We start from the raw sequence: 144179 nt of genomic DNA, 5'->3' as shown, positions 1-144179 counted from the left end.
AGGCCAGTATTAATATGTTTTCCTAGGGATATTAACCTTTACTACCTAACCTTGAGAGTTAGGAATGGGGCAGAAATGGTATGTTTAGCTTAGATTTTATATAATATTTTTACATCTGTTACAACTATTCTGTGCAGGCCCATGAGGGAGGGAAGATTGTGGGCCCATGTGGTAAGGAATGGCTTTTTGGGAAGAGCTATGACTTGAATTCATGACTGTGACTCTTAAAACTGTGCAGAAGAAATGTAAACTGAAAGCTTCAGATTAATTTTTCTATCTAAATACATATATTTATCTCTCTTTCTTCTCCAAATCCAATCAAAATGTCATAAGTAATGTCAAAGGAATAACAAACCCATTGTACTACTGAAAAAACTGAGAGGGGTACTTCCAAGCAAGTAAAGAATTTCTGGAAGGTATAAAGCAAATGGAAAATTCCCCTAAAGCTGAAGAACCTGAAACTTCAAGTTGTTGAAAGAGAGAAGCACCGTCCCTTAGAAAAAAGAGAAAGAGAGGTGCCTGGGTGGCTCAATCAGTTGAGCAACCGACTTCGGCTGAGGTCATGATCTCACAGTTCATGGATTTGAGCCCTGCATCATGCTCTGTGCTGACAACTCAGAGCCTGGAGCCTGCTTCAGATTCTGTGTATCACTCTCACTCTGCCCCTCCCCACACCCCTCAAAAAATAAAAAAAAGAAAAAAAGAAAAGAAAAAAAGAGAAAAGAGAGAGAAAATAGGGAAAAAAATTAAAGGAAGGAAGGAAAGAAGTTTTCCCAAAAGAATCTTAGAATCTTAACATCAAAGATAGTAGGAATTTAAAGAAGAACTGGCTATGGGGAGGTAGGTTGGGTAAATAATTAAAAGGGACAGAACAACTGCACCAGTCCCCTGCCCTCAGAGTTGCTTACTCTGTCGTTTGGCCGAGGATATAGTCTTCCATTGCCCAAATAAATGAAAAATCTGATAACAGAGTATCCCCAGGGTGGTTGTTGGGACAAGAAAAACAGGGAGCTCCTTAGATAAAATGTAATCATTGTGATCCCTAGTGAAACAACAAGCACCTTGTACATCTTTCCCTCAACTTCTCTTATCAATTGCCAAAAGAAAGTTTGCTATATTCAGAAACTGCCAATACCAGAGAAGCAAGGATTTTCACTTGAGCTGAGGAATTGAACTTTGGCCACCAATCCAGTCAATATAGAATATTAACAAATATGAATACACAGCCAACAATCATCAATCATTTGAAGAAAATGAAGAGCATGAAAGAGAGGGAGCAAACTCAAATAGTGGAAGAACTACTTCCTGAAGAAACAAAGTTAATAGAAGAAACAAAAGAGAGTCAAGAGCATGTCACATCCATAGAAGAACACATAGTTGTAAAACAGAATTTATCAGAATCCTTGGAAATTAAAAATATAATCACCAAAATAAACACCAGATGGCCCAAATAACAGAATTTATATAGCAGAAGATAAAATTAGTAAATTAAAATATCTGGCCAAAGAAATCTCTCAGGATGCATTAAAAAATAATGAGATGAAAATAGGTGCAAAATTAAGACACAGGAAAAATAGTTACAGGAGATCCAACAATTATCTAATTGGAATTCTAGAAGGGGAGAAAACCAAGAGGAAGTAACCAAATAAATAATTATGTAAGCACATGAAAAATTATCAATATCTTTAATCATTAGGAAAATGCAAAATCAAAACCACAATACAATATCACTTCACCCCACTAGGATAGATATTATCAAAGAAAAAAATCAGAAAATGACAAATGTTGACAAAGATATGGAGAAATTGGAAACTTTGTGCATGACTAATGGGAAGGTAAACGGTGTAGCTGCTGTGGAAAACAGTATGATGTTTCCCTAAAAAAAAATTAAACAGACTTATCATATGATCCAGGAATTCCATTTTTTGTATATATCCAAAAGAATTAAAAGTAAGGACTCCAACAGATATTTGCATATCAATATTCACAATAGCATTATTTACAATAGACAAAAAGTGGAAACAACCCATATGTCCATCTATGGATAAATGGATAAACAAAGTGTGGTATATCCATGCAAATATCTTCCTCAACCTTAGAAAGGAATGAAATCCTGATACGTACTTCAGCACTATGCTGAAACCTTGAAAACGTTATGCTTAAATGAAATAAGCCAGGCACAAAGCTAAAATATTGTATAATTCCACTTACTTGAGATCCTTGGGGTAGTAAAATTTGTAGACAGAAAGTAAAGTAGTGATTACCAGGGGCTGAAAGAAGGGGAGAATGAGGAGTTACTGATGAGTGATTACAGATTTTGGTTTAGATTGATGAAAAGTTCTGGAGATAGAAGGTGGTGATGATTACACCATAATTTGTATGTTTTTAATGCCACTGGATTGTACACTTAAAAATAGACTGGTAAATTTTATGTTATGTATATTTTTGACACAGTGAAAAATCTTGAGACAAAACAAAGTGTATTACGTATAGCTTTTCCATTTAAACAGACATTTTTTAAGAAGAAAAAATTATGTAAAATTCCATTGAATTTATAAGTCTTCAGAAAGAATTCATTGAATGCTGAGCAGGAATAATTTTAAAGGAAACAAACCTAGACACCTCATACTGAATTTTCTGAAGTCTAAGATTAAAGAGAGAATCCTAAAACCACAACAGAGAAAAAGTAGATTACTTACCAAAGCATAGGAATCATACTGACATCTTACCTACTGCAAGATGCTAAAAAACAATGGGGTGATGCCTTCAAAATTCTGAAGGGAATTCTTTTTAGTCTAGAACTCTTTTTTTCAGCAAAACTGGCATTCACATGTGGAGGAACACAAGTTTGGACATGCAAGGTCTCTGTTCACCACTTTTGAACCCTCCTTAGAGCAATTATTGTAAGATGAAATAGGCAAACTGAAAAGTTGATTTTAAAGAAAGAAGTGCAATTCAAGGAAACAATAGATACTAAAAGATATTTTAATTAAAGTGAAATAATTGTTGGGGTGCCTGGGTGGTGCAGTTGGTTGAACATCTGGCTTTTGATCTCAACTCAGGTCATGATCTCATGGTTCATGAGTTTGAGCCCCATATCGGGCTTTGTGCTGATGGTGTGGAGCTTGCCTGGGATTCTGTCTCTCCTTCTCTCTTCTCCTCCCCACTTGTGCTCTCTCTCTCACCTCTCCCTCTCTCAAAAATAAATCAGTAAACTTACAAAATAAAAAAATTAAAGTTAAATAATTGTTGATAATGTGCCTATAAACCACACTATAATTTTTAAGAAAAGATATAAAATAATTTATAATAATTAGAATTTATTTATGTGTTTGTTTTTTATTTTACACAGAGAGAGTGTGAGTGGGGGAGAGGGGCAAAGGGAGAAAGAGAGAATCTCAAGCAGGCTCTATGCTCAGCATGGAGCCCAATTGGGGCTTGATGCCACAACCCTGGGATCATGATCTGAGCCAAAATCAAGTTGGGAGCTCAATTGAGCCACCAGATGCCCCCATAATAATTAGAATTTTAAATTCAGAGTAATTTCAACAAAACCTGGGGAAGGGAAAGGAGTAGAGAAATTAAATGAAAAGATTTGCCTTGTTTTGAGGGGAGTGAGATTTTAGATATAGATTAAATATAAATTTCAAGAAAAAGTGTAAATTTATATACAGTTATTGGACAATAAAATAATACTGGACAATATTTAGAACTTTCCAATACCATGGGAAGAAAAAGAAAACTTTATTAGCAAAAGGGAAAAACACAGGCAAAAAAAAAAAAGCAAGATCGAAGTCAAGAAAGCCTTGCAAATAGAAAACACAACACAAGAAGGTAGGAATAGAACGAATTAGTAGATTTAGCAAACACCCAGCACCTGTATTGTCCTAGGGACTGTCCTAAGTGCTTTGCAAGTATTGACTGATTTCACTAAGCATACAATTACCTCAATAAATATGAGTGGGTTAAATTCCTCAGTTAAAAGAGATTCTGATGTGGGGCGCCTGGGTGGCTCAGTCGGTTAAGCGTCCGACTTCGGCTCAGGTCATGATCTCACAGTTCGTGAGTTCGAGCCCTGCGTCGGGCTCTGTGCTGACAGCTCAGAGCCTGGAGCCTGTTTCAGATTCTGTGTCTCCCTCTCTCTGACCCTCCCCCGTTCATGCTCTGTCACTCTCTGTCTCAAAAATAAATAAACGTTTAAAAAAATAAATAAATAAATAAATAAATAAATAAAAGAGATTCTGGTGTCTTAAATTATGTTAATACAAGGGGAGAAAGGGAATAACAGTGAAAATGAAAGCAGGAGAGGAAAGAACACCTTAAAACAAATCAGTTAAATTTCTGAAAACAAAGAGCTGGGAAAATTACACCAAACCAAACCAGACCAAACGAATAAGCAAAGCAGGGGTGGCAATATGATTATTGAACAATAAAATTCAAGTTGAAAAGCATTGAATGAAAGAAAAGGATTATTTAATACTGATGACATCCATAGACTATGAAAAGGTTTAAGAGTACTGACTTATGAGCCTCAGAATAATATCAAAACATACGAATCCAAAACTGTTAGCAATACCAGGATTTGAATTAATTGAGGGGGTTGAAAAAAGAGGGAGTAATTTTTGGCAAAAAGATATTACCAATCAGTGCTCATACTGAAAAAGAGGAAGGCCATCTGGACTAAAACAGAGGGTCAGTGGAGAAGGGGACTGAGGAAGAAATAAGACTAAAAAGATGCAGCGGGTTGAATGCCAGGTGAAGGAGCCTAGATTTTACCTTCCAGGAAAGGTTATGAGGAGCAGAAGAGAGAAGTGATAAAAGATGTTCTTTAGGAAAGTTAACCAGGCAGCAGTTGCAAGACTGGCTGGAGAAGAAATGGACTATTGGCAAAACAGGCCAAAATATATGCTTACTATTGGTAAATCAGTGGTACATTTTCATATTACCCTTATGTTCTTGGACTATCATAAAGAAGTGTTTAGAAATTGAATTCAATAAGGTATATGAAAGCACTCTGAAAACTGAGGTGTTATAAATATGTAATATTAATATTAATTATTCTTATTCATTCTATAGTATTACATTTAAATACTTAGAGTCTCTAAATTATGATCAGTGTAAATTGGTATCTGTAATCCTTATCCTGTAGGTAATTGGGAGCTTTGAAGAACTTGATCAAAGTGAATTCTTTCACCAAGAAATCCAAGAAAAGCCACAGTATGAGCAATTATAGAGGCTATCCAAGCGTATCTTCTTTCCACTTCTTTTTTTTATTTGCATGGTTATCCCACTTTATATTATGCAGAAAGTTAAGATACAGGAACTTATAAAGGTCCTACTAACTAGAAGGGCATTTTCTCTTGTGGGAGCAGCTTTCTTTGTTAGGATATTAAGTCAGTTTTGTAAATTTAAGAAAATTTTGATATCTGCATTTTTTAGGAAGTGTAATTTTTGACTCTATAAGTGCTTAGGACATGCACAGAAACAGGCCTGGTTTTAGGAACTGTTATCAGAGATGCGCTCCCCCCAATTTCCTGCATTAGTGGAGAGTAGCAAGATGGAGATAATCCCAGGGCGCCTGGGTAGCTCAGTCAGTTAAGCGTCTGACTTCGGCTCAGATCATGATCTCACAGTTTGTGGGTTTGAGCCCCGTGTTGGTCTTTGTGCTGATAGCTCAGAGCCTGGAGCCTGCTTTGGATTCTGTGTCTCCCTCTCTCTCTGCCCCTCCCCTACTTACTCTGTCTCTGTCTGTCTGTCTCTCTCTCTCAAAAATAAATAAACATTAAAAAAAAAAGAGAGATGGAGATAATCCCAACAGTAGATCATTCAAAAACACATTGCTCTTTAGTTTGGGAGCATAACCAATTACTTCCTTTTCTTGCAGCTAGGTCTTTCTAATTGCATATTCCCTAGGTTAATGCTCAAATTCATTTGCTATCCCTGACCACACACTAATTTATAATGGGATGAATGGCACAGGTATGCTCATTGGCAGTTGTCCATTAGCCCAGGACTAGCCATTTGCCACAAATAATTACCAAATGGGCAATTCACACCCAATAACTGAGAATCTTTAAATATATATAATTTTGTTAGGACCAATTATTAAGTGTCTATAATATCTGTAATTCTGAGAGAGAGGGAGAGAGAAAAAAGTTAAGAAGGATTTTATGGGGTACCTGGGTGGCTCAGTCATGTGAGCACCCAACTCTTGATTTCAGCTCAGGTCATGACCCCAGGGTTGTGAGATCCATTCCCACATTGGGCTGCACACTGAGGGTGGAGCCTGCTTAAGAGTCTCTCTTTCTCTCTCTCTCTCTCTCTCTCTCTCCCTCTCTCTCTCTCTCTCTCTCTCTCTCCTTCTCCCTCTGCCCCTCTCCTCTGCTCCCACATAGTCTCCCTCTCCCCTGCATCTCTCTCTAAAATAAAAAAAAAAAGAAGGATTTTATGATAATTTTATGGTAACGTTTTAGCTCTTAAAGGTAATTACCAAAGTCTTGCTTTTAGGGATTGAAGTCATTCTCTTTAGCCTCTCTCTAATTTGAATATGTGAGGATTTTTATTTTTAAAGGAAAAAGTTCAATGATAATCTTTAAGTAAATGATTTTAATGTCACATACCAGAAAGAGAACATATATATTAAATATGAGGTATCATTTCTCAACTGGTTTCATTAAGAATGATCATTTTCAGGGGCGCCTGGGTGGCTCAATCAATTAGACATTTGAGTTCGGCTCAGGTCATGATCTCACGGTCCATGGGTTCCAGCCCTACATTGGGCTCTGGGCTGACAGCGCAGGGTCTGGAGCCTGCTTCCAATTCTGTGTCTCCCTCTCTCTCTGCCACTCCCCCATTCAAAATGAATATGAATAAACATTATTCATTCAAAAATGAATAAACATTTAAAAAAAGGGAGGGGGGATCATTTTCAGGATTTTTATCAAAGCTTCACACTGGCAACAAAAATAAACATAGTTAATTATCATTCAGGCTTCACAAAGCACCATTGTGAGTCACTGAGAGTACATGTTAAGACAGATGTAAATGCTGGGGCACCTGGGTGGCTCAGTCAGTTAAGCCTCAGTCTTTGGCTCAGGTCATGATCTCGCAGTTTGTGGATTTAAGCCCCTGGTTGGGCTCTGTGCTGACAGCCTAGAGCCTGCTTGGAATTCTGTGTCTCCCTCTCTCTCTGCCACTCCCCCATTCACACTCTGTCTCTCTCTCAAAAATAAATAAATGTTTAAAAAAAATTTTTTAAGATAGATTTCATTATTATTGAAGGATATGAACCATTTATATACTTTTTCATAACATCTATAAAATATAATAATTTGGAAGGAATTATAATCAAAGTGTATATGCAATAACATTTTCTTGACAGATGGGAATGGGTGAGTAGTCCATCATTTGGTGAATCTATCCCAAATTATAAGTCTAAAGATAAGATAGTTATTGATAATTGGTAATAGCAATTGAGAAATTAAATGAACACCAGCTTGCAAGACCTTATATTGGAGATGTCTACCATTCTACCCACCAGTCATTTTCTTGCTGCCCACTTTCTCCTCTTAGAGAAGATGTCTGACTGTGACCAGAAGGGATCCTAGAAAATGTGTCCTTGCCTAGCAGACAGCGTGAGCTGATTGGACCAAGGTTGAAATCTCCCCAAACCTGAGGCCATTACATTCTCTCTCTTGGTTTTGGATATGCAAACTAAAATGCCATTTGTAATTGGAGATGGAAGCTGCTATTTTTAGGGCCATATGTAATAGAATATTTTTCAACAGACAAAAGCATGAAGCAGGTGCAGCAGGATAGGACCTGGAGCCAAAGAAACAGGGAAAGAAAAAAAAGGGAGCAAAAGAGAGAATTTCACTGATAACTGTTTGGTTCTGTACAATTTGGCTATACATCCTAAAGTTGGGCACCTTGAAATGCATCTATATCCTTAAAATAAACTTCTCCTTAATTAGCCCAACTTGAGTGAATTTGTGCTTGCAACCACGCATAAGAAACTTTTCAACCACTATAGTAATTTTCAAGACTTCTAAAGATGGTGATAACTTAACATTTTTCTTCCAGAATTTCAGAGAAAGGCAAGCAAAGCAGATATCAGAAATGCATTTGCCTCACTTTTGATTTGGATCTCAAATCAGGTTAGGGAAGCAGTGTGTGAACATTACCTTTACATGACCCATAGTCAACTTACTCTACTCAAAAGTGGGACTGCAACTCTATGGAGATAGAAATAGCCAAGAATTTTTAAATTATTTTATTTTAAGTGATGGTAATACCAAGTGTGGGGATTATGTGGAACAACTAGATCTTTCATAAATGACTTACAATGACTTTGGAAAACAGTTTTCTATAAAGTTCACAATATATCTACCTTTTGATGCAGCAATTCCACTCCTAGATATTTACCCCAAAGAAATGAAAACATGTCCAGAAAAATATTGAAATAAGAATTTACTTATTATAGCATAAAGTATCACATATAGCATATGGTATCACTTATTATAGCATAAAATTAAAAACAATCAAACTGTCCATCAACAAAAAGATGAAGAAACCAGCTATGGCATAATCACACAAGGGAATGCTACTTAGTGATAAAAAGGAAGAAACTACTGATACATACAACAGCATAAATGAATTTCCAAAAGACTACTGAGTGAGTGGAGCTAGACCCCTAACCTACATGCTGTGTATTCAATAACAGGCAAATTTAATATATGGAGATATATAGAGGAGAGAGGTTGTAGACTTCAAAGAGAATTTTCTAGGGTGATGGCAATGTTCTATAATTTGATTGGAATATTGGTTTATAAGTGCATACGTTCATCAAAATTCATCAAACTTTACACTTGCAATGTGTGCACTTTACTGTGAGAGGAAAGTAAAGATATTATTTGACTAAAAGATATATAAGAGGACAAAAACGGTTACTAAGACAGAGTTGGTAGGGGTGCCTGGGTGGCTCAGCTGGTTAAGCATCCAACTCTTGATTTCAGCTCAGGTCATGATCTTGCGGTTCATGGGCTCAAACCCTACGTTGGGCTTTGTGCTGGCAGCTCAGAGTCTGCTTGGCATTCTGTCTCCCTCTCTCCCTGCCCCTCCTGTGCTCACTTTCTATCTCTCTCTCTCTCCAAATAAACATTTAAAAAAAAGAGAGTCAGTAAAACAGGAGAACAGAGGTGAGACACATTCAGAGGAAACATGTTCCAGCTTGTTGTTCAACTCCAAGATTTTTAGCATATCTGCTTCCTCTGGAGACCCAGTAATAGACACTGACCTTGAAATTCTAGCACACATGAAATGTATGAGACCCTAGACAAGTTAGTTAACCTCTCAGCTGTAATATGGTGATGGTGATAATGATGGCACTCACTTAGTGGGACCACTATAAGGATTAAATGACTTAACACACATAAGGCTCCTAAAAAGTGCTTGGTATATAAGAAGTACTTGATAAATGTTAGAATCTTGTTCTTTTTTAGAAAACCAAAAAAGAACTGTAAAGTGGATCCTCTTGCTTAAAAAAAAAAAGATATATGGACTTTTGAAAATTTGAATCTGCCTATATATTTCTCTGAAAATAATGGTTTCTATTCAGGGAAGAGGCAGCTATAAACTTGATAGGGCTTTTCACAGGGAATCAAGAGGCTGTGAATTGTAGTAATGGTTTCACTATGTTGCGTACCACAGTTGGGTGGGAAAGGCACTACTGGGGTTAAAAGCATTCCTTCCCATCCAATGATGTAAAGTGAACATCCCATTAACTGCGGCAGTTATTGTGTCTGCTTGTTTTCTCCAAATTACATAAACTATAACTAGTCAGACTACTAGTGGAATACAGAATGGTGCATTTGCTCTTATTGGTTCATCCTTCATTTGATCAAAGGCCATGAACATCTTCATTTCACTTCAGATTTTACCAACAGTATCCATGAATTAGACCTCAAAATGACTACATTACTGCAAACTAGATTAACTTAGCAGGCTTATGTTACTGGCAATAGTTTGTCTTTGTTCTGAGATAGATATACTGTCCTAAAAATCTGATATAGCCCTCTTTAAAAAAAATTTGATGAATTCCCCAGTAGTGTACAGGAATCCAGAGACATTACTTACTGAAATGGATGCAACTGTATAATGTATCTTATTGAATCAGGACTATTTCCCAGTTGATTATTGGATGCATAAATCCAATCAGAGTTATCACCTATCGAACTGAAAACATTAAACTTACAAAGAAAAATGGATCACCTGGCAAATCATAAATATTGCCATGCCATTCGACATCATGGTACTCTGTTGTTTTGAGTCAGGACTAGGGAGAAACATTAACTCTTTCAGGGGACCAGGAGTTAAAGTGTATTCTCCTAGAGATGACCCCCTGTAATCAGGTTTTGGAAGCCAAACTATCCTTCACATCTGAAAAGGTACCTTTCTAAACAACACATGACAGGCTCCTTCCATCTCCCTGTCCTTTCTCCCCCTGGAAGCCAATGACCTCCAGAGCTGTAGACAAATCAGCTTTTCTGCTGCATTTGAAACAAACAAACAGCACAGGAAGGTGACCCCATGTGATCAAGAGAATATTAGGCTGTTCTCACTGATCATAAGAATGTAAAGTTGAACTCTCATTAATATGCTGTTCCTGCCTTCTTCCAGAGAGAACGTTGAATTTGGGGTTAGCAGGAGAAAGCAGGGCCATCCCAGGGTAAAGTAAAGTGGGCTTTTAATTTTAAGTTTAGAATGGCTTGTCAAATCCTCTATTATTCCCCTCCTCCATATGCCCCATTATGTTTTTCTTTGTCTTGTATGTACACTTACACATCAAGTAACCATACATCTTACATATTTCTAGACACTTCTGCTTTCAAATATGTTATGCTATTTTAATTTGGAGACCAAGGTTACTAGTACACCCACGATGAAAAGACTGCCCTGTTTCCATACAGGCTGTCTGTCTTCATTCCTCTATCATTAAAGTGTGGCAGACATTTTGCTACATTGGTATTCTCTGCCATAGTCTGTATGTTAGTTAACATTCTTTTGGTTGCAAGTGAGAGAAACAGTCTCTGGCTAAGTTGAGTAAAACAGTAGTTTATTGAAAGGATGGTGAAGCAGTTCTCAAAATCTAATGATGAAGAAAACAGCCAAGCCTGCTGGCTGAAATCTTGGCAGCAGGAATCCCTGGACCTTCTCTCTGTAGCACTGCCCCTGACATGAATCAGCTCCAAGTGGTCCCATCTCTGTGTGTCTCCATTCAAAATCCCAAATTGGAGAATCCTTCTGGAATCTGATTTTCTTAGCTTAGGTCAGATGTCCCTTGCTGTATCATTCAACTTTAGCCAGAAGGGAAAGCACCTTGACATAATATGGCTGCCGAGGACTGCCCCCTCTTCCCAAAGGGCATTTCTCTGATAGGCACGGGAAAAGAGCTGTGAACTGAGAGGTGACACCAAGAGGCATTTGAAGCTCAGCAACCCCTCTGTCTATTGCTTTGCCTGGCAAGCATTTCTTCAATACTTTGCCAGAGTACTTTCAACAATGGCTGGGAGTATTGCCTTTCCATCCAAAAAGAATGGCACATTCTTCAGCCCAAATGTTTTCATGGCTTTAAAAACATCGTTTGACTCACCTTGACATGGTATATCAAGAGTACAAGTTGGCAATGGATTACAATATACCTACCAAGCGTGATAGACCAAGTTTCGAAATAGAAAACTTCTAAAGCCAAATAAGATACATCTACCTCCCAAAAGACATAATTTAGGATGGAAGAAAGAAGGGCTCTTTTAAAATGCCAGCTGGTTAGTTTATAGCCTCTATCAGAGCTGCAGAGATGGAAAAGGAAGGTGTCAAAAAAGTAAAATAGCTGATTTACTATCTACAAAAGATTAACAGCTTTGCTAGGCCAAGCAAGTCTGGAAGTAGAGCAGAGTGAAATGTTCCTGTTGGACCCACACTAATGAAAAGGGGTTGGGTGAGCAGATTGACCAACTTCTTTCTATTGTGGTGAAAAAAATTGCTATCCATCATGATGGAATCTAGTCAAGGATTTGGAAAACCAGATTGTTTAAGGCTCATTTTCACAAACAGAGACAAACAATGATTCTGGAACTAAATAACAAAATTTCCACTTCTTATCTAAATTAGTCTCCTCTGAGGATTTAGTCAAGTCCAGGTTTTTAAAGTAGGGGATACCAAAAGCCCCAGAAGAAAGTTGCAACTTGGTGAAGGTTAACATCGGTAGAGTGGATATGACCAAAATGCGGGTCAAACCTGGGAAACAAATGTCGGGCAGGATTGGAGGCAAGCCAGTTTCAGAGCCAGAATTGGCTTGTCCAGGCATCACATTGGCTCATCTTCTCTCTGAACACTGTGAGAGGCAAGTGCCTTGCTGGGAACCACAGCTCCTTCCGGCCTTGAAGCAAGAGCAGCACCAACCTCCCAACCAAGCCTGAGTCTGGAGGAAGGGGATGAGGAACTGAGCACAGGACAGTTGCTTCCACACAATGGCCTGGAACCCAAGACCACTGACTGAAATAATCTAAGGAGGTCATAAAGGCATGGCTAAATTCTGGAACATATTGAAATAAAAATTAATAAGAAAATACCTTTCTAAACCTATAAAAAAAAATCATGTTGTTTAGCAGTGTGCTAAGAAAACCCATCAGAACCTTATCTAGTTTCTAAGTATTTCCAATGTTAAAGATAGTTTTCTATTTACACATGACCCTGAGTATGACTCATGGAATGCACAGCCCCTATCATATTTAAAGTATGCTACTTAAGCCTCAGAGATATTCAGGTATTAGGGTAGTACTTCAAAACCCTGTCAGACCCAATATCTCCTTATAGAGCAAGTATTTTATAGACTCTTCTTTCCTATTTTGAGATGATAATCACAGATAATGTATCTTAACTTCACTCATAACTTGAAAAAATCAATATAATGCCATAGCTGAAATTTTAAGAAATAAAAGGAATGTAATTTATAATAAAATATTGTTTATTTCAATATGTAAAAGCTCAGACATGCCTGCATTACAAGAATGAAAATGTCAGATGTCGGTACCCATATGTACGATTACTATGACCACAACACCTAAAAACGCCAGTGTTACAGGCACTGTGTTGGCAACTCCTGTGCCCCAAGCAGTATTGCTGTCAGTGATAACAATTTTCTGAAGTGGCTAACAAGTTTTGTTAAATTCACAACAAAGCAAAGTATAATCTTCCATCAATTTGCATGGTAGTTGCACTCATAGATAATTCAGTATATATTTAAACTATACCCAATATGGTCTGTAGAGTTAGGCTTTAGGCTTACATAATTATAAACAGGTTATTCACCTACATTGATGTCTTTTGGGATGTTTAAAAGTCGTGTAGATCATGCATCAATTATTCACTATGCACAACCATCTTGTTTATTGCAGAATATATACAATCCCTGACACTTATCTCATGAATGGTCATTGTGCCCCCTAAACATTATGACAATCAAAAATTCTCCTCCATGTTTCCAAATGGTCTTAGGGGAAGGTATCCCTGACTAAGGCATCTTAGTATGAGATACCATTTAAAAAATAAGGATCAATTAATTGGCCCTTAGGCAGTATCTTAAAGCATACAAGACTTGAATCTAGGGGCAGGTTGAGAGAGGGGACAACTTGAGGGTCCCTCAAATAATTGAAGCCAAGAACAAATAAGAATGTTATAAAAATTAGGCATTTAATCTAGAGAACTAGTAACTATATTGTTGAAAATTAAAATCATGGACTAACTTACACAGGCTGAACCTGCCAGGTTTTAATCAATAGTCCAGAATGGAAAGTGTCCGTCCATTTTAGCTTGCCTCATCCAACCGAGAAATCACTAACATGGTGTTAGATTCTACTCTGTCCTGTGCTTCTGACCTTCTCGAACCCAGGACCACAAAAGCAGGTCCTGTGGCCTGCTTTTATGAATGGGACACTAGCAAACATACCAAAGGAAGCTTGAAATGTGCTTGCATGTTGGGGTTCAGAACTATTGCTTGGAAACCATATAAGCAAGCTTGAACTTGCCTCCTAAAGAATAAGAGGGTATGGAAATAGGTTGCAGCCATCCAGTCCATCCACGGGCTGACCAAAGCCACATGAGTAAGCCTGGAAGACCAGTAGAACTGCCTATATGAGTCCAGCCCAAATGGCCAACTCCTAGAATCATGATCTAATTGGTAATTGTTGTTTTAATCCGCTAAGTTTTGGGGATGGTTTGTTACATAACACAGTTGAACTGATGTAGTAACTCCACATCTCTCGGCGATAGAAACCTCATCACCACCAACAGCCGCTGTGAAGTTCTCCCGATGGCGCTGCAGAAGGCTTCATTATCTGGCTCACTGGAGACATCAAAGTTCCCAGCTTATCCAAAGGAACACTGGCCACTCTGATTACTGACTTGTTTTATATATCCAACTTTCACACATAAGGATTGCAATCTTGCGAGGTTATCAGATCCTGAAGCTGCCTGAGAAAAAGAAACTTCATGGTCCAGTACACCTACCTGACATTTTTAGGCAGTTTCTCTGACTTTAATTTTACCTTTGGCTTATGAAACCTTATATAAAGCATCAGTTTTGCTCCCTAAAAGCTTCAGGGTTTTATCAAATTACATGTTGTTAGTTGACCTCTATGTATTTCTTCCCCATTATGCTGGCTTACTACAAGGTACATGTGATTAAATATCATTAACCAAAGGGAACTAAAGAAGTCTCATATACAGACGGGCAAACCATTGAGCAAATACAGTTCACAGGCTATTTCAGAAAAGAAATGCTGGAGTTTTCTTTTGGCACGTCTATTTCTGAGTTAAATTGGGGACATATGAGGTGAAAGGAGTGCTAACGTAAGAGTAGAGAGGCCTGGTTTCCTACCTAGGCCATTCCCTCTATTTGCCATGAGATCTCAGAGTTATGTAACTTCACTAAGCCTCAGTTTTCCCATTCACTAATGGGGATGATGAAACCTGTTTTGCCACTCACAGGGTGCCACTCATCACGTTGGATCAATGGACACTTTCTGTGCCTGCAGGATTTCTACACTCCTTTTATCCATACCCCCTGACTTTCGAGGGGCCTGGGGCAGGAGGAAGAATGGGAATCCACATTCTCTGTGTGTAAATATTTTTAAGGTATCAAGTAAACTGGGGCTCCTGGGTGGCTTCAGCTCAGGTCATGATCTCACTGTCCGTGAGTTCGAGCCCTGTGTAGGACTCTGTGCTGACAGCTCAGAGCCTGGAGCCTGCTTTGGATTCTGTGTCTCCCTCTCTGCTCCTTCCCTGCTTGCACTCTGTCTCTCTCTCAAAAATAAATAAACACTAAAAAAAAATAATTTTTAAAGTACCAAGTGAAATAATATAGTGGTTAGGTAAATATATTGTATTCTCATATTTTGACAAACATTGACCTTGAAGGCCAGTTTCAAATTTAGAATTCCTCAGGCTTCTCAGACTTCCTTTCCAGGACACGGTGGCTCCTAGCTCACCCTTTATATTCCATCCTGCACGTGGAGGGGGTCTTAAGATCACACACATGTGGACATCTCTGTCCTCAAGCCCAAGCTCCAACCACACTCTCCATAAATGTTAGCGTTTTTGACCACTGGTCAGGCTGAAGAGTGTGCTGGGGGAGTACTGTCCACATTCAGCAAGGCAGGCCCAGGCAGTGGTTTGCACAGGAAGTGGGCCTGTTGGGCAGAGACTTCTAGGGCCCTAGATACCTGGAGTATGGTTCAGAAAGGGAGTCAGGGTCCCCTTAATGGCTGTGTTCCCTTTGTCCCATAGACTCCTGATACCTTCAGCTCTCAGTTTCACCACTTCCCTTTCTCCATCTTCAAAAGCAAGCCATGACTCAAGAAGAGGTTGGTGATGACACTAAAAGCTGTTGTAAAAAAATTTTTTTAATGTTCATTTACTTTTGAGACAGAGAGAGAGAGAGAGACAGAACACAAGTGGGAGAGGGGCAGAGAGAGAGGGAGACACAGAATCCGAAGCAGGCTCTAGGCTCTGAGCTGTCAGCACAGAGACTGACGTGGGGCTCAAACTCATGACCTGTGAGAACATGACCTGAGCCGAAGTTGGACGCTTAACCGACTGAGCCACCCAGGTGCCCCTAAAAGCTATTTTAAAATGAACATAGCATGAGTACCATCCAATCATCCAACCATTCTACCGGTAAAAATAGACACAGATTATGAGCAGTTGCTATGGCCATACTTCTGCTTGGAGCTGGCATTGCTTTCTATCTGATATTTGTTCCTGGCTCATCCCACTCCCTGCTACACTGGCAAAGTCCATACAACTGAGGCTCTGTCCCAGTCCACTTGCTAGAGCTGGAATGTTTCCCTGACTCCTGTGTCCTTGACCGGAGCCCTGATACCCTTCCAGTTCTTCCCAGCTCCTCTTACAGGGACTGGATGTCACAGTCAATAAAATGACCTAGATGCCTAGTGCCATTACCTGTCTGGCTGTGGTGAAACCTGCTGCCTGTATCCCCACGGCCGCTCCCCACCCGCTGACATGGGCCCCATTGAGCTTGTCTGGAGCTATTCTTCCCTTTCACGTCCTGGGCAGTGGGGAGCCATCAAACTAGTTATATGGATAGACGAGATGTGAACACAGAGAACCAGAGGCAAGTCTTTGATTCAAGCAGAGTCCCATACATCTGGCCTCTGCTGTCCCTGTTTCCAGCCTTGATGGTCCCCGGTTTCTACCTTTGTGGCTAGGAGCTCCTTTTCATCCCATCCCTCCAGCCCAGAATTTCTCAATTCAGCATCTCCTTGCTCCACTTTCTTTCCACCCCTTGTTGGCTTCCCTCATTGGCTCTTTCTGCTCCCTGCTCCTAGCAGAAGCTGTGTCCTGTGCTCCAACATACCTTCTTGCTCACCCAGGTAGAGCATCTGACTTGTCACCTCCTGCCTGGGAGAGGTGGGATTCCTGGTGCCCTCCCTGGGGCAACAGGCCCTGTGTCCCGGGCAGGGTCATGTGGAGGACCTGGGCCCCAAGTAGAAGTACAAATAGAGGTCTATATATAGCATGTCTAAATATGTTGAAGTTCTACATACATCAGGCCAACCAACCGCTAAATAAAACATGTTCTATTATGTTATCTGGACAAATATACCTTCACACTGTCCTTGAAGTCTAGATTGAAAATTCGTTTATTGAACTCCTCAGAGTTTTATGCCAGAGTGTGGAGGTGCATAAGAACTAGGCCCCAACCTGCCCGACAACCCCCTTTTCTTTCTGACCTGGCTTTGCTCCACATGGGGAGCAATCGTGCAAGGACATGTGTGGACGGACATCCCAGTCCTCATGCCCACATTCCATCCGCTTTCCTTGAAAACATGTTTCCTTTTCCCACCCCATCCCTGGGGTGACTAACCCAGGGAAGAGGCCAGCACAGGCCCTGGAAGCAGGCCTGAGGCTATCTGGACAGGGAATTCTGGGGTACTGGATACCCACGCAGATGTGGCCTAAAGAAGGGGATGTGCTTTAAATGGAGAGTGCCTGTGACCCATGGACTTCTTGCCTTGTGGGGACTGGTGGGGAAGGGAGGGAATAAGGCCCTGTAATGCCTGAGGTTCAATGCAGGGCTCCTCTTCCTGGCCTGCAGGCTGTTAGGAGAGAATGAAGAAGTTTGGCTTTAGATGTGTCCAATTTGAGGATGTGGCCAGAAACCCACGTGCAGATGTCCTGAAAGCCTTTAGAAACATGGATGTAGGGGCCCCTGGGTGGCTCAGTCGGTTAAGACTCTTGATTTCAGTTCAGGTCATGATCTCACAGTTGTGAGATGAAGCCCGAAGTTGGGCTCCTCGCTGGGCATGGAGGCTGCTTAAGATTCTGCATCTGCCTCTTTCTCTGCCCCTCCCCCATTCCTGCATGCCGTCTCACTCTCTCTCTCAAAAAGAAAAGGAAAAGGAAAAGGAAATAAAAGAAGAGAAATATGGATGTAACGTTTGATCAAAGAACCACAAACAGCAGGGGCACCCTGGTGGCTCCGTCGGTTAAGAGTCTGACTTGGGCTTAGGTCATATCTCATAGTTCTTGAGTTCAAGCCCCAGGTCGGGCTGAGCCTGGAGCCTGCTTTGGCTTCTGTGTCTCCCTCTCTCTCAGCCCCAACCCCTGCTTGTGCTTGCTCTCTCTCTCTCTCTCTCTCTCTCTCTCAAAAATAAACATTAAAAAGGAAAAAAAAAGAAACACAAGTAACAGAAACTTGAACATCACTGAGCTAAAGAAAAAAATTAAGTGGGATTTCCCATACTAACTGACAGATGGTAGAAAGTTGTTAGACAGTGGAGCTTTGCTATGCCCCTAAAATCACTGCTCCTAACAGTGCAAATGTTGTTGCCTCTGTTTGCTTGGTAAGGCTGTTTTAGTAGGATACATGGCTTACCAGCGGCCATCAGGGGCATTTGAAGGTATACTAAGACTAGGTGTGACTACAAATGCCAAAAAACATTAATGGCTTATATAGTAGCAGTCCAAGCTGCAGTGTTGGTGCTGCAATCACTAGGAGCCCAGACTCCTTCTATCTATCATTCTGAATAATAGTTTCTACTTCATGGCTCAAGGTAGTCGCTCAGGCTCCAGTCATCACATCCACATCCTAGCAAGCTGGAAAGAAGAAGAAGAAAGTATATACCTATCCTTTTAAGGACATTTCTCAGAAGTCCCGCAAGGCATTTCTGCTTTCATTTCATTGTCCAGAACTTAGATACATGGCCAAATCCAACTGCAAGAGGCTTGGAAATATGGCATTTATTCCAGTCAACTTGGATTATCTTCTCACTTCCCTAAAATGAGGGATTCTATTACTAAAGAATAGAATGGAGACTTAGGGACAATCAGACAATTAGGGACTCTGCCACAGGTTGGAAGAGAAGAGGTAACAAAGTTGCCTTAGCAACAGCCTCCCTTTGCTTCTGATACACTGAAAGGTCCTCGAGGGTATGCTCATGTTTACACCCTGGTCCTTCTGCTGCTGTTTAGGAGGGGGTGACAGAAACCTCCCCTACTCCCCAGCCCCATTCCTTTTCAAGAAAAGCCTGCAGCAGTAGGTATCTAGATGCTGGGTGAGAGTCACGTCTTAATTTGTCCTTGCTCTGCTCATCAAAGGCTATTTCTCTCTTTGAATGAGCTGTAGCTGTAGCCGTTATTATGCCCGGAAAGGCTGTGAAGTTTCCACGGATCAGCAGTTTTGGTAGTTGACTCTGCCTGATCAGATGTAGAGCAAATCATAAACTATTCAACATGTAAACACTGAAGATGTGCTCTGCATGGGTAAATCATAGGAGGTTTGGTTTGGCTCAATGGGTCCTGGGAGGGCTTTAATCCAGTCCTTGTGGGGAGGGGCGATTCTAAATCCTCTCAGCCCAGTGTGGCAAAGTTAGGGAAGGAGAGGCAGTTGAAATGAGGGAAAGGGAAAAAAATAAGGAGTGGAGTCTTCCCTATAAGAGTCTGTCCTTTTCCTTCCTGATTAGCCCCTCGAAACCAAAGACTTCCTGGGAGCTGATTGATGGAAGTCTTCCACACGCCATCACACAGCAGCTTAGGGAAGAAAAGATGGCAGTACAAGTCCCTTGCGGCACCAGCAAAGTGGCCACTCAGGCTCACTCCCAGCACCAACTTGCCTCACCTGCTAAATCCTTCACCAGAACAACGATCTCATTGATCTGATCTTTCCACCTCTTATCACTCACTGCAGGCACAGGATGGCAGAGCACCATTATGGCAGATGCTTTGGGTTTGGAGCCAAGTAGACCGGGTTAAAATTCCAGATCTGCTATCTACTAGTTACATAGTCTGGTTTTTTTTAAAAAATTATTTATTTATTTTGAGAGAAAGAGAGCGCACACGAGTGGGGGAGGGGCAGACACAGAGGGAGAGAGGGAATCCCCAGCAGGCTCCGCGCTGTCAGTGCAGAGCCCCAAGCGGTGCTTAAACTCACAACCTGTGAGATCACGACCTGAGCCGAAATCAAGAATCAGATGTTTAACCGACTGAGCCACCCAGGCTCCCCATGTAGTCTTAAACATAGTAGCTTTCTGAGCCTTAATTTTCCTACCTGTAAAAGGAACGGGAGGGGGAAATACCTCACAGGATTGCTATGAGGCTTGAGTCAAGATAGTACGAATAAAACCCCAAATCCATTCTGGCCCATTCAGGTATATGAGCTGTACTCTCCTTTCATCTTCCCTTCTTCCCCACGGAAACACCGAAGCGTATGTAGAACCTGGCCAGGAAGACCTGCTGTATCTAACAATTCTTGCCCACCCCCACTGCTCCCAGCAACAAACTCCCTCTCGGCTGCTGTTCCTGACTCTCTGATGGAGCCCCACCCTTATCCAATTCTGTTCTCAGCAGTCACAGCATGTCCTTCCTCAACAGCTGCCTGGCCTGCATCAAGTTCTCCCTGCCCCAGAGACTCATGGAGGAAGTCTTTAATTTCTCCTGCTACAGAAAACTGCTTGTTGGCTAAGCGATACCTCAGCCCAGAAGACCTGCCTCTGGCCAGTCCAGGGTGACGGTAAATCCACAGCTGTGAAAACATGCAGTCTTCATAACTGAACGTCCCCTGATTCTGAAGGCCCTCTACAACACCCTCACAGGGACTAAAATCTTCTCTTGGATCAGAGCAGGATACAGGACTAACTGGAGAAACTGGAACCCTGGAAACTTCCTTCTGGGCTGTTGCACGTATTTGCAGTTCAAATCCCCTCATTCCTTCCTCAACTGCCTCTAGCCTGTGACATCAGCTGCGGCCAAAGGAGCCTGGCCACAGGGAATCCAGTTAACCCTAGAGCCTTAGAGTGGCAGACACAGAACTTGCTCCTGATCCTGACTTGCTTTCTCAATAAGACACACTGGGGAGAACTGCATCTGCCTTATTGTCTTCTTCCTGCAGCCACAGGGCCAGGACCCTGGTGGCCAGCCCTCTGCTTGGGCTCACACCCCAGTCCTTGAAATGGTGTCTGCCATTATCTCCTTTCTCCTCTTCATTATGAATGCTTCCTTCTGGACTGGATCATTCCAAACACCATAGAAACACACTTTATCATCTCCCATTTAATAAACAAAATAAAAGAGACTCTCTCCTCACCCTGCATCACTCTCCAACCATTATTCTATTTCTCAGAACCTCTTAGAAGAATTGTCAGTACTATCTGCCTCCTCTTTCTCATCCCCATTCCCTCCACGACATAGTCATAGTTGTGGCTTCCCTTCCTTTCTCTCTGCTGCCACTGTTGTTATCAAGACCCCAATGATCTCCATGTTGGAAAATCTAGGAGAATATTTTCTATCTTCATCTCGCTTGGCTTCACATCAGCTTTCAGTGAAGTTGACCACAGTCCTTTCAACCTTTCCTCCTTGGCATCCATAATACCAACCGTCTCCTGATTTCCATCCTTATTCACTAATCTCCCTCTCTCTCCAGCTCCTTTGCTAGTCTACCCTCTTCTGTCCAACCCCTAAATACTGGGACTTCTCACTGCTCAGTCCGAACCTCATTTCCTTCTTTACACCCTGTCAAGGGCCAGATATGTATGTCTCCTCAATTCTCTTGGGTTTAGATCTCTTTAAATACCATTTATATGCTGATTACTCCTCAATTCACAAATATTCCTCAAACTTCACCTCTGAAATTCAGACTCAGCTCACTAGTAGAATTCTCCATTGGGGATCTCATAGGTATTTATTTGCAAATGGCCAAAATGAAACTTTTGATTCCCTTAAACCTCTTTTTATTCCTCAGCGTTCCTCAACCAAGAAAAAGGCATAGCAATTCTACCAAGTTAGTTGCTCTCGCTAGTGATCCTTGTTGAATGTAAGATCCACAAGGGAAGGGATTTTTGTCTGTTTTCCTCACTGGCATATCCCAGACAACTACAACAGTGACTGGCACATAGTAAGCACTCAATATGTATTTGGTGAATAAATGATTCCCTTAATTTTTCTCATGCTCCACACCTAATCATCAGCAAATCTGATTAATTATACTTCTATTTCTAACCATACTCCCACCTGCCCATGCCTCTTTATCACATGGCTACCATTCTGATGATCTCTTACCCGGATGTCTGAAATAGCCTTTCTTTTTGCCTTGCTGCTTCCACTTTTGCTCCTTGCCAATCTGTTTTCTCTATAACATCGGATGATATCACTCCTTTGCTTAAAATCCTTCAGAGGCTTCCCACTGGGCTGCAAGAAAATATGAACTCCATTCTTTGGTTTACAAAGACTTGAATGGCTCTAACTTTTTGACCTCATTTCATAACCTTTCAAACTTTCTCATTAACTTTTAGTCATTGGTCTTCCATGAATTCCTGGAAATCTCCAATTTCCTTCTGCCTCAGGGTCTTTTCCCTCACTTCTCCTTTTGCCTAGGAGTGTTCTTTCTCTTTGCTCTTTGTATGGAGAATTAAGGTCTCAGCTTAAATATTCCTTTCCTAAGAGACCTCATTGACTATGCTACATAAATAGCCTGACTTGGTATTTTTTATTACAGTCCTCCCATTATTAACATTGGATAGAATCTATCTTTTTTTTTTTTATTTTTTTTTTTAACATTTACTCATTTTTGAGAGACAGAGTGTGAGCGGGGGAAGGGCAGAGAGAGAGGGAGACACAGAATCCGGAGCAGGCTCCAGGCTCCGAGCTGTCAGCACAGAGCCTGACGCAGGGCTCAAACCCACGAACTGTGAGATCATGACCTGAGCTGAAGTCAGGTGCTTAACCAACTGAGTCACCCAGGCACCCCAGAATCTATCATTATTTTGACCATTTGTGTAAATGTTTATTGCCTCTCCCCCTGAGTCTTCCCCTACTCCTCCCACACAAATGTTAACTTCATAAAAGCAGAGGCTGTGTCTGTCCTCTCCATCATCATATGCCACTGGGTCTGGTATATGTACCAGCATTTGCTCTATACTGTATTTATTGAATAATGAGTGAATGACTCAGATGTGCCTCATCTGTCAATTTACATGTGCATTCTTGAGATATCTGGTCCTCCTTCACAGGTATTTGAATGTTAAGTAACTCAGACATCAGCCTGAGGTACCCATTCTTTCAGATTTACATATAGTTGAGAGGAACTCTCTTTCCTGCAAAAGTTCAATGTCCTCTTCAGGATGTTTATGAATTCCTGGTGTCTTATGTTCTCAAGAGCACTTCTGGTTTTAATTTGCTGCTCCTGTAAATTCTCCGTCTCATTCACATCTTTCCTCCCGAAGCTGTTCTTAGATTTCTGCTCCAACATGACCCAGATGAGAAATGGCTTTCTCATTGGTTCCAAACACCACCTGACCAGGCATTTGAAGATGAAGCAGACTTTCTTGAAGTCTTGGAGCATTAGTCAGGATGGAGAAGAAGCCAGGGAAGCAACAGTGTTTACACTTCAGCACTAAGCAACAAATAGCTTTAAATTTCAATGTTGAGCAACAAATGGCCTTAAATTTCAATGTTAAGCATTCTTGTTCTTAAAAGTCCTAGAGCCACCACCATCACCACCACCACCTGCCATTGGTGACTTTCCACGGTTGACATTTCATGGCTCCTCTTCTCCTTTCCTATTGTTCTTCCCCTGATTTCTTTTCAAAAGTAGCTTAATGCTCTTTTCCTGTTCTTTTAAACCAGAAGGTGGTGGGAGAAAGCAAAATGGGAGGGGAAAAGCAACACTTGCCTTTTAAGTAAATACAGACATAGTCCGGTGCCTTAGAAACAGAGTGACTTCAGGTTGTGGTTCAAAAAAGCACTTCTTTTTTACTCTATTTTACCTACTTATTCTGTGTACCAATTAAGAGAAGTATATTTATTGCTCTAAGTGCCTACATTAATAGTGATATAGAGAGATGATAGAGGGATAGTGAGATAAAGATAGAAACAGAGACAGAGATAGAGACAGAGATAAAGATAGAGACAGAGATAGAAATGATTGGGCCATTGTTTTGTTTTTTTCCAAAGAACACCTGTGGAAATGCCAGAGTCCCATGGGCTCGACTCTCGATGAGTCATGACTTTGGAGTCTGCGCAAAGATTCCTTTTGACTGGGTCTGCAGCCCCCCAACCTCCACTCCTTCACAGTGTACCTGTTGTATACCTTGGCTCAGGTAGACCAAGTAAACAAGTCTGGTAGAGTGAGCTGTGAAAAGGATTTAAGACATTCACAAAAATCCCAGTTAATATTGGAGCCAGAGAAAAAATAGGAATCCTTATTTGGATATAAAAGTATGGAACACCAGTGCAATGGTTTGACTTGATTTCCAAAGAACAACTCTGAGCACATAAGAAACCCCACACATCTCAGAAACAATAAGGAAAATAATAAAAGGACGATGTTCCTCTGGTGAAAGAGAGTGAAATCATTTGCTTTAGATGAAAACATTTGGAAAGGTCATGTTTAGATTACCCAAGGAACATAAGAGCTGACTCCCCAGAGCTCAGAGCAAACTGCACTCTCAGACTTTACTCTGCAATTGAAGTAGATTCTCTTTTGCTCTGAGTACAAGTCGATATATTCTAGATAATTCAGGTCAAGAAAATCTGGTCTCTAAATACAGAAGAATTTCTACTTTAGAGAGAGGTCTGAGCCATTGCCGGCTTGCTTAAATTCATGGGGAATGGGATTATACATGGAATGGTAAACATCAATATTTCTGTGGGTTACTGAGAGAGATACATGCTCTAGAAAGAACAGAGAGAGGACCGTCCCACCATCTATGGATCCATGGTGAGGTGGAGAAACGAGTGGCTGTTGTCGTTCCTGTGGCTGTCCTCTTCCCCACAGATGGTAAACAGGGCCAATACTTGCTCCCAGCTCACTGCCTCTCCCAACATGCTTCCTTTGTAAGCCAAGCCTTTGAAGGAAGCAGGGGCCTGTCCACTGGGCCAGGCGCAGTCCCCCTGATGACCAGAGCTGTACTCTTGTTCTCCACATGGCTTCTACTACCAATGCTTCCATTACACCCTCCTTTGCCTCTTGCCTTCTTGACTGCTACCTCATTAGATTAGGTTCAGTGGAGGTCACTTGGTCAGAATTAATGACTAAATGAATTCCTACTCAGTCTCTTCTCCTCTGCCTTCAGTCATAACTCACTTGGGATACTTACAAGTGAGGATTTAGGGGGCTTCTGGATTGATGTTTGTGGTCAGTAGGAACCCAAAGTCCTTTTACTTCCTTCACTGAGTAGTTCTGTAGTGCTACAGGCACTGACATGACTCCTCCCCTTCCTCCACTCCCTCCAAATTCAGTATATAGGCCAGACATTCAGATAGATCTCTCAAAGCCACCTCCTTCTCTCCATCCCCACTGCCACCAGCCCAGCCCAAATCGAGACTGGTGTGATTACAATTCCAGACACTTCCTTTTCTTCTCTCTGTTCCCCATTTTCCACACATTGCAGCCAGAATGATCTTTTAAAATGCAAATCAGATGATATCTCTGTCCTGCTAAAGCCTCCACTGCACTGGCAGCTTCAGAATTTCTATACAGGTTGGAAGAGGGACTGTTGAGTGTCATTTACCTAACATTGTGGAAGCAGCAAGTAAAGAATGAGGGGAGGAAGGACTGATGTTATTGGAGTGAGGGAAGCCTCAAAACACTTTGAATAAAGTCTACTGTATCCTATGGCTTGAAAAGCCCTGCGTGGGGCAGCCCTCCTCTTTCTCTCTGACCCGGGATAGGCCCGCTGTCCCTTTGCTCACTGTGGGATGGCCACACTGGTGCCTCCCACAAGCCAGCTGCTCTGGCCTAAGGTTCTTAGCACATGCTCTTCCCTCCATCCCTGCTTCTGCATGACTGGATCCTCCTTAGCCACAACGTCACCCCCCCCCCCCTGGAGAGGTCTTCCCTGTCCTCTGTCTCTGTGAACCCCTTTCCCTCCGCTCTTCTCCCTCCCTCCCATTATTCTGTATCACCAGTCTGGGTTTTCTTCATAATACTTTTCTCCATTTTGTCAGTCTTCCTGACTAGACTGTAAATTCCAAAAATACAAAAAAGCATTTTGATTTTGCTTCCTAGCACCTAGTACAGTGTTCATCCTAGCACAGTGCTCAGCACTCAAAATATATTTGTGAAATATTCGTGAATGAACGAATGTACACCGGCTGGCTATTATTTCTTTTCTGGTTAAAAGAAAGAATCATGTGTAACTAAATTAAGAAAGTAGCAAGGATTAACAGTGAACTTGGGCTCTGCACACACAGTTTCAACCACTCACATGCATAATCCTAAAACCGGAGTTGGAAGTATAGATATATTATTAAAGGAGAGTCTGATGGCGTCTGTATCCAGAGACCAGGTATCCGGGATCTGGGAAGGCACATGCAGAAATATATCATTACCATGTTCAAGTACATCTAGAACCATATGGTCTAGTGCCGGGTTTCTCAGCCTCCATAATTCTCTATTGAGGGACTGAATAATTCTTTATTGTGAGGAGCTTCCATGTGTGTTGCAGGATGTGCAGCAGCATCTCTGGCCTCTGTGCGCTAGATGCCAGTATCATCAATTGTAAACAACCAAGAATGTCTCCAGAAATTGCCAAACATCCCTAGGGAGCAAAATCATCCCAGTGGAGAACCACCGGTCTAGGGAAACACTTACCGTCTTCAGGTGGATTACAGTGATCTGAAAAGCGTTGGATACCACAAAAGAAAGCAAGGAGAAAATGAAATTGGTGATAGGTTGCTTTTTATTCCTGGCATGAGGACGAGCACGAAGTATTCAAAGGCCAGAATGTGTAATCAATCTAGCTTTAGCTTCAGAAATAGACAAAAGATCTACAGGATGAAGCCTGAAGCTCACTAGAGATTTCCAAAAGAAGAGAGAGGTGAATTAAATATGACGAGATAAAATAATTCATGCAACAGCAACAGGACTTAATTATGGGTGACTGCAGTCTATGAATGTGAATCAAAAAAGTGCCAAAGGCACATCGAGCAATGATGACTGAAATGATGCTCATCATAAATGACTGGCTTATAAACCAGGGCTTGCTGGATGGAACGCATGGAATAGCTGCATCTGGTAGTGGCCTTAATCAATAGGCGAGTCCAGGTAAGCAGTTCAGAAGCGGCGAAACTGATGGTATCATTGGCCCATGGCACTGGGATGAGAGTGCTTTATAAATCATCTTGACATCAATCCAAGCAGTAGGAAAGCAAAACTGAGGTTTCAGGTCTCAGGTCTGGAAGGATGCGGCATGTGCAGAGATAAACTGAGCCGAGAGAAATGATAGGGAGGAGACAGAAGTGAAATGTGCTCCGCCCATAGGAAATAAATGCCAAAACTGTTATTGCGGAAATGCAAATTTAGACACAGAGAAGGCGTCAAAACAGTTAAGTAAATCAGCCCAGAAGGCACTTGGAATGGAAGAATGATTACAGCACAGAGCCCTCCCAAAGAAAACAGGAAACACGCTGCACAGGGAAGGGGGGGGGGGGGGGGGGCGGGGCGGGGCACAAAACCTTCCTCAAACAGACGATCTTCCATGCAAGTAGAAACTTGAAATGAGACATGGAGCCACAAACTCTCACACAAACACTCAGTAACCACATAACAGCTGCCTGATGCAGAGCAGAGTCTGTGAATATGTCTTTGAAATTATCAGTGGCAACAGCTGAATAAGACAGAAGCTGTGAAGGCTTCTTCTCTGTTAAGCGAGGCTTTTAGAAAATCTCTAGGAGACCACGGGCTTCATGATTTCAGCAGCAGGGAAAGCGTTTTGAAGCTCCAAGCCACAGCTTGAATGTAGGGATTGCTAAGAAAGTTATGTTTAATTACAAAGAAATCAGCACACATTTTCAGCAGGGAAACTGTCTTGCAAACCTGTGAGGTTAAGCTGCAAAGGAACATGTTAATGGCTGAAGCAGCCTATCCAAATAATTCAAACACCTTTCTGGAAAGCATTTGACACCATTCTTTGTAAAAACCCTAATCTGCCAAAATATATTCTGGCATTTACAAGGCAAGCTATTTTAACCACAATGAGGAAAAGAATCCTCCCCACCCCCCCTCACCAATTTTCAGATAGGCTATCGGGTTACAGTCAATATTCTGGCATGGCAGGAAGAACACAGGCTCATTTGAAATACGGTGTGCAGCTCTGATAAGGACATAAATATGGAGAAGGTGGAGCAGAGAGCAACCAAGTGATAAAGAGACTCAAAGGAGACATACTTTACATTAGCACGTATCTTGCAAAATCAGCAACTGCACAGCACTTGGTCAGCAAAGAAGGGGATTTATGAGAGAATTTCATTGAGATGTTGAGGGAAAATCTAAAGGGATTACAAATGATAATGCAACAGGGCTGCTTGATTTTGAATGTAAGACCAGGGTCTGCAAATTTAGGTGAATTTTAAAAATGTAAAAAAAAAAAAAAATCCTGTTTGTTCATTGGTGAGGGCTTGGGTTTTCTGAGGTGGGGAGGGGCCTTGAGCAGTGTTGGGAAAGAGGGCACAATGGAGCTGCTGTCAGAACAGTGGGAAGGATAAACAAAGAAGGAAACGAATCTTACAGCATCTTGGACATGGCAGGGTAGACTCATCCCATCCGACACCAGAGAAATAGATATTTTCCTCTTTGGGTCCATCTCATGGTTTTATGTATGGATATTTTTCTTCTTGGATCAGCCTCATGGTGGGTTTTGTGTAATCCTATTCCATGAGGCAGAAAGCAGGTTGTTTCACCATCATAGAGATTCTAGACCACATACATCAGGGTTCTTAATGTTTTCTCTGGCTTTTCTCTTCTCTTATTTCAAGCCCAACACATCTTTCAAGATTCAACCCAAATTCTATCCCCTCTGTGAAGTCTTTGCTGGCTTCTTCGGTTGAAAGTGATTTCTTCCTATTCTGAACCCTTCTGGCATTCTCTTCTTTTCGTGACACCATTTATTGTGTGTTTACCTTGTACCTAGCATAAGTTATATCAAAGAAAAAAATGAAAGACTATGGCATTTTGAGTGGGGAAATAAAGTAGGAACAGATGAAAATTAGAGAACTGGGATCTAATTCTAGTTAAGATTTGAAATAGAAGAAATCAACTTTCTTAGAAAAGACAAAAAGGACTTTAAATGCTAATATAGGATTATTTCATTATGTTTTCATTATGTAAGCATAGTCTATGATATATGAGTGTGTACACACATGTACGTAAAAAAAATTTTTTTTTAATTCTGGAGGGACAGATACCTGCTAATAACTGTGACTTCCTCTAGGGAATGGAGTAACTGATAGGCACTCAAAAAAGACCTAATTTACTTGACCACATCCAATATGGAGTGTGAGAAGGGAGAAAGGATGATTAAGGACTTGCATTTGCCTCTATTAGTGGATTATTTTTATTTTTGTAAATGCATGTTTCTGTGTGTATATGCCAAGGTCTCAGAAGAAATAAACCACCCTAATTATTTTAACAGTGAGAATTTAACATAAAGAATTTTTAACCAAGTGTAAAAGAATTAAAAAAGCATAAAGAGAACACTGAAGTATCACAGAGGTAATAACTGCACAAAGTACCCACCACCTCCAACTAGGGAATAAAGAGAGGCCAGGATTATTATTAGTAGTATTTTTTGGATTATTACATTTTAGACGTTTGGAAGGGAGCTTGGCTGGTGCTGGTGCCTGAGGATCTTAGAGAATGAATTCAGATCTCCGACAAGGGGTGTCAGAGAAGATTGGGAAAACTGCACAACTGAAATCATTGCCTCTGGGCGAGAGTCAGGGGGAAGGGCCATTGCTGGGTAACCCCCACGGGAACAGAAAGAACAGGAAGCAGCTAGTTCTTCCTCCTCCTTGCACCTTTGTCTCCTCTTTGGCGCCCCCTAATGGAGACAAATGGCAGAGCTTCCCTTTCAGTCCCAGGGAATTGTGTATAGCTTGTCGATGAACCTTATTCACAGTTTATCGAGTAAGTTGTATTGCAAACTCTACGATCCTTGTGGGTGAAATAAACAAGTCAGCTCTATCATAATCCTAGGAGTCAGAAATAGCCTCAAAGAGGTTAGAAACGTAACTAGTTTCCTTGGGGAGGAACATTGGTTTGGCAGAGAGTATGCATAGGTAGGAGCCAACAAGTTTTATTCTTTTTCTGGCTCTGCCACTAAATAGGCAGTCTCATACAAACCATGTAATCGCTTTTAAAATAGCCATATTAAGAATTAATCCCTGTCTAGTGCTTATTATGTGTTGAGCACTAGGTGTTTTACATATAGTAACTAATTTAATCCTTACAACATTTCTATGAGGAATAAGGACTTGGGGTGCCTGGGTGGCTCTGTCGGTTAAGCATCTGACTTTGACTCAGGTCATGATCTCACAGTGGGTGAGTTGGAGGTCCGTGACTTCAAGCACCACATTGGGCTCTGTGTTGACAGCTCAGAGCCTGGAGCCTGCTTCAGATTCTGTGCCTCCTTCTCTTTTTGCCCTTTCCCTGTTCATGCTCTGTCTCGCTCTCTCTCTCAAAAATAAATAAAGATTAAAAAATTTTTTTTTCTTTAAAGTAATAGGGACTTTAGTTAATTCACCCAAGGCCACAAAATAGTAAGGGGAAGACCAGCATATGAACCCAGCAGTCTGATGTAGAGATTTTTCTCTCCACTAACAAGCTTTGCTGCCTCTCAAACATTTATATGAAGCTTATCACATGCCAGGCACCTTTCTAGGCCCTAAAAATATAGGGCCTTATCTACAGATTAGGAAAATGAAGCCTGAAGAGATGTGACTCTCTGGCCCCCGTTTCCCTGTCTGTCAAATGAGGAGGTTGGACCAGCTGACACTGAAGGCTTTTTCTACAAGACACTAGGATCCTATTACAAAAAAGCTCAAGGGTCCTGACTAAAACATAACTACAAAGAAAGCCTGTCTCACATATTTAGGGACCCCTGATCTCACAGGACTGATAACAGCACAATCTTGTACTTCAGTACAAAAACTGCCAACTTGACATAGGTTATTATTCTCCATCATCTATTCTCCTGCTAGGAGCTAGGTGGGAAACAAAAGGAAGGGGATCAATAGCTTTTTAGGAAAAAATCATTTAGGATAATCTGTTTCTTGCTTTGGGCATGTGGCACTGTGGTCATTTCACATCTGACTATAGCCCTTAGTATTAAATTGGGGAGAGGATAGCACATATTTTTTTATTACTTTTTTTCCTCCCATTTTTATATCCTGTTTGACTTTTAAATTTTCAGACTACCACAGGCCTTTGAGATGGGTTAGTGTTTTCAAAACGGAAAGGCCCAGAGACCACGGATGCTTGAGAACTTGCCTGAGGACACCCACCTGGAAAGAACTGAGCTGGGATTTGAACTTGTGATGAGTTTTACCTATAGTGACAGTACTAGGACTGCCAAGACTAAAACTGATCTTGTCTTAGAAATCCTAGTTTTTAAATAAAAACTCTCCTGTCAGCGTGTAACCTTGTAACTCTTGACAGGCCAGGGATAGGGACATTAATAAATTGCCAGCCTCTCAGTCAAATGACCCGACACCGCTGAGTTCCTGGAAGCATCACCAAAGCAAGTCACAGGCCAGCCGTCCACCATGCTGATGGGGTACACAGGTGTCCAACATCCCCAGGAACTTCACACCCCACTATAAGGCCTGATAGGTAAAATACGACAAATCCCCTAAGAGCCTCAGGAATTAAATGATTTTATAAGGACAGACACCCATTTTCTTAGAAATGTTCCTGTGAAAAAAAAAATAATTGTGCACCTGAGCTAAATCAAGCCTTTTTCACCAACATATGCCACTTTGGGCTTATGAAAAAGTCCCTAATAGCCTTTAGGACCCTACTCTGCTGGGAAATAGAGGGCTCACTGTAATAACAAGAGTCCTGCCTTAGAGGAAGATCTTGATTCTTCATCTGAATATCCATAGAGCCCAGGAAAGAGCCTGGATAAGGAAGCAAGTGAAGGGAGAGAACGAGCCTCCCCAAAGAATGGTCCTGGAGTGCACGTTCCACGGTGGCTCTCCAACAACAACTAAGCAGGAGGCTGGCACGTGGTTCCTGTTTCTCCTCTCCCCTCCCCGGATGGGCTAGAGGTCTTTTAGGAATTCCATACCCTCTTTGCAATGCAGCCACAGCTTGTGCCCAATGTCTCCCTGGAACCTGAAAATGAATTACTTTAATCCACTATCAAAGTTAACAACTAATTGAATCCAATATTGCTGAAGGGAAGTTGGAAGGCCCTGGGGGTTTCTTAAATCAGGGCTCAAATTCCAGGTCCTCCACCGGCTGTGCAAGTCTATGCAGGTATGTAGCCTCTCGAGCCTGGTGTCTTCATTTGACAAAGGTGAGTAACAATGCCCCTCTCATTGGCTGGCGTGTTAGTTTCCTATGGCTATTGTAACAAAGCACCACAAACTGGGTGGCTTAAAATAACAGGGACTTTTACTTTCATAGTTCTGGAGGCTGGAAGTCCAAAATCAAGGTGTTAGCGGGAAGGGGTATGTTTCTTCTGAAGGCTCTAGGGAAGAATCTTTCCTTGTCCCTTCTGGCTTCTTATGGCTCAGACATATCTTGGTTTATGGCAGCATAACTCCAATCTCTGCCTCATCTTCTCACTGCCTTCTCTCTGCATCTTTATGTCCTCTCCTTTTCTTTGAAGGACATCAGTCATTAGATTTAGGCCAACCCTAATTCAGATGATGTCATCTGGATTCTTAACTAATTACATCTGCAAAGACCTTATTTCCAAATAGGGTCAAATTTGGAGGTTGCAAGTGGACATGAATTTGGGGACAGGGTACATGAAAAGTGCCTCACACAATACTTGCATGTTACAGGTCTTTCAGAAAGGAATGGTTCTTGGTTTTGATATTATTGCTGCCCCTGGAGCCATTTTCTTCCTAGAGAATTTTAAAAAAGGTTTGACCTGGGAATGAAAGGGCAGGCCTGAGGAGTGGTGGGGGAAGGGACAGCATAAAGGCCCAACAGAGAAAGTAGGAGGTTCAGAAAGAGGGAGGAGAAAGTGCTGAGGTGACAATTACTGTGTGGGCTTGCTGGGTTTCTGAGTGCCCCCAAGGCTGAGGCCCAGGACAAGCTATCAACGTTGGTCAGGAAAACCTCAGCCGAGCACAGCCTGGCCATCTCCCAGTGTGGCTGAACTTTTATGAGGGAAAAGGAACAGAAGAATCTGGGGAAAGAAACTCTCCACATCCCCACTTCTAGTGTACGTATTTCAGAACATTTCTTACAGAAGTGGAAGAAGAAGAGATTCTGGAAGCCACACTCCCATGGGCTGAGGCCTTCTCACTGAAAAGTAAGTGATTCTCTCTCAGAGCTGAGCATGGACAGAAACTCCTACAATTTCAGATGACTCCTCAGGTGATTTCAACCAAGTGTAGTGAAAATGTGAAATCAAAGGCACTGGAAAAGCTAGGTCCCTTCCTCCCTAAGGTCAGGATGACAGGCCCTAAAATTTACTCAACACAATTCTGAATACACTAAAATTTCATTCTGATATAAATTGTACACTGACAAGCACTGTAACTGATACTTTTGATATGTTTGACATATCTTTATGTCACCAGAGGAGATGGAAGAGCAAGAGGTGAGTCACAACTAAAAATTATTAAGTGTAAAGATTCCCTTGAAGACTAACTTCTTTTTCCCAGAGACCAGCCTAGTGGCTTCTCAGCCAAGTATTCCTAACCTTCTCTCTATACCATGAATACTGTTGACAGTTTGGTAAAGTCCATGGGCCTCTACTCAGAATGTTTTAAACAAAACAAAGTAAAATAAAATGACATAAAATAAAATAACATAAAAGGACATAAAATGACATAAAATAAAATAAAATAAAATAAAATAAAATAAAATAAAATAAAAACAAAGCAAAGTAAACTAAGTTTCTCAATATTAAAATACCAACAACAAAAAACAACAAATTTGCTCTATGGTCCATATGTGCTTCTTTATTAATGTATTAAATAACAAGATCCAGCAGCAGGTCCTCTTTCTACTGGAATTTTGAAGTAATGAGGGATACAACCAATATTTCAAGATCTCTGCCACAACTATGTTGGGATCCACAGATACCTGTGATTTGTTACCTGCATTCATAGTTAAAGAAAATGCTAAATTTCAGTTAGAGATTAGTGAAAATAAACAGTTTTTCCCTCACCCAAGTTCACAGAATTCTATCCATAGAGATGGTGGCCCCCAAATTTAGAACCCCTGTTCTAAGCAAGCTTTTCAGAGGTACCCAATTTCTGGTGGGTAGCCTGAGCTACCCAGCTAGCCTGAGCTAGCCTGAACACCAACTCAGTTATGTTGGCAAAGGAGGCCCCCTGCTGGCCGGAGGGCTCATGCTAGTCCTCGGAAAATTCATTTAATTGGCCGTGTTGGAAAGCAATGGGTCAGGCAATTAATTCACTGACTCATATCAAGAAATGGAGCAGGAAAGCTACTTGTCAGCCAGGCTCTGGGGTATCTAATCAGTGCAGATTTAGAAGTTCCATTTGGCTTAATGGGGAAGTGCTGATGGTTTGTAGCTGTTGGTCATTAGTTGAAGAGGACGAGATGCCAGCCTGGCAGGCTGTTTGTAAGGGGGCTGCTTTGACCTGCTCCTGCTCAACAATAACAAAAACCCTGCAGATTGCTTAAAGGTTAGATTTCCCAATGGGCTTGTCTAACCAAGATCTTTAGGACCTGCCTTCAGTACTTGGAGCATGGAGCCAAGTGGAAGGGAAGGAAAGCAGAAATGAATTTAGGACTTACTGTGCCGGAAACAAAGGTGTGTACAAATATGCTATCGCAATCAATTCCTAAAGCAACTCTGCATGGAATTTTTAGATTATTTTGTTTGTGTGTTTGATTTTATATACGGATGTGAATGAAGTTTGGAGAGGAAACTTGTCACTTGCCCATGGTCATTGAAGGAACTGCCATGTGGGCTGGGGGGATGGGAGCCCATCTGATGCCCAGTCTCCACCACCAGAGGCAGGACAGTGAGATACCCAAAGCACTACCCATTCAACGTGGCACAGAGTCTGGGACCCTGTTGTCTGGTTTGAATCCCAAGCTGTAGCACCTACTAATGGTGTGAATTTAGACAAGTTAATGAATCATTCTGTGCCTCAGTCTCTTGATCTGTAAACTGAGGATAATAACAGTACCTGTAGTAAGGGATGTTGCATTGATTACATGTAAAACCCACAGAACAGTGCCCAATATCTGTAGCAATCGCTAAATGAAAGGTACCATCACTCTCCGACAATACTGCCTCCTGAATACCAACACGGCAACACAGCAGCCAATAGCTTAAACCCGTGTTCTTCAACTGACGGCGAGTTTGTTCCCCTGGGGACACTTGGCAATTGCAAGGACGTGTTTGGTGGTCACAACTCGGGGCCAGAGATATTGTTAAATACCCTCCAGTGAACAAGACGGCTCCTCCCACAACAAAGAAGTGTGTAGCCCAAGTGTCAGTAGGTCTGAGGTTAAGAAACTCTGCCCTGAACCGAACACAAATGAGGTAAAGAGTATTTTGCCAGATATGAGGAGTCACTAAGTTGAAATCAGAAGCCCCCATCCTAGTGGAGGAAGGCCAGACAATACACAAATAAATAAACAAGAAACTACTGGATGACAGTAAATGCTGTGAGAAAAATAAAGCAGGAACAGAGCATAATCAGGTCGGGCTGCTTCAGACTGGACGAGCAGAAAGTCTTCCTAGAAGAGGTGACATTTAAACTGGAACTTTCTGTCATTGAAGATCTGAGCAAAGAGCATGGAGCTGGCAAAGGGACAGGTTTTGCAGAGATACCACGGTAGGGACAACCTGGATGTGCCTCAGGAGCAGAATAGGAATCTAGAGCTGAGGAAGGAGGTAGAAAGGCAAGTGAAATTCCAATCAGGCCACACAGAATGGCTTCTTTTGGACAATGCTGCCTCGTGGTGTACTCCCTAGGAAAAAATGTTGCCTCAAAGCACCTGATGGTAACTAAAATACATGATTTGTTATGTGGCGTAAATTTTTTTTTTTAATTTTTTTTTTCAACGTTTATTTATTTTTGGGACAGAGAGAGACAGAGCATGAACAGGGGAGGGGCAGAGAGAGAGGGAGACACAGAATCGGAAACAGGCTCCAGGCTCTGAGCCATCAGCCCAGAGCCTGACGCGGGGCTTGAACTCACGGACCGCGAGATCGTGACCTGGCTGCAGTCGGACGCTTAACCGACTGCGCCACCCAGGCGCCCCTATGTGGCGTAAATTTTAAGTTGGTCTTTTTCCTCCTTTAGGGAGCAATAAGAGGGAGCCTCTTTCCTAGCAATAAATCAGTTAACAATAAATTAGCCAATTATTGGAATTGCTGTTTCTGTTTGAGATCAACCATATTTTGCTCCATCAGAGCTTTTGCCCTGAGTAGGATGCTGTATCGCAATGCACATTCTGAGGAGGGATAAAGCCAGGATAGGGGGCGGGGAAGGGGGCAGACAGGGTGCTCCGCTAAACCCATGCAGCTTTGCCCATATCTCCTCTGCACTCACAGTCAGAGGCTAAGGAAAGTCTCACCAAAGGATCTGATTAGGTACTTTTTCCACGGTTCCTGATGGATTTCTTCACATGAAGGCAAAAAGTATCACAGGATACTTTACTACTCATACAAAATTGAACCAGAGTTGTAATTTATTAAGCAAGTGTATGAGGCAAATTTTGATAGAATGTCCAATAGACTGATTTGGTTTATAAAATGGAGGGGAGGACAGTCAAGAGGAGGTTTCTATTTTTGAATATGGGGTAAACTATATCCAGAGTCCTCCAGGCAGGAATGTGTGTGGTGTAAACAACAGGAAGTGAGCCCTCAAAGGTCTGGATATATTATCTGGAGCATCCTTAAGCCACTCTGGAATCAAAATTTTCTCTGGGTGCTCTATTACATCAAGGTTTTAAAAACTAGCTGGGCAATGTTTAGGACTACTACCAGACCCCAGCTGGAAAGCATGTGGGGTCTCTAAAAGCTCGTTCTCAGTCAGCAAATCTGGCAAGGCGAACCTGTCAGCCATCTACCAGAGTCCACACTCACGATTCAAGTAACCTAATTAGAGCAAATTGCTAGTTGCGTCTTCCTCTTCCTTTAGTCTTAGAACCCCTAGTTTTATTTGGGGCAATTAAATGTACCCAGCTAAAACACTGTATTTCCCAGACCTAACAAAATTGTGTATGGTCGTATGACTAATTCCCAGCTAACAAAATTAAGTGGAAGGGTTTTGTATGATCTCTGGGAAAGCATCTTAAAAGACAACTGATGTATATCTTTGCTTATTCTTTCCTTCCCGCCATTCTGCCACTGGAATGTGGATTTAGTGGCTGGAGCTCCACTAGCCATTTTGTACTATGAGGACAAGGGTCATACTCTCAGGAAGGCAATGGTGACTGGAAGAAGCGTGGACGCCCAAAGAGCGTCTCTGTGGAGACTCCCAACTCTGTGGAGACGCCCAACTCTATGGAGTTGGCATACCAGTCCAAAGAATCCTATATCTGGACTTTGTGTGTAAGAAAAATCAACTACTTCTATATTATTTAAGTCATGGTCTTAAAAGTTTATTTCACGCAGTCAGAACTAATCCTAATGATACATCGATATTTGCATAATCTACTCAAATTGAGATTGAATGACCAAGATTAAGTACTCTCATAAGGTCTTATTTTATCTAAGTTTCTTAAATTTATTATTTTGAAGCAATAAACAACTTATAGGGGTGCCCAGGTGGCTCAGTTGGTTAAGCATCCGACTCTCGATTTCAGCTCAGCTGGTGATCTCAGGATGCGTGAGATGGAGACCCGCGTTGTATGGCTTTGCAGTCATAGCATGGAGCCTGTTTGGGATTCTCTCTCCACCCCTCCCCTGCTCAAGCTCTCTCTCTTTCAAAATAAATAAATAAACTTGGGGCTTCTGGGTGGCTTATTTGGTTAAGTGTCTGACTTTGGCTCAAGTCACGATTTCACTGTTGGTGAGTTCGAGCCCTGTATGGGGTTCTGTGCTGACCACTCAGAGCCTGGATCCTGCTTCCAATTCTGTGTCTTCCTCTCTCTCTGCCCCTTCCCCACTCATGCTGTCTCTCTCTCTCTCAAAAATAAATAAACATTAAAAAAAAGATAAATAAACTTTAAAAAATAAACAATATATAATAAAGGTTGACACTATATGAAGTCTTAGCCAATCAATTTTGAGTTTGTTTGATGCCCCCATTAATCTAAAAGGTTTTGTTCTTTTTAATTCATTTATTTATTTTTGAGGGAGATTGAGAGCACAAGTGGTGGAGGAGCAAAGAGAGAGAGAGGCAGACACAGAATCCAGAGCAGGCTCCAGGCTCTGATCTGTCAGCACAGAGCCCATCATGGGGCTTGAGCTCCCAAACCGTGAGATCATGACCTGAGTCGAAGTCAGATGCTCAACCAACTGAGTCATCCAGATGCCCTGCATCAAAGGGGTTTTTTATTTTTATTTTTATTTTTTTTTCAATATATGAAATTTATTGTCAAATTGGTTTCCATACAACACCCAGTGCTCATCCCAAAAGGTGCCCTCCTCAATACCCATCACCCACCCTCTCCTCCCTCCCACCCCCCATCAACCCTCAGTTTGTTCTCAGTTTTTAACAGTCTCTTATGCTTTGGCTCTCTCCCACTCTAACCTCTTTTTTTTTTTTTCCTTCCCCTCCCCCATGGGTTTCTGTTAAGTTTCTCAGGATCCACATAATTGTGAAAACATATGGTATCTGTCTTTCTCTGTATGGCTTATTTCACTTAGCATCACACTCTCCAGTTCCATCCACGTTGCTACAAAGGGCCATATTTCATTCTTTCTCATTGCCACGTAGTACTCCATTGTATATATAAACCACAATTTCTTTATCCACTCATCAGTTGATGGACATTTAGGCTCTTTCCATAATTTGGCTATTGTTGAGAGTGCTGCTATAAACATTGGGGTACAAGTGCCCCTATGCATCAGTACTCCTGTATCCCTTGGGTAAATTCCTAGCAGTGCTATTTCTGGGTCATAGGGTAGGTCTATTTTTAATTTTCTGAGGAACCTCCACACTTTTCCAGAGTGGCTGCACCAATTTGCATTCCCACCAACAGTGCAAGAGGGTTCCCGTTTCTCCACATCCTCACCAGCATCTATAGTCTCCTGATTTGTTCATTTTGGCCACTCTGACTGGTGTGAGGTGATATCTGAGTGTGGTTTTGATTTGTATTTCCTTGATAAGGAGCGACGTTGAGCATCTTTTCATGTGCCTGTTGGCCATCCGGATGTCTTCTTTAGAGAAGTGTCTATTCATGTTTTCTGCCCATTTCTTCACTGGGTTATTTGTTTTTCGGGTGTGGAGTTTGGTGAGCTCTTTATAGATTTTGGATACTAGCCCTCAAAGGGGTGTTTTAATGAACCTTGGTAGATCTCATCAAATGAAGAAAATGGAATTCAGGTGTTCTATGGCCTTTTTCATTTAACACTGGTTTAAGATCTGCAATCATTGGTATATAGAAATAGAGACCTTCACCTTCAGGCTCCTATAGCAGAGTAGTAAATAATTCTCAACTAATAAGTCACCAGAAGATCTGGGAAGTTCCTTTTTCTCCTGAGCTTCCTGATCTTTCTGATGTAATAGTATGAGTTAATTGGCTCTACAATAGCCATTCTTAGAATTAAAACAAGAGAGATCGTTACCTGCAACATGTGCTAACTATTGTTACTGCTTACCCAATGCTTCTCAATCTTCCAGCCACATGATAAAATTGTACTTGGGGGACCTCTGTAGTTGAGAAGGGTCATGTTCTGGCCAATAAACTGTATCACTTCCAGGTTTAGTATTTAATTGCTCATGTGAGATCCTTCAGAGGTAGTGTCTCATTTACCATCATATCAGGTAGAGGCTGACCATCAGCTGAGTCCAGGAGGGCAGGTGATACCACTGCGGAGCTCAGCCCCCAAGTATCTCTTACTGGACACATAGTGTGAACAAAAAATATACCTTTTGTTTGTTTGTTTGAATCCACTGAGATTTAGAGATTGATTGTTACTGCATAATCTATATTATCCTGACATACTACACCATCCAGAAAAAAAAACCTTCTGAGGATGGGGGTAATCACAGCAGAACTCAATGATAAAATCTGTGGTTCCAGCAATCAGAGAAGAGATGTAGGTAAGTTCCCTCTGATTTGACTGATGCACTTAACCCTTTTAACATCAACAAATTCTGTCTATTAAACTTTTTATTGAGCAGTTTCCTACAACATATCCATCTACGAAAAATCTGCCAGTAAGCAAAGCCATCTTCCCATTGCTCAGTGACTTCAGACCCTATCAAATTTACTGCCCATCCTGGCATTTAGATTCCATACACAATTAGCGCCACCGTGTGGTATTTAGAATAAATGACATTTATTATAGGACTGTAAAAGCAAGTTCACCTATCAAATTATACCATTTACCCATTGAGAAGGGGATTATACATAATAGAAGAAACTACATACACCTTGCTAGGGCATCAAATCAAAAGCAGGAGGGAAAATGTTCCTGTCATGTGAGCATGGAAACTCAGTAGTAGTGAGGCTTGCTCATTGCTTTATTCATTCAACTAGTATTTCCTGAGGTCTGCCATGTACCGGATATTGTTCTGGGCCCAGGAAATACAGCAATGAACAAGATAGACAAAGTCCTTGCCTTAGTTGGAAAGACAGACAATGGAATAAATCAACAAAGTAATATATACTACAATGGCAAATATGATAAGTCCTATAAACCAAAATAAATCTGGGTCAGGGCATAGAGAGTGAAAGGGAAGGAATTATTTTAAATGTTGACAGAAATAAAAGAAAACAGTCTACATTTAGCTGCCCCAAAGTTACTTTAGATAAATGATCCGAATTTGCAAATATATATAAATATGAGCATTCTCTTGCAGATATTCAATGTTTCAAGATACCCAAAACTTGGTTTCTAAACATTATCCTGTCTTGGTCCATTCAGGTTGCTGTAATAAAAATACCATAGACTGGGTGGCTTAGACAACAAACATTTATTTCTCATAGTTGGAGAGTGGGAGGTCCAAGATCAAAGTGACAGCAGATTCAGTGTTGGTGAGAATCCCCTTCCTGGACTGTAAATGGCCATCTTATCACTGTGTCCTCACATGGCAAAGGAGTTAGGGAGCTTTCTGGGGTCTCTATTTTGAGTGCATTAATCCACTCATGAGGTCTCTTCCCCCATTACTGAATCCCTCCCAAAGGCTTCATCTCCTAATGACATGATATTGGGGGTTGGGATTTTAACATATGAATTTGAGAGGGACACATTCAGTCTATAGCAATCATTCTGAAAAGAAATCATGATTCTTTGAGGTAACATTGATTTTTTTCAAGTCTGAGGCAGGAAATAGGAAGATCCTGGGACATTTTGTTATGCTAAAAAATGCAGAAGCATTCAAAAACTAAACAACAGGGTGATGATAGTCTTTAACCTGTCACAGTAAACAAATTATAGGGGCTCCCATTAGCCAAAATGGGGACTAGTTAAGCATCAAGAGAACATTAACTATAATTGATATTACATTGGATGATTAAAAATCATGAGTTTGCGGTGATTTATTTTTTTGAAGGGAAGGGGCTCTGTTTTATAGAGTGCCAATAGAAGGTATTATGGAATTAGAGAATCATTATTTTGCAAACTGTAATAGAAATTCATGCAAGGATCATCTTGTATATTAATTTCCTCTTGCCGACATAAAAATTACTACAATCTTAGTGGCTTAAAACAACACAGATTTATTATTTTATAGTTCTGGAGGTCAGAAGTCTAAAATGGGTCAGCATGGCTGTTATCATTCTGCAGACTCTAGGGCAAATCTGTTTCTTGCCTTTTCTAGTTTCTAGATGCTGTCTACATTCCTTGGCTCTGACGGCCTCGCATCACTCCCACCTCTGCTTCCATTATTGCATCTCCTTCTCTCTGACTCTAACCTATCTACTTCCCTTTTATAAGGACCCCTGTGATAACATCAGGCTCACCCAGAGAATCCAGGATACTCTCCCCATCACAAGATCATTAACGGTATCTGCAAACTATCATTTTGCCATGTAAGGTAACATATTCACAGATTCCAAGCATTAGGATATAAACATCTCTGGAGACTTATACAGCCTACCACACATATATATGTGTGTATATATGTGTATATATGTGTGTAAATATATGTGTATGTGCATATATATGTGTATATACATACACATACATATATATATACACACAAACACATATATATACATACATATATATATGATATGAAGTACACAGATCACTTGTAGGATATTCTTGCCAAAAATGTTTAACTTGAATCTAATCAAACCTTTAGCCCTAAGTTCCAGCCAGCTTACAGAAATGACACCATAATAAAATAACAACACATATTCCATATATGGGACATGCTATGTGTTTACTACCCTAGACTCCTCAAAATTACAAAGTCATAAAAATGAATGAAGGATATTCTAAGTTTTTTTAGTTTGAAAAAAAAATGTTTTTTTAATCTTTATTTTTGAAAGAGAGACAGAGTGTGAGCAGGGGAGGAGCTGAGGGGAGGGAGACACAGAATCAGAAGTAGGCTCCAGGCACTGAGCTGTCGGCACAGAACCCGACGCAGGGCTTGAACTCACAGACCGTGAGATCATGACCTAAGCCGAAGTCGGACGCTTAACTGACTGAGCCACCCAGGTGCTCCTCTCCTTTAAAAGTTTTAAAAGAACTTAAGAAACATGATAAATATATGCAATGTATAAACCTTGATTGGATCTTGGTTTAAAGTTATTTTATTTTATTTTATTTTATTTTTCAACGTTTATTTATTTTTGGGACAGAGAGAGACAGAGCATGAACGGGGGAGGGGCAGAGAGAGAGGGAGACACAGGATCGGAAACAGGCTCCAGGCTCTGAGCCATCAGCCCAGAGCCTGACGCGGGGCTCGAACTCACGGACGGCGAGATCGTGACCTGGCTGAAGTCGGACGCTCAACCGACTGCACCACCCAGGCGCCCCGGTTTAAAGTTATTTTAAAGACAATTGGTGGAACTTTAAACTTGGCTTAAATATTAGATGATATTGTGGAATTATTGCTAATGTTCTGATATTTATGTAGGATAATGTCCTTTTTTTTTGGAAATGCATGTTGAAATATTTAGGAGTGAAATATACACTGCCTGAAACTTACTTTCAAATGATTTAGATAAAAACTGTATATGTAGAGAGGTGGGAGAAAGAGCAAACATTATGGCAAAATGTTAATGTTTTTTGACTCTAAGGAGAGAGTATGTAGTTGTATCTTGTACCTGTGACAGTTATTTTTATGAGTCAATTTTGCTAGGTCATTACACTCAGATATTTGGCCAAACATTATTCTAGACGTTTCTATAAAGGCATCTTTAGATGAGATTAACATTTAAATCAGGAGATTTGAGTAAAGCAGATTTTCTTGCATACTGTGGGTGGGCCTCATTTAATCAGTTGAAGGCTTTCACGGAAGAAGACGGATACCACTCCCCTGCAAGAATGAATTCTGTCAGCACACCACTTTTGTCTTGAACTGCAGCATCAACTCTTCCCTAGGTCTTCTGTCTGCTTGCTTATCTTGCAGATTTTGAACTTGCCAGCCTCCACAATCACATGAGCCAATTCCTTAAAATCTCTCCCTCCATCTCTCCCTCTCTCTCTAGCACATGTATACCAGGAAATATTTTATTATATATCATATATAGAGCATTATATAATATATATAGCACACACATAATAGGATATATATGTTACATACTAGTGTATATATATATATATATATATATATATACACACACACACACTGTGTATATATATATAGTATATATATATATATACACTGTATATATATACTGTATATATATTGCATGTGTCTGTGTGTGTGTATATATATATATATATATATATATATATATATATACATACAGTAAAACCTTGGTTTGTAAGCATAATTCGTTCCAGAAACATGCTTGAAATCACAAGCACTTATATATCAAAGTGAACTTCTCATAAGAAATGGAAACTCAGATGATTCATTCCACAACCCAAAATATTCACATACAGATTATTACAATGCTGTAATATAATATAAAATAGTAAAGAAAATACAAAATATAAGAAAAACAAATTAACTGCACTTACCTTTGAAAACCTTTGTGGCTGGTGTGAGAGAGAAAAGAGAGAGGAAGGTTACTGTGCAGGACGACTTCCACTATTGCTAATGGAATCACTGCTATCTATTGGCTCAATGGAATCTTTTTCTGCATGGGGCCATTATATTCGCTTGCACAGATGTTGACTACAGTACTTACTAATAAACTCTTGTAATATACTGTATTTAATGTAACTGGCAATAAGACAGCAGAGGAAAGGGTCTATATCTCTAGACAGCCTGACCTAGAATGAAGCAAAGCATTCCTAAGCTTACTCTTGCATGGAAAAAGAAAGGACTCTCCATATGTGCTTTGAAGTGACAAAAATTACACTGGTGCCAGTTGTGGGCACCTTCCAACGTTGTGAAAAATCATTAATTTCTGCCAGACACCATACCCTGAGACTGAGCATCCAAGCATAGGAGACGATCACCCACAATCCCACAGAGAGAGAGAGAGAGAACCATTGGCCCAGTTGTGATCAGGCGACATTGGACGTCACATACTGCTTGTAATTCAAGTCATTGCTCATTTATCAAGTTAAAATTTACTATAAATGCTTGTTCATCTTTTTTTTTTAACGTTTATTTATTTTTGAGAGACAGAGAGAGCATGAGTGGGGGAGGGGCAGAGAGAGAGGGAGACACAGGCTTGGAGAGGCTCGGAGCTGTCAGTACAGATCCCGATGCAGGGCTCAAACTCAAGAATGGTGAGATCATGACCTGAGCCAAAGTCAGACGCTTCACCAACTGAGCCACCTAGGTGCCCCAGAAATGTGTGCTCCTCTTGTGGAACACTCGCAGAACAAGTTACTTGCAATCCAAGGTTTTACTGTATATGTATCTTCCCTGGCTATCTAATTTATACAGTTAGCTTGCTTAATTTCTAGCCTCTCAAAAAGCAAAAAAATGATTAAAAGCAGCAGGATGGGGGACAGCAGGAGGAGATTTAAATAACCCAACTGTGTATAAGAAAATGGCTTCAAAAGGGGAAAAAATATATATATGAATTGCACTACATAGGGACATGTCATTTTTCTGTTATGGATAATTGAAGGCAGATTCAAAATTGTAAAGGAAGTGATGATAAATTAATAACAGACTTTAAAAATAAATTTCAGGAAACTTTTAAACAGAGTAGACAGAGTACACCCACCACCTGAAAGAAAGGAACTTTGTTCTCTTAGCATGACTGGGCTCACACCTAAAATAGGGGATTTAATCAGAAAAAGTACAATGAAATGGAAATTTGCCAATTTGGAGAGTTCTAACATGTAGCTGAACATTTTCAAAGAGCTTTAAATGGTAAACTAGCTAGAAATCAAACCAAACTTATGTCCCTTTAGATAAAATAACTGGCTCCCAATTTAATACCTTGGCAATTGTAAATAATGCTGCAATGAACATGTTTTAACTTTTCTAGAATTTCACAAAAATATAATTATACAGTAAGTCCTCTCTTGTATCTGGCTTCCTTCACTCGATTGTCTATCCATCAATCTACTGAACATTTGGGGGTCTTTCCAGTTTGGAGTCATTAAGAAAAAAGCTGTTATGAACATTCAACACTTTGTGTAGATGTATGTTTTCACAGCTCTTGGATAAGTACCTAGGAATAAAATTGCTGGATCCTATGGTAAGCACATGTTTAACTCTATAAGAAACTGCCAAAATACCTTCCAAATGGCCGTACCATTTTGAGTACTGACAATATTAGAGAGTTCCAGCTGCTTCAGATCTTCATCAATATTTGGTACTGGCAGTTTTTGTTCTTGAAGCCATTTGGTGGGTTTGTAGTGGTATCTCCATGTGGTTTTCTTCTCCTATGGACTAAGGGTGTAGCGCATCCTTCTATGTGTTTATTGGCAATTTTAATGTCTTTCATGGAACATCCATTGACATTTTTTTGTTTTTTTTAATTTCCTTAAAGCCTTTATTAGGTGAGATCTCTCTTGCAGTTTAGATAACTGGAGAGAGCCTTCCTGGTGATTCCCCATGGTCATACAGCATGTTTGCTTTTAGTGGGTTTCTATCAGAGGCCAGGACAGATTTTAACTGGAGGTTGTTGGAAGAAGGCCTCTTTCTTGCTCCATGAGGATGTTCTGACCCCAGGAATAACCTGGCACATCAGCCCTGAAGGTGGGCCCTTTGCCTTTTGTGCAGCCTTGAAGCCAGCAGGGAGTTCCAGTGGATAGCTGGAAGCCTCAGCGGCTTGGAATTAGGCTGGAGCTTTTCCCTGCTCAATATTTAGCTCATTATGGACCTATAAGCATTATGTATATATTCCAAGTATAGGTCTTTTGTCGAGTATATTTATCCCAAATATAGCATAAGTTTTAATGTTAATATATTCCAATTATTTTTTTCTTCATGATTCATGCTTTGTGTGTCTTAAGAAATCTTTGTCTATCAAAAGAAAGCGATTTCAAAATTCAATTTCTCTCTAGAATTTCTAGAGTTTTAGCTTTTATTTAAGTCTATTACCCATTTCACAATCTCAATTTTGTACTAAAATTACGTATGGTGTGAGGCAAAAGTTGAGCTTTATTTCCCATTTGAATATGTAATTTTTCCATTTGTTAAAAAGACTACCTTTCAGAGTGCCTGGGTGGCTTAGTCAGTTAAGAGTCCCACTCTTGATTTCATCTCAGGTCATGATTTTATGGTTTATGGGATCAAGCCCCACATCGGGGTTCTCATCCCCTCTTTGGCTCTTCCCCACTCGTATGCACACACATGCACGCTCTTTCTCTCTCAAAAATAAATAAACTTAAAAAAAAAAAAAGACTGCCTTTTCCTTACTAAATTACTTTCGCACTTTTGTCAAAAACCAAATGTCCAATAGGCATGGATCTATTTCTGAACTCCATTCTGTGCATTGGTCCTTAACATTTCTTATAAACCAGGTGTGCTGGTCTACTGGCAACAAATTTACTCATCTTTTCCCTGTCTGAAAAAGTCTTTTCTCACCTTTTCTGAAGGATATTTTGGCTGAATATATAATTTAGGTTGCCAGGCTTTTTCTTTAAGCACTTTAAAGATGTTATACCAAGGTCTCTAATTTCCACTTTGAGAAAAGACATATATAGTCATTCTCTGTATGGAATGTATCCTTTTTTTTTTTTCTCCAGCTGCTTTACAATTTTCTCTGGTTTGATCATGGTATACCTTAGAGAGGTTTTCTTTATGTGTCACCCTTCCTATTGAATTTCTTGGATCTGTGAGTTTATAGTTTTCATCAATTAGGGAAATTTTCAGACATTATTTCTTACATTGTTTTTGTCTCCCCTACCCCAGCTTCTAGGATTTGAAATACAAGAATGTTAGAAGACCTGATATTATCCCAGAGGTGGCTGAGGCACTGTTGTAGTATTTTTCTCTTGGTGCTTGTAGTAAGCTTCAACTTCATTGATCTTTAGTTCTGCAGTGACCGATACAGAATTCCATCTAGTCCTTCTCAACTAGCTAGTGAACAGAGGTAATCAAATAGCAGCAGTGATTTTTAAAAATAAATCTTAGACATACTTGAATTATTGGTATAGATGTATTAACCACAAAATATTTAAGGACTATTAATTTAGAAATGTGTAGTTTTTTCAATACCTTCTTTACTGTCTATAAAATTAGCTTATGTATATACATAATATAGGTAACATTAGAAATGATACTGAAGGGGAACAGCATGGAAGTTTTTTTGTGTGTCTCCCATCCATGAAATACAGCCAGACCAACACTAAACCATCCTGCACACCTAGAAAACTGATTGGAGGATTAACACAACAATCTGCACAACCTGAACCACAGAATTCAGCAGGCACCCGGTGCGGAGAAGTGAACTTGGGGAGCGAGAAGGCACAGGAAGGGAGGTGCTTTTGCAAGTGGAGAGAGGATGGAGACTGGGTGGGGGGGAGAGAATACAAGAAAAGCACCCCTCCCCAAAAGCAGCTGGAGAGAAAGTGGAAAATTGGAAACAGCCACAGGGACCAAACTAAAAAGGGAGAAAGGAGAAAGGAGAGGGTTTAAATTCCATTAAGACTGTAAACAAGGGGATCGCAAAGGCTGCAGCTCTGCAGCTCGATACCTGGTGGTGCTCTGGTGGGAAGGGCGAATCCCCAGGAACAGAGTGGGGTCCGGGAGGTTCTCAGGCCACACAGGAAAAAGCAGTTCCACTGCCGGAAGGACATTTGGTAGAGACTGTTGAAGCCACCTGGTCCAAGCAGACCCCAGAAAACGACCACATTCACTGGTGCTGGAACAAGGTGGTTAAGGGTAAAGCCTGGTGCCAGATGTGTGATGTGATTTCCCATAATCCCTGAAAAGCTGCTGCTACACTAACTCGTGAACTTTTTCTGGCACCTGGCACCTGGCACCTGGCTGCAGTCTCAGGGCACCGGCAGCAGCAGGGTCCAGCAAGCGTTCCTGGGTGCAGCCGACATTTGGCCACTGCTCATTCGGTCATTGCTTGGTGAGACCCTCCCATAGAGGGGCGGAACGGGTCAAAGCCGCAGTCCTTCAGAAGTAAGGGGTCAGGGAAAACAGCTGCATCTGAGACAAAACTCGGGAGAGAGGTACTGCCTGGGGTCTGGTCACGGAGAGTGAAAAAGTGGGGAGTGGACAAAGCTGAAGACAGAGGACAGGTGCGTGATTGCTGATCCTGGAGAACAGAGTTCCCAAACTAGAGACTGGGTAGCTGGGTGGCACCATTTTCACCGATCCCATGCATGTGCACAAGCACCTAGGAGCGCCACAACACTCCACCCAGTAGGCTAGCAGTGCCATCTAGTGGAGAGCTGAGCTGTTACACTGAGCCCCGCCTAACTGGGCCAACTTCACTCCTCGAGAACACAAATCACACCGGCTGCTTAGTTTATGGACTATACAGCACTACATAGTTTGACTTCTAGTGGAAAACAAAGTAATTTCAGTCCTACTTCAATCTGTTACCAGCTCCATCTATTCAATTTTTTTTTCTCTTCTATGCTTATTTTCTTTTTCTTGAATACAGAAAGAGAAAAAATTCATTTCTATTTTCAATTATTAAAAATCTTTCTTTAATTTTTATTACTATATTTTTTACTTTTGTGTAAATTTTTTCAAATTCTATTTTACTTCCATTTTATTTTAGTCTACTCCAGTGTATTCACCTTTCCAAATTTTCAAATGATTTCCTTTTTTTTTCTTTTTTCTCTTTTTCATTTCTTTTCTTTTTCTTGAATGCAGAAAGAGAAAAACTTCATTTTTACTTTCAATTTCTATTAAAAATATTTTTCTTTAATTTTGTTAACTATATATTTTGCTTTTATGTAAATTTTTTCAAATTCTATTTTACTTCCATCATTTTATTTTAGTCTACTACAGGGTATTCACTTTTTCAAATTTTCAAACTATTTTTTTAATCTTTTTCCCTTTTTCATTTTTTTCTTGAATACAGAAAAATAATTCATTTTTATTTTTAATTTTTATTAAAAATATTTTCTTTAATTTTTTCCTACTATATTCTTTACTTTTGTGTATATTTTTTCAAATTCTATTTTACTCCCATCACTTCATTTTAGTCTACTACAGTGTACTCAATTTTTCAAATTCTCAATTTCCTTTTTTTTTCTTTTCTCCCCCCCACCCCCAACCCTTTCAACCACTTTCAACACCCAGACCAAAACACACCTAGGATCTAGCATCATTTATTCGATTTGTGTGTGTGTGTTTAATTTTTTAATTTTAATATTTTTTTAATTTTAATTTTTCTACATCATTAATTCCTTTATTCCCTTCAAAATGACAAAACAAAGGCGTTCACCCCAAAAGGAAGAGCATGAAGAGAGGGCAGCCAGGGATTTAACCAACACAGATACAAGCAAGATGTCTGAACCAGAATTTAGAATCACGATAATAAGAATACTAGTTGGAGTAGAAAATAGATTAGAATCCCTTTCTTCAGAGATAAAAGAAGTAAAAAATAGAATGAAATTAAAAATGCTATGACTGAGCTCTAATCACGGATGGATGCAGCAGCGGCAAGGATGGATGAGGCAGAACAGAAAATCAGCGATATAGAGGACAAACTTACAGAGAATAATGAAGCAGAAAAAAAGAGGGAGATTAAGGCAAAACACGATTTAAGAATTAGAGAAATCAGTGACTTATTACAAAGGAACAACCTCAGAATCATAGGGGTCCTAGAAGAGGAAGAGAGAGAAATAGGGTAGAAGGTTATGTGAGCAAATCATAGCAGAAAACTTTCCTAACCTGGGGAAAGACACAGACATCAAAATCCAGGAAGCACAGAGGAACCCCATTAGATTCAACAAAAACTGAGCATCAACAAGGTATATCATCGTCAAATTCACAAAATACTCAGGCAAGGAGAGAATCATGAAAGCAGCAAGGGAAAAAAGTCCTCAACCTACAAGGGAAGACAGACCAGGTTTGCAGCAGACCTATCCACAGAAACTTGGCAGGCCAGAAAGGAGTGGCAGGATATATTCAGTGTGCTGAATCAGAAAATTATGCAGCCAAGAATTCTTTATCCAGCAAGGCTGTCATTCAAAATAGAAGGAGAGATAAAAAGTTTGCCAAACAAAAATTAAAGGAGTTTGTGACCACTAAACCAGCCCTGCAAAAATTTTAAGGGGGACTCTCTAAGGGGATAAAAGATGGAAAAAAAAAAAAAAAATATATATATATATATATACACATATACACATATATACATATGTATATATGTGTATGTGTGTATATATATATATATATATATATATACACACACACATACATACATACCAAAAGCAACAAAGATTAGAAAGGACCAGAGAACACCACCAGAAACTCCAACTCTACAAGCATCATAATAGCAATAAATTCATATCTTCCAGTACTCACTCTAAACATCAATGGACTCAATACTCCAATCAAAAGATATAGGGTAATGGAATGGATAAGAAAACAAGATTCATCTATATGCTGTTTACAAGAGACCCACTTTAGACCTAAAGACACCTTCAGATTGAAAACAAGGGTATGGAGAACCATCTTTCATGCTAATGGTCAACAAAAGAAAACCGGAGTAGTCATACTTATATCAGACAATCTAGACTTTAAAATAAAGACTGTAGGGGCGCCTGGGTGGCGCAGTCGGTTAAGCGTCCGACTTCAGCCAGGTCACGATCTCACGGTCCGGGAGTTCGAGCCCCGCGTCAGGCTCTGGGCTGATGGCTCAGAGCCTGGAGCCTGTTTCCGATTCTGTGTCTCCCTCTCTCTCTCTGCCCCTCCCCCGTTCATGCTCTGTCTCTCTCTGTCCCAAAAATAAATAAACGTTGAAAAAAATAAATAAAATAAAATAAAATAAAATAAAATAAAATAAAGACTGTATCAAGAGATGCAGAAGGGCATTATATCATAATCAAGGGGTCTATACACCAAGAAGACCTAACAGTTGTAAACATTTATGCGCCAAATGTGGCAGCACCCAAATATATAAATCAATTAATCACAAATATAAAGAAACTCATCGATAGTAATACCATAATAGTAGGAGACTTCAACACCCTACTCACAGCAATGGACAGATCATCTAATCAAAAAATCAACAAGGAAACAATGGCTTTGAATGACACACTGGACCAGATGGACTTAACAGATATATTCAGAATATTTCATCCTAAAGCAGCAGAATATACAGTCTTCTCTAGTGCACATGGAACCTTCTCCAGAATAGACCATATACTGGGACACAAATGAGCCCTAAGTAAGTACAAAAAGATTGAGATCATACCGTGCATATTTTCAGACCACAATGCTATGAAACTCAAAATCAACCAAAGGAAAAAATTTGGAAAGGTAACAAATACTTGGAGACTGAAGAACATCCTACTAAAGAATGAATGGGCTAACCAAGCAGTTAAAGAGAAAATTAAAAAGTATATGGAAGTCAATGAAAATGATAACACCACAATTCAAAACCTCTGGGATGCAGCAAAGGCAGTCATAAGAGGAAAGTATATAGTAATCCAGGCCTTCCTAAAGAAGGAAGAAAGATCTCAGATACACAACCTAACCTTATACCTTAAAGAACTGGAAAAAGAACAGCAAATAAAACCCAAAGCCAGCAGAAAACAGGAAATAACAAAGATTAGAGCAGAAATTAATGCTATCAAAACCAAAACAAAAAACAAAAAACAGTAGAACAGATCAACGAAACCAGAAGCTGGTTCTTTGAAAGAATTAACAAAATTGAGTAACCACTAGCTAGTTTGATCAAGAAGAAAAAGGGAAGGACCCAAATAAATAAAATCAAGAATGAAAGAGGAGAGATCACAACCAACACAGCAGAAATAAAAACCATAATAACAGAATATTATGAGCAATCATATACCAATAAAATGGGCAATCTGGAAGAAATTGACAAATTCCTAGAAACATATACACTACCAAAACTGAAACAGGAAGAAATGGGAAAATTTGAACAGACCCATAACCAGTAAGGAAATCGAATTAGTAATAAAAAATCTGCCAAAAACAAGAGTCCAGGGCCAGATGGCTTACCAGGGGAATTCTACCAAACATTTAAGGAAGAGTTAACACCTATTCTCTTGAAGCTGTTCCAAAAAATAGAAATGGAAGGAAAACTTCCAAACTCTTCCTATGAAGCCAGTATTACCTTGATTCCAAAACCAGACAGAAACCCCACTAAAAAGGAGAACTATAGACCAATTTCCCTGATGAACATGGATGCAGGAATCCTCAACAAGATATTAGCCAACCGGCCCCAACAATACATTAAAAAAATTATTCACCACGACCAAGTGGGATTTATACCTGGGATGCAAGTCTGGTTCAATATCCACAAAACAATTAACATGATCCATCACATCAACAAAAGAAAGGACAAGAACCATCTGATCCTCTCAATAGATGTAGAGAAAGCATTTGACAAAATACAGCATCCTTTCTTGATAAAAACCCTCAAGAAAATAGGGATAGAACGAGCATACCTCAAGATCATAAAAGCCATATACAAGTGACCCAATGCTAATATCATCCTCAATGGGGAAAAACTGACAGCTTTCCCCCTAAGGTCAGGAACAAGACAGGGATGTCCACTCTCGCCACTGTTATTCAACACAGTATTGGAAGTCTTAGACTCTGCAATCAGACAACACAAAGAAATAAAAGGCATCCACATCGGCCAGGAGGAGGTCAAACTTTCACTCTTCACAGATGACATGATACTCTATATGAAAAACCCAAAAGACTCCACCAAAAGCTGCTAGAACTGATTCACAAATTCAGCAAAGTTGCAGGATATAAAATCAATGCACAGAAATCGGTTGCATTCCTATTCACCAACAATGTAGCAACAGAAAGAGAAATCAAGGAATTGATCCCACTTACACTTGCACCAAAACCCATAAAATACCTAGGAATAAATCTAACCAAAGAGGTGAAAAATCTATACACTGAAAACTATAGAAAGCTGATGAAAGAAATTGAAGAAGACACAAAAAAATGGAAAAAGATTCCATGCTCCTGGATAGGAAGAATAAATATTGTAAAATGTCAATACTACCCAAAGCAATCTTCATATTCAATGCAATCCTTACCAAAATAACATCAGCATTCTTCACAGAGCTAGAACAAATAATCCTAAAATTTGTATGGAACAAGAAAAGACCCCGACTAGCCAAAGCAATCTTGAAAAAGAAAACCAAAGCAGGAGGCATCACAACCCCGGACTTCAAGCTATACTCTACAAAGCTATAATCATCAAGACAGTATGGTACTGGCACAAGGACAGACACTCAGATCAATGGAACAGAACAGAGAACCCAGAAATGGACCCACAAACGTATGGCCAACTAATCTTGGACAAAGCAGGAAAGAATATCCAATGGAATAAAACATTCCCTTCAGCAAGTGATGTTGGGAAAACTGGACAGCAACATGCAGAAGAATGAACATGGACCACTTTCTTACACCATACACAAAAATAAACTCAAAGTGGATGAAAGACCTCAATGTAAGACAGGAAGCCATCAAAATCCTCGAGAAGAAAGCAGGCAAAAACCTCTTTGATCTTGCCCGCAGCAACTTCTTACTCAACACGTCTCTGGAAGCAAGGGAAACAAAAGCAAAAATGTGAACTACAGCGACCTCATCAAAATAAAAAGCTTCTGCACAGTGAAGGAAACAATCAGCAAAACTAAAAGGCAACCGACAGAATGGGAGAAGATATTTGCAAACAACATATCATATGAAGGGTTAGTATCCAAAATCTACAAAGAATTTATCAAACTCAACACCCCAAAAGCAAATAATCCTGTGAATAAATGGGTAAAAGACATGAATAGACACTTCTCCAAAGAAGACATCCAGATGGCCAACCGACACATGAAGAAATGCTTAACATCACTCTTCATCAGGGAAATACAAATCAAAACCACAATGAGATTCCACCTCATACCTGTCAGAATGGCTAACATGAACATCTCAAGCAACAAATGTTGGCGAGGATGCAGAGAAAGAGGATCTCTTTTGTACTGCTGGTGGGAATGCAAGCTGGTGCAGCCACTCTGGAAAACAGTATGGAGGTTCCTCAAAGAACTAAAAATAGAACTACCCTATGACCCAGCAATTGCGCTACTAGGCATTTATTCAAGGGATACAGGTGTGCTGTTTCGAAGGGACACATGCACCCCCATGTTTATAAAAGCACTATCAACAATAGCCATAGTATGGAAAGAGCCCAAATGTCCATCGATGGATAAATGGATAAAGAAAATGTGTTATAGATATACAATGGAGTATTACTTGTCAATCAAAAAGAATGAAATCTTGTCATTTGCAACTATGTGGAAGGAACTGGAGGGTATTATCCTTAAGTGAAATTCAGAGAAAGACAAAAATCATATGACCTCACTCATATGAAGACTTTAAGAGACAAAACAGATAAACATAAAGGAAGGGAAACAAAAATAACATAAAAACAGGGAGGGGGACAAAACAGAAGAGACTCATAAATATGGAGAACAAACTGAGGGTTGCTGGAAGGGTTGTAGCAGGGGGGATGGGCTAAATGGGTAAGGGGCACTAAGGAATCTACTCCTGAAATCATTGTTGCACTATATGCTAATTTGGATGTAGATTTAAAAAAAAAGTAAATATAAAATAAAAATAAAAGACACACAAATATAACAAAGAAAAGAAAAGAAAGAAAAAGAAAAGAAAAGAAAAGAAAAGAAAAGAAAAGGAAAGAAAAGAAAAGGAAAGAAAAGAAAAGGTACTGAAGGGGTGCCTGGGTGGCTCAGTCGGTTCGGCATCTGTGTTCGGCTCAAGTCATGATCTTGCGGCATGTGAATTCAAGCCCCAGGTCGGGCTCTGTGCTGACGGCTCCGAGCATGGAGCCTGCTTCAGATTCCCTGTCTCCCTCTGTCAATCACACTCTGTCTCCCTCCGTCTCTCAAAAATGAATAAACATAAAAAAAATTTTTTTTTTAATTTAAAACAAAAAAAGAAATGATACTGAATATGACACCAACAAAGAGCTGTTATAGTTTTTTTACTTTGATCTCTTTTATAGAAGGTGATAATAATCTGTGGAAAAGGCTTTACTGTACCATGCCAATATACTACAAGGAATATTTCAAAATAATACAAAAGTGATCCACAGACTTGACTATGTGAAGATCAACTGATCCAAAATGGTTTTTTCCTTAATTTTTCATAGTAATTGCCAAAAGTCCAACAAGCTGATTTTTCAAGAAAGATCATTCTAATAACTTTGAGTGTTCAATCCGTGCGATGGTCCAGTCAGGCTTTACTCCTTGTGTAAACTCCCTCTGAAATCTAGGGAAAAAATTACAAATAATATGAATCTTACATTAGTCCAAATACTTCTTGGATAACTATATCATTTCCAAATGTACATTAGAGGCAATTTTTAGCAACAAGCTAATGGTTAATCATAAATAAAAATCAAAACAAAAAAGTTTAATTTACCAATTCAATCAGGAAAAGTATCATCACAAAATTAGAACATTTTCCACTAAAATGAGAGCATGCACAGAGGAGGGGCAGAGGGAGAAGGAGAGAGAATCTCAAGCAGGCTGCACGCCCAGTGATGGTGAGATCATAACCCGAGCTGAAATCAAGAGTCAGACGTTTAACCACCCGACCTACCTAGGTGCCCCTAAAATGAGTATTTTTAATGAACTGATATATACTCCAACATCTACCAGTCCTTGAGAGAAACTTGGGTATTATTCTGTTGTTAAATACTAGCTAGAACATATGCCTAATATGAGGAAGAATAAATTGGGCTATGGTGATGGAAAGGGTATTTTAGTGGAATTTTGGTTATATACATTAGATCAATCTTGAAAATAACAGTGTTTATGAGCTGCCCATGGCCTTAGTAGGGAATATCAGAGGAATCAAAGGTGAGTATTGATTATATTGTTCTTTAATTACAAGTGATATCTTTAAAAGGAGATGATTCTGTAGATTGAAGTATTTAAATATATATTTTATATAATTACAAATAAAGCAAAATTTAAAAAAAGAAAAAAAGCACATTTCTTTCAAATAAAGTGAAAAAATAAGGATACAATTCCCTTTTACCTTACTGAAACAGAACAGATTTTCTTAGGTCATTTTTGGGATTTGTTATTTTAAATTAGGTTTATATACTTTCGGCAACATAATAGTATTCTCTTTTAAATATTAAATTATGTCTCCAGTAACCTGCTTGACTGGTTCACTGTTCCAAATTTTATCAGCAAAAAATACATGATAGTGTCTCTTTTAAATACATTGCTAACCTACTAGATAGTACCTCTTTACAGGCAGGAACTCTTCATTTTTGTATCTGAAACCCTAACAGGGTATTTGATAAATAGGGAATGATCAGTAAATGTCTAGTGAGTGAATCACCCATGTGCCACCTGTGGCAGATTTTATTTCCCGAGTAAGGTTATAACCATACGCCCCATCCCACATGCTCTTCTGCAATGGGACCCTGCTATTGCCCGATAAAAAGTGGAATCTCTCCATGTCCTTTCAACTGTGTAGGTCCTATGACTGCTTTGACAGGTAGACTAAGGTGGAAACGATGTTCCGATCCTGAGATAGCCCTTTACCAGACTAGCTGACCACCTGGTAAAACATGTGAACAGCTGGAGACTGCCACAGGCCCAAGCCATGAAGAGAGGCCCTGGGGAATGAGACATTATGTGCGGAAGCCAAGGAGCACCAAGCGGGGCACGTGTGAGTGAAGAAGCCATCGTGGAAATGATTTCTCCAGCCCTTGCCACCCTGGTTGATGGCAGGTGAAGCAACGAAAACCTCATGGCTGTGCCTTTCCAAAATTCCTGAGTAAAGCAGCAGACAAAATAAATGGCTGCTTAAAGTTACTGAGTTCGGGAGTGGTTTATGACACATCAATAGACAGCTGAAACACCTTTTAATTACATTCAGCAGCATTACCTCTTTCTAATTTCTCAACACTTCTGTTTCATATCCAGTATGCCTTTATGACTTTCTCTCTTCTTAAATAACTTGTCAAATTTCAATGCTTTTCTTCCTAAAGCTCCCTTTAGCTTTCATACCTTCATACTTCCTTCATACTACCTTCCATTTTCTAGAGAAAGGAAACAATGAGATGGGATTAGACTTACTCATAGCTTGCACTAAGAAGTTGTTTAGTTTCCACGTTCTGATCCCCCAATTTAACCTGGAATACACTGGCTCCACTTAAAGTTTCACTGGGGATGTTGGCACTGGTTAGATACCAAAAGCACATCAGGATGTTAACAAACTTCCTTCCTTAGAGAAAAAACACACACACACACATACAAATACAAATCACAATAATCTATCATCCATATATTCAAAATGAAATTAGAAAGTGGCAGTAGCTACACAAGTTTGTATAGATCCTATTTTGTACATATTCTAGTCTAACTAGAATAACAAAGTAAGATACTTACATTGACTTCTTCTTATTTTTAGAAAATTCTCCTAGGGTTTATGACATATTTACCTTCTCTGTATCTCAGAAATAATAGTTATGATTTATTGAACATGTACTATTTACCTTCATTCACTCTGCTATGTGCCTAGTGATTCTAACAAGGTCCTGGGTTAAAATCAAGTAGTGACCATGGTGCTGAGATTTAATTTGAAATGTTAGGGAGAAGAAAATATTTATCACTAGAAGTACCTATAGAAATGTTTCAAGTTAACATGCATATGAAAAATGTTTAACTATTAAAGAGTCCTATATCAGAACTGCCTTGGAAAGTATGTAAGCAAAGGCTAGATTTCCTGTGTGCCTGGCACATAATACATTTGCCAGTATTTGTAAAAGGAACAAATGAGTCAATAAATTTTGGGGAATATTATAGGGAAAAATGTTTGCATTGGACAAGGAGAAAAATGAGATAACCAGTAAAGTTCCTTTCAATCTTTTTCATTATCTCCAAATAAATCCAATTTGGGAGTTCCACAGTTAATCTTACTTTCAAAACAGTCTTTAACTGATATTTTTTACTTTTTACTCCTCATTCTTATTTAATCTACAGCTAGACATTTAAAATGTTCAATTGTTTCCTTCAAATTAGGAAACCTGAAACATATATTTTCTATTTGAGACATGATAGCAGCCTTAGACAATCGTCATCAACTTAAGTGACAATATCTTCTCTTGTGAATGAAATAATAGTAGAGGAAGGTGCTTAGATAGAAGGGCTTAAATAACTATTACCATATCTTAACTCTTTTGTAGGTAGGTCCTTAAAGAATGAACGTATTATTTTTCTTGAATTTCTAAACATATCCACTGTACCAACAAAACCCCACTATTTCATGATTATCCACTAGTTTAGCCTATCTGGGCAATTATTTATCATTTAAAGTTGACTATGTTCCAGCAGTACCTTTCTCATCATAGTAAATGGAGATGTCTCCTGTTGATGTGTATACAATTTCATCTATGTCAGCAGCAAGGGCATTTTTATGGTTATCAGGTAATGAAGTAACCTTTTCCTTCAATACATGTAGCACCTAAGTATGGAAAAAAGCAAACCATAGTTCACTTACTGAATTTTCAAAAGCCTTTCAGTAAGCAGATGAATTCTTTATGGAATGAATTTTTCTAAACCTACTTTTTTTAATGTTTATTTATTTTAGAGAGAGAGCATGAGCAGGAGAGGAGCAAAGAGAAAGGGAGACACAGAATCCAAAGCAGGCTCCAGGCTCTGAGCTGTCAGCACAGAGCCCGACATGAGGCTCAAACCCACGAACCGCAAGATCATGACCTGAGCTGATGTCAGATGCTTAACTGAGCCACCCCAGCACCCCTAAACGTATTTTTAAATTTACTACATTTACTCATAATCAAAAGCAATCCTGAAAGGCATCTAATTGTTCAACAGGTAATTCCTACAGAACATTCAGTACAAAAACAAGTGTAAGACATCGTATTTACTTAGCTATACCTTAAGTAGCAAGCATTCTATGCTTTTATATGACCCAAAGTACCCAAAAGTAAAGATACAAGGACTCTACTTTGGCTGATGGCACACATACTACTTTTAAGCATAAATAAGGGTAATGCATATCATTCTATTGCAAGAGAGTAATACACTTATTTTTAAAGGAAAATTAAAAGTATACTTTACCTCTTTGGCCACAAGTTCTTCCAATAGATCAAATTTACATTGTGACAGCAACTTGGACACATGAGCAAAAGCCTTTTAAAAAAAAAAGGTGAGGAGTGGTAATCATTATTTCAAAACATCATGCAAAGTACCATACAACATACAATGCTCATACTTAATTAGCTTAATATCACAAAGACTATTTTATGATAAAGGATAAACAATGTCAAATACTATGATATGCTTCAAAGTTGCTTGGCTTGTCTCTTCTCATATGGCCTTCCCACATATACAGTAGTGAGCTGATTGCCAATTAGGTAACCACTCTTAGGACCTGGGAAAAGATGGTATGTGTATAAACATAACTCTTCACATAAAAATCCTCCTACAGAATTCCTTTTAAAATAATAATGAAGTAATCACTGTTATCACTGTAATGACTATTATATGACCCCTCCCCCTTCCCCAAGAACCCAAAGAATTTTGTAAGTAGTACATTCTACATTGTAATGGGAGTCTGGAGATCTGGGCTGCAATCTGAACCTCATTAAGATAGGGAAGGCAGGTTTGGGAAAGTGGGAGAAAATATAATGAGTTTACACAGTCTAATACAGTGAGATGTATGAGATCCCATTTAAAAAAATATTTTATTTATTTTTGAGAGAGAGAGAGAGAGAGAGAGAGAGAGAGAGAGAGAGATTATGAGCAGAGAAGGGGCAGAGAGAGACACAGAGAATCCCAAGGAGGCTCCACTCTATCAGTGCAGAGACCAATGCAGGGCTTGAACTCATGAACTGCAAGATCATGACCTGAGCCAAAACCAAGAGTTGGATGTTTAACCAAATGAACTACCCAGGTGCCCCGATATCCCATTTTAAAGTAGGGAGGAACCAACTACAATCCTCCATATTTTTAGCCGTGAGAAACGAAACTCTGTATAAGACCTACCTGTTTTCAAGTAGCTTTCAGTCTACTTGAGAAGGGAGGCAAGTAAACGGACAAGTTCAAGAATTATGACAGGGGCAAGAACAGGATGACTTGAGCAGAAGCACCACTTAAGTCAATCTGGGAGGACCAGAGAGGGTCTCTTTTTTTTTTTTTTTTTTTTCAATATACGAAATTTATTGTCAAATTGGTTTTCATACAACACCCAGTGCTCATCCCAAAAGGTGGAGAGGGCCTCTTAAAGGAAGGAACATCTCAGATGAAATGTGAAGAACTGGCAAGACAAAGCAGGTGCAAAGGCATGTCAGACAGACAATAATTGTTTGGGATGGAATGTTATGGGATGAACTGTTTCCCCCGAATTCATATGTTGAAACCCTAACTCCCAGTACCTCAGGACTGAATTTGGAGACAGGGTCTTTAAAGAAGTGATTAAGTAAGATGAGGGGGGGCCTTAGCCCAACCTGACTAGTGTCCTTATAAGAGGAAATACTGACACACAAAGCACCAGGGGCACATGCACACGGAGGGGGTGGGGGGAACAAGAGTAAGGACACAGAAGACAGCCATCTGCAAGCAAAGGAGAGAGACTTCAGAAGAAACCAAACCTATCAATACCTGGATCTTGGACTTCTATCCTCTAGAACTGTGAGGAAATAAAGTTCTGTGCCCCAGACTGTGGTATTTTGCTACGGCAGCCCTGGCAAACAGACAATAATAAGAGTTGTTGAATTTTCAGAAAATGCATATATCCAAATGGATTCCAGGACCCCTTGCAAACATGTGAGAGGCCCTCAGGGTTCAAAGACACTATCTGTATTAATAAGCCTTCGTGTGAGGAAGACGGGTGGTATTTAGGTAAGAAGAAAAAAGACCATAACGATCATGGTGAAACCCAACCACTACATTCTAGTTTGTATGGCCAAGGTGTGATGTTCGTGTGGCCTAAGAAGATCACACCTGAGCAAACTATCTGATCAGATAATAACGATCAGGAGGCTGCTCTGAGAAGGCTTAGATGATACAGGATTGTCTAACCTAAAGAGGCTAGGAAATAGCCTATACAACATGCAAGAAGATACAGGAAGACACAGGAAAATAAACACTATATGATTAATGTGGTTTGATGGCAGTAATAGGGAAGATGGATCATACGCACATATCAATAGTGTGACATTGTGATATGAGAAGAAAATATACACTTGTTCTCTGTTCCACCTCCTGGCACAGAGTTCCTAAAACAAGCCCCTTTCAACCATACTAGAGTTCAGGCTAATGAGGTGACTGTTGTCAGAAGAACCAACCACGTGATCAGAGGGTTGAAACTTTCAGCTCCACCCCTAGACTCAGGAAGGGAAGAGGGGCTGGGGATTGAATTAATCACGAATGGCCAATGATTTAATCATTCGTGGCTAAATAATGGAACCTCCATTAAAAACCCTAACGAAGGAATTAGAAGAGCTTCCAGGTTGGTGAACATGTGGAGATGCTGGGAAAGTGGTGCACCCAGAAAGCACGGGAGCTCCATACCCTTCCCACATGCCTTGCCCTATGCATCTCTTCCATCTGGCTGCTCCTGAATTGTATTCTTTCTAAAAAATTGAAAATAGCAAGTAAAGTGCACTCCTTAGTTCTATGAGCTGTTTTGGCAAATCATGGAACTTGAGGAAGGGGAATGTGGGAACCCTCCATTTATAACTGGCCAGTTAAATGGAGGCCTGGACTTGTAATTAGCATCTGAAGTGGAGTCAGTCATGTGGGACCGAGCCCTTAACCTGTAGGATCTGTATTAACTCCAGGGAGTTAGTGTCAGAACTGTCGTAAGCTGCCCTGATGAGGCATTGATGACAAGGAGTATCTAACCTAGAGAGGCTTCTAAGAAATAGCCTTCTTTTTCATAGAAAAGGACAAAACTTAAGATATATAAGAAAACATACAGGGGCGCCTGGGTGGCACAGTCGGTTGAGCGTCCGACTTCAGCCAGGTCACGATCTCATGGTCCGGGAGTTCGAGCCCCGCGTCAGGCTCTGGGCTGATGGCTCAGAGCCTGGAGCCTGTTTCCACTTCTGTGTCTCCCTCTCTCTCTGCCCCTCCCCCGTTCATGCTCTGTCTCTCTCTGTCCCAAAAATAAATAAACATTGAAAAAAAAAAAAAAAAAAAGAAAACATACAGTATATGATTACTGCTGTTTGATGGCAGTAAGAGGGAAGATTCCATATTATATGTACATATTAATGGAAAGCAGGGTCTGTGGAGCTAATAAAGCTATAGCACTGGACCACATATTTCCCTGGCTCATGTGATGAATAAAAGCTTATTCAGACCATAATTAACCTTCTCAATTTCTAGTGACTGGAGGACCAAGACTGCTTATAGACAGGGTGACAGGACATTGCTTACAATGCATCCTTGAGCCAACTGTTTTATCATCTGTAAAGGAGGATTAGACTAGAATGGTCCTGAAGATGCCTTTTTGTTTTCATGTTCTCTGATATAAAAAAAAAAAATCTGAATGAACGTGCTCTAATGATAACTTGATATTCACAACCCAAGATAACATTTTATTGCTGAGAGGTTAGATTAAGGAGAAAGGGCAAGTGGAGCCCATGAGAGTAGATGAACTAGCTAAGGCTTTTGCATCAGATTATTCCTAAGCCCTAGACTTTTAAACCCATGCAAAGAAGACACAGTTGCATTATTGCATAAAGAGATCTAGTAGGGTGAAGGTTTTTTAGCCATGTCCTCTTAAATCTTAGGTGTTAAATAACTAATTTGCTTGATATAAAAGGTATGTTATAAGTAACCATTGGTTTAAAGGAATTGATAAATATTTGCCATGGATGACCCAACATTCCTTTTGGAAATCACAATGGTTAAATGCACAAAAACTGACTTAGATGAGGCAAAACGTGTATACAGACTGGCTGATGAAAGGATGGAGATACTACTTAATAGCAAGGATGAGGGCAAAAATAGCTAATAGCTGGAGACCAACAGGATCAGAGAGTGGCTAAAAAGTGTCCCATGCTCCTCTGTGTTCAGAGGAAATGGGGTGTAAGACCTGATTCCTGCCCAAGAAGGGGAGAGGATTTCCATTCCTCATTGACACATAAATGAGCTGGTACAGTCATTTAATATGTTATGAGGCACACAAGTTCATGTGTCGTCAGTGGGCATTGTGGAGGATAGTAGTATCACACCAATTTACCTCTACATGACAAAAGATTTGGAGAACTGATATAAGCAGAGGTTTACCACTTATAACGCTATTAATCAAGCCTGCCTTTTGCTTTTTAACTTTTTTATAAACACATGAATCAGTCAAGAGTTGACTCAGGGAAGCAGGAGGCAGGAGTTAATATTGACACTGATTATATGAAGTTGGAAACATTTATTTATACAATCAGTACTGCGAAATAATTACAGTTATAGCATAAGTTTAAGGTATATGGCAGTATGAACTGGGAAATAAACTATGGCTTCTATTTATCAACAGTTCTGAAGTGTTTGGGAATGACAAACTCTCCGAGGGATACGAAAGACATTTATAGATGGATTTTCATCCTAGAAAAATGCATGTACACAAGAAAATCCGTAAATAATCTCAGGACCCAAAGTGACTGTTATGGGACAAGGGTAAGGCAAGGTATTATCAGCCACTCAGAAAGAAAGAGAAAGAAAAGGGAAGGGGTCAGGGTTATGAATCACCAAAGGCTATTTCTCAGTGTGTAGGATGTTATGCACTTATTAGCGACCAGGCTGCTCAGCAAATTCTTTGAAAGGGTAAAACTCCTTATCTCTAAGTTAGTCTTTAAAGAGTATGATGGGGGAGAATTCGGGGGTAGGGAGATGGGCTGGGGAGCTCTGCCAAATGGCTAGCAGGAAGTTTTGTTTTTCTACCTAAAATTACATTATTGCATTTGAAAATGCTACCTTATTTACTCTTCAAAACGATCGCATCTACTCATTCATTTATTCAACTAACATTTGTGGAGCGCCTGCTATGTGCCAGGCATGGTCTTCTTAATTTTGCAGAAAGTGATGTTCAGAAAGATAAAACCATGTAGCTTTTAGGTGGCAGAAATGGGCTTTGAATCGAATTCATTTCTATCGGATTCAAAACCTGTAGAGCAGAAAAAGGAATTGGAGGACTTCAGCTGGTGGAACTGGTGTCTCAATCGAACCCCTCTTCCTCCTCGGCGACCGTGCAAACGTAAGAAGCAGCTGAATTTTAGTCAAGAAGTAGCGGAGGGCTGTGTCTGGGTCACTACCCACTTTGGATACCTTGGGACCCAGTGAGGAAACCTCATCGCTAAACACTTTTTGCATGGAACCGCTGAATGCAGGAGAAGCGAACAGGTCACCCCCAAGCAAATGAACAAACCTGCTTCGCTCCCTCAGAGAATTCTGCGATGCTGAACTCTTGGTCGAAATAGGCCCAGATCAGGAAGGCGTAAATTCGAGTCCGAACCCAGTTGATGGGGTTGGAGAATCCCAGAATGATCATCTTGGTTTTCTGGCGCGGCTGGGGCTGCTCCTCGGCGCTGTAGCTGCGCCGGGGGTAGGCAGGGAAAGCTGAGAGGGCTGCGGGTAGTCCCGGAGGGCTGAGCAGGGGACGCTGCGGGCCCCGAGCGGGCAGCGCCGAGGCCCAGGTGACTCGAGGAAGCGGGACCGGTCCGGAACCGAGGCGGCGGCGGCAGAAGCGGCAGAGTTCAGCCAACGGCGGTCTCGCCTCGGCTCCACGGGGAGTCCGGGGTCGGCCGGCCCCGCCGGGCAGCGGCGGAGCGAGCAGCAAGCGGGGCAAAAGACGAACAGCCAGCGCCATCTTTATGGCTTTTCACCCCAGTCCCTGTCTGTGCCGTGTCGAATGAAAGTCGGTGGGAAACCAGCTTGGCCGCATCCGGAGGAGACTAGAGAGTGAATCTGGCCGGTTGCTGCCACCTCTGGTGAGTCGGCCTCACTCCGGCTCTGCGGCACGCAGCTCACGCGGAGGCCCTGTGGCCCCGGGCCCGGATCTCCGACCAGCCGCTCTAGCGAGTCGAGCGGCCCCGCGGACCTTTTCTCTCCGGATCGCGTTTCCGGGCGGATGGCGCGCTGACGGACGTGTGGGGCCGGGGTTCCTGGGACTTGAGCGGGACAGGCGTGAGTGACCATGGCCTGGCAGAGCATCCCGGTAGCCCGGCTGGAGGGCGTTTCGCAGGAACAGTTCACGCAGCAGCTCTACCCGCAGGTGAGGCCCTCGGGCAGGCCGAACCGCAGGGAGCCAGGGAATACCTGTCCCTGCCACTCGGGCGGCTCCGAACTGGTTTCTGGAGACCCAGGGTATGGGGAGGAGGCGGCAGGCGGCTGAAGATGGCTTGTTGGCTCTGTGGCCAGGGGAGAGAGCACATGGGGGATGTCGAATGGATCATCTGTCAAGTTTTCCAGAGAGAACAGCGCCACATTTTCGGGGAGCGGGGTGACAGCGGAGCCAGGAGTGCGAGAAATAGCTTGCCTAATAAGCGCTGCTCGCTGCGAAGGGTGGCTCTGGACGGACTCTATTATTTTGTCTTCCTCCGTTACCATGGCAACGAAGGTAGTTGCGTTGGGCTTCTTAAAGTTTAGAGGTTTCGTCGCCCCACTGGTTGCGTGAAAGGCGCGTGTTAGTCTACTCCACTGCCTGGGTTCAGAAGAGCAATTTTTCACTGCATCGAGCCAAAAGGGAAAGCAATGGGAATCCCTCGGGAAACTGACTTCCCCTGGTCTTGGGTTCTAACTAACCTGAATTCCAGTTCAGACGTTGGAACCTCTTATATGTGTAATTCGAACCTCAGTTCCTTAAGAGAATACTCAAGAGGATAATATTAAAGAGAAGTATTTTGACTCGGGGTGCTTTGTAAGGGAATCTAGGCTTCAGAACAGACTAAAGAGTCCAGGGGGTACTTAAAAGAAAAATATAATCCACAAGCTTACAGTTAGTATGCTTATGGTAGAACTCTCCCTCAGCAATTTTACTTGATATTTAGAAGGGTGGTCACAGAGCTACAGTTCTCAGTATGAAAAAAGTCAGGAACGAAGTTTTTTGATTGTTTGCTTGTTTGTTTGTTTGTTTGTTTGTTTTTAGGAGTTAGCAATCTAGAGCGAAGATCTAAACCTTCATTTATTTGTGGGTCTAGTGCTGGATGGGTTGTTGTTGCCCTCCCTACTCCCACCTCAGGATGTGATCGCATAAGATGCTTGCAGGGCAGGATTGTGGAGAAACAATGTATGTGAAAATGCTTTCTAAGATGCATGGCAAAGAGTATTTTGTAACGTAATCTTTACAGACAAGATACATATAATATGTCACAAAGTGGACATACTTAAGTTTCCTAAAGTGGAATATTGCAAACAACACCCTGGCCAGGATGTAATAAAGTAGAAACTAATAAAACTGTGAAACAAGACCTTTCTACTTGGAAACACTAAAGAAAATCGATGAGGGGGCATAGTCCTCAGATTTTTAACATGTTTTAATAATTAACAGTGTGATATAGGTGCATGAATAGATAGACCAGAGAAACAGAATAGAAAGTCTGGAGGTGTACATCTAGAAATAAATTTCCATTCATATGGGCATTTAGTATGTGATGACCATGATGTGTTAAAAATCACTGGGGCAGGGGCGCCTGGGTGGCTCAGTCGGTTAAGTGGCCGACCGGCTCAGGTCATGATCTCGCAGTCCGTGAGTTCAGACCCGCGTCGGGCTCTGTGCTGACAGCTCAGAGCCTGGAGCCTGTTTCAGATTCTGTGTCTCCCTCTCTCTGACCCTCCCCTGTTCATGCTCTGTCTCTCCCTGTCTCAAAAATAAAACGTTAAAAAAAATATTTTAAAAAATCACTGGGGCAAAGGAACTTTTAAATAAGTGATGCGGGGGCAACTAGATAGTCATTTTAAAAAATGATAAAATTAGATTTATATCTGACATCATACACAAGAATAATCAAATCTCTAAATGGATCAGAGACATAAATGTAGAAAAATTAAACAACATGGGTGTTAGAAGAAAACATGGATAAATTCCTCCATAATCTAGGTCAGTGGACAGTCTAACTGTGACTGAAAATTCAGGTGTGGTAACAGATTAAAATTTGAATACATAAAATACAAGCTGGGAAGAAAGTATTTGCAACATGTTTCATAAAAGGGCAGAAAAGGCCATGTATATAAAGAACTTCTAAAAATTAAAGGGGTGGGGTGTGAAAGGCCAAAAATCTGATAAAATGTGAGCAGTTGACCAAAAAAAAATAAAAAATAAAAAATAGCCTCTACACATGAAAAGATGTTCAACTTTACTCATAAGAGAACTTAAAGCTACACTGATACACCATTTCTTATCTATGGCTTTAATAATACTCTTGGTGAGGCTGTGAAGAAACTGGAACTCTCACACTTTATGCCAAGTGGTACAACCCTTGTGGAGAGGAATTTGGCATATCTAACAAAACTATGTGTGTTTACTTTATAACCCAGCAATCCCTCTTTGAGGAGTTTACTTTGGGGATTATTGCAAATAATCTAAAAATACTATGCACAGGAGAGTGATTGGTTAAATTGTTCATTTACATTATGGTGTACAAAGCAGTAAAAAAGAATGAGGGAGATAATCTGAACTGATAGCAGTGATTTCCAGGATATATTTTTAAATTAAAAAAAAAATCAAATTACCCAAAAAACCCCGCAAAATATGCCACTTTTTTTTTTTTTTTGTAAAAAAGAAGAGGAAATAAGGAAGTATATGTGTTTCTGTTCTCTGCCAAACAAACAAACAAAACCAGGAATGATAAGCCAAAAATGAGACTGGTTATCTATAAGGGATGAGTGAGCAGGAAGTGGAAGAATATGGATGGGATGACCTCTTCGCATAGTTTTGACTCTGGGGATCACATTAATGTTTTACATTCTAAAGTAATACTGATAATAAAATTAATGATGAGTAGTGATTAAAAAAACCAAAACTCTAATGTAGAATTTAAAAAAATAACAAGTGAACTTAAGTAAGGGGGAGGGAGATAAGTAACCCAAATCACTTTTGAGCACAGTACTTGGTATGTCTTCAGTCTAAAGACAAAAAGAACTGTAAACAAATACTGAACTCTAGTTAATAGACTTGCTTTTTACAGTGATATGACTTAGCAATCGTGAAAGTATTTATTGTGAATTCTGGGATTATGCAATTGATTAAACATTGAAGATGATAGCAACAAGGTTTCTCACTGTTAACAGAAGAGAGTTACAAATATATAAACAGTGAAGTTTAAAATGAACCTTGTGGTGTAAGATCGGTATTGGGGTTTCAGTGTTGGTGGTATTTGGGTTCGTTCATACATACATCTATTAAGTGCATATGTGTATATAGTGTATATGTATGCTTGGAGAGAGAGAGAAATAGATATAGGTATATACATATGTGGGCTATGTGTGATTATGTGTGTGTCTTTGGGAAAAGGAGAAATGAATATACACAGACTTTCACACATTTCTAGAAGGCCTAGAAGTAATGACACCCCAATAGCAATGAACACACCTAATACCAAGATCATGGTTTCTAAATATGAAATGACTGTAGGGCTGGGACAGAAAAAGTATGAAAGGATTCTGGATTGTGGTTTTTTGCTATAAAGAAAGGATGTGTTCAGGTAAAAATTCACAAGAGCCAGCTTGATTGGATCCTACTGGCCAAATGTGAGATATTTCGAGCATCAAACTAAATCAGTAGATTAAACCAAGTGAATAAAATAAATAAATGGAGATGTTAGAACTCATTTTGACATTAGAATGCTACCTAATGTAGAAGATGATGAAATTTTTTAAAAATCATGATTTTTGCATTCATCATAGTAATACTTGATTCAGGCAGGAATTACCAGTTGCTCAAAATTAACATCACAAATAATAGAGCAAAATATGTGCTACCTGATGTGTTGCACTGAGGAGGACACAGCATTGCTTCTGTGGTACATTTCTTCCAAAAATGTATGACCTGAATCTAACCACGGAGAAACATGAGATAAACTGAAATAGAAGGGCATCCTACAAAATAATTGGCCTGTACTTTTCAAAAATGTCAAGGTAATGGAAGAAAAAGGCTGAGGAACTGTTCCAGATTAAAAGAGACATGGCAACTAAATGCAATGTGGGGTTTCAGAAATAGACAAAAACAAAAACAAAAACAACAACAAAAAAAACTATAAGAGATAATAGGACAATTAGCAAATTGGATATGGATTGTAAAGTAGTAGTATTTTTATCAGTGTTAAATCTAATTTTGATAATTATTCTGTGGCTATGTAAGAAAACATCTTTGTTCTCAGAAACTATACTCAAGTTTTTGGAGATAAAGAAGTGTGATGTCAGCAACTTACCTTGAAGTTAATTTATTTTTAATAATATGTTCCTCTCTATACACATAGTGAACATGAGAGCAAATGGTGAAGTAAATGGGGCAAAATGTTAAATTAACAGTTGGTGAATCAGAGTAAAGAGTATATGGGAGTTCTTTGTAATGTTCTTGCAACTTTTTCACAAGTTTGAAATAGTATCAGAATAAAAAGTTACAAACAATATTGACTGTAAAGTACACATTTTAATTATTTATATTTTTGTCATAAATAGCACTTGTGAAAATGCTGTAAGTAATGTTCAGATTTGTTGTTCCTAGCTAGTGATGGCACTGCTGTTTTGTTTGGTTTGTTTTCCTAATGTTAAATTTTGTTCTAAGTATATTACATTGTTGCTCTTCCTGTTTCAGTTACAGCATGAATTGTCAAAAGGTCTGAGTCTGAGCATCTTAGGATCAAGAATCATTTCTTACTGTTTTTGTCCCTGTATTGCCAAATATAACTCCTCATATATTATTCATTTTCCCTAATTTTTTGTTGTATGTTTTTGCCACTTACAGAGAAAACCTCTAGTGTTGGAAGGAATCGATTTGGGGGCATGTACAAGCAAATGGACAGTGGATTACCTGAGCCAAGTTGGAGGGAAAAAAGAAGTAAAGATTCATGTTGCTGCAGTTGCCCAGATGGACTTCATTAGTAAGAACTTTGTATATAGGTATTTTCTTCTGAGGCTTACTCTGGGATTACAAATAGCTTTGAAACCTCTATAAAATAGTTTTGTATTATTATACGAAGACCATACTGCATTTCATCTTTTGGCTAGTTTGATACAGTCATGGAATAGCTTACTAATTTTTAAATTCTAAATTTACATAATTATATAAAGACATTTTCAAAGACCATTTTTTAAATAGGGTATATGCCTGCTACCTTCTGGAACTCTGGAAGGAACCAGATTTCTATAACTTGAGTTAGATTAACCCCCAAATTGGGTCTGCTGTAGTCATTCAGTGCTTCATTAATTAATTGATCCTACCTCATTAGTAATTGTTATCTAGATTAATGAATTCTAAAGTTTCCCTTCATAACCTAGCTTGATATTTAATGCCCTTATTTTTAAAAGATTTTCTAATTCTTCATTATTAGAAAAGCATAAGCCCATGCTTTCTTTTTTCTGCTCCCTCCAGAAATATAGGTCAGGTAGTTGCTATGTTTTCATCAACTTGGATAACTTAAAAAATCATAATTTTCTTTTTTGACACAATAACCTTAGATACTTTTAATTTCCCTTGTGTTTATCATTTTATGCTTGAGATGTCTTAAAAGTAAGTAAGGTAGTTAAAAGCTGCTGAATGTCCAAACTTCAATGTTTTAAATGCTATAATCTTACAGATTTAATATGCTATTTATTCCCATACGTTTCATTAAAAATGTTTTAAAAAAACAAATTTTTATATTCTGTGCACATGCAGTTTCCAGCAAATTCAGTTGAAAAACCATGTAGTTCACAAAAGACTGATTTTTAAAGAAAGGTGGTTCTCACTGTGCCTTCCAGAGTTTAGAGATGAGTTAAACAGAGCTTCTAATGTCCAGAGCCATTCCTTTCTCATTAGAAATATCCAAGCTCATATAGCAGCTTGCCAAAGTATTTCTTAGTTTTTGAGCCTTTGAATATTCACCATTATAGTTTTGATGTTTAGTAGGCCATGAATTGAATTTAATTGCCATAAGTTTTAATAAGTGCAAGAACTTTTCATTTTTTATTAAACCAGAAAAGTGGAAGAAAGTGCTGGAATGATGAACATTTTTAAGCCAGCAATTAATGATGTTTATTTTCCAGAGAGTCCAAAACCATAACAAATGGGCATTGAAACTTCATCCTGAATTGCTTTGATGTTTTGTCATGTTCCATAAACTTTTCAAAACTTGTTTTGAAGCACATACATTATGTAATAGTTCTTATCCCAGCTTTCTCCAAGCCTTTCACTAGAGCTACTAAAGAGTTGCAAGATTATTTTCTTAGTGCAAGAAAAAAATAGATGCAGTCATTTTTGGCAGTTACCAACCAGGGAGTAGGAAAGAAGGGAGGCATCTAGGTCAAAAGGAGTCTAGAAAGTAAGAAATCCTACACACATGTATCACTGTTACCACTTTAGTTTAAGGTTGCATTTCTGTTTATTAAATACTTGAAAAGCAATACATTCCCAAGTCTTAGCTTTTACTTCTTCCTTCTTGGTGCCTCTCATTGTTCCTCTAGAATCAGGGTAGTATGAGGAGAGTCTTGTGTGGTGAAAGAATATTGTTGGTATTTTTCTGGGCGTTTAAAAAAATAAATAAGTCTGACTCTTACATATGCTTTATTTAACTGCTTCTGTCTATCACGTCATCTAATTCCTGTCATCATCCTGCTCTTACTTATACTTTTATTAATCCTGATCTTGATTTTGCAAAGCAGCCTTTGCAAATGGGGACCAGGACAGTGAAGATTTCTTTTTCTTTTTTAAAATGTTGGTAACTACTTTCATGCTGCTAATGGGTACATTATCATTGTTGTTCACCCTACCATCTGTCCTTTCCTGAGCACTTACTATATATCAGGTGCAGTGCCAAGCATCCTAGATTATATTAGTCATTTAATTTGGAAACTATCTGTGAGGTAGTTTTTGTTGTTTGTTGTTGTTTATGATTATACAGTTGAGAAAACAGAGGCTTAAAAACATTAAGTAACTTACCCAAGATCATATACCTTGAAATAATGAACCAAATCTATACCCAAATTTGCCTGACTCCACAGAACCCATGAGACTAACCCCTCTTTGATACTATCTCCCTTACTGGTCTGTCTACCAGTCCAGACAAATGGAATTTAAATAGCAGGTGTCCTTTTTTTTGAAACATGCATAGGATAGATAAAACCTCTAGACCAAGGAACTTCCTAATTCATACCTCATTTCCCCCTCTCTCAGCTTTGCTTACATAGAAGCTCTGACAGGCACCACTACATGAGGGAAAAGATTGCTGATAGCACCCAAGTTCTGCTTTTCTTCATTTCCTGCATTTTCTCGTGCATTTTCTTAAAACCCTTCTGAGTTTTCCTAGTAAAAAGATAAGCCTGGGCTACTGTGCCAATTACAGGGGTAGCGCTGGACCAGAGAAGCTTCTACATTTTCCCCAAACTCTTCAAAGATGCTTTAGTAGGAATAAGGGTATGTGATGAGGTCAGAGAGGAAAACATTGCATAGGGGGATTCCAAGTAAATTTGTTGATATAATTAGCCAGAAACTGTAGTAGGAAATTGGTCTGAGCAAATGGCAGACTCCTTTCTTCTCTCTTGGCAGTGCTCACTCTTGTACATAATTATCAGCAATGTCCTCAAGTTCAGACTGACATTCATAGCCACAGGACTCACTAGTTCGTAATCTGGCATCAGATTCACTTAGCTTTACAAAAGGATACAAGGCGGGAAACCACATTCTAGCAGTATAGGATCAGTGGGAGTCTTTATTCCAATACAGTAGCCATTTTTTGGCTCACCAAGTGACAGCTTAGTTGTAAGGGAACAAGACTATATTGGTGGGTACAGAAACACCTTAGTTTAATCAAGCCACAGAATCCACAGAAACCAGTGACATGAAATGGCCCCGTGAATTTAGCTTCTAGGTTCCACCAAGGGACAAACTCAGTTACAAGAGTTACACTGCACACAGGGAAGCCAAATCTTTTACTTCTTAACAAATATTTACAGTCCACTCATCAGCCTTTTAGTTCAGACATAGTTTATCAATCAAGGGTCATTTTTACAATAAACAATGTTACCTGATATCACAGCTAACATTCCACATTTATCTTAAATCAGTAAGTTTTTATGAAAACATTGCTAGGAGAAGGTAGGCCCAAGGTCATCTTCTTATAGAGAAGGAGAAAGGGTTTTTGCTAACCCTTTCTCCCCACCTCCTCAGTACACATTTAAGTGGGAAGATATTAGGTAGGAAGAATGAAAAGATTACAACTCTTAATTGGACTTTTGGAGGTTGGAGTGCAGTGGAGGGGTGGAGGAGAGGCTTTTGACCCAGATGCTTTTGAAGACTTCATTGTCTTGATGTTACTGTTGTCATCTTCATGTGGGGGTCAGTACTTTTGATTCTAGAATGTTGAATAGATAGGATGGGACCCAGAGAAATGGTAGCCTTCCAGGGTCAAGAGTAAGACAAAAGGAAACAAACTGCTTGTGTGATGTTCATCTCTGTTTATAAGGGTGGAAGGAGATAGCCATTTAAACAGAAATATTGAAGAAGAATAAAATTTGGTCACTTCACTGAATTCTTCTTGAGGTATTCCTCAGGATCTTAAAAAAATTTTTTTAATGTTTATTTATTTTTGAGAGAGACAGACACAGAATGCAAATGGGTTGGGGCAGAGAGAGAGGGAGGCACAGAATCTGAATCAGGGTGCAGGCTCTGAGCTGTCAGCACAGAGCCCGACATGGGGCTCGAACTCACAAGCTGTGAAATCATGACCTAAGCTGAAGTCAGATGCTCAACTGACTGAGCCACCCAGGCGCCCCACCTCAGGATCTTTAAAATGACAAGAGTGGTGGTGGGGCGCCTGGGTGGCTCAGTCAGTTGAGCATCTGACTTTGGCTTAGGTCATGATCTCATGGATCATGGGTTCAAGCCCCGCGTTGGGTTCTGTACTGACAGCTCGGAGCCTGGAGCCTGCTTTGGATTTTCTCTCTCTCTCTCTCTCTCTCTCTCTCTCTCTGCCCCTCCACCATTCATGCTCTGTCTCTCTCTCCCTCTCAAAAATAAATAAACACTAAAAAAAAATTTTTTTTTAAATGACATAGTAGTGAAGGAGACTGAGAGCAGTGTTATGGGCCTCTGTTTTCTGTGGTAGTGCCTAAAGGCAGGAAGATCAGTGAGAGAGGGAAGGACTTGATCTTCACTGGACCATTCGCTTACTATCTCTTCCAAAGAAGTAGCACTAGTAGTTTGTTCCATTTGTCAGTCACAAGACTTGTTTTGCCATGACACTTGAAAATAAGTAGCAAGTTTGAAAGTTTGTGTATATGGAGAGATAACCAGATACCACAGAAACATTTTTCTAACAGTAACTTGGGATAGGAGGATATTGACATTGGAATGATTCATTTGCACCATAGATTTAAAAACCTTTAATGTTTGAAATCAAAATTTTAGACAATCTAGGTCAAATAAGCACACTGTTAAATGAATTTTGAAAAATTGCACATAATAGATATAATAAAAATTATGGATACTGTAAAACAGAAGATCATACAATTCCAACAAACCTATATATATACCTATAGAATATTACTGGTTGATTTATTATTAAGTCTAAGGCTACTTTTTTGTTTATTTCAGAACTTTACCTTTTGATTTATTAAGTCTAAGGCTTCTTTTGTGTTTATTTCAGAACTTTACCTTTTGATAAGTTGGTTCAAAGGGCAGCTGAAGAAAAGCATGAAGAATTCTTTATTTCAGAGGTAACTGCTTTGAACATTATTTTCTTTAGAAAGCATTAATATCTGTATACTAGGTGGATTTTCTTGTACAAGAACATTAGATATACCAGAGTGGTAGCCTTCTCTGATAGCTGTTTTTAAGGTTTGGTTGTATATGCCATAGATCTAGTTTTGCTATTTATTAGATCTCAAACCTTGGCCATGTTATTTTTCTGTGCCTTGATATACTCATCTATAAAACAGGAACAATAATAGTACCTATTTGATAAAGTTTTTGTGACAGTTAACTAAATAAAATCAATGCCTGACATGTAGAAACTACTCACTAAATGTTAGCTATTAATAATACTTTCTTAGAAAATGCTTTGGTGTGTGGGCACCTAGGTGGCTCAGTCAGTTAAGTCTGACTTCAGCTCAGGTTATGATCTCACGGTTTGTGAGTTCAAGCCCCACATCAGGCTCCATGCTGACAGTGTGGAGCCTGCTTGGGAATCTCTCTCCCCGTCTCTGCCCCTCACCCACTCATGCTCTCTCTCAAAATAAACAAACTAAAAAAAAAAAAAAAAAAATGCTTTAAGAAAATGCTTTGGTCTGATATGCAAAGTTCAAATGCTAAAAGAGAACTTTATTTTCGTATCTTATTGACTGTTAGACTGTTTCTATATTTTATTATTGTTAGTTATTATCAATGTGATTGCTGTTGTATTTGCTGTAACATTTGTTCAGGATTAAATGCAGAAGAATTCTACTTATTTACATTATAATCCAGTTTTAAATAATTCAATTTAAATATCTTGAGATAAGACATTGCGGCTTATATAGAAATACATTTTTAACAAATTCACTGTTATCTCAAAAGCACATTTTAAAAATAAACTGCTTGTTAAGTTTTGAATAAAGCTGTTGTCTGCATTTGAGCCAGCTGGGCTGGTGGCCAGTTTGGTTGTGATGGGTGCTGCCTGTTCACAGTTGTTTCAGCAGGTAGTGGTTACACTAGATTATCACCAGGATCCCTCCACACTCTGCAGGGCTGTGATTCTATGATATGATTAGTTGTCTACTAAAACTGAATCCATTAGCTTTACCTGAACTAACAGTATATATTCATCTTATTTACAACTTTCCATAATTTTTAGACATAAATCCATAATTTTTAGGTGTAAGATGAATGTAGACTATCAACTCAGTCCTCCAGGAAGCAGGTGCACAGATGGGCTTAGGAGTGCAAAAAAGTTTATTGGGGAGTAATACTTCTGAAAAGAAAGGGGAGGGTTAGGTGGGGGAAGACAGCATCTCTGCCAGCTCAAGGTGGAACTCCTCAGCAAAGACTGCCTGTTAGAGGAGTCCTGTGTGGGTGGGTGACAGTGTCTAGTCCTTTTCCATCTTGCTCAGTCAGTGGTTGGGGCTACCCCAACAAGAGCGTGACCTTGAAAGGCTGAATTTATTTTTTTCAATCCTGAAATATTAGAACGGACAGAAAACTTAGAATTCCGAAAACCATACTTTGAAACCTATTTACCCAGTAAGAAATTTATAGAAATTATATAAGGCTAGTTAAAAACATAAAAACACTGGATCTGAGGGGCGCCTGGGTGGCTCAGTCGGTTGGGTGGCCAACTTCGGCTCAGGTTATGATCTCACAGTCCGCGAGTTTGGGCCCCGCGGCGGGCTCTGTACTGACAGCTTGAAGCCTGGAGCCTGCTTTGGATTCTGCGTCTCCCTCTCTCTCTGCTCCTCCCCCATTCGCACCCTGTCTCTCTCTATCTTTCAAAAATTAATAAATGTTAAAAAAAAAAAATTGAAAACACTGGATCTGAGAGCTGAGTTAAATTTTTGGTCCTAGATTTATAATATGTTGTTAAGATAATGTAGATTTTGAATTTTGTGTTATGATGGTAAGGTGTAGGTATAAAAGAGGCAGAATGCCTGAGTTGGATTGCCCCTGTACTTGACCCAGTATCTCAGTTCTTTAATTTTTAGAGGAAATGCAAGCAACAGTAGTGTTTTATAATTCAAACACTTCTCTACTCTAGCTACTCAGTGAAGGGTAGTTGACAGTTTTTTAAAGTATCAACATAAATTTACTACTCTGATGTGACATATTTCTAATTCATACATGAGCTGACTCTAAAGGATTTGGCTTGAGAATTTATATGATCAGTTATAAGGCTTACCTTGATAAAATGCAGTGTTCCGGATTTTTAAAATATTTATTACTGAAAATATAAATTGTTATATTTATCTCCTATTCTACATTTGCATTACATGAAGAAGTTTGTTGTTAGCTTCCACAATACCTTGAGATCATGTGTGTTATACAAATGAGAATTCTTTTCAGTCTTATAAACTGTTAAGAGTCTAAGTAATTTAGAGCATAAAATCTAAACTAAGCATTGTAGGGACGCCTGGGTGGCTCAATCAGTTAAGCTTCCAGTTTCGGCTTAGGTCATGATCTTGTGGTCTGTGAGTTTGAGCCCTGTGTGGGTCTCTGCGCTGAGCACTCAGAGCCTGGAGCCTGCTTTGGATTCTGTGTCTCCCTCTCTCTCTGCCCCTTTCCTGCTCGTGCTCTATCTCTCTTTCTCAAAAATAAATAAACATTAAAAAACAAATTAAGCATTGTGTTTTAGACATAGTAGGTATGTGTTGCCTTTCAAATTTATTTCATATAACATTTTGTGGATCTAGTCCTTCTAATAAGCGGCCTATAAAGCTATTTCTTCATATGGCCACCAGAGAGCATTAGTAGAAAGGGTAAGAAAACAGAACTGTTTCGAAAACAACTTAACTGGGTTAGATTTTAAGACTCATTTCCTTCTGTCTTTACTTTCTAGTATTTTTAAGTGAATATTTATGTTATTTTTCTTTGCAATATTTAAGGATGAGAAGTACTACTTACGGTCACTTGGGGAAGACCCTAGAAAGGTAAGAATTCTGAATGTAAAACAAATGCTTAAAACCTAAATGGATATATATATTTTAACTGGCACTGTAGTTTTATACTTAGTGCCTGACACATGACTTGTTTCATCTTTTTCCATTCTTTTCTCAATGATTTGTGCCCTTGAATAAGATAAAATTATTAAAAGTTGGTTACTTAGTTCTTAAGCCGGACCATAGTATCTTAGTGTTTAAAGTCATCTACTCTAATCTCTGTATAATTAAGAAATCCTTTCAACAATATATTTTACAGATGGCCATTCAACTAATAAAATATAATCTAAGATAATTATAAACATTCTGAATAATTCATTGTATTATATAAGTTTTGACATGTATTCAGAGTCAAATTAATATGGCTGCCTAAAATGATCAATTAAGGGGTGCTTGGGTGGCTCAATCGGTTAAGCATCCAACTTAAGCTTAAGTCATGATCTCATAGTTCATGGGTTCGAGCCCCACATCGGGCTCTGTGCTGACAGCTCAGAAGCCTGGAGCCTGCTTCAGATCCTGTGTCTTCCTCTCTCTCTCTGTCCTTCCCCTGCTTATGCTCGCTCTCGCTCACTCTCTCTCAAAAATAAACATTAAAAAAATTAAAAAATAAAACGATCAAGTAAGATTCTGGTTTTTCCTTTTATTTCCCATTTCATTCTTTACTTTCTTTTAGTTTCCTCCCTTAGTAAAACCCACAGGTTTTACATAGTTGATAATGTTCAAATTGTTGACTCATAGATTTTAAATACTTAATATTGGAGTAGATGGCAATTGTATGATTGTTGTTTAAATAGGAAGAACCTCTCTATTAATTAAGCATATAAAGCTTAACAGTACTGATATTGTTGAATCTGCAGTCTTGTTACATAGTCTGTTATTACTTCATTTGAAAGAGCATGTGTTGGCTGTGGTCACCTACTAGTATTTTAAAGCAATGAACAGACTTTTGCCCCATTCCTCCTTGATATCTTGGGCTCTGGTGGCAGACTGAAGTAAAACAAGCATTACACCAATATTGCATTTATTATTAAAATTTTTTACCATGTTTCTCTCAATGCAGGATGTTGCAGATATCAGAAAGCAGTTTCCTTTACTGGAAGGAGATATTAAGTTTCCAAAATTTTTCAAAGAGGAGCAGTTCTTTTCCAGTGTTTTTCGAATTAGCTCACCAGGATTACAACTTTGGACCCACTATGATGTATGCTACGTAAATGAGAAATCTGAAGCTATAGTCAATCTTTCGCATTTATAGATATAACATTTACAGTTTTAACGTTCTGTAGACTACCCTAAAGATCTTGGAGATATAATTTGCTGAAACATGAGCTTTGAAAACAGGTGCTCTGCAAGTTGGTGCCTAGTTTCTCATATTTGCATTTCTCTGTGGTCTTGTTATATTGTCTGTATGTAAGTTTTGTGCAGTTTTTGTGTGTGTGTGTGTGAAAAATGGCCAGCAGATGAGGGGGGAAAGTTGCACAAATGGCAAAAGTCATAAGGTTATGATATGAGGATGTGAAGATGACACATGTGACTAGGTGGAACTATTTTTCAAGAGAAAGGCAGAAGTTTGTGGAGAGCCATTTCCAGTTGTAAGAATTTGGGGATATCTGAAGATCTTAGATTATATATCCCTTGAGAATGTGAAATGTCAACTGTATTGGTTGAGTAGCAAGATGTATAGAATATTGTCCCTGATCATATCATGGTATTATAATTTTGCTTGCTTAAATATATGCATATAAATATTTTAAACACATTAATCCTACACATTAAAAGTGTAGGATTGTGTATGGTTTGTTGTTGGGTGGAGAAATTTAGGAAGCTAAAGCAATACCTAATAAGTTTCTAAACATAAAATAATTTTGGGGGTGCCTGGGTGGCTCAGTTGGTTAAGCGTCTGACTCTTGGTTTCGGCTCAGGTCATGATCTCATGGTTCGTGGGTTCTGGCCCCATGTCGGGCTCTGCGCTGGCACTGCGGAGCCTACTTGGAATTCTCTCTCCTCTCTCTCTGTCCCTCCCTCTGCTCTCACTCATGTGTCCACTTTCTCTCTTTCTCTCTCAGAATAAATAAACTTTAAAAATAAATAAGGATAAAATAATTTTTTTTAAGTTCTAAATCAAGCTATATTGTTTTATAAATGTATTATAATTCAGCTGAGGATCTCTTGGGAGGATTGTAACATAATAACTCTAATTAAATGAGGTAGACAAATTCTTAGCTTAGTTTTTAAATGTTTTACATAAATGATATGGTGAGAATATGATATGGTAACTGAAATATATTTTTAATTGTATTATGTGACTATTTTAAATTTTAACTAGTATCACTTTTAGCTGGATTTATAATGAAATTTGATAAATCTTTTCCTAAATTAAAAATAAGTCAAAGGAGTGCTTGTTATATAGTTAAGGTTTACATAAGAAAAGGGTTAGTGAAAGGAGAAATGCTTAGGTAGAAGCAAAATGTAAATAATTATGAATATATCTTGCTTAGTATATATTTTAATTCCTTGGCTAAGAATTATGTATCTCCACCTTTTAACATTTTCCACAATGTGTACCAACAAAGTATATCCTTGCATATGCAGAAATCAAGATTACTCCATTAGTAAGTACATAAAGAACATTTGCCAAGTTGTAGTCCGGTAGAAATAATTTGGAAATCAGGATGCCTGTAACTAAATTATGGTTGGCTATATAAGAGTTTAGTAGTGGTTGATTACAGCAATACTTTGTGTTTTTCCAGCACCTAATTTTTCTAAGTGCTTTCAATCTGTTGTCCAATGTTCATTGCATAGCATCCCTTGACAAATAAGTAAAATAAGTACTAACCAAGGGGAGCCTCAAATAGATGTAACTACCTTCTCTGTCAGAATACTGGGGCAAGGGCAAATAGTCCTCAGATTTCCTAATAGCTTGCCAGTCCTTACCATTTTAAGGCAATGCCGCTGGAATACCTCTAATAAAGGCACAGTTGTATTTAGAATACAAATGTTTTCTTTGTTAGATTAGGATATTACTGTAAGAGTTTTAGATAATGTGAGGTAAGTCTTACTAAAGGATAGGGTTTACATTTAACTGTTTGGAATACCACTGGTTCTATTTATTTGAATTTTAGATATTGCTTATCCATAAGTTCTTATTGGCCTTCAGGTAATGGATAACTTCTTGATACAAGTGACAGGAAAAAAACGTGTTGTACTATTCAGTCCTCGAGATGCCCAGTATCTATATTTATCAGGTACTTTTTTTTTAAGTTTATATTTCTAAGGTCTGGTCTATTCAGTTTCTCTTTTTAAGAATTCTATTTTCATAGAAAAATATCTTAGGGCTTCTTCCTAATTATGATGTATTTGTGTTCACTGTGCATGTGTATATAGGTAATAGGCTGTGTGAACAATGTAATTTTCAAATTTTCTTAATGATATTACATGGATGTCCATGGTCATAAAGGGTGGGTCACTGAAAACTGGCTTAGGTTTCAGAATAGTAATTGTTCTCACAGTGTGGATAAAATAAATAATTGTACAGAAAAGAATACACTTTCAAGTTTATATTTGCGATTACCTTTTAAGAAATGCTAACTTTGCTTAATCTTATTATCCTTTTTTGCAACTTTTCAGGTACTAAATCAGAAGTACTGAATATAGATAATCCAGACTTAGCTAAATATCCACTGTTTTGCAAGGCTAGAAGGTATGAATGTTCCCTTAAAGCTGGAGATGTATTATTCATTCCTGGTAAGATTTCTAGACCTCATTAATTTGCTTTTTATAAACTCTGTACTCTGTCACTCATCCATTATATGATATTTTTTTTAGTACAAAAGTATATTTATTATATGCTCTGTCCTATACAAGTTGATTTTTATATACAACTGTGTATGTGTGTTTAAAGTATGCTTAAGCAAATTCTTATAAAATTAAGAATCTTGTTTTTCAAAGGCAACCTATAAATATATTATTAATATAATACTCTTAATTATTTAATGACATCAAGCAATAGATTTATATCTGGGAAAAGATTAGTTTGTTCTTTTTAATCACTTCATTTCTAAAATATTTATATATTTTAGAATTATGTCACTTAAGCATTTACAAAGAAATGATAAATATATTTCAAAGCCAAAGGAGATTAGAAATTTTATTAAGTATCAAATTATTATAATCTTAACACCTATGATGTCTTTTTTGTGCATTATATTCTAAGGTCTGAATTAGTGTCGCTTAATTTCTTTGTACAATAAATAGGCATTAGTTGTTGTAGTTAGTGATGTAATTAATATCTGTAATTATTATTCAAAAGTGAATACCTGAAGATAAAAAAATCATGATTAAGATTAAAGGAGTCCATTAACAAATTCTGTTTATATAGTCCTATTTCCCATATTTAATATATTTTTAATCATTAATACCTCTTTTTCAGGGACAGAATTAAGTAAAAAAGTATTAGTAAAAATATGATGAGGGGTGTCTGGGTGGCTCAGTTGGTTAAGCGTCCAACTTCAGCTCAGGCCATGATCTCACAGTTCCTGAGTTTGAGCCCCGCATCTAGCTCTGTGCTGACAGTTCAGAGCCTGGAGCCTGCTTCAGATTCTGTCTCCCTCTCTCTGCCTACCCCCCACTCATATTCTGTCCTTCTCTCTCTCTCTCTCTCTCTCTCTCGCTCTCAAAAATAAACATTAAAAAAAATTTTTTTTAATATGATGATTTCATTTGGGGCTACATTATACACTGCTTGAGGATAAGTAACCATGTTTTGGTAATTTTTGTATTCTTCAAGGGGCCTGTTACCACGTCCTTAACATAATACTGATTTGATACATTGACTTATTTATTCTTATGTTCTCTGTAAACAACCAGCATACTAGTCTTTAAATCTATTGCCATTATTTAAATCTTGGGGTTTTATATCTTTAGACAATGGTTAGGAGCTATGCAGTTTTCCCTTATTCTATATACAAGTTAAAAAAAAAAAAAAGCCAGAAATACTGAACATTTGCATATATTTTGAAATAAAAGCAAAACCCCCATCTTTGCATTCAAATTTAACAGAATGGTTAGCTTTTTTTTCCTGTTATACTGAATAAGGCAAAAAGATTCTTAAAGAATAATTAAGATTAAATCCATGTTTGAAACTAGTTTTGCAAATCAAAATATTTTAAGCTTTGTTTTTCCTAGAGCACTCTTAGAATGAGTTTGTTTGTAAAATTTAGCATCTTGTAAATCTTACTTTCTCCCATTCACAAGATTAAACATTTTTTGATGTGACTAGTATTTCATCTTTATTATACTGTGATGTTGCTTTCATATTCCTATAGCACCTGTAAGTTTGAAAATGTTTAGACTCAATGGAAAACAAAGAAATGTTCTAGAGGAAGTGAAAAATTAATTAGCTATATCATTTGACAAAGTTTACTCATCATCTCCACCACCAGATATGTGCTTTAGTTTTATATATTGTAAAGGAGCTGAAAGAAATATAAGAAAATTATAATTAATTTAATTAGAAATATGAAACTAAGGAGGCTACAATGAATGCAAATTTAAGCAAGTTAGAAAACCAAATATGCAGCTTGAATAGGAAGTCTTTGAGAACAAAAGTACTGTGCTGAGGCAGAAAAGGTCAAAGATACTCCTCAAATAATTGAAATGTTCTGTGTACAAAAAATAAACACTTTTGATGTGGTTGTAGGACTCAGGAAGTGTAAACAAGTAACACAAAACATAGCCCCAAATTACAGAACTACAAAACAAATACAACTTTATTATGTCTTTCAAGTTAAAAGGGAAAATTGCTATTTCCAAAGGTTTTAAACGTAGGGTTGTGTTATTGACACTTTAAATTGGTTGGCAGTTCATAAAAGTTAAAATGATTCTGTTAAAAGCTGGGAGTGTGCTAACGAAGGCATCTAGTTACAAGAATTTCTTACATTGGCTATATGCAATTTGTGATATTTCACTGACATTTTGGTGTTTTTTTTTTTTTTTACTCTAGGTTTTATTTTTAACTTGGTTGTTTTTTTTTTTTTTTAACTTTCTCTAGCTTTATGGTTCCATAACGTAATCTCTGAAGAGTTTGGAGTGGGAGTGAATGTTTTTTGGAAGCACCTTCCGTCTGAATGCTATGATAAAACGGATACCTATGGAAACAAAGACCCTACGGCAGCATCAAGAGCTGCACAAATTCTGGACAGAGCTTTAAAAACACTGTCTGAATTACCAGAGGAATACAGGGACTTCTATGCACGGCGAATGGTCTTACACATTCAAGATAAAGCCTATAGTAAAAACTTTGAGTAAATAATGAAGTGAATGCAATGAATATAAACTTTGCAATACAGTTCAACTCAAATATTAGAAAAGTATAACATATAAAATATTTTTTAAAGATTCTTTGTTAAAATAGGAAAGATAAATCAATCTCAGACTTATAGATTAAATATGAATTTGTATTTATATGGTTTCTATTTAATACAGTAGGTTGAAAGAATGTTGTACTGGGTGGGACCACTCTAGCTTTCAGATGCAAATAATTAAAAATCCAACTTAAAATGACTTAATAAAATAGATTGGTTGGCTCAATCGGTTAAATGGCTCAGGTCATGATCTGTTTGTGGGATCGAGCCCCGTATCAGGCTCCATGCTGACCTTGGCGAGCCTGCTTGGAATACTCTGTCCCTCTCTGTTCTTCTCCCCCGCTTGTGCTCTCTCTGTTCTTCTCCCCTGTTTGTGTGCTGTCTCCCTCTCAAACTTAAAAAAAATAAAATGACTTAATAAAATATACTGAATCATTATACATGAAGTCAACTGATAAACGGGCTTCAGTATTTCTGATCCAGTGATTCAGTGGTGTCACCAAGAACCTCTAGGTTTGTTTCTCCCATTTTCAAATGCAGCATTGGCATCATCCTAAGGCTGGCTACCCTCGTGGTCATGGGATGATTGCCAATAGCAGTTGGAGCCATGTGCTTCTTCATTTACATGCAGTGGAGAAGTCAGGCTGGATTCCAAAGGCCTTCTCTTAATATGCAAAAGCTTTCCCAGGGTCTCATTGATCTAAAGTGGCTTAGACCTGTCTACCACTGAGCCAGTCACTGGGAAATGGTATGGAATAACCCTTAGAACAACTGGGTCTCCTGGAGCTTATAAGTAGAATCCTCTTCCTCTGAGGTACATGAGGTATACATGCGGACAGCATGGATAATTTTTAAAATTAGGATTCAGGTTAGGAAAAGAAGATGAGCAACCAACGATGTCTACTACATTTTTCCTTTGAGCTTTTTAAAACATACAGTTGTCTAGGCACCAACTTTGTAGACTTTATTCGGTATGTTTAGGGTTTGGTATAGTATCTGTATCTGGTAGACCTCATAGGTTGTTTTGATGTATAATCAGGATTGAGAACAACTGGATTAAATGATAGTAATTTGGATTATTGGTTTTGTGATTTGTCCAAAAAGTTTAATCTGATCCTGGGGTTTTTGGCACTCAATATAAGTCAGATCTGCCCCTTTTTTCAGTTATTCAACGTCAGAAAATGTTAAAATCTGTTTTAATTTATACTTACAGCTAAATCTCAGCCCAATTAGTTTTCCCCACTAAATGCTTTTCCACCTCTTTTTAAAGAGAAAAATTCTTTTTTTAAGAACAAATACAGGAGAGATCCCAATAATGTTGTCATCATTGAAGACAATGAGCCATTGTATGTGGATCTGTGCCATTCTTTGTAATTATATTGCAATTTCATTGAAGAAAGACCAGATATATTTACTGAACACAAATGTGTTCATCTAAAGCAATCTGAGTGCATCAAGTTGGTGCGTTTTAATTATGGACAAAATAATTTTCTGTTAAAGTAATTCGTCTGTTCATATCCTGTGTTTGGAGTTTGATTAATTTCAGGTATAAAAAACATTACGATAAATAACGGAAAAGTATATAAAAAAATCATTCTGAACTCCCTAGGTTCCTTTGGGAAGAGATATTGAAGTTACTCAGGTCAACAAAAGTAAAAAGACGGTCTGTTAGAAAAGCAATTGTCACATTAGCCTGATTTAATTACTAGTTGTTGTGTTTTTTTTTTTTTTAATTATCTCTAGTTCTTAGATTAAGCAAAGAAATTCTTTAATGATTCCTTTTCCTTTGGGAAGAAAAAAAAAACCTCTGTTAGTTTGAACAGTATTTATGCTCAGCTCTTTAATAAACCTCCTGGGTTTTGCCTCTTTAAAAAAAACAACAACACAAAGAGAATCAGTGCAAAGTATATATCCAGAGTCATGTAGAAAACTTGGAAGTAAAACAGATTATAATCTTCCCAATGAATATTCATTTTAATTGTTTATTTGGGAAGCACACTGCATGACCTTAGGCAAGTTAAATAATTTTTTTTTTTTTAATTTTTTTTTTTTTTCAACGTTTATTTATTTTTGGGACAGAGAGAGACAGAGCATGAACGGGGGAGGGGCAGAGAGAGAGGGAGACACAGAATCGGAAACAGGCTCCAGGCTCCGAGCCATCAGCCCAGAGCCTGACGCGGGGCTCGAACTCACGGACCGCGAGATCGTGACCTGGCTGAAGTCGGACGCTCAACCGACTGCGCCACCCAGGCGCCCCGGCAAGTTAAATAATTTAATCTTTCTGAAGCTTATTTTCCTCATCTTTAAACTTGTACTTTATAGGGTTGCTACAAAATTACAGAGATGATTCCAGGGCAGGGACAGTGATGGCTGGTGCTAGCTTTGAGATTTGGGGTGGCTCTTGTGGCAGTATTAAATTATAATGCCTACAAAACTAGAAGTGAACCCTTAGGGAAATTTTTAAATGATTTCCTTGGTCATATTTTTTAATGTTAGAGTCTTAATTTTGCATTTATCTTTTTTGCTGACCTGATTGAGACCAAATGAGATATTTTTAATATATAACATATTAAACAGTATGTGTTAGCTGCAACGTCTCAGGAATTCCAAATCTTAGAACTTTATTGCTGAAAGGGATCTTAGAAATCATTTTATCAATCCACATTGCCTAAGTGATTGTCCAGGCTTGTGACAGAAACTGGAATTACAGCTGTGGTGACCAGGTCAGTAATTCTCCACGCTTTCTCCCTTAGGTGCAGCACATCTCTTGTTATTCTTTGACTACAGTTTGGGGGCTTGACCTGATACACAAAGGAATTTTTCTTCTCTGTCAGCAAAACTTGTCACTTTACCACTCACTGTACCACAACAGACAAGGGATACAAAGTAAGACTAACAAGTAAACAACAGAGTGTAAGAGAAAATGGAATACTATGCAGTCAAACAATGAGACAGAGGTATTGTAGTACTGGCAAGAAAGTTTTCAAGGTAATTAAATGAGTAATTAAATGAGAAAAAGGTTGGAAACTATGGATATAGTATACTGCCGTTTGTGTAAAACAAAGGTTTGCTGTAAGTAAACATTTATATTTGTATATGTACAGAATTATCTCTGCTAGAATATACAAGAAACCAGTGATAGTGATTGCCTTTGGGAAGAAGTTAGACAATTTAGGTGGGCAGACTGGAATCTGCAGTTGTATATTTTGACTTTTTTTTTTGGGGCCCCTCTATCATTCTTTCAAAACAACTTTTTTAAATACATGTGTTAGACTGTATTAGTTTTTCATGAACACTAACAGTATTTGTCTTGGCACATAATTACATTGGAATTCTACTTATTCAGTAATTGATTTAAAACTTGTCACTTACAGTTTTAAAAAGGGAAATAAATTCAACAAGGCTTATTTTGTATCTTTCCACCCTTTTGAAGAGCGGCTATGGGAACATTTGGAAAGAATCTTGGTAAGGAGGCTTTTCTCTCACCTATCTGAAGTTGCCAACAGACATCTAAGCTGAACCTGAGAAGTTGAAGGAAAGCAAAATGCAGGAAGCTGGAGTGCAGGTATGCGTGGGGTCAGAGCTGTGCTGCTGGGACTCCTTCCTCCAGGGCTGAGACCAGACGTGGTGAGGAGCCAGTTGACCGGCAGTCACTCACACATCCCTGCTGTTACCTCAGTCTTGTTGCAAGCACACATGCTGAGTGTTTGGTGTTTTAAGTACCCCTAAGTTGTATTCTATTTTTAAAGCTCCATTAAATGGGATCCTAAAATGACCACCCTAAGCAACTGCCCGTCTCTACCAATAAGAGCTACTAGACCAACCTGAACTTACAGATGAGGTCTACCTATGTGTCGATCGTATCCTCTGAGGCCCTTAAATGAAGTATAACAAAATAGCTCTTTTAAAAATACTACCTTTTGTTTCATATTTTCACTTTGAAGCCTTAGTCTATTACACATTTCCATACTCAAATGCTTGAGACTGGTTTGTCCGAGCCTAGATCTTTCTTGCCTGGGTGGGTGCTTATATATATCATTACATGGGTGAAATGAAAAGCAGATCACACCATATTTTAACTAAGACTCTTAAGGAGAGCACAAGAAATACATATACCTGAAATTATTAGCACATGAAAGGAAAAACCTACTTACTTGAGAGAGTTTTTCTTCCACAAGAAATTCAGCAAAAGAAATGGAAATAAAGCAAATTTTTGTGGGGCAACTTAAAGGAGAGAAGAAATGTATTTTTACAGGAAAGACTCAAAGTTGCTCATATGAAAAGACATGGAAGGTTAATGAAGACATATACAAACCTAAACTAGCAAAGTGGATAGAAATAGCTTCCTTCCAAGTAACAATCTGAAATTTTAACAAATCTATTAACATAAAGCACATCCAAACAGACTTCTCTGGATTAAATTTAATACAATTGTACATTCATGCTGTGGCGGTAACAACTTTCACATTATCTATATGACTTCTCAGTTGATTCTCATGACACAAACACAAAGGCACAATCCAAAAGGATACACTAACATTTACAATAGTTTTAAACAAATGTAGAGAAAGAACAAATTGGAAGTCATAAATATTTGAATATGGATCAGCTGGAATATATTTTCATTCAAGAAAATATTTCTACTTTCAACACTCTCATCCTGTTGCAGTGGCAGTTCCAGGTGTCCAGTGAGTTATTCTTAACATCCATTGAACACATAACAATTATAATTAAGCAGTCATATGACTAGATAGCTAAAGAACCCAGATTTTTAAATATCTCAGATTTTTAAAATAAATCCTTCTACAAAAGTCTTTTTTCCATTTTACCTAATCCTGTGAAATAAGTGCTTTTCCTTCCCCCTCAGTAGTGCATTCAGTAACTTAGCTACTTAACATTAGATACGCATGAATTTAACCAAGGATTATTAAACATTGAAAGAAGCCATCCGATCAATCATGATACTTTAAGATTAGGTAATAAAATGCTAGAATCAGGTTGCTGGTTTCCTTACTGGGAATTTTTGGTCTTAAAAGCCGGTAAAGAAATTGAACCAACATAAACTAACTTGTCCTTAAAAAAAATTGAGATACTATTCTGTACTTTATACAATTAAGGGATGTCATTTCTAAGCATTTGGTGAGCAAGAATTCTGATAAGTTTGAATATTTGGAATGTATTATAGAGTCATTAAAATATAAGTCTGGGAAGAAACCAAGAGATTAACATTTTAATTCTGTATTTTATAAATTTAGGTCCTCTGGGTTATTAAGATATTAAGCTTCAGTATCTTTTTTTATCAATTTGAAAGCGGCAATGCCTGCTTAATTATTTCATGACCTGCAAAAGTTAATTATTAATAAGCAATAAAAAAGTGACTGCTCACCTTTTATTGTAATCATACAGCTGTCAGTGTTAGTTGACACTCATTAGATCTTGGTTTCTCAAAATGTATTTATCTAGGTCAAGAAAAACAGGCAGAAGGAAACCTCACCCAAATTATGTAGCAGTGTTAAGCAAATTCAGTTTTTGAGCCAAAACTAAATCATTTGTGTCTTCAAACTTTCCCTTGTAACTTTTCTTATAGCAATATAATTTTGCATTTTGGCCAAAGAGAGCTGCTTTCTTTTGGCAGACAAAATCAAGCTTCTGGAGAAACACTGACTTAGATGTATAGAATCTGCCTCCTTTTCAATAGAGCAGTAACAAATCGAGTGTTATATATTTACTTCACCTAAGTTGATCTCTTTCAAAAGACTGATATGATGAAAAGATTTTAAATTTGTAGTCTGTTTTTACGCAGTATACCTAATTATGTTCTAATTAAAACAATTTTGCCAAAGAACTGGTTTTTGGCCAAGAGTCAAGTCCAAAATGTCTTATCTAAAAGCCACAGTGCTTAAGTGTAATGTTTTTAAAAACCAACTGTACATTACTACATGTTTTTGGAAATGTGGAAACAAATACATTTTGACTTTCAAGAAAAAAAACACTTGGTGGCACATTAAAGGATGACTATGAGTTTATAAAACATAAGAGGCAGGATATAGTTATTCCAGAATTATGGAAAACATCAGTGTGCCTTTGCTTTATTTGAAGAAAAATGGGAGTTTTGAGTGCCAAAATAGCTAATTACCGTTAGTGTCACCAAAATTAGTTCCAAACATTAGTACTCAGAAAATAAACTGTTTCCAACAATAACAATTTTCATTACCTTTTAGAAGGACTATATCATAACTTTCATTCCTAAGGGTCTTGTATCTCCTTGTAAGGTTATCACAAATCACCTTTTACTTTTCAAATGAACTAATTCTAACCCAATCCAAATTAAAAACTGTTCACATTCACGAGCAAGGAATACTATTGCACATTACACTCTTTAGGAATGTGTGCTTCCTCCCCCCGCCCCTCCCGCCCCCAAAAAACTGACAGTGCATCTATGAATTAGATCTCACTACCTGAATTTATAACACTCAAAGTGCTTCTGCTCTTCCACTGAACAAGGACATTAATGTTCTTGTAGTCTCAAAATACTTCATGAACCCTGAAGTGATTCTCTATGGAAGGAGCTTCCTTTGCAAAATGAATTTGGCTAGTCACCTGCATACCAAAATCTCCAAGTATTTGAACAAATTTCTTGTGCTCCTTTCCAATCCAAGATCTCATTGGATCACATACTTGGTAAGGTGTTACATGGGTATGAACAATAATTCCTGTTTGTGCAAATTCTTTCAAGACTTCTGGATAAGTAACCCAAGTATTGCTTCCTCCGGAATGACCACCATCCAGCCAGTACATTGTTCTTATGCTTTTGATAAAAGCATCTATGTTCTTGTCTTTCTTGGCTTCTTTTAATTCAAAAAGCAATTGATTCAAAACAACACAACCTTTACTGAATCCGATCAAAGTAAAAGAAGCACCATTTAGTGATGGTGGATAAAAACTCATGGCGGACTCATCAAACTTTTCACAGGTCCTCTCTTTTTCTCCCTGGCAACCATTAGTAGTGTGAGAAGAACTGGATCTACAATTAGATGCTTTGGAGTCCTGATTCAAATCTTTCACATTCTTCTTTGATAACAAACTGTTCTGACTTAAGTTAAAAGCATTAACTAATAACATATAAAGGTGCTTAAAAGCTCCAAAGTCAGTATTGTGTTCTGGAGCACCAAACATATTACTTTTCACAAAATTATCATAGCAGCTGAATTTGTGCAAATGCATTCGAGAACACTTTATCACCCAAATGTAACTATTGGGGAACCGGTGGGCTAAAATGTTGGCCACATTTTCTAGACTCCAGTTTTCCCACTGATAATTCTCAGGATGACGAGTCATAATTTCATGGTAATTCTGAAAGGTAAGAAAGATGAAACAAGCATTAAATACACATTTACATAACATTATTTCCACAAAATAGTTTCCCATTTTTATTGTGGAGAAAATTGGGATGTTATATGACCGACCCATGGTTAACATACTAGAAATGAAAACTACAAATATGTCATTACTTTCTGATAGAATTTTAAACAAATCATTTAATCAGTTTAAACCCCAAAACCATCAAAAGACAGGGTTATGAGATACAGCTAAATAGCACAGTAGAAATTTAAAAATAAAACTTACCTTAAAAGGATTATAAATAATTTTAAATAAATGTTATTTAGTATACATACAATCTCCTACTCCTAACATATTAACTGAAAATAAAAACTGGCTTATTAAGCAGACTTTTTGACCAAGACAGAACTTTAAAAATATTTTCCCTTTAAAGCTGTTACCCTGAACCCCACCCCTCTTTGGACTACTGGAATGAACTGAATGCTAAATTTGATTTCATTTTTGTATTACATACAGTTGACCCTTCAACAACATGCATTCAATCTGTGAAGGTCCACTTATAAGCAAGTTTTTTCCTATACATACAGTATACTGTAAATGTATTTTCTGTTATTTTTTTAATAACATTTTCTTTTTTAAAAAAAAGATTTTATTTTTAAGTAATGTCTACACCCAGTGTGGGGCTCGAACCACAACCCCAAGATCAAGAGTTGCATGTTCCACCTACTGAGTAGCCAGATGCCACCTTAATAACATTTTCTTAAGAAAAATGTCACTTTATTGTAAGAATACAGCATATAATACATATACAAAATATTCATTAATTGACTATTTACATTATCAGTAAGGCTTCTGATTCTAATCAGTAGGCTATTAGTAGTTAAATTTGGGGGGAATCAAAAGTTATATGTAGATTTTCAACTATGTGGGGGTCAGTGCCCCTAACCCCTGCATTGTTCAAGGTTTCATCTGTACAAAGCTGCAATGGATGTTAATAGAAACATCTTTTTATATATCTGTGATTATCTCTTTAAAAATAAATTCCTGGATATGGAAAAACAGGGTAAAAAAATATCCATAATTTAAGATTAGTTATACAGACTACAATACTGTCTTCCAGAGAGATATGTATAATTTTTCTTCTATCTTTGTGCAATTTCTTAGGCAAAGGATAGCTTATTCTAATTTGGATTTGTTGAAAATTTGAATGAAGTTGAAACTTTGTTTATATATTTATTAACGACCTGGATTTCTACTTGTGTTTGTTCATAACTTTGGCCCTTTTTTATTTGGATCTTATTTATTTATAAGCATTCTATATATAGTAGTAACTTTTTGCTCAGGTTCTAGGATATGCACATAAATTTTGTTTTCCTTTTAATTTGTATTCATAGTAGCTTTTTTAAAAAAAGAGGAAATTCAGATTTATTCATTTATTTTATGAAATTTATTGGATACCTACTGATTGGGTATGGATCAGAACAGACTAAACCCCTGCCCACATGGAGCTCACATTCTAGTACAGAGATACACAATAAACTACTGTGTAAGTAAACAGAGCAACACTGTCCAACAGAAATATAACATGAGCCACACATTTCTAGTAGCTACATTTTAAAAAGTAAAAAGTTAACAGGTGAAACTATCTTTAATAATGTATTTTGAGCCCAAGATGTGTAAAATATTATAATTTCAACATGTAACCATTATAAAAAACTGAGAGATTACTACATTTCTTTTTCTTACAAAGTCTATGAAATCCAGTGTGTATTTTACACTTCTAGCACATCTCAATTTGGATGCTGAATTTTCATTGGAAATACTAGATCTGAATTTAGATTTCGTAAAATTTACAGTCAAAAAAGTAGACTCATTTATCCAAGTAGTTCAAATATACTTAAAAGTTTTCTAGGAACTGAACTGAGTATCAGTTTTTAGATTTCAATTTAAAGTTAAATATAATTAAAAATTTCATTCCTTGATTAGACTAACATTTCAAGTGGTCAATAGCCACAAGCGGCTAGTAGTCGGCACAAAACATTAGATGGTAGTTAAGTGCAATGGAGTAAAATTTTTAAAAAGCAGGGCAAAAAGAATACAAGGCTTTGGAGAGGGTGGAAGATTCTTACTTAAAACACAGGGTGGTCTGAAATAAGGCGGCTACTTGAGAAGGAACAGAAGGAACCAAGGGAGTGAGTCATGACATTTCAGGCATAAGGAACTGCAACCACAAAAGGCCCTGAAGTGGAGGCATGTTTGGTAGAGCCAAGATACAGTAATGAGGCTAGCGTAGCTCCATATCAGGAACAAATAGAAAAGTCAAAGTCAGAGAGATTGTTGGGGAGGAGGGGAGGTATAAGGGCTCTGGCTTTTGCTTGGTAGGGTTTGGAACAGAGGGCTGAAATAATTTATGTCTTGAAATGATTACTCTGGCTCCTATGTTGAAGGGTCGGGAGTTGAAGCAGGGAGACCAGTAGGGGGCTACTGAAGGATAATCCTGAGAAAAGAAGGTAGTTTGAATAAAAGTGGTAGTAGAAATGAAGGCAGTAAAAAGTGGTCAGACTCTGAACGTATTTCGAAAGTAGAGTCAATAGCATTTGCTGACTGACTGGATACAAGATATGAGAAAAAGAGAAACAGAGTTGTGATTTGCCTTTTTTTTCTAACAGCCATAAACTATATATGTTGAACAATTTTAGAATTAAAAACATTTTTTTAACGTTTATTCATTTTTGAGAGACAGAGCATGAGTGGGGGAGGGGCAGAGAGGGAGACAGAATCCAAAGCAGGCTCCAGGCTCTGAGCTGGCAGCACAGAACCCCATGAGGGGCTCGAATTCACGAGCCATGAGATCATGACCCGAGCCAAAGTCGGATGCTTAACCAACTGAGCTACCCAAGCACCTCAAAATAGCTTACTTTTAACTTGCATGTTTTGATTCCTAATCAGGTTGAATTTTTTTCTATGTTTATTGGCAATTTTCTTTCTCTTCTTCTGTTCTCGGTTTCATGTCCTTTGATAATTTTCCCAGATGCTCAAGTCCTTCTTAACAGTTTGTAATCTCATTAATGTTGACTATTTTGTCATACATGTAAAAACTTTTAATTCTCAGAAGGCTATCATTTAATTTTTTATGGATTCTGCTACTGTACTCTGCATATTGATTTGTGACATATAATTAAAATAGGAGCTTAGATCTGAAAGGGCTTATCTAAATCCTTTATATAGCTAAGGAAATGGAGATCCTAGAAACTACAGTTATTATATTATATAGTTATTTAGTTAATGAGCCAAAATGAACTCAAGATTTTACAATTCTCACAATTTACCACATAGGAGGTGGTAAATCTAAAAACTTGGTATTCTCTTTGACTAGCCCCAGGTTACATGATCAGAGGGGGAAATGCTTCTAATGCATAAAACTAAAACATAAAACATAAAAACAGGATGGTTACTGTTGTGTCAAAACCTTTGCAGCTCTCAAAACAATGGATAAGTACTCCCATATTCTAAAAAGAGACATCCCAATAGGACTTGCTAAAGGTAGCCAAAGCTGGTTCTGCAACTCAGGCTATTAAAACAAGGCCAATCTACAGAAAAGGCTAAAGACTGCAGGAAGAGAGCATTTTCTTTTGAGAATTTTCATCCCAGTTGGGAAGGCAATGCACTTATTTACCTTTTAAGGGGGAATGCTTCTAGTGGGGCATGCTTCTCTTCATCACCAGTGAGACAAGTGGCAAAACAATGTCTTGGAGCAATTAAGAGGTGGTTATTTCACAGGTAGATTGACCTGCAAAAACTTACAGGCCCACCCCATACTGCTATTGAAGTAAAAGTACAAAAGATTTTTAGGAAAGCTTGACATGCATGTGTCTCCAATAGTTTGGAGACATTCAAGATAAAGTTTTAAGCGAGGCGAACTATTCTTACACCAGAGCAAGGATAACTATATGGGATACGAGCTGTACTTCCATCAAAAATGGGGGAAGGGGACATCTTTATTGAGCATAAAGTGGACATCCCAAGTAAGCAAGCTAGAAGGACCATAATAGCCTAAGAAGGCTGCCCAACAAGAAGCACAAGAAACCCCAGAGCATATGATCAAGTGCAAAATAATAGAATACACACACACACACACACACACACACACACACACACACACACACATACACACACCTGTCCCTGGCTCCTTGCACAGAGCTCCTAAAACCCTTGGAATTTCCTGGGTGACAGGAACATCTTTGCTCTAATGAGATGACTCTTGGTGGACTCCTGGATAGGAAGTGGTCAACCAGAAAGACCAAGACATGATTAGAAGTTTGAAACTTTCAGTCCCACTCTCCATTCTCAATAGAGAGACTGGAAAATGGAGTTAATGATTGATTATGACCATGCAATGAAGCCTCCATTAAAAAAAAAAAAAAAAAAAAAAAAAAAAAATTCCCAAATATGGGGCTCCTGGGTAGCTCAGTTGGTTAAGCATCCGACTTCAGCTCAGGTCAGGATCTTGCGGTCCATGAGTTCAAATCCCACATTGGGCTCTGTGCTGACAGCTCAGAGCCTGGAGCCTGCTTCAGATTCTGTTCTCCTCTCTCTGCCCCTCCCCTGCTCACGCTTTGTCTATCTGTCTCTCAGAAATAAACATTAAAAAAAATTTTTTTTTAAATCCCCAAATATGGGTTTGGGTAGCTTCTAGGCTGGTGAACACATGGAGGTCCTAGGGTAATGGTGCACTGAGAGAGGGAATGGAAGCTCCATACCCCTTTCCACATACCTTATCCTATGCATCTCTTCCATCTAGATATTCATCTGTATCCTTTATCACATCCTTTCATAATAAGTGGGTAAATAGTAAGTAAGCTGTTTCCATAAATTCTGTGAGCTGCTCCTGCAGATTAACTGAACCCACGGAGGGGGTCACGGGAAGCCCAATTTATAGCCAGTCGGTCAGCAGTACAGGTGACAACCTGGGACTTGGATGGGCATCTGAAGTGGAGGGAGCAGTCTTGTGGGACTCAGTCCTTAACTTACGAAATGTGACAATAACTCCAGGTAGAAACTGTCAGAATTGAACTGTAGGATATCCAGCTAGTGTCAGAGAGGATCACCTGGTATGGGGAAAACCCCCACATATCAGGCTTCAGAAGTACTGTGAGTGTGGTAGTAGTGTAAATAGTAAAGGAGTGAGTCTTCTACTCGCCAGGACATATACGTAGGGCATACTATGTATCCTAGCCTTTAGGAAAACAAAATTTCTTTAACAGTTGGAAATGACCAAATGTTCACCAAGCGCTGAATGAGTAAACAAACTGTATATCTATACACAGAAAACGACTTGGTAATAAAAAGGAACATACTAATGATACAGGCAACAATAATAATGAATTTCAAAAGCATTATATATTAACTGAAAGAAGCCAGATACAAGACTACATACTATGCTTCTAAATTATTGAAAATCTAGAAAAGGCAAAACTATAGTGAAAGAAAGCAGATCACTAGTTGCCTGGGGCTGAGAAAAGAGACTGACAGAAGTAGGACACAAGGGTACTTTTTAGGGTGCTGCAATGTTGTATAACATGATTGTGATGTTGGTTACATAATTGTAACATTTGTCAAAATTCATCAAATTGTAAGCTTATACTTAAAAGAGAGAGACAGATAAGTATAATTTTACACCCTGAGGCTTCACAAAGCAAGAGAACTCAAGAAAATTGGAAAGTGTCTACTTAAAAAAAAATAGATTTCCCCTCCAAAATCAGAGCACCTAAAGAAATATGAATTACTATGTTCTCAGCTCATCTGTTAATTCATATGAGAAAATAAAAAGTATAGAATAAAAAAGGACAAAATGATTGCAAAAGGAACATCAACAAAGTAATGATAATTAAAATTTTAAATTGCATGGACCATCAGATCCAAATGATACCAAATCTGTGTTAACATAAGGTAAGCTCTTAATGGTACCCTACAAAGTTCCGTTGGTCCTATTTTGTTCAGTACTTATCCAAATTAAGAATAAAGATACAGAAAGAATGCTTATTTAATCTATGTATGATACAAAGCAAAATAATGGTTCTATAAAAGGATCAATAAAAAAGCTGAGCTGTATTTAACAGTGTAAATTTCATATAGATAAACATTAGGCTCAGAAGAATCAAGTACAAAGATACAGATGAGGAAATCTAGCCCAAAAGCATTTCATATAATAACAGTCAAGATTTATCAAGCACTTCATCATGCATTGCTCAAAGCAACTTACATATATTCATTCATTTATTTCATTCAAAAAATTATCTACTGAATATTTACAACATGCCAGTAAGCATCATAAACATATTAGTGAAGAAAACAGACATGAAGCTTACATTGTAGTGTTTGAAGACAGGTAAAAAACAAAATAACTAATACAGTAAATGAAATGGATAAAAATAAAAGAGAAAAACTGACAGGAATCCTGTGCATATATATGATTACTAAATAGGTTGGTCAGAAAACACCTCATTGTGAAGGCAACTTTTGAGTAGCCTTGAGACAGGTGATGTAATGAATCCTACAGGTATCTGGAAGAATACTGTTGCAGGCAGTATGTGCAAAGCTTTTGGGGTGAAGTATGGCTACCATGAATGACATTTAGAATGCTGGTGTGGCTATGGCAGAGTAAAACAGAAAAAGGAGACAGGAAAGCAACAGAATGGGAAAACGTAAAGGTAGTGAAGAGCCATACAAACCATCAAGAGTTCTCTGGTTTTTACTCTGAGTGACATGGAAAACTATTGGAGAGTTTTGAGCAGTGATATGGCATGATATGACTTACATTTCAAATTGATAATTCTGATCACTTCCAGATACATTTAGGAGGAGAAGCAACTTTGTTGATTGAGTGAGATATGAAGTGTGAAAGAGAGGTTACTAAAAAATAACTTCAAGGTTTCTAACTTGAGCAACTAAAAAAAGAAATTCTATTAACTGAGATGAGGAAGACTGCAAGAAGAATAGATTTAAAAGCAAAGATTCATGTTTGCTTTGAGATATGTTTGGGATATCTATTAAATATCCAAAAGGCAATATTGTGCAGGTGACTGGTAAGTCCAAAGTTCCAGGAATCTAGGCTACATACAAAAGTGTTGAAGGTCATCAGAGTACAGATAGTATGTAAAACCACAAGACTGAAAGATTACTAAAGGAATAAAGGTAGAGTAGAAAAGTTCACAAACTGAGCCCAAGGGTAGCCCAATAATAAAAAAGGTCATCAGAAAGATGAGAAGAAACTGTTAGTCATTAGGTATTCATATAGTTAGTCCTCACTGATACCTTCTAAATTATTACTCCTATTTTATAGTTGAGGTAGCTGCAATTGGCCAGAGATTTCATAGCTAAAAAGTGCAGAATCAGGGTTCAAACCCAGGCAATCTGGCCTCAAAGTCTTTTGATGCATTATCCTATTCTTCTCTAAAGGACCTGAGTTTTTAAAGCACTTCATATTCTGCATAAATCAACACTATATCACTGTCCAAAAAGCTAATGGAATCTCGGGCTACATTAGGAAGTGAATAAGGTCAAAACGAAAGGAGGTATTACTCTAAGTGTATTTAGCACTTTTTAGACCTCATCTGAAGATACTGTATTCTGGCTGGTACACTTTATAAACATTTAATAGGTACTCAAGAAAGGTTAGTTACTATCCTTTACTATCTACTATCCATTACTATCATCACCATCATCATCATCATTATGATGCACACAGTAGCTGGTCCTCAAATCTCTGGAAGTCGCTGCTGTCAGCATTGCCATGCTATTTTCCCAAACTGAGCAACAGAGCATCAATTGAGTAAATTAAGTATCTTGTCTTAAATCTAAATACTAGTTTTTTCAGAGTTTTTATTAGAAGTCAATTAGACTAGTCAACTGTTTTAAGAACGAGAGAAAAAACTACATATATCTTAACCATTACTCGACACAAGGCACAAAGTTTGTAACTGTATCATTTAAAGCATCAATTTCAAAAACAATAAAGTAATATTGTTTCATGGTATAAGAAACCTATCTAGCCATGCTGCCTAGACAAGCCATGCTATCTACATCAGCACGACCGAACAGAACTTTCTGTGATGATGGAAACGTTCAGTGGAAATGCTTTGTATTTGTGCTGTCCATTAGGAAACACACAAACCTTAGGTGCTACTGAGCACTTGAAATGTAGCTAGTGTGACTGAGAACCTGGATTTTTTATTTAATTTAAACAGCCACATATACCTAATGGCTAGCGTATTAGACGACGCGGTTCTGAGTTAAGATCTAGATTAAGACCCGGCATTCCAGGACAAAATAGCCACAGATATTTGCCTGAAGCTATAAAAATAATAATTAAGATAAAATCACATACAAAAACAAAAGTAAAGAATTTAGGTGATCATCAAAATATTGACATGCTTAATTACTGTCCCTTTTCTTCCACCCACCCTCCCTTTCTAGGGTAACCGAAAGTGTCATACCCTTGTATTTTTTTTTTTTTTTTACTTGCTTGCTTTTTAATTACTGTCAGCGTTTTCGGAACCCTAAAGTGCTAAGTTAATTTACAAGTCATTCCTGTCTCCTGTCTAACACACACACACACACATACACTTCCGAGAAACCAAGTTATAGAATGGATATACATTATGTGTCTCATTCCTTCTGTCTCAAATTCCAACCCATCGAAGCCTACACTAAACAGCTGGCTCTTTCGAGGTCGTAACCCTCCAAGGACACCTTCCCTCTGGGGCTCCAGAAGCACAGGGTCAGGGGTGTGGCAGGGGCGGTTTTGGATTTCGTGGAGCAACGGAAGAGCCACGCCGTGAGCGCATGTGTGGGTGTGTTCAAGACAGGCAAGGAACCGCGCACTAATACGAGGGGGAAATGGGGACATTCGCATATGCACACGAGGAAGGAACAGGTGTCCAGGCAGGCCCCAGGTTACCTGCACATCCCCCGGGAAATAGAGAACGTGATGCTGGGGCGCTGGCTGCGGCTCCTCCTTCGCCCGGTCCCCAGGGAGGGCCCGCCGTTCCGGTCCCTCCCCGGCTGTCTCCGCCGCCAGCAGGAGCAACTCGTTGCTGCGCTGCGGGTCAGCTCCCGGCACCGTGGACAGCTGCAGGCACTGCGACCGGCGCCCCTCCGCCGACGGGGAGAACGGCGCACCGCTGCCGCCGCCCAGGTTCATGGTTTCGGCCTGCGAGCGGGACGCGGCGATTCCGAGGCTGAGCTGCGGCAGGAGGAGCAGCAGCGGTGGCGACCGCAGGAGCCTGAACTCCCACATGGGTCGCTGCCGCGAGAGCAGTTCAGGGGTGGGGGGAGGTCCTGAGGGAGGGACATCGGCAGGCCGCCCAACGGTCGGCGGGAGCGGCCCGGGCGGGACTCGGCGCGGGGGCGACGACGGCGTCAGAGGCCGACGTCCGCGCGCAGCGTGCGTAAGGGAAGGAGGGGTGTGCACGAAATCCGACTCGGCTCCCAGCGGGGGCGATGGGGGCGTGGCCCTAGGAAAGACGTTTGTGATTGGTGAGTTCTGCTTTGCCCGGGAAGTTCGAACGGAAGTCTGGGAAAGAGTTGGGAGAGCAAAGGAAGAGGGAATGTAGTAAGGTCTCTGAAAGAAGGGCAGCACTTGTAGCGTACTCGCAGCAGCAGGAGTGGCTCGAAGGTCGTTGTCCAGTAACTGGGTAGAATTTTGAGTATGCTATACTCCCGTTTCAGTAGGCTCACCTTGCAGGTGAGGTGTTTGTTTGTTTGTTTGTTTTGTAGTTCTTTGAATGTTAAATGAAGGGAATCTCCCTTTTCTCACCAGCTCATTTTCTTTGTAGATAAACTAAGATTTCTAGGTTGATGAGAATTTGTGGTTAGATACGAAATCTAATGCACCTTTGACTGGTACTGGGGAACAGGGCACATGAGTTGGAACAGGAAAAATGGGGCAAGGCATTAGCTGTTACACAATTGTTGTCCCTGGGGTTTGCAGCCAACAAGATTTGCTATTTTAGGGTTTTCAAAAACCAGTTCGGACAGTAGGAAAATGATAGGTGTCCAACAACCATCTGTGTCCAGTTGTGTAAGAGGAAGATTTGGCCAAATGTATGCTAAAGGCAGGGAGGGGTAGGGGAAGGGTCCAGTATTCTAAACTTCAGGTGCCTGTGAGGCAAGGCACTGTAAAGAGCCCTATAGAAGACAATATTAGTGATGATTGTAAAAATTACAGCCAACATTTACTGGGGCGTTACTGTAGGTCAGGAGTTGATACAATAAAGGGAATTCTCAACTTTCAGTGTTTGTGTCCTGCTCACGGGCTCTCAGGGAAGCCATACATTTACCAGAGTCAGCAAAATCTCAAAGCATGGGCTCTGTTTCTGCCTTGAGTACACATTGTACATCTGCTTTGTTTACAAACAACCTAAAAAAGAGCATTTCAATCATAAAGAGTTTAAAAAAACAAAACAAAAACCTCCCTGGTTCCCATAAGATTAAGGTCATACAGCCCTGCATGTTACAAAAGCTTAAGATTAGGTAATTTTCTGAAATGTCTTTTATCTAATGATTTGTAACTTTTTATGTAGACCCTACACAAAATATTCCTTCCCTGGAGCACTCTCTATGATGATTGTGCATCCTGGGAAGCCGTCCTAACTTGGGATGAAATAAAACTTTCTTTCTTTTAGAAATTCTAAAAGATCGCTCATTTTGACAAACTAAGAACTTCATATTATTAACTGTTCTGAGTCTGTATATGATTGTGTTTATACATACTGTTTTCTTTTCTCCACATTTCAAATATTAACAAATAGTCTTGAAGTAAGAACACAAATGAATAAATGATAAAATATAATTTTCTTATATATACTATAGTGACTTCATTGAAGTGTACTATGCTAACCTACTTCGGTTCAAATTATTGGGTTCTATCTGACATCATAATAGTGTAACCAATCAAGAATTAATTATTATTAAGTAGGTCTGTTTTTTTTTTTTTTTTTTTTTACAGAGTACTGGTTAAAAAGAAACTGAGGCCAATTATATAATTATGAATATAGAATCATGTTTAGGAAACCAGCCTTCACTCTATTTGTGAATCACATACATATTGCTACTTTCTCTTGTTAGGTAGAGGATTACTGAAGTGTAATCCAGTAACCCAAACACGTACATGTACTCCAAATGCAGTTTTTGATTTATGTAGTCTTGTTTTTAGGTTGACCTTTTAACTGAAATGGTCACTACTGAAGAGGATGGAGATGGTGCCTGGTGGGTGGCTCAGTTGGTTAAGCATCTGATTCTTGATTTCAGCTGAGGTCATGATCTCACAGTCATGAGATTTAGCCCTGAGTTGGGCTCTGCGCAGCATGGAACCTGCTTAAGATTTTTTTTCTCTCTCTCTCTCTCTCTTTCTCTCTGCCCTTTCCCTTAAAAAAACCAAGAGGGTGAGGAGTTCTTGTGCTCTAGAAAGATTAATTGTAGTAAACATTAAATACTATAAGTTGTCCCAGTTGTTCTAAGATAATTGAGGTCTTTAAGAAATACAAATAAAGATTTAAAGGGTCAAGTAAATAAACAGACTGAAATAAGCACAAGGTGTTTTTTTTTTCCCCACAGTTAAGGATTTACATAACCCTACAGGAGCCACTTCCAGAGAAAATAACAGCTCTTAATTCATTAGTTGAGGTATGTATGTCATTTATGTTAAGTCATTGACATTATAATTCCTTTTCATTGGTCCTATTGATGTTACCGTAATATCTCTTTTCTTTCCCTGTCTCCTCTTCCTTTTTCCAGGAAGACCCAATTTTGTAAATCTCTACTTAGCTAACAGCAGTAGGCACAGACTGCCCACCACTTTCCCCCTTTATTCTCTCTTGGAGATGGGCTTTTCTTCCCTGAAAGGGGTCTTGCATATACAAAGTTAGTGTAACCAGTTGTTTGGATTTCCCCTTTTTATCAGATAGCGGTCTCCACAGGAATTTTAATATGTTTATAGGGCCCAAAAGGCCACAGCTTATCTCTGTACTCTAGACATTGCTCAGGGGATCCTGTGGGGCTTTCAGAACTTTTGTTATACTATTCAATATAATAAATAGAAAAAGTTGCAGAATTGGAAGGAATCTGAGAGAGCGTAATTAATATATATTAAAAAGGATTGCATTAAAATGTCATAAATTCCAGTATCTACAGAGGCTAAGCCTGTATCATAAATAGTAAAATTGGCCATGTGTAATACAATAGGGAATGGTAAAGACCGCAGCAAACTAGAAGAAAATAATCATATTTGAAGGAGGCAGTCACTATTCACTGCCAGCCAGTAATAAAATGAAAGCAACATTTAACCAAACTCCAATTTTTCTTTTTTTTTCAAACTCAAATTTTTCAAGAGAAATCAGATACATAGATTTTTATGTGTCATTTCCTAATTTATAAATCTTGCAAACTAATTAAATTTGTATTTAAAATGTTTTATCAAATTAAATGCACACATAGACCAAATTTGGCCTACGGGTCACAAATGTGCAGTTTCTCTACTAAAAGGTAAAATGAATGGATACAGAAAAGCAGAGAATGGGGGAAAAAAGAAGACCTCAAATATGGGTTCCTATGGGAGACTGAATGTGAAAGAAATGGAAAAAGGTTTCTAAAATTTTTTTTTATGGAACTTGAATCAGATCTCATTTGATATTCTTTGAGAGATTCCAATAATGTTTTAAGTCTTTTCAGTTTTTCTCGATTTTGGACAGGTGTTTAGCGTGCTTTCATATGCCTCTGTACCAAAATTGGACACTGAAAGGAACGGGCTTCAGATGAGGTATGCAACTCTAGCATATAGTTTTGCCCCCAAATGCCTAACAAAACTAAATTAGAGAATAAAGGCATCTGGGGATTTGGAAGCTTACTTTTTGGCTAGTCTCACTAGCTAAGTGACACTCTTTACACTGGTCTTGTAGCATATGATTTAAATATATACTTCAGCAAAATCCATTGCTTCAGCAAAATATAATCACTATGTGTCAAGACCTTATGGATTATCTTTAACACTCAGTGAATGCTAAAATGCGATGATTTAACTAATTGTACTTGCATACATTATACTTAATCCACTATTAAAAAGTTAGGAAATACCAACTAAAAACTTAATAAATCTTCAACAAAATACTAGCAAGCCAAATTTAGCAACACACAAAAAGAATTACGCACAAAGTAGGATTTATCCCAGAAATGCAAGGTTGGTTTCACATTTGAAAATTAATTAACATTATACACCATACCAATAGAAGAAAAAACAAAAGTGACATGATTATCGTAATGGACTCAGAAAAGGCATTTGATAAAAATCCAATACCCTTTCATGATTGAAAAAAAAAAAATTCAACAAACTATGAAATAGAAGGGACTTTTTTCAACCTAATAAAGGATATCTATGAAAAGCTCACAGCTAACATCATTCTTAATGGTGAAAGACTGATGGCTCCCTAAGAACCAGACACAAGATAAAGATGTCTACTCTTGCCATTTCCAATCAACACTGTACTGGAGGTTCTAGCCAGGGCAGTTAGGCAAGAAAAGGAAATAAAAACCATCAGATTGGAAAGGAAGAAGTAAAACCATGCAGATGACATGATCTCGTATACAGAAATTTCTAAGGAATCCACTGAAAACTATTAGGAATAATAAAAAAGTTCAATAAAGATGTAGGATGCAAGATCAATATACAACTATCAATCATATTTCTGTACACTAGCATTGAACAATACAAAAGTGAAATTAAGAAAATGTCATTTACAATATCATCAAAAAGAATAAATAGGCATAAGTTTAATGAAAGAGATGAAGAATTTATATACTGAAAGCTACAAAACGTTGTTGAAGGAAATTAAAGACTTAAATAAATGGAAAGACATCTCATGTTTGTGGATCAGAAAATATTAAGATGACAATTCTCTTGAAGTTGATTTACAGATTCAGTGTAATCCCTATCAAAATCTGAGCTGTCTTCTTTGTATAAATGTATATGCTGATCCTAAAATGCAGATGAAAATGCAAGGGACACAAAATAGCCAAAATAGTCTTGAAACAAGATGATCAAAGTTGGAAGGCTCCTAATTCTCCCATTTCAAAACTTACTACAAAGGTACAATAATCAAAACAATGTTGTACTGGCATAAGGGTAGATATATGGACCAATGGAGTAGAATTGAGAATTCGGAAATAAACTTTAAATTTATGGTGAATTGATTTTCAACATGGGTGCCAAGAAAATTCAATGGCAAAAGAAGTCTTTTCAACAGGTGGTGCTAGGGCAACTGAATAGCCATATGCAAAAGAATGAAGCTGTTACCCCTTTCTTATACCATACATAAAGACTAACTCAAAATGGATCATAGGCCTAAATGTATGCACTGAGACTATAAAACTCTGAGGAAAAAAAATTAGTAAATAATGACCTTGCATTAACTAAAGCCTTTTTAGACATGACATCAAAAGCACAAGAGTCAAAAGAAAAACATAGTTAAGTTGGACTTCATCTAAATAAAAAACTTTCAGTGGCTCAAAGAACACCAGTAAAAAGTGAAAAAACAACCCACAGAATGTGAGAAAATATTTGAAAATCACATACTTGATAAGGAACTTGTATCTAAAATATATAAAGAATACTTACCAATTAACAATAAAAAGAACCCAATTTTTAAAATGGGCAAAGGATCTGATATTTCAGAGAAGATCTATAAATAGACAAAAAAGACATGAAAAATACTCAACTCACCACTAGGGAAATGCAGATCAAAAGCACAAGAGATCCCACTTTATACCCACCAGGATGGCTATAATAAAAGAATATAGATAATAACTAGTCTTGGTCGTGATGTGGACAAGTTGGGGAACTGTCAGGCATTGGTAGAAATGCCTGTTGGTAGAAATGGGGAAGCTGCTGAGGAAACAGTTTAACAGTTTTCAAAATGTTAAATGTAGATTTGCCCTGTGGCCCAGAAATTTCACTCCTAGATCTATACTCAAGAAAAATGAAAACATATCCAGGTAGCAACTTGTTTGTAAATGTTCATAGTAGCATTACTCAAAACAGCCAAAAAGTGGAAACAATAAAATGTCCATTAACTGATGAATGAATAAATAACATGTGAGATAGCCATATAATGAAATATTATTCATTAATAAAAAAGAGTGAAGTGCTGATACATGCTATAACATCAATTAACCTTGAAAATATCATGCTAAGTGGCAAATACTAGTTACAAAAGACCAAATATTGTATGAGTCCATTTATATGAGGTGTCTGGAAATAGCACAGAAGTAGATTAGTAGTTGCATAGAGCTGGGGAGGAGGGAGACTAGTTAAAAACTACTCACTAAGTGCAGCCCACACTCAAGGGAAGAATTAGGCTCTACTTGAAGGGAAGAATGTCAAAACTTATGGATATATCTTAAAACAACCACACCCGGATTCTAACTCTAGTGTATTAGAATTCAGAGATCTTTGAACTTAAGCACAAGGGGAATAAAATAAGAAGGGAAGCAGACTTGGCTAAGCCATTATCTATAAAACAAACATAAGATGACTCTGAAAGGTAGAAAAAAGAAAGCAGACAGGCCAGGGACCTTGAGACTCAAAGAATAATAAGATGGTAAATACACTGGGTTTTCTTTTTGCCTTGTATACTATAGAATTAAAGAATCCAGCAACTCAGAAACTCCATTAGGCACAGACAGCAAAAGTTTCAAGGAAAGGCTGCTGTCTGTAGGGACAGCAGGAGGGAAGGGGAAGCCTTGCAAGATAGCAAACTTTTAGAAAATCAATGCTCTACTCCAGCAAAATGTCACAGGAAACACTGCACCACCCAAGAGGCAAAGGCTGAATGGAGAGCCTAGACTTCTACCCTCATGTTGAACGAGGTATCTTGACACCCTTGCTAGGGTGGTGCCAGAGAGGCTCAAGTAGAGAGCCTGGACTTTTATCTCCATCTCCAGTACAGGCTTCTCCTTCCACCACATTGTCAGTGGATACGATATGGAAATTCAGGACTTTTGCCATTGCCCAGCAATAATGAGGCCACCCCTACCACAATGTCGTTATAGACTGTGTGGAGAACTGGAATATCTCTCCATACCCAGTAGTAATGAGAAGCTCTTCCCTCCCATCCACTGTCAAAGCAAGCCATGCAGGGAATCTGGATTTCTATCACTATTTGGCAATAGCAAGCTAATAGCCCTTCTCCCCTGCTGGAATGGTATCAAAGTTTAAAACCAAAGGTTTAAATAAGATAGAATCATATAATATGAAAAATTCCAGGTTTTGTTTGAAAACCACTTGTCATACCAAGAATGAGTTAAATCTCAAACTGAATGAAAGAGACGATAGATACCAACAGGGAAGTGTCAGAGGTATTATAATTCTCTGGTGAAGAATTTAAAGCAGCAATGATAAAAATGTTTCACCAAACAATTGCAAACACACTTGAAACAAAATTGAAAAAGAAAGTCTCAACAATGCAATAGAAGACATAAAAAAGAACCTACATAGGCACCTGAGTGGCTCAGTTGGTTAAGCATCCAACTCTTGGTTTCGGCTCAGGTCGTGATCTCACAGTTTCATGAGTTCGAGCCCCACATCAGGCTCTGTGCTGACAGCACAGAGCCTGCTTGGGATTCTTTCTCTGCCCCTCCCCCACTCATGCTGTCTCTGTCTCTCTCAAAATAAACACATAAAAACTTAAAAAAAAAAAAAAAAGAACCTACATAAGAACCATTGTGGATGGACTCAAAAGCAGTGTAGGAAATAGAGGAAAGAATCAGTGAACCTGAGGTAGGGTAATAGAAATTACCTAACCTGAATAACAAAGAGAAAATAGACTGAAAAAAATAAAAAATAAATAGCCGTAGAGGGTAGTGAGACTATCACAAAAGGTCTAATATTCATGTCATTAGAGTTTGGGAGGAGAAGAGGAAGAGAGTAGGGTTGAAAAAGCACTTAAAGAAATAATGGCTAAAAATTTCCCAAATTTAGCGAGACATAACCTACAGATTCAAGAATCTGAATGAACCTCAAGCAGGATAAAGCAAAAGAAATCTATGCCACTGTACATTGTAGTTTAACTTGTGGAAACTGAAGACAAAGGAAAAATCTTGAAGGCATCCAGGAAAAGCTGACACCTGATAAAGGAAATTTTCCACTTTTAACGTTTGTGGGCTCTGCTACTGGGCTCCCAGGGAAGCTATACTTTAACACTAGCCAAGGACAAAGTGACTTCACAAAACTTCAAAGCATGGGCTCTATTTCTTCCCCAAGAACATATTGTACATCTGCTTTGTTAAAATAACCAAAAAGGAGCATTCTGAACAAAAGATAAGGAAAAGGAAGAAACTTCCCTGATTCCCATAGGAGTTAAGTCATATAGCCCTATGTCTATTAGCAACTTAAGATAAGGTCTGCAACTTTCTGAAATGTTCTTTGTCTAATAATTTGTAACTTTTTATGTAAAAAAATGTATATAACCCTACACCAAATATTCATCTGTGGAGCACTCTCTTTGTGAAGTTTGTGTAACCCCCTCAGCTGTCCTAACTTGGACTTGAATAAAACTTTCTTTCCTTTAGAGATTCTTAGAGGTTTGTTCATTTTACTTCAACACACCTTACCTATAGGAAAAAAAAAAATTGAAATGACAGGAAATTTCTTATCAGACACATGGAGGTCAGAAGGAAATAATGCTTTTCAAGTGCTGAAAGAAAAGAACTGTCAACTCAGAATCCTATACCTGGTGAAAATATCATTCAGGAATGAAGACACATGAATCTACAATTTGAAAATAAGTTCAGTTTTTAAAACTTTCATTAGACTCATTTTTCATCTTCTTATTGTAGGCAACAGTTTTGCCAGTTGTTTGCTATCATTTAACATAGGGCATCATTTTTCAAGGCTTCAATATAATTTCCTAGTTGACTTAGTATCCTAGACTCCTTACACTGTCACCAGCCTCAGATATCAATCTAGGTCTTTCTTGGTGGAGGCAGTGGGGAATACCATTATTCCTGACATATGAAGAAAGCAGGTTTTCAGAAAACCTGTTTACTTATCAGAAAACAAAAAAACAGAAATCAAATTCTCAGTTTTAGGGAGGCAGGTGGGGGGATGGGCATTAAGGAGAGCACTTGTGGTGAGCACTGGGTGTTATATGTAAGTAATGAATCCCTGAATTCTACTTCTGAAACCAGTACTACATTATATGTTAACTAACTTGAATTTAAATAAAATCCTGGAAAAAAAATTCTCGGTTTTAGTCCCTAAAGCCCTGGGCTTTCTTTGTTTCTGGGAATCACCTCAGTAGCATTTTTTTTTTAAAGCACAACCTTTTCATTTATATTCAATTACATGAATTTTATATATACTGCTTAGAAAAATTTTAAATTTATAACTTTATTTTTAGAACAGTTTCGGGTTTACAGAGAAATTGAATAGAAAGTACAAATAGTTCCCATATTTCCCCTATCTCCCCACCTTAGTTTCCCTGTATTAACATCTTCTATTAGTGTGGTAACTTTGTTACCGTTGATGAGCCAATAGTGTTACATAATTATTAACTCAAGTTTATAGTTTGTTTACATTAAGGCTCATTTTTTGTGTTATACATTTTATGGATTTTGTCAACTGTATAATGCCATGTACTGACCATTACAGTATCATACTGAACAAATTCCTTGCCCTAAACGTCTCCTGTGCTCCAACATATTCATGCCCTCACCAGTCCCCACCCCAAACCCCTGGCAATCTCTGATCTTTTTACTGTCTCAAGTTTTGCCCTTTTCAGAACATCATATAGTTGAAATACTATAGTATGTGGGCTTTTCAGATTGACCTCTTTCACTTAGCAATATGCTCTTGAGTTTCCTTCATGTCTTTTCATGGTATAGTAGCTCATTTCTTTTCACTGCTGAATAATGTTCCATTGTATGGGCTTGTATGGACGTACCACAGTTTGTTTATCCATTCACCTATTGAAGGACATCTTGGTTGCTTCCACATTTTGGCAATAATAAATAAAGCTACTATAAACACTTGTGTGCTGTTTTTATGTGTGTGTGTGAACATAAGTTTTCAAGTCATTTAGGTAAATACCAAGAAGTGTGATTGCTGGATCATATGGTAAGAGTATGTTCAGTTTGGTAAGAAACTGCCAAACTGGGGCGCCTGGGTGGCGCAGTCGGTTAAGCGTCCGACTTCAGCCAGGTCACGATCTCGCGGTCCGTGAGTTCGAGCCCCGCGTCGGGCTCTGGGCTGATGGCTCAGAGCCTGGAGCCTGTTTCCGATTCTGTGTCTCCCTCTCTCTCTGCCCCTCCCCCGTTCATGCTCTGTCTCTCTCTGTACCAAAAATAAATAAACGTTGAAAAAAAAAAAAATAAAAAAAAAAAGAAACTGCCAAACTGTCTTCCAAAGTGGCTGCACCATTCTGCATCCCCACCAGCAGTGAGTGAGAGTTCTTGTTCCATGTCCTAACCAGCATTTGTTGTCAGTGTTTTGGCTTTCAGCCATTCTAATAGATGTGTAGTGGTATCTCATTTTATTTTACATTTTTCTGCTAACATGTAATGTTGAGTATGTTTTCATAAGTTTATTTGTCATCTCTATATGTTTTCTGGTGAGATGTCTGCTTAAATCTCTTGTCCTTTTTAAATTGGACTGTTTGTTGTCTTATTGCTAAGTTTTAAGAGTTCTCAACAGATTTCAGATATCAATCCTTTACCAGATATGTGCTTTGCAAAGATTTTCTCCCAGCCTGTGGATTGTCATTCCATTCTCTTCAGTTTTTTTCACAAAGCTATATATTTTTTTTTAATATTCATAAAGTCCCACTTACCAATTTTTTCTTTCATGGATTGTGTTTTGGGTGTTGTATCTAAAAAGTCATCACCAAGCCCAAGGTCACCTAGATTTTCTTGTATGTTATCTTTAGGAGTTTTTTAGTTTTGCATCTTACGTTATTTTTAATTTTATTTATTTATTTTGAGAGAGAGTTGGGGAGGGGCAGAGAGAGAGGGAGAGAGAGAATCCCAAGCAGCTCTGCACTGTCAGCATGGAACCCAACATGGGACTTGATGCCACAAACTGTTAGATCATGACCTGAGCCAAAAAATCAAGAGTCAGACACTTAACTGACTCAGCCATCTAGGTGTCCCAGATCTACGATACATTTTGAGTTAATTTTTGTGTAGGGTGTAAAATTATGTCTAGATTTTTTTTTTTTTTTTTTATATGGATGTGCACTTGTTCTAGCACCATTTGTTAAAAAGACTCTTTGGTCCATTGTATTGCCTTTGCTCCTTTGTCAAAGATCATTTGATTATCTATGTGTGGTTCTATTTCTGAGCTCTCTATTCTGTTCCATTGATCTTGTCAGTAGCCTTTTAATAATTTCCCTTATTTGCTTATGCTGATTTGAGTTGAATTTTTATCAGTTGCAGCTGAAATATCACTGATTAATTCAAGCACTTAGTACATGCCAAGTACTGTGCTAATCTCTTTACATAAATTTAATCACAACAGTCTTTTGAAATAAATGAGGAAATTTGGGGTTTGTGAATTTAAATAACATGTTCAAGATCATATCGCCAATAAGTGACCCAGGTCTATCTGCCTGTCTATATTATACCGCCTGTTAAAGCTGACCTTTTAACTCCTCACTCAGACTATTATGATTGCTCTAATAGTTTTCTTCTGCTAATTACTGCCTTTAATTACACTATAGTTGCCTTCTAAATTAAATACTCCTTAGCTAGCATTTGAAGCTGAAACTACTTCTCCAGCTTTTTTCCTGTATTCTCTTACGTGTTCAGTGAGACTACTCTGTGATCTTGTATTATACCTTCTGCTTTACTATATCAGTATGTGACCTAACATATTCCTTATACTTGCTGCATCTCCAAATATCACAATTCCTCTTGTCAGAATCCATCTCAAATGCCATCTTCTCCCTTGACCCTTCTTAATTTTGTACCCCCACCTCACCTCAAAATTGGAACTAGGAGCTCTCTCCTTAAAGTCATCACAGCTTTTTATTTAAACTTCACTTGTGGCATATTTTATGCCTTATGTTTTAGTTATATGAATTTGACTCACTCTTAACTACCAGACAGCCACCACCTTTGCAGCTTGTATACTGTGTAGAGCCTGGCATGTATTTTTAAAAAATTTTATTGAGTGTATATCTATACGAAAAACTTCACTGAATGCTGGGATGGCCAAGATAAAAGACATAGCCAGCACTTTAAAAACAAACAAACAAACAAACAAAAACCCTACTAGTCTAGTAGGAGAAGCCAGACCAGAATACAATTGTTTTTCTGTGAATTACATTCTAATATGAAAGTAAACCTCCAGTACTGTAGAATGGAGCACAGAGTATGGAGTACTTAATGTAGTGTGAGTCTGGGAAAGAGAAGACTTATCAGAGGTCAACAAATAGGAGGTAGGCTGCTGAATGGACAGAATATTCAAAAGCAGAGAGGCCTAGGAGAGCATCACATTTGGAGTGCAAGTAGTTCAGATTAGCTATACTGAAATGTTTGAGTTAAAGAACGTCTAAGGATGAAACCATACAAGTAGGGAACAGCTACACCTTAAAGAAATTTCTGAGTCTTGCAAAGGAATTTGCATGGCATCTCCTGAGGGACATGAAAGTCATTGTAAGGTTTTAAGCAAGGAATTTCATGACCTTACTCATACTTAGATGGATCACTCCAACAGATATGTGCATAAAAGATTAGAATTAGCTGAAACTAATGTCAGGAAGGAAGAGCAGGTAGCAGAATGCTACAGTAGTCTAGATAAAATGGGACCTGAATAGGCCAAGGTGAAGAGAGAACTTATTTGCGAGATATTTAGGAGATAGAATTTATAAGACTTGGTGATGAGGTAAAGGAATTCTTTAAGATCTCATATTCTGTACACCTGGGGATTCATTTAAACTGTCTTTCTCATGCCAACTTAAAGAAGTACTGCTTCCGGGGCACCTTGGTGGCTCAGTCGGTTAAGCATCTGACTTCGGCTCAGGTCATGATCTGGTAGTTTGTGAGTTTGAGCCCCATGTCGGGATCTGTGCTAATAGCTCCGAGCCTCTCTCTCTCTCTCTCTCTCTCTCTCTCTCTCTCTCTCAAAAACAAATAAACATTAAAAAAAACTAAAAGAAGAAGAAGAAGAAGTAGTAGTAGTACTGCTTCCTCTTCCACTGTATAAATTACTGGGATCCATCTCCTTTCTTATCACCAAGAACCACTTTGCCAAGACAGTTTCTGCTACCAAAGGGACTCTCCGAGAAGGTTCTGCCTTATCAGAGCCTCTGGTGCTACCAGAAGGTAAAGGAGCCTCTGCTCACACTGCCACACTTGGGAGAAATATACTTCTAAAATTAAAATTAGAATTCATTTTGTCTTAGGAATAATATTAAAAGATAGGTACTCAGGTACATCACATGTTAAATGGCCCCTTTATGGTCTATTCCAGGAACATATAACTGTTCATGGCACTTCAATGACAATTGCTAAACAACCTTCTTTTTAAAAAAACCTTGAAAATTAAGTTGAAGGCATCTGGGATGCCGGGTGGCTCAGTCAGTTGAGCATCTGACTTTGGCTCAGGTCGTGATCCCAGGGTTCGTGAGCTCAAGCCCCACATCGGGCTTGCTGCTGTCAGCCTGTCAGCACCGGAGCCCTCTTTGGATCCTCTGTCCTCCTCTCTCTCTGCCCAATGCTCTCTCAGCTCAATGCTCTCTCTCTCTCTCAGAAAATAAATAAAACATTAAAAAAAAAAATAAGTTGAAGGCTCCTTATAGATACTGGTGTACCTAGGAGTAGGGAACATTTCACCTCAGCAAGAAGGAATGTTTTATTGGTGACATTCTTTGGAATTGCTGTCACATGATGATATTAATGATAATAAAGTTGACCTATTTTTAGTCTGCTTGATTATTATCTTTAAATTTTCTTGCAGCCAATGCAGCCCTTGTTGCCTGCTCTTAAAGCTGCTGCTTCTAGTCTTCCTTCCACCTCACTACTTGGTCCAGTGCTGCTTATATATGAATTAGAAGTTGGGAAATGGAAATTCAAGGTACGTTGTAAGACAAAAATTCTGAAGGAAAAAAGCCTAAACGTGAATCTGTGTTCTCCATTTTACCCACAAAATGATCTGGGGCTACTAACAACTTCTCTGAGCATCAATGTTGCCATCATTAAAACAGGGTCAAAACATCTATTTTGTTGAAGATTAAATAGTGTCATCTATTTAAAGCACTTGGCTCTTAGCATACACTCTCAAAATACTAATTCTTTCCTGTAGAAAACATTTTCATATTCTCTGGGTGCCCAGGTTGTTTTAAATATTTACTTGTTATGCTTAGGGAATTCCTAGTCTTAATGTAAGTGCTGCTTCCCCAAGGTAAGCTCTGAAAATGAAATTTCCAGACTCTCGCAGCTAGAGCGCAGACATATGACCTGGGCTTCAACATCCAGCACACCTGCATAAGACTTTGACTGGAAGTTAGTAGCTTGAGGAAGGAAAGATTCTGCTTGGAAACCAATTCGCTGGCAAAGGCATCAGACATTTGGGAGTGGGAGTGTTCGCAAGGTTAAATTCCTAGTGCAGAAGTGGCCCTAGTGGGCAGTAGAAATGGCAGCAGTTGCTTTTAGTGTTTGTTGGAGTAGTTAGTAGTGGCTGTGACCTCACTGGGCCAGTTCCATGGAGCAGTTGTGGGCATTGTTATTGGGAGCTCAGCTCCACACTGTCCCTCCAGCCTCCCAGCCATTCTCTAAATCCTTCTCCGCTTAAACTTCTTTTCTGCTCTGTCAGCCAGAATTAGCTTATGTTTCTTACAACTGGGAGCCCTGACTAATCTATGTGTCTTCACTGGTATTTCCACCCGTAAGTAACAGGCCAAGAAGAATGTCAAGATAGAGCAGTGATGATGTAATGTATAGCCACCTTAAACAAAAGCACATGGTTCTAGAAAGCAAATCTTAGAAAAGTGTAATGAGCTATAATTGAGTGGAGATTGAAGAATAGCTTTTGAGAAAATTATAATATTAGAATACTTCTACCAAGTTTTTCTTTCTCTGTTATGTTGGAAATAGTTAAGAGACCTAGATTTTCATGCTCCCCCAAAGAAATTATTTCAGAACCAGTTTATTAAACAAACAAACAAACAAACAAAAAAACCCATTTAATCCCTGGATGTCGATTCTGCAGAGCAGTCCCAAGTGAGTTTATCAATTCGAGTCAAAGCCAGAATCAAAATAAATCAGGCATTATATGGCATATTAAATTTCTGGAGCTCAACTCAGTTCCCTTAATCTCTTAGCAGCAGTAACAGAGTGGCAGCTCTCACTCATTGCAGTGGGGAAATAACAAAGCAAGAGTAAAATTGCTGTTGCAAAATGAAGCACATCACCACATTTCCATCTAATGCATTATGGTTCATGAATCTCCCAGGAGCCAGAAAAACACAGTGAAGTCTTTAAAAGTGAATCCAGATGTCAGCCATCACCATAGCAGTGCTTTAATTATCAAAAAAACAAAGAAATAACTCCTTAGGTACATTCTAAGCAGGTGTTCCTTCACAAAAAAACAGAATAGCTGAAGAAACAGCTGTGGTATTATATCTGCTTCAGACTAAAGAAGAAAACTACAACCTAAATAACAGACTACCCAGAGGGAGCACAGAAAAATCACAATTATTAGGATTTTGCAAGTATTAATCTATACAACATAATGATTGATTAATGTTAATTACTCCATTTTACAGATGGGAAAACTGAGTGCCTCCTATAGCAGCCATTTCTTTTTTTTTTTTTTTTTAATGTTTTTATTTATTTTTGAGAGAGAGAAACAGAGTGCAAGCAAGGGAGGGGCAGGGAGAAAGGGAGACACAGAATCCGAAGCAGTCTCCAAGCTCCGGGCTGTCAGCATAGAGCCCAACATGGGGCTCAAACCCAAACTGTGAGACCATGACCCGAGATGAAGTCAGAAGCCTAACCAACTGAGCCACCCAGGCACCCCTATGGCACCCGTTTCTAATTCAAAGTCTGTCAGTCTGGGACAAGTTCACTACTTAATAGATTTATTTGGCAAAATTTTTTTAAGTATACTGATAGTATGGGATTTTTTTTGTTTTTAGAAAACATATCTCAACAGAAAATATCTTCATTTTGGGAAAATTAGAACATAAAGAACACAAAGGAAACCTTTAAACCATCTCTAATAACTGCTATTTTAAACTGGAATTTTAAAACTAGGTCCATGCTTGGGCTTCAGAAAATCTGTGAACCTCTGAAACTAAGCAAAAAATGACAATGTGCATTTTTCTTGGGTAGGGATCTATGTACCTTTTATCAGGTTCTCAAAGTGTCATCATTCAAAGATTAAGAACTGTCTATCCTTCTGGGCTTTATCTATGTGACTCTGAGCAACAAAGATACCAAGTCATGGCCTGAAAAAGAAGGTAGCCTTTATCTAAAATATTAAATGGGCCAAAACGAATAGTTATTTCTAAAATTTGGCTTCGCTTTTGTGCATTAGTCTTGCTAAATTAGGGAATATTAGGAAAATATTTACTTTCTTAAGGGTTTTATTTTTTGTTTTTGTGGGGTTTTGTGTGTGTGTGTGTGTGTGTGTGCGCGCGCACGCAATCTTGACACTTAGCTGCTGCTATTTAAGCAGAAAAATAGATATTTTCGCAACTCACATTAGTGGGAAGATGTGACAATAAAGTGTCTACAAGGAGTAGCATAGCCGAGGTGGTGATATCGGGGATGAATAATTAAAACCTGAATATACTTGATGGCAGAGGGAAAAAAAGCCAGTTCAAAAGGAGTGAGGAGATAAATGAGGGAATGAAAGAACTGATAGCATCTTTTGGATGCATAAAAGAGCTGGGAGTAGGGCTTTGTGACTGAACATGAGAGGAAAGTGGGGGACCACGTTCCTTTGATGTTAATGAAAGAAGAAAAAGGAAAAATATCGAGAGATACCCTGTGGTATAAAACATAGTAGATGGATGGGTTATTTGATGAATTATATCATCCATGTAACAAACTTTTAGTGACAACTTACTATGTATGAAGCACTATGGATAAAAATAGATATAAGAAATAACTCTTGGCCTAAGGAATTTACAGCATAACTGGGGAGACAAATAGAAATGAGTCCTGCAAGGTATCAGAGTCACAAATCGGGAATAGTAATGTCTGTGAGATCATAGTGGGGGTGGTCAGGAAAGGCATTAAAAAATGGTACTTGGGGCACCTGGGTGGCTCAGTCGGTTAAGTATCCGACTTCAGCTCAGGGCATGATATCACAGTCTGTGAGTTCGAGCCCTGCGTCAGGCTATGTGCTGACAGCTCAGAGCCTGGAGCCTGCTTCAGATTCTGTGTCTCCCTCTCTCTCTGACACTCCCCCATTCATGTTCTGTCTCTCTCTGTCTCAAAAATAAATAAACATTACAAAAAATTAAAAGAATGGTACTCAAAATGGGTCTCAAAATATGAATAACCATAGAGGAGAGAAAAGACAATGCAGGAGAAGAGAGCAAATACAAAGGGACGAGAAAGCATAGCATGGGTAGAAAAATGCCATATGCATTGACATGGTGGGGAAACACAGGACTCCATAGGGGCAGGGCTGATAATGATGCTGGTTTCTGCAAAAACCCAGGGAAAAGAAAAAGATCCTCAGCTAAGGCAGTGACAAGTGGGGAGAGGGAAAAGAGGATTAACTTGAGAAATATTTAGAAAGTAAGAGTATCAGGATTTAGTACCTTTTGGGAAAGCCATTATGAGCCCTTGCCAAAGCTGCATTACCAACAAAGACGTTGATGACTTAAAGTTAGAATCAAAATCCCACCCTTCATAACAGACTGCAAGAAATAGTTCTCTGTTTACCTCTGTTTATCTCTATTGGGGCCAAGCTTCCCCCAAATGCCCACCCTTATACTTCTTCGGTTACTAGCTCCAGGGCCCTCATGATGCAGGACTCAGGGAGTACTATTTACGTTGTATTCTATGTGAATAGGACGCAGGGTACAAGATGAATGATGACCTGCTTGTCCCTTCCTTAACTCCCAAATCCTTTCACTGTGGTCTTCAAAATGCCCTCCAGAATGTCTTACTCTGTGATCAGCAAACTGTCCTACAACCTCAACTTCTTGTTTGAATGTTTCCTTGCACAACTGAAAGCTGCCTCAATTCTGAAGTCCTTGCTGTTATTGCAGCCTGCCCATGTGGAAGCTGTCTTATCTCGCACACCCAAAGCATCTCGGGCCAAGAGGTGGAGTAGATGGCTTTGTATCCATGGCCTCTTTCGAACCATTTCACACCCTTCTTTTCTTTCTTCAAAACTCATTCCCACTTCTTCCCCTCATCACCAATATTTAATGTTCTCCCTCCCATCTTAACCACTGAAGACTTCAGCTGTTGATTCAGTTTTTCTCTTCATCTCCTTCTTTGCCATCCCTAGAACTGTGTCATTCGTGTGGATAATTCATTATCCACCTGCTTTCTCAGTTTTTGGATCTTCTCACCTCCAACAACTATTCCTCCATTACATCATAGCCATACTACCAGTCATTTTTTTGAATCGATCAGAACCAAAGTTTGGTACCACTGAAATCTGGGCTGTTGATATCTGGCTTTGGGCCATTATCCTTTTATCCTTTTATACTCTTTTCCTGTAGAACTCCCCCAGCCACAATCTGTTGATTTAATTGAGATTCCCAGGACCCTGATCCCACCCATTTTCATTATCAATCAATCCCCTTTTCCCTTTACCTTTTGTGTCTGGCTTAAATTATATGGGCAATTATTATGATGACTCCTTTGAGAATACCTATCTTTGCTTCTTTATTCATTCTGCCTGGAGAGGTAGAGAAACTTGTCTGATTGGAAAATTTAGGAAGAGTATACTGGCTGTGCTCAGCTCAACTTTTCCTTTGTCCGTTTGGTGATAAGGCTGCCTAAAAAGAGGCTCTAAAGGCAGGCTTTTTCCCTGGGCAAAGATGGGAAGAGGCCTGGTCTGGACCAGTGCTGCACAGTTCTGGGTGAGCAGGTTCAGCATTAGGAAACTCATTTCTGTTTTCTCTTTTGCCCCTGGTGTTTCAGCCATACCAGTCTTTAATTTCCTAGAAAAACCAACTCTTTGAACCTTACTGATTGTGGCCTTTCTCTACCTGGTTTACTCTTTTTTCTGCCTTTTTTTTTTTTTTTTTTTTTTTTTGGTGAGCTCTTAATTTTTTCAAGTTTCAACTTACACTTCTCTAAAGAAGTCTACCCTGACTTCACTATTTAAGGTAGGTGGTTGTCCTCCTATTATTCTTACCTCAGCCTCTTGTGGAGTTTGATGTGAATATATTGATCTGGATCTCAAAGGAGAAGGTATATGCCAATTAGGATTTAGACATATGGAGGCATATAAGATGGCCCAAGGAAACAGTGTTGGATAAGTGGAAACAGTGTTGGCCAAGATCAAAACTCTGAAGAGTCTGTAAGAATTATCTCCAGGAAGAGAAATTCGATGATGGAACTTGAAAATGAATGGTCAGAGAGATAGGAATTCCTTAAGACAGGTGAAGAGGGGAGATCTTTAAGGAAGGTTTAGTTTACAGTGTCAAAAGCAGTGTTGAAAACTGTCAAAAGGAATCCAAAGTTGGGGCCTGGGCCTTTGTTACCTTTGCGAGAGAAATTTTAGCATTAAGTATGGGGGTCAGAGCCAGATTATACAGTGCCTTGGAGACTAAACTAGAGATGTGGACTAATTTAGAATAAATATTTTTGGAAAGTTGGCAATGAAAAAAAGGTAAAGCAGAATGACTAGAAGGGAACTTAGGACCAAACAATTAGTATGAAGACTGCTAAAGATTTCACCAGTTTTCGGGCGCCTGGGTGGCTCAGTAGGTTAAGTGTCCAACTTCGGCTCAAGTCATGATCTTACGGTTTGTGGGTTCAAGCCCCACATCAGGCTCTGTGCCGACAGCTCAGAGCCTGGAGCCTGCTTCAGATTCTGTCTCCTTCTCTCTTTGCCCCTCCCCCACTTGTGCTCTCTCTGTCTCTAAAATAAATAGACATTAAAAAGTATATATTTCACCAGTTTTATAGGTGAGAATATCAGGAAAATTGATGGTACAGATAGTCTAGGTAGCTACAGAAGACAAGAGGCAGGAGGGTAATCAGCCTTTCAGAGGAGTAGCTAACTCCTCCTAAAATAGGAACACTTCTTCCTCTGACCCTGGAGGGAAGGATACATATGGACATAGATCATGTTAGGAGACAGATGGACAGGAAATCCATGAAGGAAACAAGACCATCAGTTGAGAATGTAAGAGTGGAGGCCCTGAGGAGAATGGTAGAAGTTTATAGTAGCAGCTTGAGGTGGTAGGTGGGATGAAAGGGGGAATAGTAAAAGGATCAGCAAATAGTGTTAAAGCTCCAGCTGAGACCAGTGTGAATCTTTATCCACTAACTCAGGTCTGCAGAAAGTACCATACTGTTTTGTTTTGTTTTGTTTTTTTTAATTTTTTTTTTTTTCAACGTTTATTTATTTTTGGGACAGAGAGAGACAGAGCATGAACGGGGGAGGGGCGGAGAGAGAGGGAGACACAGAATCGGAAACAGGCTCCAGGCTCTGAGCCATCAGCCCAGAGCCCGATGCGGGGCTCGAACTCACAGACCGCGAGATCGCGACCTGGCTGAAGTCGGACGCTTAACCGACTGCGCCACCCAGGCGCCCCCCATACTGTTTTTTAAAGCGATTTTAATTTAACTCTGACCCTCAGATTAGTAAACCTGGAGAGTAATTCATTCTCAATCATTAGTGGGGCTCCTAATAAGTATACAAAATTGTACAATCCCAGAATTGTACAAAAGCTTCAGAGAGCCTTCCGGAAAACTGGATTTAAGTTATTGGTTCATTCTGTTTACTACTAAAATAACCACTACTCCAAAATGTCCACTGACAGAAGGATGGATATATAAATTCTTGTTTATTCAAATTATGGAATATTATACAACATTGAAACATAAGCAAACTATAACCAAAGGCAATAACTTAGGTGATTGTCAGAAATATAATGTTAGTAAAAAAGTAAATTACATACAAACATAAGGTATGATATAAGTTCAAAGACATATCAAACTAAATGTGATTTAGGAATATACACACTCATTTATAGAAAAAGCTATTTTGGAAAGAAAAGGAATTATAAATAATAAGATAGGTAGTTACTTCTGGAAAAGGTGATAAGGATAATCACAGAGAGGCTGGAAGGATTCCAAAGGTAATGTTCCTTTTCTTAAACTGGGTGGTAGCTATATGGATGTTTATTTTTTTTTAAATCATATATATTATTTTATATGTATCATTTTATATATGTGTGTATTTGCACTTATATATACATATATTCTTTTGTAAGCATGAACTACTCCATAATTTTGGAAATTCACAGTAAAATAAAATAAAGTGAATTTATTAGATTTCCAAATTGTGTCTCAAAGCTTAAGAAAAATTAGTTTTACATTTACAACTTGAATAAATTGGCTGCTATAAAAAGCACAACAGTTGTTAAGTACTGGGGTCCTCTTCACGCATAGAAACACTTTAGAACATTTCAAAACTCAGTCCATACCTGAGTCCTGTACCTCAGGCACAGTCCATACCTTTCTTTCTGGCTGCCCTTTCTCCACTCCCCAATGGGGTCCCTACCACAATATTTTTGATGAATTTTAGCTTTTACAAAAGATGGAAGAAGTTTGAATACATGCAACTTTTTCCTTTAAATCACACCTGACAAAGGGAACCGTAGCTACAAAACTTCCCTGATAAAAGGGATCCAAAGCATAGCTGTCTTCTTGAAATGGAGGGAGAGAAAAATACAGGGAAATAGAGAGAGGACAAGCACAAACTAATAAATTGAATTACTCTGCTATAGATGTTTCATTACGCTTTTATAATTTCTTTTTCCCCATTCAATTTTTTTCAGGATTTTTACCATTTATGTGATCCCTTCCTATCAGTGTTATAAATAGTATGTTCATTTGAAAATGCCATATGCTATTTTAATAGTATTAACAGCAAGAAGCTTTTCTCCTCTCACACATATTTTTTCAAAATGTTTTTTAAATTGGTCTATTCCTGAAAGTTAGTCTTTCATCCTGGCATCTGAGTCAACGAAAGAGCCTTAAATCATCCCTAGTGACTTTATAATCAAATTTCCCTCAATGAAATCCTTGTGTGGGTATTTGCTGACTTAAAACAAAAATCTCCCCACTACAAATTGCCCTTTAGGCTCTAAGTTCTGTGCTCTTCCCTTCAAAAATTCTGCATAGTTTTTTTCCTTTGGCAGAATTTTCTTTTATGGATTTTAAAGTAATAATTAGGCAAGAGACAAATTTCAGAACCCCCCTGCCTTCCTTTTGCGTGTGACCTTCAGTTTTCCTCCCTCGTGTATTCATTCTTTTTCTCCCTGTACCTTTTGCTACTTTTCCTTTGAACTCCTCCCCTTTTCTGAGTGTGTAACTATTAATTCTCCAATTTGCAAAATAAACATATGAGATTTGGTATTTGGTTGCTAATCTGCCCCATATTTTTGCTGCATCTCTGTTTTGCTTGTCTCTAGTCCCTTTTCAATTTTTGTCCTGTCTCATTCCAAACATAATTTTCTGCCTTGTGCCAAACACATTTTCTCTTGGTTTTATTCCTTTTAAAACTTTAACTCTCCCTTTCTTGGCCATTATTTGAAAACTTAACAAAAGTTATTACTTTATAAATTTTAACTTTACAAGTCATTAACTCACAAAAGTTATTCTATTATTTGAAACTTACAAAAATTTCTCCTGGGACCAAACAATAGATTTGATCTTTAAATTCTCATTTAGTATTTTATGATAAAGGTGTAGTTATTACCCACAGTTTACAGATGGCCAAAGGAGGTATAGAAAGGAAATATCTTGCCATAAGCCATATGTTAAGTCTGTGAGAAAGGCAAACTAGATCAGAGATCAACTGCCCCGCATCTACCAACACCTGGTGCACTGTCACCCGAACCACTTTATTCTCAAGAGGGATCTAGGGACCATCTGCATCAAAAGTCATCTTCATTGCTCTTCTGCTCTAGACCTGAGGATTCAGATTCAGGAGATAAGGCCCAGAAATCTCCATTTTTAACAACCCCAAAGTCATCTTAGGGAAGGAAGGAAGGAAGGAAAGAAAGAAAGAAGGAAAGAAGGAAGGCAGGAAGAAAGAAAGGAAGAAAGAAAGGTAGAAAGAAGTGGAAAGAAGAAAGGAAGGAACGAAGGAACGAAGGAAAGAAAAAAAAATAGAGGAAAAAAGCCACTGCTCTATTTTAGCTTTGCTTCCTAAGACAGTGAAGGAACTAATCCTTTTTGTGTATATATTGTGTGTCCAGTATTGTGGTCTATTTTTACATAGGCATGTTATTAATTGATTTAATTCTATAAAAATCCATTGAGATAGTTCTTATATTCATTTTATAGTAGAGAAACTAAGTTTGAGCCAAGGTCATTCAACTGGTAACTAGAAAAGTCCATGTCTGACTCCATTACCTTGGATTTTAAGAACCATGGCATGGTACTTGTTTTAAATTTAGCATAAAGAGCTATCAGATATAATAATGTTATCATATATATGGGATTATATTAATCCCATAGTATACTGCTGACTACAAAACAGATCAGTTGATTAAACTCATTCAAGTGTGTCTGCTTTTTTTATTGATATGCTTGACATAAACATTATAGTAGCTTCAGGTACACAACACAAATCAGGTACATGATTTGATATTTGTATATATTGTGAAATGATCACCACAATAAAATTAGTTAACATCCATCGCCATTCATAGTTACAATTTTTTTCTTGTAATGAGAAATCTACTCTCTTAGCAACTTTCAAATACACAATACAGTATTATTAGCTATAAGTCACCATGCTGGACATAATATCACCAGGACTTACTTACTTTATAACTGGAAGTTTGTACCTTTTGACCAGCTTTACCCATTTCACCTACCCGCAAATCCCCATCTCTGGGCAGTCACCAATCTGTTCTCTGTATCTATGATTTCAATTTTTTTTTTTTTTTAGATTCCACATATAACTGAGATATTTGTCTTTTTCTGCCTGACTTGTTTTACTTAGCATAAAGCCCTCAAGATCCATCCATGTTGTTGCAAATGGTAGGATTTCCTTCTTTTTTATGGCTGAATAATATTCTGTTATATATATGTGCCACATTTTCTTCATCCATTCATCCATTGATGTACACTTAGGTTGCTTCCATATTTCAACTACAGCGAACATGGGGGTACAGATATCTTTTCCAATTAATGTTTTTGTTTCCTTTGGATAAATACCCAGAAGTGGAATTGCTGTTCTCTATAGTGGCTTCACTAATTTACATTCCCACCAATAGTGCAGAAGGGTTTTCTTTTGTCTACATCCTTATCCAAATTTGTTATTTCCTGTCTTTTTTATAATAGCCATTCTCACAGTGACATCTCGTTGTGGTTTTGGTTTGCATTTCCCTAATGATTGGTGATGTTAAGCATCTTTTCATGTTATCTGTTGGCCATCTGTGTATCTTCTTTGGAAAAATGTCTATTCAGATCCTCTGCCCATGTTTTTAATTGGATTGTTTGGTTTTTTGCTATTGGGTTGTATGAGTTCTTTATGTATTTTGGATATTTATCCCTTGTCAGATACATAATTTGCTAATATTTTCTCTCATTCGGTAGGTTGTCTTTTCATTTTGTTGATGGTTTCTTTTTTTGTGCAGAAGCTTTTCAATTTGATGTCGTTTCACATGTTTATTTTTGCGTATGTTGTCTTTGCTTTTGGTGTCAATTCCAGAAAATCATCATCAAGACTGATGTCCAGGAGCTTACTGCCTGTGTTTTCTTCTAGGAGTTTCATGGTTTAGGTCTTATGTTCAAGTCTTTAATCCGTTTTGAGTTGATTTTTGTGTATGGTATAAGATAGTAGTCCAGTTTCATTCTTTTGCATATGGTTGTCCTGTTTTCCCAATATCTTTTATTAAAGAAACCATTTATTTCTTTATTGTATATTCTTGGCTCCCCTGTTATAAATTAATTGAGTGTGTATGAATGGGTGTAGCTCTGGGCTTTCTATTCTGTTCCATTGATCTATGTGTCTTTTTTTTTAAATTTTTTTAAAAAGTGGATTTGTGGGGCGCCTGGGTGGCTCAGTCGGTTGAGCGTCCGACTTCAGCTGAGGTCACGATCTCGTGGTCTGTGAGTTTGAGCCCCACATCGGGCTCTGGGCTGATGGCTCGAGCCTGGAGCCTGCTTCCGATTCTGTGTCTCCCTCTCTCTGCCCCTCCCCCGTTCATGCTCTGTCTCTCTCTGTCTCAAAAATAAATAAACGTTAAAAAAAAATTAAAAAGACCTTTTAAAAAAAATAAAAAAAAAATAAAAAGTGGATTTGGTTTTTTTTGAGAGGGGAGGGGCCACAAAAGAGGGGGAAAGAGATCATCCCAACCAGGCTCCACACTGTCAGCACAGAGCCCATTGTGGGGTGTGAATTCACAAACTGTGAGATCATGACCTGAGACAAAATCAAGAGTCCAACGCTTAACTGACTAAGCCATCCAGGTGCCCTTATGTCTCTGTTTTTGTTTTCTTTTCTAATGCCATATTGTTTTGATTACTATAGCTTTGTAATATAGTTTGAAATCAGGAAATGTTATGTCTTCACCTTTGTTCTTCTTTCTCAAGATTGCTTTGGTGTGAGAGCCACGACTTTACCTTTTCCTGAAAATTATCTTTTAATATAGGAAACATATAAACAAACACAACGGCAAAAGAATTAAAAATTATGAATATGCTAACTATGTCAAAGAATCATGATCACATGCTAGTCATAAAAGCTACAACGAATTGTTCTGGGTGGGGAATGCCTATTTTTAGTTCCTTCTACCAAGACTATGAATGCAACAGCTAGAGGTAGAGCTGCCACATCAAATCACAAACTAGAAACTGAATATTGGAGATGATGAGAAGAGCCTGAGTCTGAATGTGTATCCATAATATCCTGAACTGCTTTCTAGATTTTAGATAAGAAAGAAACTTCTCTCTCATTTAAATTCTGTAATTTGGGGTTTAGTCTCTCACCACTGAACCTAATCCTAAACAGTAAATACTTCTGTTATAAAATTCTATCGTGATAAATATTAATGATTGTAAAAGTTAACAAAGCTATATTTGGTATAATTTAGTAAAATACTCATTACATTTACATACAAAAAATCATTACATTTAGTAAAATACTAAATGTAATTTTTTAATAGTATTAATGCATGTTAATGTAGTAATGTAGAATGTAGTATTTTACTAGTAATTAACATATGTGTTACCATTTTTATAGGTTCTCAGTTACAACAGTTAAAATTCTGTTTTGTGGTTATCAAACACAGGAACTATTTGTAGCACACTTTGAATGTAAAATGAACTCAAGGTGAAAATGACAGAAAACCATTGTTAAAATAATTATTTCTGATTCCATGATAACTTTTTAGAGATAACTTTGCTATGTCAAAACCAAAATGTGAATGCTATAGGACAAGTAATACATTGAGACAACAGAGGTACTCTCTTTTCCCAGAGTTTACAGTTAGGTTTCTGGCTCTACTGCACCAAAGCCAAATGTCCTATGTCTGTATTAAGTACTCTAGCAGCTTTAGGATTGGAATGCAAGAATTAGGTTGTAATATTGGATAAAACTGGAGCTAACAGGAGGAAATATGAACTCTAGGGGAAAGTTCAAGTATCAACTAAGCTAGTCAGAGAATTAAAATTTATCATTATAATTGATACTTTGAAAAATGTCTTCTGAAGAATTAAGTGAAAATCCTACATTCCTTATTCTAGAACTTGACCCATTATGCCCATGGTTAAAATTATTTTTCCACCTTGCCCTCCTCAGAGGGACAGCATCATATATGTAGGAGGTGTTTTTGTTACTTTAAATCTATATCCATTGTATATTTAGGGAGTGGGTAGGTGGATGAATTTGGAAACCCGTAAAGAGCAGGAAGAATCAAACAGTGTGATTCAAAAAGGGAAATTAATGTTTTATAACTAATGATTAGGGAGCGAGGAGCAAGCTGAGGGCAGAGTACAAGCTAACAGCCCCCCCCCCACCCCCAGGTGGGATATGTGTGATACTCCTCAGACACTCCTGGATGCCCAAGTACAGGGAAAGGAAAGAAAGAAGATGGTTGGCTGATAGAGATCACGGTCATGCAGGACAGGAGTTTCTTTCAGTTTATGGATAGCTTAGTAAACTGCAAGAAAAAGGCCATTTTATCCATAGCCTAATCTCTAGAAATTTATAGACTCCATTTCCTGGAGTCCTAATATCACCCTCATCAAGATGTAAGGGGGTTTGGGGCGCCTGGGTGGCTCAGTCGGTTAAGCGGCTGACTTCAGCTCAGGTCACGATCTCGCAGTCCGTGAGTTCGAGCCCCGCGTCGGGCTCTGGGCTGACGGCTCAGAGCCTGGAGCCTGCTTCTGATTCTGTGTCTCCCTCTCTCTCTGCCCCTCCCCTGTTCATGCTCTGTCTCTCTCTGTCTCAAAAATAAATAAAACGTTAAAAAAAAAAAAAAAAGATGTAAGGGGGTTTAAGTGCTTGCCCTGGTGATGTGGGAAACAAAGGCAAATGAAAAATTAAATTCCCTTACTGCCTACAGCCCATCGATGAGTCCTTGAGACAAGCAGAGTGACCTTCCTCTAGGAGCTCAGTTGCCTCCATGATACTTGCTAGGGGCAAAAGGGAATCTTGGCTTAACATTATCCTGATCTCCCACCCCTCAGGATCCTGTGAGTCTCCTTAAATACATAAAAATTCCTTTGCAAACCTCCTTTATCTTTAACCCCCAAGTATATGTCGGCAATTATACTCCAAGCATATGGCCCCTGACATACATCTGAAGGATCTCATGATTGAGGTTTTACTAAACAGTAATAAATGATGTTTTCCTAATAACAGCTAGCCCCTCAAGGTCCTGGAAACCTTGCTTCCAAAATTCCTTAGAGACTTACACTGTCCCTAACCCCCTCCCAACCTGAGAGAATATTATCAGTCACTCTTCACAACCCCAGTGCAGCTCTTCCTGCCCGCAGGTCCCATCCCAGTGCTTTTTTTTTTTTTTTTTTTTAATTTTTTAATGTTTATTTATTTTTGAGACAGGGAGAGACAGCATGAACGGGGGAGGGTCAGAGAGAGAGGGAGACACAGAATCTGAAACAGGCTCCAGGCTCTGAGCTGTCAGCACAGAGCCTGACACGGACCTGAGCCGAAGTCGGATGCCTAACCGACTGAGCCACCCAGGCGCCCCCCCCATCCCGGTGCTTTAATAAAGTCACCTTTTTGCATCAAAGACATCTTCAAGAATTCTTTCTTGGCCATCGGTGCTGAACCCCACCATAACCCCAAAACCCCGTCACTAAGGTAACAAATTTTAAGAAATTACTCTCTTTCTTGTTACTGCTTTCGAATGCAAGATTCACTGAACAGGCCCAAGCAGGAATTGAGAAGTGGACTTTGGTGGACTTAATGAGGACTAATTTTCTGCATTTGAAATAGTTACTACTAATATTTTCCTAAATGTTCAGGTTTTAAAAAACAGGTAACTTTGATCTCACGATCTTAATAAGTTGGATTTCCCCCTTTTTTATTTAACATAAATAAATGTTAAAATCTAGAGGCATTCTCCAAAGCTGTTAGAACTACTGCAAGCCCACACGAGGATTCCATTTGAAGATCTCTCCTAGAGGACATATTTAATGAAAGCTCCATTCTAATTTTCCTCCTATATAATGCCAGAAGACCAAACTGACCCTGTTGGGATGTGATCCTTTAACTCAGTGATTTCTCACCTGAGATTTGGACCACATAATCATGCTTTAAGTACTTGAGCAAGGCGTTCTGACACTGCATTTCTAATCAGGGAAACATAAAACAAGATTTGTCCTCAAGCTGTTTTACTTGGCATATAATGGTCTCCATTTCCTTTCATGAGGCATTATCTTGATAAATTGCTGTTTTTTAAAGATCACTTTTTGCCTGGAAAATGTGCAATAGATCAGACACTGAAGGTTCTTGTTAGGGTTGAAATTTTGGCCACATGTATAACCTTACTGCATGCTGTATTAATACCCCATGATATTCCTGACTTTGCTTGTTGTTTCTAATTTGTACACTGGCAATTTTAGCAAATTAGACTGGGTAGATTCTCCCAACAATAAAGCACAGTCTTTAGTTAAACTAAGGACTAAAAAGCACACAAGATTATCATACTCAGAAAAATCCGTAAGGTATTGAAACTCTGTGAAAGAAAGAAAGAAAGAAGGAAGGAAGGAAGGAAGGAAGGAAGGAAGGAAGGAAGGAAGGAAGGAAAGAAGGAAAGAAAGAAAGAAAGAAGGAAAGAAAGAAAGAAAGAAAGAAAGAAAGAAAGAAAGAAAGGGAAGAAAGAGAAAGAAAGAAGAAAACAGTCCTGCAAGTCAGATCACATTCCTTGAATTCAAATGTTAATTATTCCCAGTGAAAATTACTGACGTAATTGATTTATAGAGGTATGTTAGAATTTGAATCACTTACCTACATTCATCCCTAGAAATCTAGCAGTAGTTCAAAGAAAACTTACATGGTAATTTGTCTGTACTTATTACACTTGGAGGAACACTTAAAAAACACTACACATAAACAAAGTACAAAGCAGGCACATCAGGGTGGAGTACAAGTTCCTTAGAGTGACAATAACAATTAGTATAAAAAGAGCAGCGTTGGCTCCATTGAGGACTATTTCCTCAAAAGCAAAGGAGAAATTTAGAGGAAAACTATTGGAATCAGTCACCATATCAGCGAGTCAATTGTTAAATAATGCCCTGAACGAACTCTGAAATAATACAAGGGTATAGCAGTGCTACTGGCAAATGGTAAAGAAAACATTTCTAAATTCATTTATATTTACCTGAACTTTCTTTCAGTCAAGTAAGTTTTTTTTTAATTTTTTAATGTTTTATTTATTCTTGAGAGAGAGAGAGAGAGACAGAGCATGATGTCAAGTAAGTTTTTTATCACCAAGAAGTCAAGAAAACACCTGTCCCTCTGTTAATTTTTTTATAATATTAGACTTATACCTCTCATAGAGGATTAAAAGACTAGTTTATAATTATCAAGCATGACTCTCAATTTCATATTTAAAAATAAAGTTCATGTCATGCCCAAAGTCATGGAGAAATTTAGAAGTGGTGTTTAAAATAGAAATTTAGACTACTGACTTGAAATCTCATGTTCTGACCACTAGACCACACGCCTGCCCAAGGACACTTAAATTTTTTTACTGTGTTATTCTTCTTTGTAATTAGATGCAGTGATTAGAGTGTCTTTTGCATTACTCTGCATTTTTCTTTTAAGTTAGGGTTGTAACCCACATAGGGCAATGTCCCTTACAAAACTAAACAAGGGATTTTCAGTCTTGCAATACAATCTCTTGATATTTGTTTATAGGTTTCACACATCAAAAAAACAATGAAATCTGTAATTTTTCAAATTACAATCTTCTCATTCTCTAAGTTATGTGCCTATGAGAATTTGCAAATCTTTTGAAGAGAATGTAATCTTTATGCTTACCAAATGTAGGCTTTCATATTTGGGTACAATTACAAATCAAGGCCCTTTTTTCCTCCCATAATAATCAGTTCTCAAAGTTGTGGGTTTTCCTCATTTGAAAATAAATTAATGGGAATTTTAAAATATAATTCATCCAGTTATTAAATCTTTTCAATCTTTAAAATTAGAAGCCATTTCTATTCTCAATCTGCCAAGAAGCAAAGGCAGAATATTCCTTATAGCATATTACAATTTAATTTTTGTTGATTGAGGAAATAAAAATAAATAGCTAAAACCATTTTAATCTAAATTTTAAAAAGTAGAAAACTTCTATGTGATTCCTTATTATTTTGCTTTCTTTTTCATGACAGGTATGTATTGTGTGCTTAAATAATTGAGTTTTTCTCTATCAAGTACTTGTCAAGAGAAAAAGTCAGTTTTGGAAACACAAAAACTCAAAGTACTACAGATGGCTTTCTAAAGGAATTTGAATTAGATAGTATTCAGTGTTGCAAAAAACAAAGATAACTTTTATAGCCCTAAACATCAAGTTTTTAAATTAGAGATTGATATATAAGGGAACTGATTTTGCTTAGTCATTCATTTTTAAATAACACATCATAGTTACTAAATTATACAGTTTTATGTAGAGACATACATATTTTCTGAATGCTGTCATGTAATTATTTAAAAATTTCATTCTTGGGGCGCCTGGGTGGCGCAGTCGGTTAGGCGTCCGACTTCAGCCAGGTCACGATCTCGCGGTCTATGAGTTCGAGCCCCGCGTCAGGCTCTGGGCTGATGGCTCAGAGCCTGGAGCCTGTTTCCGATTCTGTGTCTCCCTCTCTCTCTGCCCCTCCCCCGTTCATGCTCTGTCTCTCTCTGTCCCAAAAATAAATAAACGTTGAAAAAAAAAATTAAAAAAAAAAAATTTCATTCTTAAAGTCATGAGTTTTAGGCACCAGTTACTTTTTAAAAATCATCAATACTTTATTGTATTTATTTTTTTTTAATCATTAATACTTTAGAGATGAAGATGTGGTTGTTCACATTTTTTCCAGACCTTGCTGTAGCAATCTGTAGGGCAGGCAGTGGGAGCTGGGGAGCATGGCAGCAATAGTCATATGGGAAATTTGTTAACCCTCATATAAAAAGTGTAGGCTGCTGTAAGGGTGTAAAGAGTGTTCCAGAGGGAAAATAAAGTGGAATCAGGAATGTCAGTAGCTCTCCAAAGAGGTACTCTTCCACATAGTGGTTGCCTCTTTATCAGAACTGTAGAAAATAAGTTTGGAGAATAAGTTCTTTATCTAATTTGCACAACACTGTATCTCCAGTGTCTAGAACAACAAATTTGTATTAAATGAATAAATGAGTGAATGGATGGATGAATGAGTAGTGATTCCTTTGGATACCTTTTAACAAGTTGCCATATTAACATTAATAACCATGGGTAAACTGAAGGTAATCCCCCTGACAGTGAGTGGTGTAGGAAGTATACACAGTGAAGATGTTTGAGAGTAGAGAACTATGGCCGGGATCAAGGATTCTTGACAGCAAATGGCCACTTGGACAATGTGAACTTTTCCAAAGTAGTTGTAAGTCATGGAGAGACCAGTGATCTACTGACATCAAAACCTCCTCTTAAATTTATGGATGAAACATGATATCTGGTCTGTTCTTTAAAATCATACTTTGAGGGCAAAGGTAGGGGGAACAGGAAAAATGGATGAAGTACAGATGAAATAAAATTGGCTACATGTTGGTAATAGTTGAAGCTAGATACATGGGATCCATATACTCTTCCCTACTTTCATTCTTGAAACGTTAAAAGTCAATAAACACACAACTCTCCACTTAAGCCAGAGATAATAAACATTTATATTGCCTAATATGTAGATAGTCTAATCTTAAAGAGGCCTACTTATACTATATAGATCAAGAAAATTTTTAAAAAGATTTGTCTTCATGACAAAAAAATTACTTGTAGCTCTAGATGCAATAAATTATGATGGAAATCATTGCCATATCACTGATATCAGGTTTTTAATAATCTTGGGGGAAAGCTAAGGAGCATATCTTTACCCAAAGCCCAAGTTGTCCTCAGCACATTTTCACACTCAGATGAGGGCTGAGGAAGTCAAGGAGATTAGTGGAAAGGTAACCAAATAACGAAGGTAGCCTTGATAACCCACCTGCTGCTGCCCACTTGCAGAAAAGACTTAGGTGTGGCCCTCCCATCAGGCACTGGAATTTATTACTTTGTAGTGCTTTTATGTTATTCTCATTGCTTGATCATGAGCCAGATTTATTTATCAAATTACATTAATCTTAAATTCTGGCCTAACAACCCTATCTGAGTCCATTCAGGCTGCTGTTAAAAAATACCATAGACTGGGGACCTTATAAACAACAGAAATTTATTTCACACAGTTTTGGAGGCTGGAAGTCTGAAATCAGAGTTGGTGGTTGAGTTCTATGAAGCCCCCTTCCAGATTACAGACCACAGACTTCTCTGTATCCTTTTATAAAGGCATTAATCCCATTCATGAGGGCTCCACCCTCATGACCTAATCACCCCCAAAGGCTCCACCTCCTAATACCATCACCTTAGGCATTATGTTTTCAACACATGAGTTTCGGGGATGACATAAATATTCAGACCATAGCAAACCCTTTAATGACTTTATGTTTCTCTTAAAGTCTAATTTCTTAACAAGGAAGAGAGACTTTTCCCTGCCTCTTCAGAGGACTTTTTTGGGTCTTTTTCAGCTCAGTGATTTGTGACTTCATAAATAAACAGCCTAATATATATTAAGTAATTGAGGTAAAATGAGTTTGAATTTTTTAGGCACCATCAGAAGTAATATGATGCATTCAAATGCAAGTTGATGAGAGGACATGAAGTGATTTTTCTAGCCAGATCCCCATGCTGCCCTACTCAAAGGGTATTTTCATGGAGATTGATTTGCAAATGTTTGGCATGAAAGCTTTAAAAAAACAGCTATGTATTATAGAACCCTGGAGGGCAGGAATTATCTCTCCACGGGTACCTTTTTTATTTTCTCACAGCACCTTATAAATAATTGTGTCTCATAGTAGACCCCAATACCTTTCTTTGTACTATTAACCATCAGTATCACCACACAGCCTGACATGAAAATAAGTGATTTCCATATTTAATAGTGTTAATCTGAAAATTTTTAAGCATAACTTGTTATTGAATTAAGAAAATCCACAATGGCATCATTGTACAATTGAAACCCACCCCCTGTATATTAAGTACTAAGACTGAAAAATCATACTGTAATGGAAGAAGGCCAAAATTAAGTGAGCTGTTCACTTCAAATTGTACTGTAACTCTAGTATTCATACAATATATTGCAATTTCCAGCTGACCTTTCAAATCTACTTACAAGAAGAGAGGTTTATAATTCAAATATTGTAGGAAGAGGAAATCTAATTTTGACCTTGAGTCAAATTGATGCCAAAGGAACTTTATGGTTTTCTTTACTTTATAAGCTGTAATTGCAAATACAGTTTCCTTCATCTAAAAAACTATTCCACCCTGAAATTTTCAAACAAAAATAGTTTGCAGAAACATTGGCAAAAGACATCTTCAAAGGAAACTAACTAGTTTGAATTAGAAGGAGAGGGAGGAGAGAGATGGTGGATATTTTTAAAGGGATTATGTTTTCAATATTTTGGGCATTCGATGTCTAATTCCTGTTGCTTTTTTTAAAAGCATTTCTCATTTAAAATTTAAAAGTAGATTAGTAATTTAAATGTGCTTAATTTGTAAATAAGATAAAAATAACATGTGTATAAGATACTTGAAGAGAAAAAACATGTGAAAATCTTCTCTTTAAATATTAAATAGAAATAAAATTATCATTAGTATATGCCATAAAATATTAAAATAGGTGACTCCATATTGTGGCATTAATAAAGACATAGAAATGATAAGAAGTTCATTTACCAAAAATATTTTGACTATATTTACCAGAATGCTTGACAATATAATTTCATGTTCAATGCCAGTGTTGGTTGCCCCCAACACTGTTCATTATTGTGCATCTATAGGTTAATTTTATTTTTAAAAAATTAAAAAAAAAAATTGTTTAAGAGAGAGAATGCACAAGTGCGTGCAGGGAGGGGAGGGGCAGAGGAATAGAAAAAGGATCTTAAGCAGGCTCCATGCCCAGCGAGGAGCCTGATGGAGTTCCAACTCATGACCATGAGATCATGACCTGAGCTGAAATCAAGAGTCAGATGCTTAACCGACTGAGCCACCCATGCATGCCTGGTGTATCCATAGGTTAAATTTAAAACCATGCCTAACTTTGAGATTTACTGGCTTATTACCTTTGCCGCAACAATTGCCTAACGTTCAACATAAGGCACCTCTGGATTCTGGTTTTATGAAGTCAGTGTATTATTTCAGTAGGTGAGATGTTAGCATAGGGTATGAGGTTAGCATTAAGTAAAAGTGTTATCCCTTCTTACTTCCTATTGCAGCAAATTCCAGGTCATTACACTGATCTCAGTTCTCAAATAGATAAGTGTGTGCGTGTGCGTGTGCGTGTGTGCGTGCGCACGCACACGCACACAACTTTCATATTTGGGTGCTTTTGATTCCAGTTGATTGCACATGGATTTTCACTATCCAAACCATGTTTGACCAAGGTAACACAAAGGAACCCACCAAATTCAACTCAAATGTTTTTAGTTTACCTTTGAATTAAATGTATCAAATATTGAAGGAATAATTGCAGCAACAGAATAGGAGATACATGAATCATTGAGAGTCTGTAAATGTTGGATTAAGGTAGTTCACTTATCAGTCAAATGACCATCAGATTAGAAAGAAAGTTCAGAATTTCTTCTTTGTCTCTAGGAAGAAATAATTAAACACAATAAAAACAAAGGAGCTGGAAAAGATCCAGAGAAGCATCACATCTTCACAGAAATGGCTTTTGTGTTAGGTCATGATAAAAGGATAGGCTTAGAAGGATAAATCCGTTTCCAGAAGTAATAGACCCCCTACAAAAAAAAAATCCCACCTGATTAACAAAACTAGAATAAACTAAACCAAGAAAAAAACAATAAGAAAATAAAGATAGGGCACCTGGGTAGCTCAGTCAGTTGAGTGTCCAATTCTTGATTTTGGCTCAGGTCAGGATCTCAGGGTTTGTGGGCTCAAGCCCCACATTGGGATTTGCACTGACAGCGTGGAGCCTGCTTCAGATTCTCTGTCTCCCTCTCTCTTTTCCCCTCCTTCATTCGTGCTCTCTCTCTCTCCCAAAAATAAATAATATTAAAAAAAAGAAAGATAAAGATGGATTTCCTAATCATTAAAATTATGGTGGCTATTATACATATCCAAGAAGACAATACACCATGTGGTGAGATGCAATCTTGTTTTCATTGTGGAAAACTTATACCTCAGGGAGTAAATACTGAGCAGGACCTATTCAAGAATAGATTTTTTACAGGATATGTGATAGTAGTTTGTAAAATATGAAAAGTTCAGAGAATTGAAAACTACATTTTTGAATAGTAGAATTAGGAGCTCTGCTCTGAAATTTGAAGGAAATATTTACAAGTAAAATGAAATATTTCTGCAGAGATGTATATAAAGAAAATAAATGGCATTAAGAAAACTTAAAAAACTTGGCAGATAGTAATTCTACTTCTAATCACTAGAAGTAGTTAGAGATGGTCTTGTTAGATTCCTAAACTGCGCAGGGCAACACTATTCAAATCATCCCTTGGTACCCACTCTCAGAAGAAAGAGAATGTGAAGATTGGGCTATGCTTCTACCCAATAGACCACTTCATAGAATCTTAACCTATTAAACTGGAAAGGACGACAGAAGCCCTGGTCCAACTCCTTCATCTTACAGATTTGGAAACTGAGGAGCAGAGACCCTGTATCATTCATCCAATGTTACACACTTGATGATGATGGGCTGGGATAAAAACATGGCTTCCTGATCTCTGGTCTGAATTTCTTTCCACTATGCAATATTACTAATCAGGGACATCTCTATATCAATTCAAAATCACAAATGTAGTTCAATCATCTTCTTACAATGGTAATGTGGGACCTAAATGCCTTTGCAATTATTATCATGGTTGTTAGATTTCATGGCCATTATCCACCTGCTGGGGCTCTACTTAAAGGCACACAGGCAAGCAAAGTAGTCTACTGGCCTGTAACATAAAATAGTTACTTTGAGGTCAAAACAATTATGTGAAAGTTCCTGCAGGAAAAGTTCTCTTAATAAAACCTTTGCCTTCTCCCATTTTCTAAAGTAATGGTAACTTACCCAGTTGCCCCAGGCTGAAACTGGTTAGCAATTCTTGGTGTTTCCATTTGAAGAGATGAACAAAGGAGGTATCAGGGAACAAAAGCTTTTAGTGTAAGGCTATGCTCACTTTATCTCATGGAGAAGAGAAGGCAATTATGTATTGGGATGGGAAAAACAAATAAGAATTATAACCAATTGAACATTTTGTCTGTAAAATTAGAATTTAATTACATCTGTTAATAGAAATGCCTTTTCCATATCAGCAATTCCATATAGGTTTCCCACACTGCCCTTAGCATTTGGTGCTCCTGGTAGTTTGTGCTGAATATTTTCTTTCAAGTCAGAAAGTAAAACTCACATATTTGAAAAAGAGAAGAAACCTCAAAAGTATTATGTTTTACATTATCTCCTTTTCATTTTACTGTCCTTTTAGATTTAGAATAGATTTATATAAACACATATTTAGGTTGAATGCCAAAAGGCTTAGTATTGCAACAATTGTTAGAGGTTGAAACCAGATATTAGCATAGAATGAACTTGGATCTAAAAAGAAATGTGAAATGTAATCACAACTATACTTTCACATTAAAACAATGTCAATAATTGAATCTTTTTTAAATGTTTATTTATTTATTTTGAAAGAGAGAAAGAGAGAGCATGTATGAGCAAGGGGTGGGAGGCAGAGAGAGAGGGAACGAGAGAGAATGCAGGCTCCATGCTGTCAGCACAGAGCCTGATGTGGAGCTCAAACTCCCGAACCATGAGATCATGACCTGAGCTGAAATCAAGAGTCAGACCCTTAAATGACTTGGCCACCCAGGCACCCCAGAATTTTTATTTAATGCTTATTTACTGGGGGGGAGGGGAGGGGCAGAGAGAGGGAGAGAGAATCCCAAGCAGGCTCAGGGCTGGTGCAGAACCCATTTCAGGGCTCAATCCGCCAAATCATGAGATCATAACATGAACCGAAATCAAGAGCAGGATGCATAACCAACTGAGTCACTCAGCACCCCATCACTAAATAGAATTTTTAAAGTTTAATATGGTACAGGAACAAATATTCAGATTTCTGTCAATCTATTTCCCTATTTCTCATTTTAACAATTTAAAATTTCTTGTTTTGGGGGTTCCTGGGTGGCTCAGTTGGTTAAGTGTCTGACTTCAGCTCAGGTCATGATCTCCAGTCTGTGAGTATCAGCCCCACTTTGGGCTCTGTGCTGACAGCTCGGAGCCTGCTTCAGATTCTGTGTCCACTCTCTCTCCACCACTCCCCTTCTCATGCTCTGTCTCTCTCTCGAAGAGAGATATAATAAACATAAACATATAAAACATAAAAAACATAAAAATGATAAACATAAAAAAATAAAAATAAAATAAAATTTCTTGTTTTCTATATAACTATCATCTTTCATAACGTTCCCTAATTTTGCAATACTTTGCTCTTCCAATATGTCCAGCATATAAGGAAATTTTAATTCCAAGTTATATCTATACATTCAAAGTGAATATTCAAATGTTAACAAATACATTAGAATGGCCTTCCTTGTTGGCATTATGCCCCTGCTTTGCTGTCTGAACATGATGCAGACATGATGATGATGATGTAGGATTGTGGCTATTTGACTTTTCAAGGCCATAGGGAGGCTGTAGTTGAAGCCAAATTGAAATCTTGGCCAAATACCAAAGTCAAAAACAAACTTAACTAAGTCCCTGATTCAGAGTTTGGTAGAACATTTCAATAAGTGAAGAATGTCCTAATTTTTTTTTTACAGTTTTTCTATTTTTTTTGTCTCCCTTTCTGGAGAAATAACTAGACATTTTAAACTGAAGTCAATGAATTCCTCTAAAATCCACAAGATGGTGCTATGAAGTGGTGTTTAGAAAATTTTTGAAAACCATATGCCTTCTAGGAGCAACTTTTAGGCAGGGCCAAAGAAGTACCATTTAATAATATTGACTACAAGTAAATGCCATTTTAAAGAAAGTAATGTCAACTAGATTAGTTGATATAAGGAAGGCATACCTTTACTTCTAATGTTGCTTTTTAATACTTTGTCCCCAAAATTATACTTCTATAATTCTGTTATTGGTCTCAGGTTTTAAAATGTCTTATGAGGGGCGCCTGGGTGGCGCAGTCGGTTGGGCGTCCGACTTCAGCTCAGGTCACGATCTCGCGGTCTGTGAGTTCGAGCCCCGCGTCGGGCTCTGGGCTGATGGCTCAGAGCCTGGAGCCTGCTTCTGATTCTGTGTCTCCTTCTCTCTCTGCCCCTCGCCCCTTCATGCTCTGTCTCTCTCTGTCTCAAAAATAAATAAACGTTAAAAAAAAAAAAAATGTCTTATGAGAAGACTAAGAATTGAATCTGGATCTCAGCAGGGCTGTCATAATGGAAAAAGTACTGGACTGAAATAGAGACAAGAGTTCTTTTTTTTTTTTTTTCATTTTTTTTTTTTTTTTTTAAATCAACGTTTATTTATTTTTGGGACAGAGAGAGACAGAGCATGAACAGGGGAGGGGCAGAGAGAGAGGGAGACACAGAATCGGAAACAGGCTCCAGGCTCTGAGCCATCAGCCCAGAGCCTGACGCGGGGCTCGAACTCACGGACCGCGAGATCGTGACCTGGCTGAAGTCGGACGCTTAACCGACTGCGCCACCCAGGCGCCCCTTTCATTTTTTTTTTTAATGTTTATGTTTGAGGGAGAGAGAGAGCAAACAAGCACGAGTGGGGGAGGGGCAGAGAGAGAGGGAAACAGAATCCAAAGCAGGCTCCAGGCTTTGAGCTATCAGCACAGAGCCCAACTCGGGGCTCAAACTCATGGACCATGAGATCATGACCCGAGCCGAAGTTGGATGCTTAACCAACTGAGCCGCCCCGGTGTCTCGAGACCAGAGTTCTAATCTCTGCCCTCCACCTGAATGGCTGCATCCAGTCAGCCTTCCATCTATTTCAGCTATACCCCACCAAGGGCAATTTTACCCCTGGGGAATACTTAGCAACGTCTTGGAGACATTTTTGATTATCACGACGTCGGTGTGGGACTGCTACTTGCATCTGTAGGTAGAGGTCAGGGATGCCACTGAGTATCCTACAATGCACAGGAAAGACTTATCCACAGTAAAGAATTATCTTGCCCAAGATTAATAGTGCCCAGGTTGAGGAACTTGTCCTAATTCGTTCACTCTTTCATTGGTTTGTCTGTTCATTCATTAATTCGTTCATATATTCATTGACTTCTGCATGTATGGATTCATCCCTTCAACAAATTTTTACAAAGTGTCTACTATGATTCGAGACCAGACTAAGGTCTAGGGATTAAAAAGACAAAAATTATACTATTACTGTTCAACCTTATGAGGGAGCAAGACACTTATGAAATAATATAGCAATATGTGATCAGTGTTTCAGTGTTAAATGTAGGATATTCTGAGAATAGTAGAGTATGATGAACACTGGAGAAGAGGGCAGAATTCAGGAAGTCTTCACAAGGGTGGAAGTTGTTTACTGGGTGGGTGAAGGGTGGTCGTAGAATGAAATTTTGAGCAAAGCACAAGCTAAGCCAGAGATATACAGTAGTCCAAAGTGTGTTTGGTGAGCCATATGCTGCTGTGGCAGGAGATCAGAGTGAGGAGGGAGGTTGGGAAAAGGAAAGGCGAAACTTTTAGAAAGGTAGAATGGGGTCCCACTGAGAAGGGCCTTGGATTTCATCCTCCAGGTACCAAAACTTAAAACAGAAGAGTGATATTAAACATGTGGTGGTCCCTTTACCTCTTTAGGGCCTGGGTTTCACACCCTTAAAGTGTTTGATGAGATACCTTTCAGATGGCCTTTAGATTTAAAACTATGTTTTGTAATTATAAAGACAGTCCATTAGATATGTTAAATGCTGTATATTCTTAGATTGATATGACAACTATCAATTAAAATTGCAATATCTATAAAGAAAATATCTTTATACACAAAAGTTGTGTTCTCACATATATTTTCTTTCATTATAATGAACAAAATATAAGATATTCCCATTAATATATTTGGTGTTTGTTTTAAGGGTGGATATACTTGAGAAGATCAAGTTATTCTGTAGAATAGAGTCCCCAGTTGGTTAATTCCTATGTCAATTATTACTTTTGGTTGTACCTGGGATAAATTTTTAAAAATATTTTTTCCTTAACCTTTTCTACTTTTATCAATAAGTTTTACTTATTTTAAAAATTTTTTAAGTTTACTTATTTATTTTGAGAGAGACAGAGACAGCACAGGTGGGGGAGGAGCAGAGAGAAAGGGAGAGAGAGAATCCCAAGCAGGCTCCAAGCTGCCAGCACAGAGACCAGGGTGGGGCTTGAACTCACAAAACCACGAGATCATGACCTAAGCAGAAACCGAGAGTTGGATGCTTAACCAACTGAGACACCCAGGTGGCCCTTTTATCAATAAGTTTTAGATAATCTAATTAGATCTAAGTAATTTACCATGTGTTTTATAATTTGAATAATTACTTTAAAAATATGAGTGTTTTAGGGAAATAAAACTTTGAAGTCTTTTATGTCATACATTGGTAAGTGAAGAGAACCTAAAGATTAATAATTGCTTGAATTTCACTTGAGTAAAATTAGTAGTTATCAACTGAATATTTGATATAATTTGAGTATGATTTATAAAATGTATTTTCATGATATATCTCTCATTTAATATTTTTATATTTGTAATTGAAATTCAGCTTTAAAATATAGGTGCCTGAAACCCTACTGCAGTCAAGTTCAGAATGTTAAGTCCATAGATCAAATGACATATGATGAGATAAAAGAAAAAAAAATGGGTGGGGAATACAGAAAAGAAAAATGGGCCCTATATCTAAATAGAACTCTCCTATGAGAAACACTGCCATCATTGTACCCCAAACAGAAATGAAAACCCTGATGTTAAAGGTGACAGAGGCCCTGGGAAAGGCGGGGCTGTGTTACAGTCTTCTGAACTGGGTAGGGATGCAGGAACTAAGCCCCTTCCATCCTTGCCTGTTGTCTCACTATATCGGTCTGATTGCATCTCTTTGAATCCTTTTCTCTCCTTCCCCCAAATAGTGATCCTTGCAGTTTCTGTATCATATTTTCTTGAGTATTAATAAAAACCTTTGATGGATCATTTCAGATTTGAGTATCCATTCATACTTATTCCCCTTCACAGAAATTATTATTAAAACCCAATAATTCAGGGGCACCTGGGTGGCTTAGTTGGTTAAGCGTCCAACTTCCGCTCAGGTCATGATCTTGCAGTTAGTGAGTTCAAGCCCCGTGTTGGGCTCTGTGCTGACAGATCAGACCCTGGAGCCTGCTTTGGATTCTGTGTCTCCTTCTCTCTCTGCCCCTTCTCTCTCCCTCTCTCAAAAATAAATAAACATTAAAAAAGAAAATAAATAAAACCCAATAATTTAAAGTGTGAATTTTCCACAGCACTCATATTTTGAGACAGCATCACAGACTTGTTTCAAGAGAGAGTTAATCTCCAAAGATGAGATCTTTGCATGCTGCTATAAAAAGGATTTCAGGCCCCAGAAAAGTGGTTGAACTAACTGGTGGTTTCCCAAGGCAACTAGGGTTCAAAGAGTGGCCATGGAAGAAGCAGTGATGGGGGCAAAGAGTGAAGGTGACTGGTAATGCCCACCCCAACCTTGTGCTTCATCACAAGCTCTGCTTCCATGTCTGTTATCTCTGTTCCAGGCCAGACATCATTTGAACAAAGTTTATGAGCAAGTGCCAGATGATTTCTAAGGGCTTTTCTGACCTGAACTTCTGAGTTTATATTTTCTAATCCCTTC

At 38.5% G+C, this 144179-nt stretch overlaps 3 protein-coding genes across 9 annotated transcripts; 1 reads left to right on the top strand and 2 right to left on the bottom strand.

Moving 5' to 3' along the window:
- Positions 1 to 26735: 26735 nt before the first annotated feature.
- MAIP1 (matrix AAA peptidase interacting protein 1) lies at positions 26736 to 65918 on the bottom strand. 7 transcript variants are annotated; one of them, XR_006713082.1, is made up of 6 exons: positions 65266 to 65918; positions 59958 to 60029; positions 59214 to 59340; positions 57954 to 58055; positions 44274 to 44291; positions 26736 to 27278 (listed from the first exon to the last, which is right to left on the bottom strand). XR_006713082.1 is itself a non-coding variant. In XM_045480647.1 (6 exons), the coding sequence occupies exons 1-6, from the start codon at positions 65704 to 65706 to the stop codon at positions 27236 to 27238; spliced, it is 849 nt and encodes a 282-aa protein (XP_045336603.1). In that variant the 5' UTR covers positions 65707 to 65915; the 3' UTR covers positions 26736 to 27235. The 7 variants fall into 7 exon arrangements, 4 of the variants coding, with proteins under 4 accessions (XP_045336603.1, XP_045336602.1, XP_045336601.1 ...); XM_045480647.1 differs by having other exon boundaries at positions 57954 to 58101; positions 65266 to 65915; XR_006713081.1 differs by lacking the exon at positions 26736 to 27278 and adding an exon at positions 43354 to 43623 and having other exon boundaries at positions 65266 to 65917.
- Positions 65919 to 65997: 79 nt separating this feature from the next.
- TYW5 (tRNA-yW synthesizing protein 5) lies at positions 65998 to 86091 on the top strand. Its single transcript, XM_045480644.1, has 8 exons — positions 65998 to 66111; positions 70801 to 70955; positions 75677 to 75746; positions 78603 to 78647; positions 79717 to 79854; positions 81811 to 81898; positions 82281 to 82397; positions 84703 to 86091. Exons 1-8 carry the CDS (start codon positions 66034 to 66036, stop codon positions 84957 to 84959), a joined length of 948 nt encoding a protein of 315 aa, XP_045336600.1. The 5' UTR covers positions 65998 to 66033; the 3' UTR covers positions 84960 to 86091.
- A 3331-nt stretch (positions 86092 to 89422) lies between these two features.
- Positions 89423 to 101776, bottom strand: CC1H2orf69 (chromosome C1 C2orf69 homolog). The gene is made up of 2 exons (XM_045480643.1): positions 101316 to 101776; positions 89423 to 92368 (listed from the first exon to the last, which is right to left on the bottom strand). Exons 1-2 carry the CDS (start codon positions 101652 to 101654, stop codon positions 91541 to 91543), a joined length of 1167 nt encoding a protein of 388 aa, XP_045336599.1. The 5' UTR covers positions 101655 to 101776; the 3' UTR covers positions 89423 to 91540.
- Positions 101777 to 144179: the final 42403 nt, after the last annotated feature.

The sequence above is a fragment of the Leopardus geoffroyi genome, chromosome C1 (assembly GCF_018350155.1).
Source record: "Leopardus geoffroyi isolate Oge1 chromosome C1, O.geoffroyi_Oge1_pat1.0, whole genome shotgun sequence".
Lineage (NCBI taxonomy): Eukaryota > Metazoa > Chordata > Mammalia > Carnivora > Felidae > Leopardus > Leopardus geoffroyi.
This window is presented reverse-complemented; position numbering and strand designations above follow the sequence as displayed.

Bases quoted from the DNA above. Each gene is read 5' to 3' on its own strand.
- MAIP1 (XM_045480645.1), bottom strand. From the start codon at position 65,706: ATGGCGCTGGCTGTTCGTCTTTTGCCCCGCTTGCTGCTCGCTCCGCCG. The intron at 59,341-59,957 runs GTAAAGTATACT...TTCCATACTTAG, and splicing joins AAGAACTTGTGGCCAAAGAG to GTGCTACATGTATTGAAGGA. The intron at 56,125-57,953 runs GTAAGTCTAATC...TTTTTTCCCTAG, and splicing joins CTTCTTAGTGCAAGCTATGA to ATTTCAGAGGGAGTTTACAC.
- TYW5 (XM_045480644.1), top strand. From the start codon at position 66,034: ATGGCCTGGCAGAGCATCCCGGTAGCCCGGCTGGAGGGCGTTTCGCAG. The intron at 70,956-75,676 runs GTATTTTCTTCT...TGTTTATTTCAG, and splicing joins AGTAAGAACTTTGTATATAG to AACTTTACCTTTTGATAAGT. The intron at 79,855-81,810 runs GTATGCTACGTA...ATTGGCCTTCAG, and splicing joins AACTTTGGACCCACTATGAT to GTAATGGATAACTTCTTGAT.
- CC1H2orf69 (XM_045480643.1), bottom strand. From the start codon at position 101,654: ATGTGGGAGTTCAGGCTCCTGCGGTCGCCACCGCTGCTGCTCCTCCTG. The intron at 92,369-101,315 runs GTAACCTGGGGC...CTTACCTTTCAG, and splicing joins ATTTCCCGGGGGATGTGCAG to AATTACCATGAAATTATGAC.